Genomic DNA, 141,093 nt, shown 5'->3' on the forward strand with positions numbered 1-141,093 from the left:
TCATTTTCCACATCATGTGGTAAATTTTGTTGCTCACACCATGGTGAAAATCCTGTTGTAGGGATAACATGACCATATCTCTCACTTGAGATGTTTCTCATCTTGTAGGTTTAAGTTATTTAAGAACTAGTATTTCGCACCAATTTTACAGTATTCACAAAAGTGAAAAATTTAAATGAAGACAAAACAGTTTGAGGTTCAATTTTCTTAGCTATTCTATGCTAATTTGCTCTAGAACAAGTTTCAACTGATTAGTTTGACCTGAAAGCAACCAGTTTTCCAAATTTTTTCTAAATTGATTTACCAAAGGCATTATAATTTGCCAAACCGTCTGTCTTGTTTAATGCTACAATCACAAAGTTTTTATTGCACATCATTAATTGTTTGCAAAAACACCTGTCTAATCCATTGAAGGAAAATGCAATTAGCATAACTAACATGCTATAAAATGCATAACTTGCACCATCTTGGTTTCCCATGAACTTATTTGGCACTGAAAAATGGAAGGGTGAGACACATTTTTTGATTATAAGCATTATAATGCTGAAATATGGATATGGCAAGAAACTCTAGATTGTTAGATGCTACATTATGACATATGTAGAAAATTTCTTCTCAATCCAAATTTTGTCTAACTTTTAAATTTTCAATAGAACTGTATGTACCTATACCCACAAACATACCTACATGCCTCAGTACATAAAAATATACACATAAACTTTTCTTTTACCTTCTGTATTTCTGTAAAGAATGTTCGGCAACTCTTGGTTTGGAGAGTCCACGCATTAAAGATGCTCAAATCACTGCATCTTCACAATGGGATAGAAATCATGCAGCAATCCAGGGAAGATTGAACTTCAAGGCTGGTGGAGGTAAACAAGGAGGATGGTCAGCTCAATGGAATATTGGAAATCAATGGATACAGGTGGCTCTTGGCAGTTACACCAAATTAACAAGTATAGTAACACAGGGAAGGAATGCTCACAGCTAGTGGGTAACAGCATACAAGCTGCAGTACAATGAAGATGGAGTGAACTTCTACTACTACAAAGTACTGGGACAGAGTTCACCTAAAAGGTAAATGTAGAAGCATTTACTTGGTTTAAAACTGTTAAAAACATATCCTTATGTCTGCACAGTATAGAGGTAACAGTTATAATATGTTGCAAGTAGTCATTAATTAACTCATCTGCAAATACCAAGTGGCTAAGCCCTTGATCATGCATTCTACTATGGAAAAAGTTAATCATGCTACATATCTAGTCTGGCATTCAAAATTGGAGTTTTTTTACTTTCTCTTGCATATTTACAACAAGTGCAATCAACATGATACAATAATTTTAAATGTAATTTGAAACTAACTTTTAAAAAAGCATGACTGTGGTAACTGGTTATTAATTTTACTTGCATGTATTTGTAGGTATTCAAAGGAAATAAAGACAGGGACAGCATTGTTTATCACCAGTTAAACCCACTCATCAAAGCTCGCTACATCAAACTTCAACCAACAGCATGGTATGGTCATATATCACTAAGAATGGAGCTGTATGGTTGCTCAGCAGGTATGATTGTTGTCTTACATGAACTTATTTGACACTGAAAAATGCAGGGGTGAAACACATGTTTTGATTATAAGCAGTATAATTCTGAAATATGGATATGGCAAGAAACTCTAGATTGTTAGATGCTACATTATGACATACATGGAGAATTTCTTCTTCAACCAAATTTTGTCTAATTCATAAATTTTCAATAGAACTGTATGTACCTACCCACAAACATACCTACATAAACACATACACATAAACTGTTCTTTAAGGACGCTCAAGTCACTGCATCTTCACAATGGGATAGAAATCATGCAGCAATCCAGGGAAGATTGAACTTTAAGGTTGGTGGAGGTAAACAGGGAGGATGGTTTAAGCTCGGTGGGATAATGGAAATCAGTGGATACAGGTGGCTCTTGGCAGTTACACCAAATTAACAAGTATAGCAACACAGGGAAGGAATGTTCACAGCCAGTGGGTAACAGCGTACAAGCTGCAGTACAGTGAAGATGGAGTGAACTTCTACTACTACAAAGTTCTGGGACAGAGTTCACCTAAGGTAAATGTAGAAGCAGTTACTTGGTTTAAAACTGTTAAAAACATATCCTTATGTCTGCACAGTATAGAGGTAACAGTTATAATATGTTGCAAGTAGTCATTAATTAACTCATCTGCAAATACCAAGAGGCTAAACCCCTGATCATACTTTCTAGTGTGGAAAAAGTTAATTATACTACATATCTGGGCTGGCATTCAAAATTGGAGTTGTTTTTTACTTTCTCTTGCAAATTTACAGCAATTGCAATCAACACGTTATAATTTTAAATGTAAGTTGAAACTAACTTTTAAAATAGCATAACTGTGGTAACTGGTTATTAATTTTACATGCATGTATTTGTAGGTATTCAAAGAAAATAAAAACAGCAACAGCATTGTGACACTAGTTAAACCCACCCATCAAAGCTCGCTACATCAAACTTCAACCAACAGCATGGCACGGTCATATATCACTAAGGATGGAGCTGTATGGTTGCTCAGCAGGTATGATTGTTGTCTTGCATGAACTTATTTGGCACTGAAAATTGGAAGGGTGAAACTTACATGTTTATACTACCAGTGTAATGTTGAAATATGGATTCTGGAGGAAACGGTAAATTATAAAATGTTATAACTTTTTTTCGGTTATTTAATGTTGCTGTTTAGCTTTAGTGGAGATTCCAGAATGTCTTCCTTTTTTGGCGTGTCAGTTAGTCTTGAGCTGGCTGAGCAGCATGTTGCAGGAAATTTATTACGGGATGAGAAAAGCCTTTAGTCTTCTCACCCGCTGGTTCTTTTCCCTCAAATTCAAGGACTTTAATGTTATCAAAAAGTTTGGCCAGGAGGTAGAGGTTTGAGGCAGGCATTACTATGGCATATACCTTGTGGAGAATTTGGTCAGCAAGAATGCCCTTGCAAACACGCCCACTGTGTCGGTCAAAGAAAAGCTGGCTTTGCCCCCAAAGGGGGAGGATCTCAATAAAGGCATTGATCTGTCTTACAGCAAAGTACCGGGCTCAGATGGCATTCCTGTGGAGGTTTTGCCGTATGCGAAATCAGCACTCTCTTGCCACCCGCTCTTACGCCGGTGCTGGGAGTGGGTATGGGATGGGATGGGATGGGATGGGCTGGGCTGGGCTGGGCTGGGCTGGGTTGCTTAACCTTGCACGCACAAGAACCAAAAACAAAGTGTAGTGAGTCGTGGGCCGGGTTGTTCAAAGCTGGGTTAAGATAACCCAGGGTTAGTTTGAAATCTGATTTGAAATCTGAAAGCTTTAAAAGAAAATTCATTATAATGTTATTTTTGTACAATTTTAAGATAGGATGCTCTAAAAAGAACAGAGAAAATTATCCAAAAGGGCATTTGAACAAAGTAATAAAGATACTTAGATTAAAATTGAGCCTTGGCTGGGTTCGTGCTAATCGGCCTTGGAACAGCTGGGCTCTAATCTATGAGATTCTATTGTCTGGTGGTGCCGCTCTGACGTCCCACATTTAGGTGGGCCTTTAGTTTCCATCATTTCCATTACTCCTGCGTTTTGACTTTTTCTACTAATAAAATTTGCCTTTAGCTACCTTGAGCTTAACCCAGTCGCTTGTTAATTCCTTTTAAAACAACCTGCATTTTATTACTTATTTTTCACACACAGGGCAAAGTCTAGATGGGCAACAACTAATCAAGGAGCCCTCTTTGAAATATTATCGTTTTCTCTTGTTCAGTGTATCTTCACTTATTCGAGATCGCAATATATCTTTGGTTTTGGTCTATTAGAGGTACAACAGAGTTTCAATTTGCTTTTCGTTGTAAAATTACGCGGAATTTTTTTTTAGGCAACTTATTATAGACGAATAATTTTGATTTTCTCTATGTTCGAGGGACGGCGGTAAGCGTTTCTTTTGCAACCGTTATTTGGTCTCGTCACGCAACGCACTCTCTCTCCAACGGAAAATGGAGGGCGTTGGCTGACGAGACTAAACAACAGCGGCGAAGTAGACAACAGTAAGCGTGGCACCGATTTCATTTTTACTTAGAAATATTTAGGTAATAGACCACAAAATATCTGTGCGAGTTCAGATAAATTAGGTTTTTTCTGTCTTTCTCTTAAGGTGAAGTGATGCGATATTTTCGTTCTTTTGAAAGTTATGCTCTTTTCAGTTACAAAACTGAAAACATTAAGTATACAAACTGTCGCCTCTCAACCCACACAGCAAAAAAAATTTACTTTTGCATGCTACGCATGCCCATGTTCTAATTTGTGTCAACTTACTTGTTTCGAATCAGTTATTAATTTTTTTTTTTTTGGTTTATACATATTTCCAATCGAGATTGTATGTACCATCCGATTCTAAAATTTTGTATGTTTATACTACTATACTTGTATATTTTCACTAAAAGCTCCTGAAGTAAATGTCCTCTGCGGTGATAAAACCATGACCATTGTCATCCCAAAGACCCTCCTCTGTGGTCTTGATTTAAAGAATATTCGACTCCTGGACACCAAATGTAAAGGCAAAGAAGGACGGACCCACCTTAGCGTTACAACATCATTGACGGGCTGTAAAACTGCCAGGAGGTATACACCTACAGCTATCATCTACTCCAACATACTGAAAATACCCGTGGCCGCTAAAAGTGCCGTAACACGCGTACGTGACATAAAAGTGCAGTTCAGCTGCTATTACTCAGCGCATGGTATAGTTTCATCGCTTGGTTGGACGCCAATTAAAACAACACTTGAGCTCCGAGAAAAGGCCAAAGGGAACTTGACACTGTCGTTGAGAATGTTTCACAACAAGGCATTTGTGAATCCTTACACAAAAGTTGATTTCCCTGTTGCTGTGGAGCTGCACAGACGATTGTACTTTGAGGTATCCGTGGCAACAGATGACAAAAAGCTGTCAGTCAGGGCTGATCGATGTTATGCCACGCCCACCCGGGATCAAAAGAATTCTCTGAAATATGAGTTTATAAAGAAAGGGTATGTTTAGTGATAAATGTTTTGGACACTTAATTTCTACTCCTTTTGAAAAATTACTCTTGGTTTATTTTGCGGTTACTTGAGACGTTTTCCTAAGCAACTAATAGTTAGTTACAAGTAAGTAAAATTGGAAACACTTCGTAATCTTGAATTCCATGATGATCAACATAAGTTAAAAAAAAAAAACTTTTGTTAAGGATATTCTTAGGCATAATTTCACCTTGATCAAGGAAATTTGCTTTACTTTAGCTGCCCAAGTGACGCAACAGTAAAATATCATTCATCGCCTTCTTCTCGTGCTCAGCGGTTCAGCGTGGAAGCCTTTAAGTTCATTGCTGCTCATCCCTTTGTTTTCGTCCACTGCCAAGTGACTGTATGCAATGCAACCAACCCAGGCTCCAAATGCTCGATGAAATGTCCTTCAAGTGGCCGAGGGAAACGTGAGCTGAGTGATAACGTGACTTACGACGTGTACTCTTTAGTCCAGGGACCCCTGCACCTGACGCACGAGAAAAGAAAGGAGAACCGCGGGAGAATACTGGGTGAGACTGGTACGTAGATGAGCTGTTTCTGGGGACACACATTAGGGATGCATCCTGAGGATAAATTCTACCCCCGGCCCCCAGTACCCCATGGACCCCTCTCTGATGACTTTCCCCATTCCCAAAATGATTCACCCTTCTTTGTTTGTATATTTTTTTCCCGACCTAATTACAAACTTATTGTTACGACATCTTAAACCAGCATGGTACAGTATGACGCTTCGCAAGTGAGGATTTTCAACTTTGCAGTGAAATTTCTTTTGAATTAAGTCTAAATTCCCCCTTTTCTGTGACATCCCTAGGTTCCAGTCCTCACATTCCGGAGGCTCTGTCCGCTGACAATCATCACAAGTAGCTTCAAACTCATTTACACTTGGACTTAACCTGGACTTGAACCACTGAAGGATGTTTGAGCTGGATATTCGTGTAAAGGGTGTTTAACAAGTTCGTGCTCATTTTTCTAAAAGGCTATATCTTACTTATTTTCGCATTCTGGAAGCCGTATCTTTAAAACAATTACCTGAATTTACTTACTTTTACAGAAATAATTTCTGTGGTGGCGAACCGACCATTAAAAAGCACTCGCTTTTCACGTAATTGTTTTTTTTCTTTTTTGTAATTTTTATATTATTACTTCAAGGTAACTGAAGAAACGTATTTGTGCTAAATCCTGTTATCCTTCTACTTCTCTAGCTCAAGCATACCTCTTATTTTAAGACGCTGAATAATCTCAAAAACTGACGAAAAAAATATGCGGAACAACATCAACAGCAAACAAATGTAACTTACAAACAGTTTTGATATTTAAGTTCGGTTTTTGAGATTACTCACTGATCTAACTCAAACAGGACTGTCGAAAAGATTTGATTTATGTAAGGGTGCCTGCGCCTATATTTTTCAGTTCTCCTTTTGTAGTACGGGATGACAGAACTGGCTCTTCAATCAGCTGTTAGTCGAAAAGGGATTGTGACTGAAAGGATTTTTAAACCCGTCTTTAGAGGAGCTAAGATGGTTTAAATACTTTTCTCTTTCAACGTTAAAAGGCGCGTTACAAGAGACGATAACCACTGAATGCTAGTTTGCCGAGTTATAGAAAAACTCAGCAGCACTTTTCTAGGAAATGAAGATGGTTTAGGATTGGCCATCCTTAGAAGCATTGCAGGTGATCAAGTTAAGAATTAATAGTATGACATCTTACTAATGAGCCAGCAGCTTTAAACGTTAATGATGCCGCATATAGTACTGTGATGGGACGGCAAGCAGAAGGTTACTGGACACGAAGAATTAGAACTTTCCTATTAAGGCGCTAGCACAAGACAATAATCCAAGATTGATTGAAGCTTCTGTTTTTGCCAGTCTTTGAAAATTGAAAAATAACTGCATTAAGCTTTTGAGGTACGGGATATTGAATCGAGGTTTTAAGTTTTACGGTAATGATGAAGAGTTAATAAGGAACATCAGCTGGTTGACAGAGCCTTTTTCTCAAGTTTAATATTTTATTTTAAAGAAATGGTGAAGGGAAATGATGTGGGTATTAACTTACACATAAAAACAGACATAGTGCTCTTACATACACGAGTGATTGGATGTTACGAGAGCATAAGGTTGACCATAATGGATAAGATGTTTTCATCCCGGAAACTCTCTGCTCAAGATATTTTTGATGCGGTGTTCAGTTAATACTTAGGTATCCTGCTGGGGAGCTGTTGCTTGAAAGTAAAATAAATTGAAGAAACAGAATTTTGCCCTCATTTGTTAGATCACATTCAAGACGTAAAATGACTCGTTGAGCCGTTGGAAAAAAAAAAAGCGGGAAAGGTTGAATCATTACCTTCGTCATTGTCGTTATCATTTGTAAATCATTTGAGCTTTTCTCGTAATTGGAATATATTTCTTAACATACAATAGAGATGTTATCTCGCCAGCTTTAGGTTCAGCAATCATCAGCCTCATTTCCTTGTTTACCTACCCACTTAGTTTTCCACTTAGTTAAGGAGTCTCCAACGTTGCCCAAATCAGAGTGGCAGTCAAGTATTTGCACAACGTATTCGTAATGTTATAAGTGATCCTTGGGAGAGATTTGTCATCTACTTTTTCCCTTCCTTGTGGACTTTTAAAGTCATCGAAATCGTTCACTAGGCTTTGTATCGCGATAGCACGGTGCCGTTCATAGCTGAAAGATGTTTTGTGACGTGTCTTTAAATTTTGAGCTGTTCAAAAACTGCAAATTATGGAAAGATTGTCAGAACGGACTTACAGTTAAAACCTACTATTTTAGCGTATGTCTCTTAAATTGTTGATAAGTCAGGTAACTTTCGAAACACTGCGAATTGCAGAACGTGATCAAACTGTAGTTTTGAGTACTCCATTTCAGTCTAATTTTCTTTCACCCAAGATCCTGTGAGCCATTTGTGGGAAATAACGCCGGGGGGTTGGTGCACGCCTTCGCTTCGCTCACTGCTCACGCTTTAAATGGGAAATGAACGTTAGCTCCTTATCAATTGTTCCCGAAATGCATCATCAAAAGTGTTTTCATTTAATCGTTTATCCGTTACGTAATTATTTGGTTTACTGACAATCCCATTCCTTGCAATTGAAAACTTTATTCTACAGCCCCCCTTATAGGCATTTACGCTAAACGGAACTTTGTTTACATTTCCATTTGTAACCTACATTTTATTCACTTGTGCCATAAGATTCTTGCTCTTCCTATCATCTTTACCTCTTTCCCTTTATCAAAGGTGGTACTTGCTACCCACAATAGATTGCCGATATCTGATGAAAAGTCAGACCAACGGGATTCGAAGCCGTTTATCCTAACAAATTCTTGTTCCTCCGCATTTTTTGAGAAAACTCGGCGGCGTTCTCTGAAATCGTTCTCTGCAATCAGAACGACCTCGCACACGCGTTAGAAGAATAAAAATCTTTTGTCTACTTATAATGATCTCGTAGCCATATCGCTTGTCATGCATACATTCCTAAAATAGTACAAAGATTTTAATGTGAGTTTGTTGACCGCCCCTACACGATTAAGAGCTTCTTCTAAAGGAAATTCTGTCTTATCCGAAGGAAACACGGATCGTTGATTAAGTGATGGAGAAACTTAGCAGAAAAGGAGTTATAGGGAAATCTCAAAAATGTCCATGAGAATTCATCCCCACGATTTTTCTTCGCAAAAGGAGGACAGGAGGATATGGAGTTAACCTCCATTTTGAAGAACCTAAGTTAATTTATTAGTAACCATCATTTCAAAAATAGAACAGAAGAATATAGCGTCATCCATAATTGGAAGAACTTGAATCCATGTATCAGTAAACAATCATTTCAAATTAGAAAGCTTGACTTCAGCGGTCTGTCTTATGACACGTGGGTGTTACACGACATCTGAAGATTTACGAGATTCCTCTTACTCTGTCCCAGTTGACAAGAACTGCGGAAAATATTTAAAGTTCTCTTGGAAGGGGGATTGTTTTAGTTTACCTGTCTTCCCAACGGTCTGGAATCTGCTCTACGACTTTTTCGCCAAACTGCTTAACCTTTCACATTAGTATGAAAATTCTCCTCACTGTTCTTTATATATTTCCCAATGTGCTGACAAGGAGAATTTGTTTGCTAATCAAAAGATTCCTTCCCTGGAGACCATTTCCTTTATTCTCAAGACCTTAATGTTTGATTCAGGGCTGATACTGTAAAGAGAAATTAGATGCTAGTCACTCTAAGGGTTTAAAGGTTTAAACCTGTTTATTCTATAAAACTGGGGAGGGAAAGAAATTTGTACCAAGGGGGTGGTCGACGGTCAAAAATAAGAAGAGGGTGGGGGTGGAGGAGTGAAGATTTCCCCGCCCCCCTCCCTGCATCAAACAAAACATGGCCGGTTGAATAAACGATCGCGAGCTAGTTAACGTTAACTCGCCCTCATAAGACGCCTGCAGTAAAGGCTACACATATTCTGCTTTAGTTATAGCACTGTTGAGATCAACTGTGGGGGTTCATCTTCCTTTGATTTCTCACTTAAAGCCTTATTGCAAAAACAGTGGTCTTCGTCTCAGTCTTTCATTTATATTATGTCCACGTGAGTGCAAAGTTCCTTCAAACGAATGATCTCGTCATAAATGTGACCCTCTACGGGAAAACAGAGAATAAGGTGAACGCAAGGCAGCGATTGCTAGGCTGGTCGCTCTAGTCAGGAAGGATCAAGAGACAACAAGTCCTTTTCCAGTCTTCTTGGTTCTCTTCAAATAAAATCATTAAAGCTTTGTTTTGCTCATTCTGCTTTTTCCAAAAAAGAAATATCGGTAAGCGCCCTGTCCTTGATAAGCGCCCTGTCCCTAATTACCGCCTTCCCTCGAATGAGCGCCCTCCTTTGAGGTACCAAAAGTAAATAAGCGCCCCGAGCGCTAAATCGAATCATTACGGTGAATGCCACGGCTGAAATTATACAGGGTCTATGAACACGCTTATTAAAATATCAAATCATACACATATACCCAAAGAAAACTGTCTATCAGCCCTTTCACTAACAGAAGGGAATCACATTCAGCTCCTCCTTACAATAACCTCACGTCATCCGACAAAAATGTGTAATGAGAATAGACAAATATATCCGCTACATGCTAGTTTTATCTCGGTATAAAAAAATGATTGGAAGCTACAATCGTGAATTAATAATCACATCTTGGAAAAAAATATACTTAAAATCATGAGGTTGAGGGTCAGTGATGATTAGCCTAGAACCATGAATGAGATTGTTACAAAAGAAAAAAATTCCTAAATTGATATGATTTGTTCACCAAGAAAAACCGAAACTACATTACATTCGTTTGAGTATGTTTCAGGGTCTTAAAAGACATAAAGTGAAAAACTCGACTAAGTGGCATAAAAACGTCGCCAACAAGGTATATGATTCTGTGTCTTACCTAAAACGTATTATGTGTTAAACTGTTTTATAAGTAATTTCTTAAGGAAAAAAAGAAAACCCACATAGCAAACAATCCAGAAAAAGACGAAATCAGATTATACACTTTGCAGTAGACCTCTCTTGAAAGTAGGATTGTTCAAAACTTTACGCCCAAACCAAGAGAAAGTAAGGAGGTTATTTTCTCAGGCCTGAGTTGATTCCGCAAAATGAACGTGGAAACAAGTCAAGAACATTTGCATCTGTTTTATAGAACAATCAATCGATATCCTATTTTATAATCCATGACGCCGGACTCTAGCTTGACGTATGTAGGTCCTAGAGCTGCAATGCGTCCTTCAGTGCTCACTGCAATCTTATACAGGAAATAGCCACTTTTGTAGATAAAAACGCTTCGTACAAACTCACCATCTTTGGTGTATATTCCAATACATAGGAGCTCTTTTTCATCGTCAGTACTAGCCAAGACGACTTGTTGACTTTCCCTGTGAAATGCAATGTTTGGAAAGTGAACAAACCCTTTGAGATCAAACTTACTTAGATGATCACCGAGTTCGCTAAATATGTGTACACAATGGGAAGGCGTTTGGTCCACCACCATAACTCTGCCATCACTTACAGTGCTGATGTCTCGCGGGCTCTTCAAATTTTGTTCTCCAAAACTGCAAACAAACTGGCCATCAGTCTCGTATAGATCCACAAAATGATAGTCCTTTGTATAATTGCCTTTCAATACCATCACTTTGCCACTATCACTAACTGACAGTTTACACAGATTGCACTCGAGGTCCATTGTCCTCTCGCGAAACTTGTGATACTGGTCAGCGGATTTATCGAACTTAAAAATCCAACGCTGATGATTCTTTTCTTCAACCAGCACATAAATGTTGTCGTTTATGTCTGTCGCCAGTTTAACCTTCCAGTTTTCCGTAGATAGCTCTTTACCATTGTCATCAATAAAAGGAGGAAGTCTGAAACACTTCACAAATTTGCCACTATTGTCAAACACCTTGATTGTCAAGTCATAGTCGGCTACAATATATTGCCCGCTTGAGTTAGTAGCGATATCTAGTGGATTTTTTATCCTGTGCTCCTTTTCACCATCCTGACCAATTGTCCATGATAGATCACACTGCTCCATACCTTGTTCACGTAGTAATAGAGCCAGTCTCCTGTCATGCAGTAAGTCAACTTTCTCCTCTCCTGTATCGACATTGGGCCACTCCAGGAGTAGAAGCCCTCTGCTGCATATCGCTTGTGTGACATCGAAGGCGACACGATTGACGCGACAGACACCGGAAATGATTTTTACTCGTTCTTCTTGGTAAAACAAACCCATCACCGCACTGATTCCTGTCTTGAGCTGTACTTTAAAGCTTTGCTGAACCGTTGGAAGACCGTTTAGCTCTTTAATACATACTTTACACGGTGCTATAGCATCGGACGGATTCTCTATTGCCTCTAATACTGTTGCCATCACTCGGTACTGCATTGCTAAAATGCGGTCAGTTGTTGATAGTGCTTCATTTGAAAATGCTATTGTTGCCCATTCACGAGCTTGTTCGAATCTCTTCTTCGCACGAGAAAGCTTTCTTGTGGCAGATTCGGTAAGCTCTAAATTTCGCATTCTTTCAGTGAGCGACACAACTTCCGCACAAGTCGCTTGTGCTGTATCCGCGCCAAACTCACTCCTTGACCTTATCTCGTCAAATCCTTCATACAACAACTCGATTCCTTCTCTAAAGAAGCTGATACTTGCTCGCAAATCTTTTTTCGATAATCCATCCAACTTGGAGCTCTTGTCGTCGATTTCACTCATGATGATGTTACGAAATTGTTTATGTGTTACATCGCTTAGCTTTTCGACTGCTTTATCTCTGCCTTTATGCACAAGCCATCTAAAAGTCGCTTGAAAAACTGCAATGGGGACCACGGCCATGATAGCAATTAAGGAAAATCAGAGGAAAAATACGTTTTTAACGGGACTCGATAGAAGTTCCTTGACTACAATAAGTGAGTGTCATTATTAGGATTATCGAATTCCTCAGCCGTCAGCAACACTATTGTTAGTTGTGTCAATCAGCAGCGCAGCCGGTTGTGTCACTCGAAACCAAGGTCAACACTGCGGTTTAATTAGTTAATACACCGGTGCGATAGAGGTTACGGTTGTGATCGCGGATTGAAGAGTTTGGAGTGGGACATAAGAGGTAGAAAATGAAATAAAATTTAAAAAGAAAGAAACCTATAAACAAAAAAGACAAAAAAAAGCCAAAGGAAGGCCACGATGTTAAAAATGAAAAGGCAAGTCTAGGCAGTTTCAAGGAAAAAAAAAAAAAAAGGAGCCTCTCCATGTACTTTTCTCGGCAAATTATTTCCCCCACAATGTTTTTTCGTTCTACAGATTAGACTTAATTCGTGGATTCATTCCATGTTTCAAACAAGGTTATAAACCGAAATGGTCTTAGAAACTGATCCTCGGGCACGTTAGGGCATGGCTCAGGATGATAAAATCCCCCCCGCGAAGTCAATCGCGCGTTGAGAAAAACATTTCAAAATGGCGGCAAAGATGGCGGACATTGTGGCACATCGAAGTTTCGGAAACTCTGTCGCTCTCTTATATTCTGAGGCTTGTTTGTGTTAGAGGTCTGGAATCACTTGGGAAGAATATGTAGGTAAGAAATTTTTTATCACTGCTTCCTTTTTAACGTTGTCTAAAGGTGTTGCTTGTTGCGCGTCCTTCGATTGAATTCAGTGTGAGTTCGATCAGACTAGATCATTCTAGGCTTTATGCGTTTGTTGACCGACAGGAAAGCTACGTATTACTTTCATCGCCGAGCAGGTGTTAATTTAGTTCCACGCTTTTTTAATTCAATATGTTTCGGACGAAGCGTGAGAAATTGAAATTGTTTTGTGTTGTTAGAGAATCTTTCTTTTGATCAGCGTATCCTGTGTTAAGGTCCAACTTACAAACGTGGAGAGAGAGGGACATTTGTAAGAAGAAAAGCATTTTGTTAGCTTAAGTTAAAATCATGTTTCGTAAAGGAATTTATGATTTAGTTCTGAAAAAAGATTTCTGGTGAACCATTGCCCTTTTATCAAAAGTCCTAATATGAAAGTTAACCATGAGAACTAACAATACAGACATTAGTTTCAAAATCACTTGAGTAGATTTAATTTGCTCGACATTATTCATCATGCTCTTGGCAAATGTTACATTTTGAGCTCATTTTGTTCAATGAATCCTTTAGAAGCTTAAATAAATTGATGACTTAAAAATTGCTGTACAAAATTAAACATTGCAACATGATTAATCATGTTGTTGCTGTTCTTTTTTAGATTTCTACCACGCTACATTGCCTTCAGTTATGTTCCAGATCTACATACATGTAGGATACTCATATTTATCAGTTGGATTGTTATACTAAAGTTCCTCAAAATGGTATGTATTAAATAGTTTTTTTGGTGCTTTTTCATGCTTACAGTACATGTGGAACCCACTGAAGAAAGCTTTTCTTTGGACTTAATGTTGAGGACTGTAAATATTAATTATTTTCAGGGCTTGGAAAAATATTATGCAAATCACCAAATATCAGCACGTATTATACGTTAAAACATTGAATAATTTGAAGTGTTTATTTAGGAAGGTGAATGGTGATCTTCCATATTTTCAGTAGCTCAGTGGCAACTTAATTTTTCCTCCATGTTTTTGCTATAACTGGATCTTTTTTCATGTGGTTTTCTGTGGGATTTTTTTTTAAGACTTTCTTGAAGTTGGCTGACCACTCAGTAATTGCTTCATTTATGTCCTTGTATTTCTTTAGAACTTGTACTTGAATGTGTGCCAGGTGATTTAAGAAGTGTTCTTTGTGGTATCTTGAGCTTGAATTTTTTGTTGCATTTTTTTTAAGTTTTTCATATAACATAACATCTTTGGTTGTGCCAAGAATCTCTGAAAGAGCTTTTGCTGTTTTGCTGGATGGTAAAAAATCTTCAGATAATTTTGGTTTCTTAGCTAGTGGTTCACCTGTCTCATTTTGCACTGTTTCACTCAGCTGCTGTGGTTCCGGAATCTGATTATTTTCTAGGTTTTCAGTACTCTCTTCTTCATCAATTAATAGAGTTGTATCTTCAGCTTCTTCTTCACATTCACCATCACTCTCAAATGACTGATCTTGAACTGGCAGATTCTGTTGCATGCATTCTTCTCCATTATGGTTTTCTTCATTGGGAATTCTGGTAGCTGGGATTTTGATTCCGCTTTGAATGCATTCTTCCTAGCAGTGTTGAAGGAAAATTTTCTCCATTCTGATATTGGAGGAGTGAAAGTGGTGAAGGGAAGGTCCTTGCTCCCTGAATTCAATTTCCTCAGGACCATCAAAGAACTCAATACAGTCTTCATCCTCAATTTCTCTCCACCAAACTCCTTCTCCCGGTACGAGGAAGTCAGCAATAGACTGAAGGTGAGCCTCCCAGTGCCTAGCATGTGTGTTGATGACATCTTTGGGTAAAACTGTGTTTCCCAGCTTTGGTAGGGCTTTGCTGATGTTGCTGATTTCCTTTCCTAGCCTGATGATGCAGGTCACAGCTGTGTTTCCTCCTGAAGTCTTCTCTGCTTGCATATGCAGAACTGCATTGCTCACTAAGCTTTCAACTCGGTTGTTCCAGGTCTTCCTGGTGATGTCGGTCAGCTCCTCAAACAACCTCTCAAACATTTCTGCATTAGTTGAATGGTGTGAAGCAAGACGAAGAAGAAAGGCGGAATGAGATACACATGCATGGAAGTATATGCCAAAGAGCTTTCTGCTTGTTAAGGCTCTAGTTGGGGTCATCACTTTTCAGCACAAAATTGCATGCCTCCAACACAGGTTATGCAACCTTAATATCAACTTTGGTGACCTCTTTCTGTCCTGGGCATAAAAAATTTCCACCATTTCGCACAGGGTGGCCAGCAAAGCTCTCACATCATGGGTTGTTGTCTGGTAAAGGGCTATAGTTAAGTAGATTAGTGTCTTGCGATAATCTACTCCTCGTTTTTTCTCTTTGTTAAGTTGGACAGCCAGTATTTCTTTAAGTTTTATCAGTGTATCGATGTCAGAAATGTGATGTGGGATTTCTTCCAGAATGTTTTTAATGTGATTCATGGAGCAGTGAAGAGCTTCAAAACACAGTACCTCATAGGACTGGAGGTTGAGACTTTCCACAGAAACACTCTCATCCCCAAACAACAGTGCTGGAATTCTTGTTGCCCCTCCAAGTTCTTCATTTAAAATTTTTGCAAGTTCTGGTTTGGTTTTGTCTGAATCTCCAAGTCCTCTTGCTTCAATTTCAACTCGTAGCTCGTTGACCTTGAGATCTTTAAATGGGTTCAGGAGTTGTTTTGCCTCTTTTCCTTTCCTTCCTGCTAACACCAGCTGTTGCCGTTCGGTCAATGTTCTGTACTTTCTTTGGGCCATGTAATCTAGATCGTGGCACATGCTTAAATGCCCATCACAACCTGGGCAACCATAATGCCCTCTATGCTGATTTCCGCATTCAAAGTTTGCTGCAGGGTTGTCTCCATTCATGAATCTCATCTCATCTTCTACTTCAACATCCTCCTCTGTTTTCACTTTTTGGGTTAAATTTACTAAATCATCATGTCTGGCTGGAACAAATTTTATCTGATCTTCAATACTGGAACTGCTCTGCCCCAGCATACACAGATAGGGCCTCTCCACTGTTGCCTGGACATCCACATCTTTTCCATATTGAACTCTAGCTTCTGCATCAGAGAAATGAATTGCTGGGTCATACATCTCTCTCACACAAAAGAGCATGTGACCATAATTTGAAAGGGTTGAATGGTCATGCCAAATCAGCCAATGCCTCTTCCACTGAAAGCTTTTCAGCCTTTGTTTGATTTCATCATGTGTTCCCCTTATATCCTCACTGATCTTTTCTAGCTCTGCACGAATCTCACTTTCACTGAGCTCTTCATAAAATGCATCATTTTTTATTCAAAGGAGGTCTTTGTTTTTAATCAATGCTTCTTTTCTAATGTCTTGGAAGGGAATTTTCCTTGCTTGCAAGTGGCATTTCTTCTGCTCTATCTCTCCCTGTGCATTTATAGCCAATTTGGTAATCTCTCTTTCTATCACTGGCTCTCCTATGTTAAATTTGCCACTCTCTATTCCCTCATGGATGCTTTGCTTGAGTTGTTTATTTGATTGCATCACAGGCACAGAAATTTCTCCCCCCTTTTGCTTCCTCATAGCTCTGCGTACCCTGAATCCTGGAAAATTAATCAAACCTTTTCTTACATGAGGCTAGAGAAATGAAAAAAACCCATGAAAGTATTATAGGGTCACATATTCATCATTAACTTGACTTAGACTGTTGTATGCATTCTTATTACTTTAGGCCTTCTTGTTCTACTTCTAAATTCTAAATTTTAACTCTTAAATCTCACTGTTCTTTAATTAATAAATCAAATTTTGTTCAATCCTATTACACAATTTCTTTCACTTATAAATGATATTGCAGAGATGTAACTCTCCACTGTCGGCTTAGTTACAAATTTACCACTTTTTTTACCTGTAAGGCCATCCTCTGAATTGAGATGCACTTCTGATGGGGGCTTAAATTGGGTAATGTCTACTTTTTTTGACTTTAAAAAGGCTTTGACTAATTGCCCTCCATTGCCAGGTGTCGAATCACTTCCCTTGGTTTTGATGTTGTACATTCTGGCTTTTTCTGACCAGTTTGGAGGACCATCAGGCCATGATTCTACGTCTGCAAGTAGCTGGTCCAACTTTCCTTCTATGTTAGCAGGTGAAGCTGTGTGGGATCATTCCCTGACCTTTGGTGGGGTCGTTTTTGCTCTCTCCTCGGCCTCTTCAAAGGTTTCAAAGGACAGGGCCATTCTTTGGATTTGTCTTGAACTGTAAGACTGACGAAGGCTAAGGTGAACTGCACTGTCATTTTGTGACATTTTGGTCTCTAGTTCTTTTTTTGTTTGCCTTCGCTCATTTCTCTTCATTTTTTTCTTTTCAGCAGGTGAAGGCTTCTTTTGAAGACCCGCTTCAGGGACAAGCACTAGAATGTCACTTAGTGATTTTTGAAAGTTTTCCTGGCATTTTTCATTGTAAGTGGCATATATTTCTTCCCCAATGCTTTTTAATTTCCTTTTTGTGACCTTAGGTTCTCTCTGACATTGTCTCTTGACATTTGTGTTAAGTTCAGTCAGAGGTCCTTTCCTAGCCCCTCTGCAAAACTTACTTATAGGGAAGGTAGATTGTAATTGAGAGTTGAATAAAAAGGCAGGCCTGGCAGCTGGTCAATGAGTGATCTTTTTACCCTTCTTTACTAATTACTTTGCCCTCATTCCAGTTCATTGAGGAAAATGCAGTTAGGTATGCTTCTTTTTCGGTTTTACTTCTCCAGTTGTAAAATTTTTCATCAATGGTTCTGTAATGCCGCATGAAGTCTTCCCGTTTTATGTGTAGCCCAGGTTATTCTTGAAAATGTTCATTGAAGATTCTAAATCTATCCTGCAGCAATCTAGCAGCAAACTTTGTATTTCCTTCACCGGGAATCCTTTCAGTTTTGCTTAAACTTTTAGTTTCTCTAAGAAACACTCTTGCCCAAGCACAGTCAATTTTTAAAGACATCTTTGTTGCCTTGGCAGAGGATATGGGATTTGATATTGTGTTCTAATTAAACACAAGTTGGAACTCTCCACGCTGCTACTTGAACTAGCTAACTGCTCGAAATTTAAGACAAATTGCGCGCCAAAAACTAAGGAGCTCATGTAACATGTAATACGAGCCGCGTTTGCGGACCACTTTATCCATTCATGAACTAATATAAAGTCTACGAAGGTTTGAATGGACCATTGTCATTCTTCATCGATTTTTTTATTAAAGAATTACGGAAATATTAAGAAAACACTACCTTGAAATGTATTTTGTAGCCTAGAAGAACAATGTAAATGGCTGTTAGGCACCCTAAAGTTAAAAACGACCCGATTTAATCTTAATTCGAGAGCTCGAAGAATCCTCTCATTCGACCGCCATCTTGAAGTCTGCTTTTTAGTCCATAGTTCATTTCACCATATCCCCAGAAAAAGGGCATAAATACAATTAAATTCTTCCCCAGGGGAGAGGGATTCGAAGTTTCTGTTTCAGTCTCCCAACGGCCGTGAAACAAAATGGCGTCCGAATCGGAACATTGTCGAGTGACGACCTATTTTGCGCCATGGGGGAAAGAAAATCGATTCAAGTGTGAAAAATTTTAACATACGTTAGTTCTGCTGAACTTCTTCTTCTTGTTTTAGCCTTGCAATGTTGATCCCAAAGCTCGTAACCATTAGGAATTTAACGTAAAGACCCTCCAAACTGCTGCCGTGACGATTTCCTGACTTTTACCTATTCATCCACGGACATATGGCTGATGCCGACGCCTTTGCAGGGCTAACTCTTATGAATTAACTATTCCTAAATACGGTTTGGGCGAACTTGATTCAAGTCTTGAAGATTTGGTTTGCCCCATTTCAATTCAAAGTAAGGTAATTAATTTGGGCGTCGTCAAGGGTGACTATAATTTAATTATGATTGCTATGGCAATGATATTGCATGGAATGATACATAATTTACATAGTAATAACCTCGCCGAATTTTGTTAAATTTGATCTTCTACAACGGCCTGGAATGAAAAAATAATTTGTTTGCCTCGTTTTCACGTTGTAACCATGCCTTAACGTGCCTGAGGATCCGATAAAGAAGCACTAGTGAGGGTTTATCATACTTTCATCAATTTTGTTACTGTTTCTGTTCCTTTGGTTAGGTTCATGTTCTGTTTTCTTGAGATAAGCTTTCATTTTTTCATTATTTATCCAATTATTGATTTGTTTCTTATGTCAATTCGAAACTGTTCCATCAAGAGATCATAAGCAGTTTATATTCTCTTGGTTCCATACGATAAGTTATTTCAAAAGCTCTTAAATTCCTATAAAATTCGTTTTTGATCTCTATGAGTCCAATTTAACTTGAAGATAAAATTATCCTGTGCCCAACACTTAAAAAAATAGTCATCTTTCAAAATGAGTTCTTCGAGGCATATGTTCTTAAGTGCATCTAATCATGTTTTAGTCTCTCATTTGGTTATGAACGCTATTCTTTCTTGCAGGAAGGAGGAAGGAGCACCATAACGTGACTCAAATGTTTCATAGTCTATAAATGTCTAAATGCTTCAATATATATTTCCAATTTTAACGTACTTTATCAATCCGCAATTCACTGTCGTCGACCAATTTTTCTCGATCTGCAGTTCCGCCCCACGTGATGTTCTACTTTTGACCTCAAAACCGAAATAATGGTCGTTTTATTTTAAAGTTGGAAAGTTACATTGCATGATCCCTTCCGTTTGCAGCTTAGGCAGCTGTTTCAGATTCGGAAGCAATTAACAGAAACCTCAACAAGGAAAAAGCGAAGATACAAACATTGGCAGGGATCGAAGAACGTTACCGACAACGAAGGAAGTAATCAGAATAATTATGTTAGGTTAAAAATGTTTTAAAAGTATTTTTCACCTCGGGGATTGGATAACGATTAAGAGGTCAACTGCTTTAGGTGACATGTTTTGTCTCTGCTTTATATGATGAATTACGTTGCGACTGAAACTGGCCCCCGACAGAAGTGGATCTCCATTGTATAAAGCCCAAGTCATAATCACCTCTCGCCTCTTACCTCTACTAAGTCTCTGTAGATTCGAGGAATAAATTTACTGAGTTACTCTTTCAACTTATCACCAATCTTCACACCACTCTTACATTTGCTATACGTGTTGGTATTTCAGAAATTGACGGAATGACTGGTGGCTTTGTTTGAGTTAGGTAAACTTGACAAAACTGCCGGGGAGAACTTATTGTTGTGTCCATTGTGCAGCTCTTGACTTTGTTAAGAGGTGTACTGAAGCACCATAGATCTAAAAGTTTAATTCATTTTCATATTCACTCAAGTCTCCTCTTTCTACTTGGCCTAAAGAATGGGCCGTGTGACCCTTGAGGTCAAAGAAGTTGTCTTTGAATACTACTCGAACATTATCAGCTGCAAGGAGAACGAACCAACGAATTAAAAAATTTCTCAGGAAGCAAAATGAATGGAGCGAAACAGTCAAAGAGGCAGGTCAAAATCAGTACCAGCTTTTAAGCATGTCCAAGAATGATAACAGTCCATCAGTAGCTAGAAATAGTCACAAAAGAAACAAACAGCTTTAAACCTGATCATTGATTGGAAACTCAATACATGTGAATACTCACATGATGACAATGAATAAATGTGCTGTGACTCACAAGATGAACTCAAACTGATAAACAACACAAAAAAATCACAAGGACCATTCAATAATAATTCATTCTTGTCTTTTGTGGCGTTTATCAACTCAGAATTGTTTTAAACGGATAACGAAAGATTTGTCTTTATTATAAATTAGAGATGACAAGAAATGGTGAGGGGGTAACTCATAATTAAGTTCCTGCATGTATTTCTCGTTAGACTAAGTCTCCACCAAAGATGTCAACGCGGAGGAATGAGGAAATTGCGGTTTTTGTCATAAACTCTTAGATAACTTGCTACATTATTCAGTCTTCATTCAGTTCACTAATTTTCAATCGCCAAGGTTTAATTTCTGTGTCTTTAGTATGACGCATTAATCTGTCAAAAAATAAATAATCTTGAGGTGATTTCCTTTCGAGCCTGTCTGGGTCACGAAGTGATAATCCTTTAAAATGACCGACATTTTTAAGACTAACGTCAACGCTAACGTTCAACTTACAGTTTTGATAACAAGAAAATGAAAAGGTTCATTAAACCAAAGGGTTACCTTTAATTTCATAGCCTTTTCCAAGTTCAATTTAATTTAATTATATCCCGTCTCTCGCAATGTGTGAGGGCTTCAAGAAAGTACCAGGAGTGGATATATTTAGAAAACAACTGGGACGATCAAATGAACAAAACAATGAGGTCACGTAATCACGAGATTGATCTACTGCGTGACGAAAGACTCTTGCAAGGTATAGATAGGCCAAGTTATTTCCACTCTCTTCTCGTTTATCTTTCCGGCGCAATGAATTTAAAACATTGCCTTTCCTTGAGCTTTATTGCAATCTTTTCTACAAAAAACCCTAGAGTATCAGCAATGTTTTCCAATACAAAAGGGAACATGATCCAATCAAAATATGATAGCAAGATGAACATTCCTGTAGATTTGTAAATCAGATTATTACTTAAGTAATTTTAATTACATACTCATTATTTTCTTCATTTTTCTAAAAAGCTTATTGCATGCAGCAGTTGCTATATATGATACATAGCATTAATTTAATTGGAAATAAACTTAGCATTTTTCTATTTTGATTACTTAATTTGTCACAATGTCACACAGATACATCGGAAATTTTTTATACATGTTATAAAATTGTCGATTGGGAAATATGAACTAACTGAAACATTCAATGTAATCAGTTTATAAATGAAAGCCTAAAAAAAATTAAAGAAATAAAAAAGCCAGGATGCTGAACCACTTGAGAAAAAAATCGAGACTAGAGTAAATCTAATAGATACTGTATGCACACTAATGTCTTCGCTGTAAATGTCTGTGAATTATATCTAAGAGACAGATTAAGGTCAATGCTCAAATCATGGAAGGTGCAGGAAATCCCTGATTCAATTATTAAATTTCAAATATATCCATAAAGTAAATTTCCCTTTCATATTCTTGAACCCTTTCACTCGCAGAAAAGAATCACATTCAACTTTTCCCTACAGTATCCATACATTATCCAGTAAACAGGTCATTATAATAAGTAAATATTTTAGCTTTTTGATGGTGTAATCTTGGATATAGCAAGTATGTTTCCTCGTATTACAAGGAAATGTTTCACGGTTGTAATGGAGAATAAACTATCACATGTAAATAGATGAAGGATTAAGAACCACAAGGCTGGTTTTCAAATATGCATCATATCATCAGCCGACCTACAGCCATTAATTAGCTTCCTACATAATCAATAACAAAACATTTGTCTACGAAGGAAAATAAATATCATCTGTTCAATGGCTTTCCATTGTATTACAAAGTAAAGACTGAGGCTAAAAACGCCTACATTTTGCGAGTGAAACTTGAGCATAAGATTGCTTCACACCTTGTGGAAAAATAAGGGATGGTATCAATTGTGTTTTTTAATTTTCTGATTAGAGAAGCAAAGCACCAATTTATCCTGGATAATTAACAATCCTGAAAAACTCAGAAGTCAGCTAATTCACTTGCTTGTACATTCCTCATGAAAGAAGAGTTTTTAAAAGCCCTATGAGCATATGTAGCTGAACCGAGTCTGTAAAATGAACTTGACAGAGAGGCAGACAAATAAGTGCTTCTTTTAAATAATGATTACTTTGCCTGTGTTATCTTTAAACTTAGCTACTGCCGCAATACGTCCCTCAGTGGTCACTGCAATCCCATGCAGCCCGAAGATCTCTTTGTGGATAAGAGTGCTCCGTAAAAACTTACCATCCTTGGTGTAAATTCCTACGTGCAGGAGGTTTTCCGTAGAATAAGTACTGGCCATGATGACTTGTTGACTTTCCTTGTGAAAGGCAATATTTGGATGGTGTAAAGAATCTTGGAGATCAAACTTGCCCAGATGGTCACCGTTTTCGCTGAATATGTGAACACAGCGGGAAGGAAATAGCTCCACCACCATAACTCTGCCATCACTTGCAGTAACAGTGATGTCCCTCGGGCTCCTCAAGATTTGTTCTCCAAAACTGCAAACGAAGCGACCATCGGTCTCATAAACATCCACAATGTAATATTCCTTTCTCCAGTCACCCTTCAGTACCAGCACTTTACCACTATCACTGACTGACAGTTTACACAGATAGAAGTCGAAGCCCATTTCCCTGACACGAAACCTTAGATGCTTCTCAACGGTTTTGTTAAACTTAAAAATCCAGTGTGAGTCTTTACGATTCTTTTCTTTAACCAGGGCATAAATGTCGTCGTTCATGTCTGTGGCCAGATGAACCGGCCAGCTATCAATCGATAGTTCTGTACCATTGTCATCGATAAGAGGAGGAAGTCTAAAAGATTTCACAAACTTGCCATTGTTGTCAAACACCTTTATTATCAAGTCACTGTCTGCTACAATATATTGCCCACTTGAGTCGGCAGCGATATTGCATGGATCATTTATACTGTCCACCTTTACACCATCCTGACCAAGTATCCATGATACACTACAGTGCTCCATGCCCTGTTTACATAGTGCTCTTGTAACTCTTTCGTCTCGCAGCAAATCAACTTTCTCCTGTCCTGTATCAACCATAGGCCACTGCGGCAATGGTTCTTTAACGGATATTGTTCGTGTGACATCGTAGGCCACACGATTTACAAGACAAACACCGGAAATTAGTTTCTGTCGTTCTTTTTGGCTAAACCAGCCCTTTACATTACTGATTCCTGTCTTGAGTTGTACTTTAAGACTTTGCTGAACCACTGGCAGACCATTTAGCTCGTCAATACAGCGTTTACATGATGTTAGAGCATCCGCGGGGTGGTCTACTGTCTCTAATACCGTTGCTATCACTCGGTACTGCATTGCTAAGATGCGGTCGAACGTTGATAGCGCTTCATTTGAAAAGGCATCTGTTGCTTTTTCACGAGCAATTTTGAATCTATCCTTTGCATTGGCAAGCTTTCTTGTGGTAGATTCAGTAAGCTCCAAGTTTCGCATTCCTTCAGTGAGCGACACAGCTTCCGCACAAGCCGCTTGTGCTGCATCAGCGCCAGTATCCCTTCTTGGCCTGATTTCTTTAAGTACTTCATACAACAACTCGATTCCTTCTTCAAAGTGGCTGATACTTGCTGACAAATCTTTCTTTGATTCCCCGTCTAGCTTGAGCTTCATTTCGTAGATTTCACTCATAATGATGCGACGAAATTCTTCATCTGCAACATCGCCATCTTGAAGCTTTTCGGCAGCTTTATCTCTGCCTGCATTCACAAGCCATCCAACGGTTTCACCAAAAACTGCTGTTGCGATCACGGGATTAAAAGTCGCTTTACAAACTGCTGTTATGATCCCCGACATGACTAAGAAAAAATTAGAGGAGAAATACGTTTTGAACAAGATTCGATTGAAGTTCCTTCACTAAGGCAAGTGAGTGTAACTTGAGAATGATCGAATTCCTCAGCCGTCAGCAAAACAGTTGGCAGTTGTGATAATCTGCGGTGCAGCCAGTACGTCATGTCACTCGAAACTTTGCTCAACACCGCAGTTTAGTTAATACTATATGCCGGTATTGCAGATCTGTTGCAAAAGAGGCTACGTTTGTGATTGTAGAGTGAGGAGTTGGGAGTGGGGATTAAAGAGTTATAAAATGATATGGAACTTAAAGAGAAAGAAGCGAACAAACAAACAATGGGAAAAGAAGTCCATGATGTTGAATAAGAAAAGGCAAGGTTGCAGAAAAAAAGAGAAAAGATACTTTCCATGTCCCATTTTTATGGGAGATTTTTTCCGCCAAAATTAGACAAATATGCTTTAACCTGGCTTGATGTTTGAAATTGCCATAACTCTTACGTTCTACTGATTGGACAAAGTATCGTGGATTTATTCCTTATTTAACTAAGTTATAAACCGAAATGTTCTAAAAAACTGATCCGATGAAGAAGCATTGGTGAGGGTTTATCGGAATTTCATCATTTCTGTTTCGGTTTCTGTTCGTTCGTTGTGCATGGTTCATGTTTTGTTATCTTGGCTGTTTACTTGCTTCTATCCAGCTATTATATTTATTATCCTTGACTCAATGAGCCTGTAGTTTTTGGTTGGAAGTCATTTATTTATTTATTTATTTATTTATTTATTTATATTTTGTTATTTCTTGTGTCTACTCGAAACAGTTCCATACGATGAGTTATTCGAAGAGCACTTAGGCTCCTTCGAAATTGATTCTCAACTGCATGAATCCTACTTGTCCTCAAGATAAAAAAAAAAACTGAAAATAATCATCTGAAAAAGGCATATTCAACTTTCGCAAAGAGATATTCGAACAATACAGTCGTTGCATTGAATTGTTTTCCAGGTACCTCATTTGGTAATGAACATTTTCCTTTCTTACAAGGGAGAGGGGAGGCAGGTACTTTAACACGTTTACTGTGTTTCATAAATGAAATATTTTGTCAGTTAATATATTTCCAATTCTATCGCACTCCTTTGTTCCGCAATCCATAGTCCTCGACCAATTTTCTTAGATCTGAAATCACACCTTGCGTGACGCTGCAGTCTTGAGCAGAGCTGAAAAAAATAGTCCTTTGATTTTGAAGTCAGCAAGTTACAATGCAGCAGCCAATCATTTTCAGTTCAGCCTATGTGGCTTTTTTGTGTCGAAATAAATCCAGAGAAACAGCAACACGCATAGTGAAGATATTTTAAACAGGTGGGGATTCGAAAACATTACTGACAAAAATATCTTTTCGACTGATTACTTTATTTGTAATGTATCTAAGGTCTTTTTTTTCGCCACAGGGATAGATTTAAGATTAAGAGGTCAACTGCTTTGGTTAATGTCTTGTTTCTATGCCATATCATGAATGGCGTTGGACTGAAGCGGTTTAATTTTGTATTGCAATAATAAACCCTAAGCAATGAAAAAACGATTTTACCCATTTCTAGTCGCCTTAGACTCAAAGTAATAATTTATTGAGCTACCAATCAAAACACCTTTCATGTTTGTTTTTGGCGCTGGTATTTCAGAAATTAACGGAATGATTCGTGGCTTTTGTCGAGTTGTGTAAAATTGGATTAAACCGTAAGGGAAATTAGTAATCAAATTTCTCATCACTGTACCATAGACGCACAACTGTAATTTACTCTCATATTTGCTCTAATCTCCTCTTTTAACGTGGCTCAAAAACTGTGCCGTGTGACCCTTGCGATCAAGGAAGATGTCTCTGGAAACAAAACCAAATCCTAACCCTAAGCAAAAGAAATATTACCAACGAATATTAAACTTCACGAGAGGTAAAACAGTCAAAAAGCAAGGCATAATCAGTAAGATCTTTTGAGCGTGTGCAAGAATGATGAAAGTCCATCAGAAGCTATAAATAGTCACAGGGAAAATAAACAGCTTTAAACCTCATTCATCATGCAGAAACTCAATATATAGCGGCTAAAAGAAATTGAATTATCTAACTCTCCAGTCCAGCTAAATAGGCGGTGGGAGGTAGTGATCGAGCGGTTCAATTCTTTACAATATCGAGCAATTTGAATGACTCAAAATTGTAACGGGTAGAGCTTTGGAAGGCAGATAATAACGATACATCTTTTTGAAATGCCACCCAATTGACATTTTCACCAAATCGGATAGCTGGAATGTTTTTGCTGGCCTGGTTTTTGAAATTCGATTTCATTTATTCATACATTTATTCATTTCTATAAGTATCAATTTATTCTCTTATATATGTTATGCGAGGTCAATTGGATCGCAATGCAGCAAATAAATCAGGGCTTCTTTCCGTCCAGCGGCACCTAGGAAAGATTTGTCTCCTTCCATAACAAATCTTTGTGTCGATGGAGGCCATAATGTCGAAACCAGTATTGATCCTTCTGAACATGCTTGGCTCTCAACTATTCTGTAACTTATCCTCTACTAAGTTAAGTATGAGATTGAATGACAAATATGAGTTATAAAAATAGAAACAAGCGGGAAACTCATGTACACTGCTTGGGTTTATCCTTCAGACGTTCTAATCCACAAAAAAAAACTTAAGACTTGGACGTGTAAACGAGAATTGTAAAGAAACGTTTAGCTTCTTATTGCATGTCAAAGCTCTGTGAGTTCTTATAAACATGAAACATTAAAAAAAAATTTTAAAAAAAAGCATAAAAAGTTAAACTTTGTACCATATTTTTTTCGGGTCAGACAAAGCAAAATTGGAGTGTTGACATTTCCCATTGGAAGGAAACGAGCTAAAAGAACCACGATGAGATTTAGCGAAAGTTGATCGGTTTCCTCGTAGGGACAGAGATATGCTAACAGGCAGTCAAGATCTCACTGATACTCGGCGCTAGATTTCCCTGTTTTTTCTCATTTTTCAGAGAATCCTCGATTCTGGAAGTAAAGATCATTGGCAGATCAGTTACAATCAGCAGCTGAGCTGACCCCTCATGAAAAGCAAAAGTGCATTTCAAGATGTTGCTTTAGCAACAGCAAAATATAATTTTATCAGATTTGGACCAGTTTTCCGTATGATACTTTTTAGGCAGTTGGGAATCAAAAAAAAAAAAACAAAACACAGGAACTTGGGTTGGGACGTTAACAACGAATAGGTTAGGAAGCAGGATTTAAACATAGGAATGGGATGGAATAAATAAATCAAATAATTAATCAGAAACATTCGCAGCAAAAGCAAAAAGTCAATTTTAAATCCAAATCAGGGACGTTAAGATAACATCCAGCAAGTGCAAACAGCGAGGTGAGTGTCACACAGAAAAGGAGTCAGTAAATCCGCCAAGTTTCTTTTGGCCACAGTCTTGTTTTAATGAACTTTTTTGTCTTAAACGACGATTGGGAAAAGAAAATCACTGCGAGAGATCAAAGAAAATTGCGATGATCACGAAGGACTCAAGAGAACTTCAAACAACTCTGCAAAACTTGCTTCCTGAGCATGACAACTGGCAACCCCGCTGTTAAAATAATTGCAATAAAAAGTTAAGACTTCTTTTGATCTTCTAATATTTCATTCATTGTAAACATCCCAGGTATTTTTGATACGAAGTTCATTATCACGATTTCAAGTTCCTTTCAACATAGGCGGTGGCCTTTGGTAGAATAAAGTGATACCAACCGAAGCTAAAAGAATCACTTCAAAGCAAGCAAGAGCGGTAGAGTATTCCACCAGGAAATATCAGGAAAGCTGAGCTTACAACATGGCAGTTCAAATGGTATTGTAACTTTTTCACTTTGCTTTGTAGAGAACACCAGTTGCTAACTCATTTTCCCAAAGTGATATATTTTCTCACCTACTTTAGGCTCATTCGTCCAAGCTAGTGAGTATGCTGCTTCTGTTATTCCTTGCTACGCCTGTGTGCTCGTCCTCATCTTGTAAGTGATATCGTTGATTTCTTTAGATTCGTTGCAAAAGGTCTATTATCCTAGCTTCATCAAATCAACAACTTGTGAAATCCAAACGTTTTCGAAGCAGTGTGGCATGGAGACCAATTTCAGTCGAAAGACTTATATATCTTCTGGCAAAGATACGAGGGAATAGACAGGCTTTTTCTAATTTTCCGAGAGGGATGGTTTTACAACAAGACAAAATTAGAAAGCAAAATTAGAAAGCTATAACTCTTTAGAGAGGGTAATGATATTCTCTGCTGCCTTGCAGTTTATGATTTTATTGAAAGAGTTTCCAGTAGTCGTGTCCTTGTGTTTACGAAAAGATTTCTGAGATCGCCACGGGGCAAACATTTCAACTCGCTAGAGAGAAATATATGGCGAAAAGTTGGTTCGACGTCCAAAAAAATGATTTTGGAGAGAAATCAACGCTTTTTCGCCGCAGTTTTATCACAAGTGGATTAAGATAATGTTGATATGGAGGAGGTGCAAGTTTTTGTTGACATTACCACGAAATATGTTTTAAAATATACCGATTAAGTTCTCTCCTCGCGAGATCGTCATCGCGTATTGGTCTCGACATAATTATTACAAAATTAGACATGAATCGCAGGGAAATAACTCAATTAAGTCTTCTCAGTTATATTTTTGTGCGTAAAGCCTGTTTTCATACTTTTTAATGTATTAAATAAACAAACTACGATGCCTGAAATATACTTCCTAAAGGAGAGAAGTCGTCGTCGGCGGAGATGGAAATTGTACTATCCAAGCTGTTGTTCTTTGGATGGATGAAATAAGCAATAAAAACAATAGGAGATCCTTAAGTCAAGTGATAATTTGTCGAGATAAATCTAAAGGTTTTTGAGCTGCCACTTTTCTCCTCGAAGTCCTTGTCCTTAGAGGATCTTGTTTGGCAGAAAATGTGGACGTATATTCAGTTGTACATCGCTCTTTAAGCGACCCATTTGTACCTATTGATCGTCGCATAGGTAAGGTTTAGTTTTGAGCCGACTATTAACGCTGGTTCGCTCTCATTGATTACAAAAAAGAGACCATGTAGGTCTTACATCACTAAATGTATAACGATAATATTTATTAATGCTTAAAGACACCATTACAATCTCCTGTTACCTCGAGGTAGTTGTTGCAGCGTTTTGTTTTGTTTTGTTTTGTTTTTTTGTTGGTTTTTTTTGCCAAGCCAAGAAAAAGGCAAGAAGTAGACTTAACACACGTAAATGAAAGTGAAAAAGCTTTATTGATTTTTTCTTAGCAATTTATTACCAATATTTCAACAGTCCGAGATCATCACGCGATGTGAATTCCACTATACCGCTTGCGCATGGAGTAAAGTTAATCGTTAGACTTTACTACATATTTCACGACTGTTTGAACAAAACCCTGCGCTATTCTTGTATCAATATTACCCACACCCAATTCTGATAAAACAACGACAAAAAAGCGATGATCTGTCATAGAAACTGTTTTTTGGACGTCGAAATAACCTTTCGCCATGCATTTTTCTCTAGCGAGTTGAAATGTTTGCCTAATGGCAATCCCAGAAATCTTTGCGCAAACACAAGGATCCGATTACTGGCAACTCAATAATTGACACTTATTTAAACCTACGAAGCTGAAACTGATAAGACTCAGTCATTGCTAAGCCTGGATCATCGCATCAAATATCAAACAACTTCAGTGCGTCTAATCTGATTCCTTCAAATCAATACCTTCAACTATTCTTTAACAATTCATGTTGTTTAACATACAGCGAAGGTCATGCGTTATTTACCCCCTTGTTTTGACATGCTTAAAGTTTTAGACACCTCTCTGTTTTTAAAACGACAAATCATTCCATAACGTCATGTTAATTGCTCGATTTTATTGCAAGGTTAAATATATTATAGTACACTGTTAAAAACGAAGTGTAAACATGCCGACGTAGTTTAATCATTCTAGCCATATTTTCCAGCTCATTACTATGTCTGCGTTCTTTTTCTTTTTTTCATCTTTTTCATCATTATATTTTTGTGCCTTTGATCTCTTTCAACGTCCGTAAACAAATCTCGTGTTTTCGATTAGTGTACGTTATTTACATTATCCTAGTTCAAATGAGGACTGCCAACTCACTCGCAACTGATAACAATAAGGCTACATTGACTTTATGCAGGCAGTTCATGGAGAGCTACACTGGTTTTACGATAGCTGCATGGTTACCGAAGGTCACTTTAAATTTATGATGGCAGTTTACTGAGAGATGTACTTGTTTTAAAGAGGCCAGATAAATTACAGTTTATCTAAGTTACCGCGATCTGTATTGATTTTTTACTGAAGGGCAGTTTTTGAGATATGTTTTTGAAATATGTTTTTGACACTTTTAATCATGTTGGTCATTTTATCTTGTCCAATCAGTATTTCTCTTTTTCTTGTGTAAAGCGTGTTCAGCACCAATGGGTATGGAGAACAGACAGATAAGAGACGCTCAGATCACTGCTTCTTCAGAATATAATGAGAATCTTGCCGCAGTTCAGGGAAGGTTGAACTTCAAGGCCTTGGGAGTCAAAGCAGGGGCATGGTCAGCATGGACAAATAATATATATCAATGGCTTCAGGTGGATCTTGGTAAATACCGTGTTGTGACAGGGATAGCCACACAAGGACGAAATATAGGTTACCAGTGGGTAACCTCATATGACCTTGAGTACAGCGAGGATGGAGTTACCTTTGTTTATTATAAGGAAGAAGGACAGAGTTCACCGAAGGTAAGCAATGCTTAAAACCGACGTAGTCGTAGTTATTGTTAATTTACTTTCGAGTGCTATCTTAATTTGAGTCAAGACCTACTTTCAAAAACGTCCATTATTTGCAAATAGCGTTTGCTGGTCCTTGCAGGTGAAAGAAACTAGATTGGTATAAAAATATGATTGAGAAACTTTTTAATGTTATTTAATTTATTTTAAGGATTATACTTTGACGCAGAGTCAAATTCGTTTTTTAACTATATACTTGAAGGGCGGCCGATGTAATTTCTGAGGCTTGCTTCACAGCGTTGACCGGAGATCGCCATGATGAGCTAGCCGTAATGGAAGTCAGCATGATCACAGTCGCTCTTATACCGTCATAATTAATATTAACAGTTATGCCAGTCTGGCTATACTTATAATAATTCCTGTTTTGCTCTGTTTTTGAACACAAAGCTGTACTATGAACGAGTGTTAGCTGTCCTTGATTTGTATAACAGTGCGTAAGCTTGCAATCTAACTGAGCGTGAAAACCTTCAAAACTCGCACTACATGTCCATTCGTTTTCTCTTCGAGGATTTTCGTCTCAGCTCACGTTCTTTTAACGTAAATTACAGTTCTTGGCATGTTTACGAACCTTTGTTTGGTTCTTGTGTTGCTACTTGCCTGCTTAGTCATTCCGAAATTTCACTGCTATCAATTAACGAAAAAAGCTTAGAGAGAAGTCTGGGAAATGGTCGGACATAGTACAATCTGGCAGATGTCGTGACAGCTTTAGCTCAGCTCTATGTTTTGTACTCTGATAGAGCACGCTCTTTCAACCCATGACAGCGCGTGTTATATCCGAACTTAAATATGATTATGAATGGCCTTGTTTACTACGCCAAACAGAGCAGACTATTAGCGTACATAGACGAAACAGCGATATTTTATGCCAACGGCATGCCAGAAAAAATTGAATACGTTATAAATGCAGATCTTGCCAATGTCGATAAATGGTACGGGGCAAATGGCATGAGGAGAAACACTCAAAATACAAACTGAGACGAACTTACATTTAAGCTACCAAAGACCAACACTTCGTCTTGCGGCATAAGTCGTGAAGGAACATTGCACCGAAATTATGAAACTCAATACCGGACAAAATTAGTTCAGCGCTATCTTTGAAGGCTTTTGAAAATAACATAAGAAAATTAGAACTTCTAGGTCTCTTATTTCCATCTTGTTTTAAATTCTTTAATCAACGGTGACATTAAGATTACTATTTGTCTTTCTTAACATTTATTCTACCAAATTTTTAAACTGAGTACAGAAACTTTTATCACTCCACAAAAACAATTGTTATTCACTTAAGGAGGCTCCATAGGGTTTTTGCTCGACGTTGGCGCAAGCGCCAGCGTATTGTTTTTCTAAAAAATTTTCATCTTTTCGCTTTTCTACGTCACTAAAAGCCATCAAAAGGGCGATGAGCAAGGTTAGGACTATCGTTTGCTGTATTAGATATTATCAAAATGATTTTCGTTATTAAGCTAAGGTTCCACAAAGGGAGGCGCTCACCAGCGATAATTTGGCTTTGCCTTTGATTTTCTTCAATTTTCTTCCGTGAAATCTCTCAAAATTTTCACAATTTGCGAAATTTGTCCTGCCAATCATTTAAAAGCCGAAAAAATTAGGGGTTATAAAGGAAGTTTCCTCGCTATTTGCAATTTTGGGGATTTTTTTCCTCTATCTCAAATTTGGTAATATGAATTTCTTTTTCCAACAGGCACTAAGAAGGGCACAAGTATGTTTAACGGTACAGCAAATCTAAAGAAATTCCACCAAAGGAAACGCGATAAATCTTACTCGAAAGATCCTTATTGCCTTTGTCGCAAAACATTACGCCAAGATCGGTATCTGAGCATGCGTAGACTTTCGAATCGCCCGGCTTTTTGCAATCTTTCCCTCTGTGTTTTCTTTTCGGTTGACCTCTTTTTCGGGCGTAGAAGGCCTATGAATATTACGAATGCAGTAGCTGGAAACCCTAGATTCCACCACATAGAAACTTTTTTGTGTTAAACTGTTTCTAACTCATCATTTCAGATAACAATCGTGCGATCGTATCGAGCCGTTTGTTTTGCACGTTGACACTTTAAAAGCTCGCGCTATTTTCGAACCTCGATCTCGCGCGGTCAAAAAGCCTGCGTAACAACTGGACACTAGCTTGTAAGTGTTTCTCGATTTACACAATAAACCGATATTTATGTAACCAGTTTGTGGCTTTCTAAACATTTTTTTATGTATATTTAGCGATTCAGTGGAAATACAGACTCCGAGAGCATTGTTTATCACAAGTTACACCCACCGATTCAAGCTCGTTTCATCAGGCTCAGACCTGCAACCTATTATGGTCACATCTCACTCAGGATGGAGCTGTATGGCTGTTTAGGTATCAATTTCACCTTATGTATGTAAAGAAATACTTTGTTAAATGTCTTTCAGTCTTTAAGAGACTGGCTGAGCGACTTACTGTCTTCCAGACTAGACTAGCCGATCATGACCGAATGACGAATAGACGAACAAACGAATTGTTAAAATGAAGAATGAACCGAATGCTGGAAGAATAAAAGATTGAGCGACTATTTGACTGACTGACTGACTGACTTGCATTCCATTCTGACGTCTTAGTTGAGGATGCAATCTTTGAATAACTACTTAAAAACACCCTCAGGTCCTTCTCTCTTGATTTATAGGGTGTTTGACACCTCTGGGTATGGAGAAAGGAGGGATAAAAGATGCTCAAATCACCGCCTCTTCAGAGTTTAGCGTTCAGCATGCTGCAAAGTTTGGAAGGTTGAACTTTAGGGCAAGTGCAAAAGAGCAGGGAGGATGGTCAGCAGGCTATACCGCTGCCAATCAGTGGATTCAAGTGGATCTTAGAAAGTACACTGTAGTGAAAGGAATAGCGACACAAGGGCGAAATGGTTACGGCCAGTGGGTGACTAAATATAAGCTGCAGTACAGCGACGATGGAGTGAACTTTCACTATTACGGACAATCCGATCAGAGTCCGCCAAAGGTGAGGCTGTCTTTAAATATCTCTTTATTCTGTTGGGAACAAAAGACGGCCCTGAAGTGGTAAGGTTTTTTCCGGCTCATCTTCAGATTGGTATAAGTATTGGCCTCGAATTAAGTTTAACTTTGAGGAGAAAGAGTTTTAGTAAAAAGAGACGAAAAAGGAATAAAACCAGGCGTGAAGGTATTTTTCTATCACGCATGGTAGGGAAACCTTGATCAGCGGATGATTATACACAAAGACTCTAGGCTCTGACTTGATTTGGAGACAAATGCCGTTTCAAATTTTTCTCCTGATCTTTCGTAACGACCCAAATACATTTATTATTACGACAGAGGATAGTGCACTATTTAATTTTGAGTAGACAGGGTTCTGATGAAAGGTAGGGGAAGCACAAAGAATGAGGCACAAAATCTGAAACTTTTCAAAGGCGGGAAATGCACGGGCCTCTCTTACTGAGTCTAACAATGCCAAGTGGCCTCCTATTTTAATTTAAAACATTATATCGACCCTTAGTCGTAGTCATGGCCAGTTTCGCTCTGAACCCAATAAAAGATGTCAAACATCTTCGTTGTTGTGTAAAGAGAAATATGCCTCTTCCTTGCATTATTTTCTGGTTTTATCGTTCAATTATTTATTTTCATCGTTAGGTCTTTGAAGGAAATAAAGACTCAGACAGTATTGTGTACCACCATTTGTACCCTCCGATCAAAGCACGTTTTATTAGATTAAGACCGACAGAGTGGTCTGTCCAAATCTCGCTTCGAATGGAGCTCTTCGGTTGCTTAGGTATGACTTCCACATGATGTGTGTGATGAGTTACTGACTGACCAACCGAGCCACCGAATGAAGACGGACGGAAAGAACGACCAAATGAACGATCGAAATACTGACTGACTAATTGATCTATTTAGCGACCAAAGTATCTAATTTTAATCAGGTTTGCTTTATTTTTGCGCCAAATTTAACATCTTGGGTATTAAGAGCGAAATAATACATATTCACGGCACGGTGAATACATCGGTTCTCGGCATACTCATCACAAAGTCGTATTCGTCGACCAACACTAACATTGACTTTGTAACTGGAATATAGATCCGTCAGCGAAGCTACAATGCAACCGCAACAACATGACAATACACATTCCTAAGACCCTCCTTCCTGGTATTAACCGTGAGCATCTCCGGCTCCTGGACACGAAATGCAAAGCTGAAGAAGACAACACTTATTACAGTCTAACGGCACCGCTGATCGGGTGTAAAACTACACGCAGACACACGGCTACGGCTGTCGTTTACTCCAACGTGGTCTTGAAAGTCCCCACAGCTTCCAAAAATGCCAAGATACGTGAGCTGAAAATACAGTTCAGCTGTTTTTTTTCCAGTCATGGTGTGGTGTCATCGGTCGGTTGGAGAGCAGTCCACAAAAAAGTAATAATTAGTGAAGAGGGGGAAGGGAACTTTACTCTTTTTTTGAATATGTTCCCTGACAAGAAATTTGAGATTCCTTACAAGGAAGAGGATTTTCCTCTCTTTGTGACGAAGAAACGTCTTTTCTTGGAGGTATCAGTGATAACTGATGAGCGGCTGTCAATTATAGCTGATCGATGTTATACCACGCCCACACATGATAGAGAAAATGCACAGAAGTATGAATTTATTTCAAAAGGGTGAGCCAAGTATTTGATTATTTCTTTTTGTGTCGGTTAAACTTTATTTTAGAGCCAGAGCTCGCTCTCCTTAATAATGGTAATTGAACTTAGAGAAGTGAAAAGAAGAATTGAACTTAGAGAAGTGTAATTTGGTCTGAAATCATAAGCGTGATTTCAAAATCGAACGAGCGCGCAGCACGAGCTTGATTTGATATCACAAGTATTTATCCACAGTGAAATACATTCATCGTGAACTCACAAAATTCAATCGCTCAAACACAATAATTTTTCAGTCTGTTCAAATATTCTATTGATTCAGCACTGATCGAGTTTTTTTATTTTAATGAATTTGATTGGTTACTTTGGACAAGCCTTGAAATTTGACTGGTTGTGGTGATTTAGTAAAGCTTTTTCATTGATTGGGAAAAGGTGCAATTAAGAGCGAAAAATGGTGCGATTTGTGAATAAATCTAACCAATGAGGGCCATTCAGAGTGCAAGGATCACCGGTGATTTAAAAATGGATGTAATAGGTATGTGAATTGTCAAGGTAATCAAAATCTTTAAACTTGATAAAGCTCCTTGATAAATTTACAATGATTCTAGCATCTACTTATTAAATTTATTATTCATGTCTCCCATTTGGTTTTTGTTCTGCTTTGGTAAGTGGTATGTATCTGTTTTTCAGGGAAATGTATTTCAAAGACAGGTCACCAAATTTGCGCTATAGAAAATGACCCGCACTTATAGCTCTCGCAAAATCTGGCCCTGTACAAAAACAGCTATCTTTTAATGCCTGCCACGTTGCATGCGAAAATTTCGCGAAAATCATGCGCATTACGGAAACGCAATATTATGCGAAACAAATCAATAAGTTGAACAACACGGCGTAGGTCCTCTTCTGACAACATCTCGTTCTTTGGTCCAAATGGATCAAGGTGTAATCGACTTAGAGGTAGAAGAAAGGTAGCAGTGATTTCTATTTGTTTGACTGAATTCCCTAAACAGCAATATAAACTGGGTTGTAACTTGGGATTTTTCTTTTTAGATGTCCAAACTATCCCTCTGTGATCTACCATCCTGCTCCCTCGATCAACTTTCAGCGGTTTAGCCTTGACACCGCTAAATTCATCGGTACTGATTCGTTTGTCTTTGTTCACTGCCACGTGATCGTATGCAACGCAACCGACCCAGATTCCCAGTGTGCGAAGAAGTGTCCTGCAGGTAACCGAGGGAAACGTCAAGTTAGCGATCACAAGATGGATGCGGCGTATTCCTTGGCCCAGGGTCCACTCCTTCTTGTTAGCAAGAAGAAAGAAGAGAAGAAAAGCAATGATGGAGCCAGTGACGAGATGAATGGTGAGTGCGCAAACTTTAAAATAAAACGTTCCCGAAGAAATATGCTATACTGTACAAGGAATTAAGTCACGCCTATAACTCAAAATGTGATTTTGTTCTCCGAAATCATGATTAGAAGCCGGAGGTTGCCTTTGTCGGCGTGAATTACTGGTGTGACTACAGTAGCCGCGCGGCGCTCGAAGAACCTAAAAAAGAAGACCATTTTCCTGCAACCTTCAACGCTGATGGCTGTCATGTTTGTTTGTTTTGTTTTTTTTGTTTTGTTTTTGTCTTTGCTTTCTTCTCCTTTTTTTCTTTTTGTTTTTGTTTTTTTTTCTTTTTGGGTGGGTCTTAGGTTTCCAGCTCCTCTCATTATCAGGCCCTTGAAAAGATGACCATCATCAATCTTGATAGATCACTTAAAACCTCAAAGGTAGCATCACTGCCTTTATCGTGCATAGGTAAAGAATCTCTGATTTGTTCATCAAAAGGTTCCTTGAGACTTTGCGTCTGCTTTTAGTTTGTGATGGTCTGCAGAAATGTTGGAGCTGGAGGAATAGCACGGTGATCTTGCCAACATATCAAAATTATTGCATTTTCGGTTGAGTACCACAACGGAAAAGGGAAAGACCTCTAACACGGGCCTTAAAATGAGTATAGCCTTCCAACATCAACATTTCCCTCCAGCCCTAAGACCAGCATCGTGTAAATAACACAATAAACAAACAGTCAAGCAATCCTTGGACTTCAAAAAGATAAACCCAGAGTTGCTCAAGATGGTCAGATGTAGCGATGATTTAACTACCCATACAAAAAAATGTCTGTATGATATCTTGATACCTGTCTGCTGTACTTAACTTATCTATTACCTTCTTACCTCTCTAGCTTCTGATACTACCTTCGTAGTAGGTTTGGTAATGATATGCGTTGCTTGCTTGGTGGCCGTGGGAACTGGACTGGTAATTTTTAAGAAGTTACGAGACAGGCGGTCTGCTGCAGAGGTTTTCAGTGGTCATGAGAAGCAAGAGCCTGAACATTGATAATACAGACTGGACTGGACTGAACCGGCCTCAAAGGACACTTGAGTTTGAGAAATACATACGCTTAGATGCACAGTCACCTCGCTTTAAATTCTCTATAGGGATTCAGTGTTTCACAAGTAGACCAGCTTCCAAAAAACTTGTGTTAATTACCTCGATCTTTCTGTCTTCTCGGTGTCACCAATCATTAGACTTCATAATTACAATTTCTTAGTGTAGGAATTACAGCGCTTTTCGATTGAACTTCAGTGTTGTTGTAACCCCTTCCCACCTCCCTCCCCCTTCCCCCCCCCCCCCCCCGACACAACAATAAGGAAAAATCATAACAGCTAATCAGAAACAGGAGCGTGGATTAGAACTCAACATTGATAAGTATAGACTCCTTCTGGCGCGGAAAAACGCGATCGATCGGGGGCAAAATTGATTCCAGTTTCGTATCTGATTGGCTTGCAGGATGGCGTGAATTCTCAAGATCAAGCTGCGTGAAATCGCAAAGTGCTGAATGAGTAGTTGTTTAGGAAACAGATCAATTGAGAAAATTTTCAATCAACGATGAATATTATAACACTGATGAGATCAAAGCGTACTGTCATAGTATTCCTGGATCTAGATTGTTCAAATCTAAGATTAAGAGAATCATCCATAAGTTGTTTTTGTGGGCTTAATTTGTCTGTTTCTGGAGCTTTGAAGACAAAGAAAAATTAGGACATTTTTTATCATTCAAGTTTTCCTATTCCTAACAATCTCTTCTGGTATGCTTTGATTTCTTGATGTTTAGACCTGAAATACAAATGTCTGTTCAAAGTCTGAGTAGAAGTGTGTCATTATCTGACATATTGAAAGATATTATGTAGTGTTTTAATGCTTAAGAATCGTATTTCTCAAGTTCAAGCTCACTTTCATCCCTAAAATTTTGAGTAGTCTTAAAACTTAACCTCTGCCATCACAAGAAACACTTTTGCTTGTCAAGGTATAGTCGGTCAACAGAGTTCAGTTTGCAAGGCTGCACAAAATTTGATTACTGTTCCATGATACCAAAAACATGTGATCTAAACAAATTAATGATGCAAAGCTTTTAGTATTATTTTTAAACGAGTAATAAGTAGAAAGCATAATAGCTTAAGGTTCTTTTTACTTTTGATATATTTTTTCTTTTTGAGCGCGGTAGAATTATTTTCTTAAAATAACAAACTGATTTATCAGTCTAAAAACACTCCACTTGGTCATAAATGTAGCAATGCTGTCAATTTTGTCTTGAGGTACAATACTGGTAGCTTGCTGCTGTTAAAATAAAACAAGTATAAAATCTATTTTATGGGTTTTACTCGCCATGAAAAATTATCGAAACTCTGATAGAGTTTCTCTCATGCACATTTACGGTTTTCATTTTACTCCAAATCGAAACTATATCCAGTTACCATGAACGAGTGATTTTTCCAGGTTTTGTACTTGATCTATGGCCTGTTTACATGGAGGTGGGGGACCCCAGGTAGGTGAGGTAACCCGGCTAGCCGTGGTCGAAAAATAAAACGCGTTTACATACAATCTTGCAACCCCGGGGTGCTGGGGTGAGGTTTCTCGAGGTTGTTGTTGCGCTTGCAATTAAGGAGTTTGAGCAGAGGCATCCCAAGCTCACATCTCGAGAAAGGCGAAAGATAAATTAATTCTCGGACACATGTGTATTTATTCATGAAAGCGTTACGCGTTGTGTTACGCGGTGTTAGGTTACGCGAGGAACCGTTGACTTAATACGTTATACGGAATAGTTTGGGAAACCAAATATGGTCGATTTACAACGCTAAATATTCTGAAATGTAAACATTTTACACTCCTTGTGTGTCTGTTGCGGTTTCTGGTGATTTCTGCGATGAGACGGCTAGGAAATGTACAAAGTTTTAAAACATGCATGTTTCACTTTTAAGCTTTTTGCCATGAACGGGACCCCGGCTAGGCGGGTTACCTCACCTTGACACGTTTACATGGCAAATTGTCACCCCGGCTGACAGGGTTACCCTATCTGGCATTCATATTAGTTTCAGTTCTGGAAACCCATCGGTAACCAACCTATATTGATTAATGAAGAAATCTTTCAATTACCATCATTACAAATTCACCTTAACCCATCAAACTGAGGAAGGATGAGTCTGCTAGACTAAACGTTGAGTTCCCAGACTAAGCCAGCGTTTTGTTTGAATGCAAGCGCTCGAAACGTCAGCTTTGAAATCCTTCATTGTGGCCAATTTACATCATCAACTCAGTTGATAAAACCAAATCATCTTGTCAAATCAGCGTAATAATCTTGGTCTATCTGTTCGTTCTTCTATGTAACTACGCGACATTCCTCGGAGAATCTTCCATCGTTAATGCCAATTAAAAATGCGTTCAAAAGAAGATGATTGTTGACCTACTGCCGTACCTCCGATTAACCAACACTCAGTCAAACTAAGGATACGAGAATTGCGCTTGCGAGCTTCGCTATCGTAAACGGTTTCTTACCACCGTTTCCTACTAGATAAAACCATGTTGAAATTTCGCAGGAACACGGGACTTAAAATGATAGGATTTCCCTGTCAATCACTGATTCGATTCAAAGGGTTAAGTATTTCATGTCGTAGCCGATCTCGCGTTTGGGTTACCTTCAGTCCCTTACTTGGCCAGCATCAAATTTTCGTTCTTAGGTACGTTGTGTTACTGTGAAGCGTTAACGGAGATTCAAGAAGAGAGAAAGTTATCGGCGAGACATTGGCTGAGTTCTTTTTAGTTTTACGTTTTCATGGACCGAAACGAAGTCGAGGTTTAATTTTTGAGTCAGTGCGTGTTTAAATGCATGAATTAATATGTCGAACAGATAGACTTAAACTTTCAGAGCCACTGAGTGTCACTTTATGAAAAAAACCTGAGCTCCTGGTTCAGCGAAACTGGCATTCCTGTGGTAATCAGGCCAGAAAATTTTTCATAGGAGCATTTCATTTTCTCTTTATATATCTATTATCTAAATCTATATCTATCTATCTATATATATACATACATAAATGAATGTGGGGGGAGAGTCTACCTTAGCATATAGTGCTCAATGCTGTGGTAGCAGAGCTAAGTATACTGACGTCTAACGGGTCAAGTCGAGTATACTGACGTCTGTCTGACGAGCGCTTAGGCGCGAAACTCAGAGTAACAGAGAATCGATGCGTCCTCTTTGATTCTTTCACTTATATATACTCAGCTCTGCTACCACAGCATGGAGTACTTTATGCCAAGGTAGTCTCTACCCACACATTTATATATATATATATATATATATATATATATATATATATATATATATATATATATATATATATATATAGGAAGTCTGCAAGTCGATTTTCGCGTGGAACAGTGCTCAATACAATATATTAAAGTTCACACGGCAACCAGGTGGACAATCAGACATAGTTTGAAGCTACACTGGTTTGCAGATTTAATGAATGTAACCGAAGAAGTTACAATTCATAGACCCAACGTTTCGACACTCCTGTCTAGTGCCTTCATCAGGGGTGATCTAAACGCTGCAACAAGAGGTCCTTTTATATGATCGCTAATTAGCGGCCTTTTTTCTGACGAGGTGTAAATAGGCGTCAGGAAGCAGACCGCCATCGTCACGATTTAAAGGAGCGTGGGCGGAGTGCTCAATACGTTGAAGCAGAGCAGAATAAATATTATGAGAGGAAAAAAGGACGTAACTACATTTCCCGACAAGCCTGTTTCGTGAATCGCTTCACTCTTCAGGGGTTTAATGAAAGAATATTCATGTGACCATCGTTTATATACTAGGAAAATTTGCATAATACGCGGTAAACTTAAAAACTTTAAAGTTCAGCTGTTGCGTAGCAACGCTTTGTTTCTGTGTCGGCATGAAGATACGAGTTCGTTACGCTTATTTAGTGATGAGAGGTCGGGTCGGTAAATTATAAGGAATTTTTCTTTTAGGCAGAGGTTGCATCTTTTACTGGAGCTGTTGTAGGGAGAGTTAGATGATAAGACGCGCCATGAGATCTATCTCATGGCGCGTCTTATCATCTAACTCTCCCTACAACAGCTCCAGTAAAAGATGCAACCTCTGCCTAAAAGAAAAATTCCTTATAATTTACCGACCCGACCTCTCATCACTAAATAAGCGTAACGAACTCGTATCTTCGTGCCGACACAGAAACAAAGCGTTGCTACGCAACAGCTGAACTTTAAAGTTTTTAAGTTTACCGCGTATTATGCAAATTTTCCTAGTATATAAACGATAGTCACATGAATATTCTTTCATTAAACCCCTGAAGAGTGAAGCGATTCACGAAACAGGCTTGTCGGGAAATGTAGTTACGTCCTTTTTTCCTCTCATAATATTTATATATATATATATATAGATATATATATATATATCTATATATATATTTATATTTATATATATATATATATATTACTATACTTTCTGCTTTCTTCAAATGATTTAGTGATAAATACTACAATTTTTTGCCTTTGATCCCTTTACATCCTCTTTATTGTCAGAAAGATAAATTATTTATTATTGTCGTTAGGATCATTATTGTTTACATATCTTTTACTGTCTTTGTTGAGTCTAGTGATTTGGTAGGTTTTTGGAGGGTTGTTACCAACTTCACTAGCACTACCCCTAGATATAAAGGAGGGGGGAATTCTTGAAGAGGGAAAAATAAGAAATATCCGAGCATATATCTGTATTTGTGACAAATGAATCATAGAGGCTACTGCTTGTGTGGCTGATGTTCACCAAAAGTTTGTCGATTTGATTGAAAATAAATTGTAACACATTGTAGACCTAATGGCTGAAAAATCATCAATTCCTTCGTTAATATTGTCTCAGAAATTCTACACAGCATCTGTAAACATGATCGAACATGACTTCAAAATCTGAAATGTCTCCATAGTAAGGATCGTGAATTATCAACTCTCCTTTGGGATCATATGTTCCAAACAGTTTTACCTCCGCTCGCGCAGTTCCATCGGTTGGCTTAAAAGTTTCATTCAGATCACGTACATTGCTGTCATCAAAGGCCAGTATTACATCGAAACGACGAAAATCATCTTCGTGAACTTGCCTTGCTCGGTGATTATTCACGATTCCATGTTTCTTCAATACTTGCAACCCTCGCTTGTCTGAGCGAAGTCCTTCGTGGAGATCAAGAATTCCAGCGCTGTCGATCTCCCATTGATTTCTATCGTCGCGTTCCTGTACAAGGTGTCTAAAGATTGCTTCAGCGGATGGAGAACGACAAATATTCCCGAGACAAACGAACAGGATTTTGCGATTTTTGTTAGAATCCGCCATCTTAGATTGGAAGCCTCCTTTATCATATATGCGTCTTCGAGTGTAACTTCGTATGTAAGCCACTGACCAAGAACAATACTGGCTAATCCAAGATGGCGGCCCAGGCCGCCTCGAGTATGAGTGAAATATCTTCATCTGCAAACGGTTCTGATGCAACCAAGCGGCCTGGAACACCGCAGATAACACCATCAGAGCTCAGCCGTCCAGCTAATTTACAAAGAATTGCCCAGAGGAAAGCGCAAATAAAGACTTATCCGATCAGAAAAAAGCTAGAGAAACTGGGTGTATATTCCTCATGTAAAGTAAGTATGTCGCAAAGGAAAAAATCAAATTAGTTTTTTGTACCAGTAATTGTTTAATATTTTTTGTGAAAGGGTTTTCATAATTATTTTCCGTACTGGATCCTCGAATTTTTAAGAAATCGCTGTCCAAATACGGCCTCATTGTTGGTCGATCGCAGTGTTGTTATTGTTACTTGAAAGATGCACTGTGATTGGTCCAAAACGTCGTGTACTTTGTAAGATATTCTTAAGTTCTTCTCGTGACCAATCTGCCAAAAGTTCTAAATGAAGAAGTGCTCAAAACATATTTCACCATGATCTTGGTGTTCTATGGGTGAGGAATAAGTGATTAAGGTTCTTTTTCTTTGTAATTTACCATTTATATCTTAACCCAGAAGTGATTGACATGAAACTTCAGCCTTTGAAATTCATACATTGTCCAGCAAACGGGTAACAAGAAAACTCAAATTTATCAGCTAGAAGTTATTATCTTGATCTAATATCAACTTCTTGTGACTAATTTACAAGGAAATGTGCAACAGCCAGAAAGGAGAATTAACAATCAGATCTTGGGAGTTCAAGGGTTGAAATATTTTATATCCAACCCAAGAGGTGTTTCAAGCATCATGTCATTGAAGAATTTTAAGTTCTAAATGCTACTGAACATCTGAAGACCCTTCAACCTTTAAAATGTCATTTGTCAACATTTTGTTGTAACTTAGCATAGAGAATTTAGTGGTTATCAAGATTTTATCAATTTATTTACATAATTACTGGATGTTCTATTATTTGACTGGGAAGACATTTCTTGTTAATTGTCTTGGAAAGGTAGAGAGTGAATCAAATGTGAAATTAGCAGTTAGCCTTATTTACTTTCTGACATTATTTTCAGGCTGAAGATTCTTGTAAATGTAATGGATGGAAGAATCCTAACCCACCACCAACACCTACCAGAGTGGATCTTTCTCAACCTCTCGCAAACCAAACAGACCCATGTCGTAGCTGTGGCCACACCTTAGGAGCACACATCTCTCATTTACATGACATTCCAGAAGATGAGCTTAACCGACTTCTCTGCATGGTCATTGATGTTGAGAACTTATTTATGTGCGTACATAAGGAGGAAGATGCTGATACCAAACAAGTTTACTTTTACCTATTTAAAATTCTGAGGAAGGGAATTCTGCAGATGTCGAATGTAACAGTGGAAGGCCCTCTTGGTACACCTCCATTTGAGAAGCCAAGCATTGGCAAGGTACTTCTTTTTTATTAGGGAGTTTAACCCTTTAACTCCCGTCAGTGACCAAGACAGAATTTCTCCTTACTATATCTATACAATATCATGCAGACAAGTGATTAGAATGAAGAAAAATATCAATTATGGGATGCTTATTGATCCAATACCAAATTCTCCAAACTAACATAATGAGAATCATTTGGCAGACAGTAAGGAGAATTACTTCTGAGATCTTGGGAATTAAAGGGTTAAGAAAACCATGACGGTAATAAGAATGTCACTAGACAAAAGGTTAAATGTGCAGAACAATGGCTATGCATGTGTGTTTACTTACAAATTTTTGTAAATTTCTTGGCATCCTCTGCAAAACAACAGCGTGAAATGACCCAATTTTGTGTTCCCAGGAGAATGTGAATGATGCAGTCAATATTTTAAATTTCTATTTTTAATTTAACACTGAGTTCCATATTCAGTTTTGAAATAGTTTTGACAGTGAAAAACAAACTAATAAAATGACTTTAGAGTATTGCAAGATTCATAGGTAAAATATAAGTTCATTTTTTAACAGACATTGTCCATGGCATTGCCACTGTCATTTCTTAAACTCCCTGTTTGCTCTCTTAAAGTCATGATATTATGAAGAAAAAGGAAGTTTTGTTCCTATGTCTATCTCTTTGTCCTCACATTGCTAAAACTGGCTAGTGTCTGTTCAGTTGTAGCTCACAAAAGGTATTGAAATAAAGAAAAACTATGAAAAAACATGTCCTGCACCTCGTCAGTAATGTAAAAATGAACAGTTAAGAGTTTTTCCCTTTTTATTGCATCATTGTCATAACCTGAGACAGAAGAAGACAATAGATAGCAAACTGGTTTGAAGAATTTGTGTGTTTGATGTTCATTTAAATCTACAGGCTGTCCTTAACTTTGTGCTATACAAGTTTGGTCACCTTCCACAAAGGGAGTGGCAGATAATGCATGATCTAGCTAAGATGTTTTTACATTGCTTAAATCACTGGAAGCTTGAGACACCAACTGTAAAGAAACAGCACTCCCAGGGTGAAGAACTTGCAGCATATAAAGCCAATTACACAAGGTGGGTACACAGGAAACTCAATAATTGCTATCTCATAACTGTTTTGCTGTAAATATTTAACCACTTGGAACAAGACACACAGTACATTATTTCAATGGGTCACTATTTAGACTTAAACGTAACAACATAACAAGAAATTTATATCTCCAAGAAGATAAAAATACCATAAATTTGCTAGTTCCTAAAATTTCAAAGCGAGAATGCATCACATTGTGGCATACAAAGGTGCACTGGTTGCATGATTTTTCATTGCTTTAAGGGGTATTTAAACTTTTCGATTTTTCAGAGAGAGCAAAGGGTGATATAATTTTATGTTATAATTTTTAATGATGGTTCATCAAAAGTCTGCTTTAGGAAGAAAAATAATTCTAAAAGTATAAAATTTTACAACTGTAGGCTGATTCTCCAGTTATGTTTATGGTCAGTGGGTCTTAAGTAACCACGAAATAAAGCATGAATAAGATTGTAAGAAGATGATGAGTGTTAAAGAAATGAATGGTTTAGTGATGGATGATTGTTTGAGTGGGTAAATGTGTGTCGCTTTTACTAACAGTCTCTAGCAGTTTTTCTACTTCTGATTGAATTGAAAGGAATTATACATGCCATGCTCCAAGATTAAAAGTGAACAATTTGATATAAAAAGCTCAAGAAATCTGTATATTTAACTTATATCCCACAGATGGCTATGCTACTGCCAAGTTCCTGTGTTCTGTGACAGTTTAAAGAAATATGATCCCACTGCTGTGTTTGGAAGGACACTATTAAGATCAGTGTTCTCAGTCATGAGAAGACAGCTCTTGGAGAAATTCAGAGCAGAAAAAGAGAAAATGCCGCCTGATAAGAGAACTATTGTCTTGACTCACTTCCCAAGGTATTAGACATTTAATGATGAAAGTTGTAGACACTAAGTGTGGATTATCTTTAACTTAAGCTGTTGACCCTTGAACACTAAAAATCTGGCTTTAAGTATGAAGTTCTCCCTTCCGGTTAAAATACAATTTCCTGTTAGTTATAACCCTTTAACTCCTAAAAGTTACAAAAATCTGATTTCTCCATGCATTGTCCAACTGAATCAAACTTTTAGGTCATGAGGGTGAAAGAAATTATTGGCAGCTAAAGAAGCTCTTGATTTTGAAGTGAATTCTCCATGTTTTTTACAATAGGATTTGTTCACAGAACAATCTGGAGAATATGTACACTAATGCTAGGGCTTCAGTGGTTAATTAGATTATTTTGTTTCACATCAAAATGTTACTTTCCTGCTAATACATTTTTTTGTTTTCATAACCTTTTTGCAGGATAGTCTTTTGATATTATAGGATAAATTTACATATAAATCACTTTTTAGAGCTAATGGTTAAGGAATACTAAATAACTGAAGGTCAAGGCTGGCCTTAGTTATGTTGAAGCCTTGAGCTGTAACTTGACCTCTGACTTCAGTGCACAATTGTTCACTCTTTCACTCTCTTGAGTGACCAAGACAGAATTTCTCCTTACAATATCAATACAGTTCCAAGCAGGCAAGTGATGAGAATAAAGAAAGATAATTATCAATTGGGGGATTATTAGTTGATCCAATACCAAATTGTCAGAACTTGCATCATGAAAATTTTATGGCTGACAGTAAAGGAAAACTACAAATGAGGTCTTGAAAGTGAAAGAATTTAATTGATTTTACCCATTATTTTCATCTTTGCAAATGTCTTATCCTCCAGATTTCTGTCAATGTTAGAAGAAGAAGTGTATGGTGAGAACTCTCCTGTATGGGATGATGACTTCACTGTTCCCCAGTCGCTGTCTTTAGGTCCATCAAGACTTGTTTCTCCTTTGACTCCACTAACAGATAAAGGGGATTCCTTGGTAGCTACAGCTAGGTATGTTAAATTGCTCTATCAAAATGATTGCTCCTTAATCGACTTTAAGCAATGAGTGCTGACAGAAGATTAAACGTGGGTTTCTGTAACATTATCTTGAGGGCTAATCCCAGAACTCAAGTCCTTGCATTGTGTTAAATCAGCACTTACTGAGTACTGTTCCCCTTTCTAAATGAGACCATGAAGGCTCATGTTCCTATTCTGTTGGCATTTAATTCCCTAGATTAAAGGACAAACACCCTAACAAAATCCTGTGCTGTGCAAAATGATGACTTTGCTGGCCTCTCATCAGTATACCCTGTACTGCCCCTTGTATGAAGTGCCCCAGTGTACAAACCATGAGGCCCTGTATCTTCCAGCATTGTCAATGTAACTTCAAAGCTGTCAAATTTGTGTTATTACAGAATATAGTAATGTTATGTTAATTAAGAAGATGACTGACAATTATTATATTTTTTGTATCTTTTCTTCTTGTAGCGCTGCAGTTGGCTCAAGTTTATCTTCAATGTCATCCATGCTTCAACTGTCCAGTTCTACCTCACCAACAGAAGGTACAGTTATGTATACAGATGATTATTGGTGACAATAATCCTTGCCTGAGCCAATCTATAGCACTATAGATGTTTCATTGTATTCATGGACCCACCAGAACAGAAATCACTTCTTTAGCCACCTGGCCCTGGTTGTTTGAGGGTCAGATAATGCTATCCATTGGATAAATCTCTATACATTGGATATCTCAGTACGTTCTGTTACCTCTTATCTGCTGGAAGCAATTTATCCTTTGTATAGCATTATCCACCCTTTAAACATCTGGGCCCTATCTTTTAGGTAATTTGATGCAGAGGAAATCACTTAAAGCTACAGTCATAAATCTAACCTTACTTATTAAAAGAAAATGTTCCCACCTCGTGGGAAGAGGTGGTGACTAATGGTTAGACTACTGGACTATGGTTTGAGATGTTGGGATTGGAGACCTGGCCAGGTCAATGTGTTTTGTTCTTGGGTTAAAACATTTTTCTTTCACAGCACCTCTCTCCATCCAAGAGTAGAAATGGTTACTAGTGAATAATCAGGGAAGCCTGATAAAATGCTGGGGGGGGGGGGTAACCTTGTGATAGACTGGTATCCTGTCAAGGGGAGGGGTAAGTAATAATCTTAGTCACTTTATACTAGGGAAACCAGGACAAGTTCTGACTGGGTGAGCCACCTGGGTGGAGTACAGACTTACCCTTTTTCTTCTCTTCCCATCTTCTACATGTACCATTTGCAGCATATGCAGATTGTTAAGTGTGCTGATAACCTAAGGAAACTTTGTTTCTCCACGGCAGACTTGACTGGGGAGAAGAGGAGCTCGGAAGACGATGGTACTGCTGATAATAGTGTCAAGAGACAAAAGTTGGCAGGTAGTCAAAATAATTACAAGAGGGTTAACCAATTGTCTGCCCATAGCCCACAGCCCCAAGCTCAGTTTGGTAACGTTGAATCTTACAATGGTCGCTAAGGACACACACACGCCCTGTTTAATATTCCGTGATACCCGCAAGGTGACCCCTTGAATTCAAAACAAACAGCAGTTTAGAAAGGCATTTTGTTGTTCCAACTTATCTCTGGCTTTAACTTCAAATTCTGTTCTACTGTTTCCTTTGATGCCTTGTGAACATGTTTTATTTCACCATTTACAATATTTTAGTCAACCTGTTCTTGAAGACGGAGCGTAAGATTAGCTTAGTAAATTTCATGTGCTACGCACACTTACTTGCTTTACCACAATGTCATGCATTGTATTTACCTTTAATTATCCTTAATTATCCTTAATTATCCTTTAATTATCCTTAGGGGATGTGCCTGTTGAAGTTTTAACTCAGATTGTTGCGACAATATCAGATCCTTCTGCCATGCTAGGCCCTGAGGTAAATAAAACATACAGTGAAACATCGCATTTTATTGTTTGTGTGTTAAGATATAGAATACGAAAAGGGATACAGCTCAACCATATCTTTGTTTATGAATTTCAATGTTTTTGTTGAATTTAAGTGCGTTATATTTACCACGTAATAATAAAGTTACAATGAGCAACAAATTTAGTGGATGAGCGGGCAAACAAAGAACCAAAATAAAACAAAGAAAGAATTAAAGACATAGATGTAATTAATTACTCTAATTGATAATGACAGTAGGACTGAATGGAGTCCAATTCAGTCTGTAATTATACGAGTGATGGGTCCGATTTGTTCGACATACCGAATTAGACGACCGAAGTCTTGTTACTAATTAATCAAACTATGATAAAATTCGAGAAAGAAACTAGACAGAAATTTTACGTTTTCATAAAAAAACAACAGTTAACTCGGTGAAATGTTCGACAACAGTGCGTGCATGTGACGCGTTCTGTCTACTAACACAGGCATGGCGTGTCAACTGTCCTGTGACGCTGTTCAATCACAAGCATGACGCCTACACCGTCCTATTAGTGCTCGCATCAGGCCGGTGATAACCAATCACGTTCTAGAATTTTGTTATTGTTTTGATTAATTTTGTAGTCGCACCAGGCAAATATAAGTATTTATGAAGATATACAAGTGGTATTCTAATTTTCAAGTTTAAGACACGGGAATAATCTATCTGCAGTTTTTGATTAAGGAAAACCGATAATCAAATCACGATAAAGAATAAATGAATTATGAAAATAAGTAAATGATAAAACTGCATTGTCTTGGTCAGCTTAACTCCCTCCTCCCCTCCCCTCCCCCCTCCTCCCCTCCCCTCCCCCCTCCTCCCCTCCTTCCTTCCCCCTTCCCCTCCCCCCTTCTTTTTTCCTCAATAAAGTTCAATAATTGTAACCCTTCTACTCCCAGAAGTGATAAACATGTAACTTCTCCTTATAATATCCAGCAAACTGGTAATCAGGTAGAAGGTGTTATCTTGATCTAAGACCAAATTCTCGTAACTAAAATATAAGGAAATGTGCAGCAGCTAGAGGGGAGAATTAACAATCATATCCTTGGAGTTAAAGGGTTTAAATAACTGTTTTGTTTTGTTCAGGGAGGCCTTTATCCTGGTACCCATAGCGCACGAGATGAGGCGGCGCGCTGCGAGGAGAGAAGAGGTGTCATCGAATTTCACGTCGTCGGAAACTCATTCACGAGACAGCCCTCAAGGCAGACACTACTTTGGCTGGTTGGATTACAAAACGTGTTCTCTTATCAGTTGCCAAGGATGCCCAAAGAATACATCTCTAGACTTGTGTTTGACCCGTGAGTGTAAATTAGACTTGAAATTATAATGATAACTGTCTCCAACTGAAAATCAGGGACAAAACTGCTGTGGTAAACGAGCTTGAGTTGCTCTTTTCAACCACTTGTCGTTTTTTTTTTATTTTTCCTCGGAGAACATATCTTGGTTCTTTAGTTGAAAAAAGTTGAAGCAATACTGACAAGGGAGGGGAAAGAAAGGTGCTTTTTTTCATGCCAGGTTGTATTTTGAGAGGTGGAGTTATCATTTGCATGTGAACAAATTTTCTTTACGTGGTGTTTTACATGATCGAAGATTTTTTTCTCTTTATGTCTTACGAGCCAAAAGGCCAATAGACCTCTTAAGCTTTTATGTTTTGTTCACCCATATCTATTCCTTTCAAATTTTCTCTTATTCACGTGCACATGTACATAAAAATTAATAAAAGATAAAGCTGGGAATCCCTTGCCACCGGCGACAGCTATAGCATCCAGGTTTTCAGGGCAGGAAGTGACTTTGAGTTTTGCTTTTCTACCTTATTACCAGAATGTTAGTCCATCCCAATTTACCCCCCCCCCCCTTTTTTTTATTTTTCTCCCTTCCTCCAACTGACTCCTTCCCCCTACCTGGCTTGGGGTTAATTTTTTAAACTTACAATACTTACTTACTTACTTTACAATACCCCAAAATTGTTCCACTCAGATTCAGTAATTTTCCTCTCTATTTCATGCTTTATCACGTTAAGTTAAAAAGGCACTCACGGTCATTTCACTGTTTTTTTTAGGAAACACAAGACTTTAGCTCTGGTAAAGGACAACAAACCCATCGGTGGAATTTGCTTTCGTATGTTCCCCACTCAGAATTTCACAGAAATCGTGTTCTGTGCCGTCACTTCGAATGAGCAAGTCAAGGTATTCGAATTTTTTTTTGCAGCTGGTAATGTAATGCCATTTTCTTCTTTTGTTAATTAAAGAATAAGAATTAGTGAATAGTATAAATTATATGCGATATTATTTTTTATGTGAAGAAAGAACAATTGTTGTTAAATGTGTACCAAAACAGCGTCAAATAGATGAACAGAGATGATGGGTCCAGTTGTTCCATGCGAACGATTTCACACTGATATTGTTGGAGTAGTTTTTGATCTGATGTGGAAACTAAACCAGGAGTGGGTAATTTAGTTTATCAACTGAGTTGATAACGTAAATTGGCCACCGTAAAGATTTTAAAAGCTGACGTTTCGAGCTTCAGCACTTCATCAGAGCGAATACAGTTGATCGACATGACGAGTCACTAAGCTACTGCATTCGCTATGACGAAGGGCTATAGCTCGAAACGTCAGCTTTTAAACTCTCTACGGTGGCCAATTTACTTTATCAACTCAATTGATAATCCTAAATTACCCTGTTACACTCTCCCATCGACGCAGCACCACAGTTTCTCTAGAAACTTACCCACTTTATTCATTTATCCAGGATTACTTTGGTTCTACTTTACCCTGTAGTTTTTCTCAAAAAATGGCACCACCTGGTTAGCTAATAAGGTGCATTATTAACCTCAGGTCTCGACTTGGTCGCTAGCGCATTTTCGCGCTTCAGATAGCTTTCCATTTAAACTTTGATTTCATATTGGCTCCTGGAGACAATGTTTTCTTATCTGATTGGTCGCCAGGATTGCTTTGGTTTTGTTTTTTGCATCGCGTAATCGAAATGTGCCCCAGCGGCGTTATCCTAACGATGTGTTTATCTTAAGCCAACAGCAGAAGAACTATTGTTCTGTCGACTTAGGAAAGACTTCTCTGATTATTTTTTAGGGCTATGGAACGCATCTAATGAACCACCTCAAGGACTATCACGTCAAACATTCTGTTCTGAATTTTCTCACTTACGCCGACGAGTACGCGATAGGTTACTTCAAAAAACAGGTAACTCGTGAGGACTGCGTATTGCAGATTTTGCGTAAAGGGATCAGGTGTACTGTCAATTTTAATGGATCCTCTGGGTAAAGTGAAGGTGAAATCTTCGTCAGAAAATTTCATTCTTGAGGTTGAAAACGTTCCGTGCTCTAAAACAAACGGCACGCTCTAAGCGTCAGGTATTTGCAGTGGGTCTGTGCGACAAATGGCCACCTTTTTATAAAAGGTAGAGTCATTACTTGAGTCAAGTGCCCACATATTTGAAGCTTGCCCAAGTTTCCTTTGTGTGAAGCGACTAGGTGTATATATCTTTCCCCCAGAGTGGTATTCACGGCCAATGCTGAATACCTCCTGCAGTATTTCTTCAGGCTTCCCCGACAATCCACCATCACCCATTCATACTGATAGTTGGAGAGGTCACTGTGAGACTTTGGTATCTACCCAAGCACTATATTAAGTGATCCATCCAGTTCTCGAACGCGAATGGAATCACACGTCTTGGAGTCCGACGCACTAACTGCTAGGCCAGTGTATGTCCCTCAGGAGCCAAGAAGTCTGTGTGACCAACCGCCATTAATGCACTGCTTCCGAAACAAGTTTAAATAATTCATTTTTCCCCCTCCTCCTGTTAATGTGGGAGTATAATAAAGTGTCATTCAAAAGCGGATTGTCGCTCGCTCACTGTGTGTCAGTCTCTGGTCAGGTGCAAATCAGTTTTTCTCTTCTATTTCTTTTACTACATGTCTTAAAAATGTTGAATATATTCCTCAGTTTCCCACCCTCTCCTCCTGCGGAGTATCACGCGCGTGGTTGAGGTTTTCCTTCACTTTTAAACTGCTTTTCACTTTTTTTTTCTTCCAGGGGTTCAGTAAGGATATTAGAATGCAGAAGTCATCCTACATTGGTTATATTAAAGACTACGAAGGTGCCACGTTAATGCATGTGAGTGCATCTGTACGAAATCACTTTAATTATTGATTTTTTAATCTTTTTTAATTTTTAATGTTTTGTTTATTCAATTTTTCCTATCAAGTTCACTTTCATGGACCGATCCTCATTTATCGCTGGGGGGGGGGGGGTTAAAAGAGAGGGATTGGAGGATTTTGGAGAAATTTACCTGATCCTCCCATAAGGCTCTGTGGTATTCTTCTTGTACCCCCCTCCCCCCCTTATGCTGATCCCCCCTCCGTTTCCCCGGAAAACCTTGTGATCTCCCCCAAATCCTCCGTTTCCCCCCGCCCCCGGCGATAAATAACTGACTGGTCCTTATATATTCCAGCTTCTTACAGCTGTGTTGTTGAGGATCTTGCAGATCTTCACACAACGGCCCGTTTGAATCACTGTGACTGTTGTGTTGATATTTTCTTTGACAGTGCGCTATAAATTCGCGAATCCAGTACACTGAATTCTCCACGATCATCAGAAAACAAAAAGAGGTGAGTACTTTTCATCTGATGTTGAACATTTGTACAATCGCCGGTGATCCTTCGTTAACACTTTAATTCCCAAGATCTGATTGTTGATTCTCCCCTCTAGCTAAAAAAAATTCACTTGTAAGTTTGGTTACCTTAGAATTTGGTGTTAGATCAAGAGAAAAACTTCTACCTGATAAGTTTGAGTATTATCATTACCTGTTTGGTGGGTAATGTATGGATATTGTAGGGAGAAGTTACATGTGAATCACTTACGGGACTTAAAGGGTTAATAGACTAAGCATGCAGGCATGCCTTCAATATTAGCGCGTTTCCTCGCCCGCTGGGAGCTTTGAGACGAGTCGGGAAGAAGTTTGTTTGGAGTCTGGCACTAATGATGAAATCACATTGTGGTGGTATGAGGCTCTTCAGAAATGTTATCAAAACATCGTTCGTTACTCGACGGCCATGGTCTCACAGGACCTTTTCAAAGGTGTTGATCATAGCAATATGCATGACACTTCGACTGTAACTGATTATGTCGAGCCTGAGAGTAAATTTCTTGCATCTGACCGCAAAAATCGGGACGTTTAAAGATCGAATTTTTGAACTCGAAAACTCTTTTTTGTAATAAATAAATGTTACGTCGTTACAGATCGTGAAACAACTGATGGAGAAGAAACAAACTGAAATCCGTAAAGTGTACCCGGGGCTCAAATGTTTTCAAGAAGGAGTAAGACAAATCCCCGTAGAGAGTATACCAGGAATCCGTAAGTAAACTTTAATCATTCTTAAGAAACAGTTAGTTATCGTCAGGGGAAGGGGGGATAGAGCGGGGTCAGTCGTGGCCAACAGAGTTAAAGGGGGCCTATATTTGATCGTGACACAACTAAAATCCTTCAAAGCCCCTCCCCCCCCTCCCTGCGGCGATAATTCATTATTGGTCCCTTGGGTTGATAAATGTACTAAAACCAACTTAGAAAGCAGCAGGTTTTCAGCGTCGGAGGAGGTAATTTGCTTTGTTATATTTACCAATCTCACACCTACAGCCTTCAGCAACGGTTAGGGAGAAACTTAGGAACCTGGGAAGTTCTAATTTCTTGCATTTGAAAACAAAAATATCTACCAGTACTTCTTTTTGAATTTGAAGCTTGACTCGTGTTTTAACGAACGGTCCTTCATTTGTTCTCGATGCGCGCTGAAAAGACCGGTACACATTTTTACAGCGACGGTGTCTAGCACTGACATTGGTTAAAAGTGGGTATGTAGACGGTTGAAGACAGCGCTTAAGCGTAGGGCATGCGCAGAAATTGAAATGCTGATAGAAGGAAACAGAGGTTGGGAAAAGAAAACTTAAGACTTTTCTAACGGTTATTTTTATTTACCATTTTGTTTTGAGCGTGATCGAAAAAGTATTACGCTTTTGAAACTGACTTGTGTGATTTTTTAATTTGGTCCAGATGGTCTGAAATCATTATAAAGGGCCGCTGTAAAGCTGTTACTTGCGCAAGTATCTGACTGATCTGTTAGACATTCATGCGTTGACGAGAACGAAAAAGTGACAATACTTAATAGCCAGTGATCGTTAACCCATAACTCTCTTACATTACTTCTGCACTAACCTACACAGGTGAAACGGGATGGAAGCCATCCTTAACGAAGAGGTAGGTTTATTACCTTGTAAAGGCCTTTCCACTAAAATTTTGCTCTGGGAAATCGTCCATATATGCATGCTTTTAGCGATCGTCTGGCTGGCTTTGGTGTTAAACGACTACTTTCATGCCTGTAAGCCTATTAAAACCAATTTCTTTCTGTTGATGTTAGAGCGTTTTTGGATTGAGTGTCATACAGCTAACCCTTTAACTCCCAAGATCTTATTAATAATTCTCCTTACTGCCTGCCAAATTATTCTCATTATGTTAGTTTGAAGAATTTTGTATCGCATCAATTAGTAATCCCATAATTGATATTTTTTTCTAATTCTCGTCACTTGTCTGGTTGATATTGTATTGATATTGTAAGGAGAAATTCTCTCTTGGTCACTCATGGGAGTTAAAGGGCTAAAAGCAAAGTAAATCACAACGGCCAATTAGAGGAAAGAAAATATCTTTAAGAGCAACTGAGAATTCAAAGTAAAATCAAGCAAACTGCCTAAAGCGCGAGAGAACGCGTGAGAGAACGCGCGTGACCAAGTCGTGATTGCTTGTAGTTTTGCGTATTATTTGTTGCGAGAGTGGTGCAAGTCTTCTGGACCAATCACAGAGCGATGTAAAGCAAAAATAACGACAGTTGAAGTTGCTTTATATTCGCTTCTAAGTTTTGGTATTTTTTAGTGTAGTTTTGCGTGGGGTATGGTGGTGAAGTGCTTCCCCTTACTTGCTTATTTGCTTTCCCCCTCCCCCCCAGCGAGCATCTTTGAAAACTGTTTTAGAAGCCCTTTGTATATAATTTTGATCAATTAAGTTCCGTTTCGTTGCTTTTCGCTCTGACACTCTATATAAAAAAACATGTTAAAAATGTTTTTACTTTGCCATTTATTCACATCCCAGCGAAAGGTTTTTCACGATAATTGTCAATAATGTCAATTTGTTGGAGAGGTTCCGAATCAGTTAATGGCTATTACTTAGACTGGATGCAAATTGAGCAGGTGGTTATTACCGCAAAATGTTGTCTTGAAGTTGAGTTTTCTTGTGCTATTTATAACTTCAAACATTGTTTTACGCCAAATCAAGCAAGTATTTGTCTGAAAGAGAAAACGTCCGTAGTAAAAGTGCGGTACGGTGCATTTATTTTTGACTAGCCGATCAATGTGTGGACCTAATTGAAACCAAACTGCCTTCAAATAATAATTCTGGCAAAATGTTCTTTAATAAAAGAGAGATGATTTTTGCGTTTAGTTAGAAATTTCTAGGAAAACCTTTCTTATTGTTTATGAAAGCTGTCGATCAAAACCGTGACGCTATATTTAACCCTTTGACGGGTTTCTAATTTCTTCTTACAGTATCATCCTTAAATCAAATGTAAAGGTCTTGAGAATAAAGTAAATGATCATCAATTTAAGAAGCTCCTGATTTTCAAACAATCTCCCTATCATAACCTTAGGAAACATGAAGAGAAAAGTGTGGACAAAATGCATTCCATATTAGGGTACGATTTGAACTGCAGTATTCTTCCCCGTGGACATAGAGAAAGTATCTGGTTGAAAAAAAAAGGAATACGAAAACATGAAATGATTGAATAAAAAGATAATTGGAGGAAGAAATTGCCTGAAATGTGTCTGTGGATTTTTCAGTGAGGATGACACAGCTGATGCTGACCACCTACAGACTCAACTAAAAAACATCCTGACACAAGTCAAGGTTTGTGAAGTCCGTTCGCTTTCTTTTGTTTTGTTTTTTATTTGTTTTTTTCACGGCGTTTTGATTTGTTTGATTTTCTTTCGAAATATGTCGATCGTTCTGAATTGATCTGTGATAAGCTTACAATCTAGCTCCTGTAGTTACTTGATTGTTTAAAGCCTTTGTTAAACTTTTTTCCATGGGAGTTAATATAAGGAAACAAAGTTCGCTTTTCATATTTAACAAGCTTTAAACATATTTTGTTCACAGAATCATGCCAGCTCGTGGCCTTTCCAAAGACCCGTGGAAATCTCTGAAGCACCCGATTATTATGATCACATCAAATACCCAATGGGTAAGTACTAAGATAATCTAACTACGATTTACTTTTCTGTTCATTTTAAAAGAAGAAAAAATTTACTTCCACACAATTGTTTTAATCATGTTTGGCCGTTCACACGAGTACTCCTAATGCTCCTAATGAATGAAACAGTGGTTGAAAACGTCCGCACCGAAACGGTAAAGCATAAAAAAACTAACAAAAAAAAACAAGCAATTAAAAAGTATTTTTCTTAATGATGTCTCTCATAGATAACTGGGAATAGCTAACGAAACGTGTGTGAAGATTCTGTGAGTGTATATGTGGCACGATTCTTAAACACTCATTTAGAGGTGTTCACATGCGTCTAATGGAACTCTTCTCCTCCTTCGATACAGTTATAACGTCATTCTGAGTTTGGCTTGTTTTTTTCTGCTTTACAGATCTTCGCACGATGACCGATAGGTTAAAAAGTGGTTATTTCAGCTCGAAGAAGCTGTTTATCGCCGACATGATGAGAATTTTCACAAACTGCCGAACCTATAATGCTCCGGAGACTGAGTACTACAAGTGCGCAAATACTGTGGAGAGATTTTTCCTCAGTAAAGTTAAAGAACTCAGAAAGACGAACTGAGCTCCAATGTCACATCATCTTTCAACCCCAGAGTTGATTTTCAAGAAGTGAAACTTTTCCTTTGCTATCAAAACAATATCCAGCAAGCAACCACGCCGAAAGAATGGTTTTGTATTAATTCTCTGTACTAATTTAAATCAACGCTTACCAACCGCAAGAAGGGAGCATTGCCAAATAGATCGTAGAAGTTGTAGATTTTTTTCGGAAACACGCTGTCTCTGAAAGAGCAGTACCTCGTTCCCAGGATCTCTCTCCTTCTTGCTTCAGAGTACGTGAAATGATATGAAAGGAGAAGGTCGACGAGGTTAAACTTGGACACGAAAAAAATGGATGAACGAATGGAACTTAAAATGAACAGAAAAAAGAAGAAACCTAGAGTTTAACTTCAAATTTTATTCACTGTTTTAAAAATTAACTACATCGATTAATACAGCCGAATGTACATTTTCTCAGTATAAATAATATCAATTATAATAAATGTGCTTGGAGTGTTTCCGTTTAACCCTTTACACCCTAAAATCAGTATGCATATTCTCCACACTGTTCTCTAAACATTTCTTAAGATGCGGACATGGAGAATTTGTCTAACAATCAAGAGCTTCTTTAGTAGGTGATCAGCTCCTTTATTCTCCTGACCTTTATTTTGGATTCAGGGGTGACATGGTTAGGAGAAATTAGATGCCAGTCACTCTCGAGGGTTAAAGGTCGCTATTCCAACAAATGTCACAATGACATATTCGATTAGTCTGGCATCCAGACCTTCCACGGTCAAACAGTTGTTCTGACTCTACATTTCAGTTAAACGGTAGGATCTGGGTACGAGATTAATGTTCGATATCTAGCTAACCACAGGGAACCCACGACGCTTTTCAACGTAACATTTCCAGACATTTTCCCTAATTGACAAATGGATTGTATGTTGCCGCGTTTCTGTTCAGAAACAGATCACAAATGGCGTCATAATGTGGTAAGGGCAGCTACAGACGTGCTAAACCGGCGTACGGTAGTATGGAATTTGTTTTGACTGATAATCAAGCAAAATGTTGTTGATGGCGACTTGGTGTTCCAGTGTATGTGTTTCAAAGTAAGAAGCAATGAAAATGCTTCTATCAGTATTTTTGGAACTACCGTGGTTATTTTCGCGGTAATATCTATTTCAGATCTTTTATTTTCGATCTTTTAATCACGTGAACGTTGTGGTGAAAGTAAATCCCGCTATAATATCATGAGGCTGCGGTAACGTGATGTCACATCACACCACTGTTGGGCACGCGACTTTGGGATAAAGCTGTACTTTGAGCCCTGGGCCTCCGAGCACCTCAAGATGTTTAGACTGTTAGTTTAAAAAAAATGTTGTTTGCTATCTGTGGGAATTTTCTTCATCCTTAGCAGCCGTTTTCGATGCTTTTGGTTTGCTTATCCAATTTTGTGTTACCAGTGTCAAAGGTAATTATGCGATGTTGTCGCAAAACACGACTAAACAAGTTGGACTTAGCTCCTTTAGCTGCTTTCTAACCCTTAAGAATCAATTCTGATTTTTTTAGCCCTTAAAAGATTCGCCGTCATGTTCCGTGATTAGTTAAATAGCTGGCGGCAATCGCGAAAGTTGAAGTTATGAAAGTTCATCAAGGGCAGTCACGTACGTGGCACCTGCAAACTAAGGTTTATTTGAAAACAAAATATAATTAAAAACTGAAAAGTGACTGTTTCTTAAAACGAAAATTTATCGTTTTTACTCTGTGTAGTGAGGTGTGTGAAAGCGAAATACCGCAAAGACTAACGCACTTCCAGCAAACGTGCCAGAAACTGTATTGGCCCCCTGTAGTTACAAAGAAAAAACCAATAACAAAATTAATTTGCTAAAAGATGAAAGTTGAATAACATTAAATGACGATATACACAACGACGACTATTTATTTTACTTCAAGACAACATGAACTGCCCATGGTCCTTCGTTAACTGATATTTTTTGTTTCCAATTTAACTTTTGGGATTGTCTTATCTGCTTCCGGTTTATCACCGGAAGTGGGAAATCATTACCCACAAATCTCGACGCGAAGCATCTGGCTCGTGAAAAACAAAAAAACACAAGAGTTCAAGCAGCAGCTCTGCGGAGGCTGTGTCGTTGAACCTCGAGAATATAAGCAAAATTAATGTGCTCTAACCACACCAACCATACAGCTTATAACCATACACACGCCAGGGTTAACTCTAGAAGCAGGTTTGAGGTAAGATTGTGAGAATTTTCATCAAATCCATGAGATTGTTCGGCGATGTACCCAAACAATAGTCATTTAGTTTCCGTTTCTCGGTGCCACAAAAATTTATTTCTGATATTTGCATCTAGCTGAAGTCAGCTTCAGTCGCTAAGTTTAAATAGCCTTTATCCTTCAATTTCGATTTGGTTGTCAGAAGCTAGCTACATCTAGAATGTGCTACCTCTCATGCATTTCCTTTGCAATCGATAGCTCGTCCTCTATTTAGCCATTTAAATGTTTTGTTTTGCCTTGTTTTGTTTCGTGGACAAGTCCGTCGCTTCGGATGCAGTGGATGGAGTAAAAATATTTATCGAAACATCCTTTCTCGGTGGTAAATACGCTTTGTGTGCTGTAGAGAAGAGGAGCAAGCGCCTTGACTGTCACCCGTAAATTCTTGCAAGAAGATTTCGTGGTTGCAGTTCGCATTTCCCTAGCGTTCCTTCCAATAAATTATCTTTATTGACCCAGAAAAAACGTGCGGCTTTGAACCCCAGAATAAACGTATTTCTTGCATAACATTTTCATCCCAGGACGAAACTATATCTCTAAATAATAAATTGATCAATTGTGATCGCTAGGAACGTAACACTTGGTATGTTATACCAATCTGACTGAAAGGTTTTGGTAGAATTTCACACGTCCGCGATCGAATGCGACATTTATACTGCCATTGTGTTCAGCGTGTATAAAATTGTTATTTCATTTTACTTTCTTAAAAAAACTGTGCTTTTGGAGGTTTAAGTTGGAAACAAGACATTTTTTTGGACATATGATAAAAAAGAAGCGTTATCGTCTGTTTCAAGGTTAAATGAAATTCCCTCTACCATGTAAATAAATTCATCGCTCTCCACTACCATGCTAAAACCTTGCACACAGCTTATAAATATTTTCAATGCTAGATAGACACGAACGAATTTCCTGTTGAAACCTAGCTTGATCGAGAAAGAATTTTTCAACATAAACTGCTAAAAGTTAATGGTTCTCCCACGCCAACACGTTGTGTTTTAGAGGAACCATATGGATATTGCCTCGAACGAAATTATAGCTTGCAGTCGTCGTCCCTATTACATTCAGAGCTGTCATTTTAATTCTGTAATGGCGGCGTGTTTTGACAGCTCACAGGCAAATAACCTATTAATATTTCAAATCTCATTCAAATTTCAGCTTTACAATTTTAACACAAATGAAGATCAAGCCTTGATAAACAAGAAACTACCCAAGGAACTTATTTTAAGGTAAATTTGAGAAGTGATTTTAGTGCACTGATGATGTGAAGTATGTTCTCTTTGAAGGTCTTAAGGTACTTAGATAAATGGGTCATTATGCATGCAGAAAATTTTTACCTTGCCTAAGTGAGAAAATTTTGATATTGATAGGTCTTAAAGAAAGATAAGGTTTGTTTTAATGCTCATCAAAATAGTGCTCTTCACAATTTGCATGCTAATGTACTTTAAGGGAAATCAAATACAATATTATGTAGTTTAATTTAGAGGGAAAGTAGACATTGTTTTAAAAGACAACAGCCACTCTGATAAGCCCAGCAAATACTTACTGTAGTAGTATTTATAATACTTGCCCAATGATCCTAAGTGACACCTTTATCATAAAGGTGCAAGCTTTTTGTCATTACTTAGATGCATCTGGAAAGAAAAATGTTGCAGCTGTATAAATTTATTTTTAGATTTGCATTGTATCAACAAATGAACTAACATATTGATAAATGATTGTTTAATAATCAAAGTACAAACTGATAAATTCCTGTGTTTGCCTTACCAATACACTTAAAAGCCACAAAAAAGATTTTTAAGGATTTTGAATTGTTCATTTTTACTATTTTTTTATTATTTTATAGTTACTCATTTAATGAATCTTTTTATGTATATTTATTTTCAGTTATGAAAAGGAACGATAAGTTTGAACATACTTTAGTTTCATGTGATGGTTAAAGGGAAAGATGCACTTTTTTCTTAACCCTTTAACTCCCATGAGTGATCAAGACAGAATTTCTCCTTACAAAATCAATACAATATCAACCAGACAAGTGATGAGAAAAAAGAAAAATATCAGTTTGGGGATAATTAATTGATGCCATACTAAATTCTCTGAACTAACATTATGAAAATTGTATGGTTGACAGTAGGGAGAATTACAAATTTGATCTGGGAGTTAAAGGGTTAATGGTTATTAAATAATGGATTGAAATGATATGATCTTGATGGGTTTTTTTTTCACTCACTTTTTTTTATCAACCCTTTCACTCTCAAGATCTTTTAGTAATTCTCCTTATTATCAATCTATAATTCTTCCTATGTTACCTCAGAGAATTTGGTATTGGATCAACTGATAACCCCCCAAGGGATATTTTTCTTTATTCTCATCACTAATCACTTTGCTTGATGTTATATTGATATTGTGAGGCAAAATAATTATTATTTTGTCTTAGTCACTTTTGAAATTAGAGGGTCAAGATTTGAACATGAGTGATGTAGTCTGTGAATTCTTACATGTTCCAGCTCATATTGCTGCTCAAAAAGTTGAAATCTAATCCAGTAAATGAGTTTTAGTTGATATGTTAGATAATTATTTAATTAATTTATCTTTTTTTAATTAACCCTTTAACTCCCAGAAGTGATTAACATAAAACTTCTCCCTAAAATATCCATACATAATCAGCAAATAGGTAATGAGAATATTCAAACTTATGGGATAGAAGTTGTTATCTTGATCTAGCACCAAGTTCTCATAACTAATTTACAAGGAAATGTGTAGCAGCTAGAGGAGAGAATTTAATAAATTATTTATCTTTTCCTATTTGGCTAGTATATGGTTTTAGGGTAGGAACACGGAAATGCGCAGGTGTTGAAAAGAATCTCTTAATCCTTAGCGCTTTGACCATAACGTATGCGTCAGTTTTTCTCAATATCTTTATTTACTTCTTTTCCCAAAGGATTTTTTCATTTCTGGATGTAGTTTCCCTGTGTCGCTGTGCGCAGGTGTCAAAGGTGAGGAAGCCAAGGCTGCATGAGTACTACAGTTTACTAACTAGACATTGAAGACCAAATGGAGGTTACTACTGAAACAACCCATCCTAAATTGTCAAATGCAGTAAATAAGGAACCTATGTGTGGCACAAAGACAAATTTCAAATTGTTAGTATTTTGGTACTTTCACATACTTTTCAGTTTTATGAGTATGAACAGGAAAAATTGTGTCCTAAATTTGGTTACACTGGTTCCAAATTTGAAATAAGCTGTTTATGAGAGTTACACTCTGTGGTGCAGGGTTTGAAATGGTGCATCTTAAAAATTAAAAAAAATTATAGATGCTCAGATAACCTTTCTAGATTGTTGCATGCCCTTTTGTCCTTTTTTTCTGACAACCTTTCTTGAAATAGCTGTATACAAAAAATTTATACTAACAACAAGTTAAATGTTTGTAGCTTTGGAATGTGTTGGCTTTGGACGGAAGCAACTGGCAACGGGTGAATTTGTTTGACTTTCAAACAGACATAGAGGTACAAATCAACATTATCTAACCATACATGCACCATTCATGAAGAAATAGTTTTTTCCGGCCTAGTTTTTTTGGTTTGCTTACCCACCATGATTTATTAGTTGTGATTTGGAAACAGGAAGATAATTTTTAATGTTCATTGGCACAAGAATTCAAATGAATTTTTCCTGCCATGAAAATTCAGTGATAATGATAATCTGCTGGTTTTCAAAATTGGTATATTTTGAGGTTATTCCTTTGTTATAATGAGGTTATGGTTGAAACAGTCTATAGTACTCAGAAAGACCACGGAGGTGTTGATATTGTGGTGTTTACTTAATTGGCAATGTTACATTCAAGTGGTTCAAGTGGTTCAAATTTCTTAACCCATCACACACGCTTTCTCCACAAATTAGATGCTAGTCTCTCGTAGAGATTAAAGGGTTAGGTCATTATGGTGTTGAAAACTTCCTGTACTATTTATAATAACTGAAGAATTAATGAAAATCTCAGTAAGTATGTATGAGATGGAAATGCTTAGCTATTCAGTGAGCTTGTTTTTAATGAGATGCTTAGTGAAGGGATTGAGTGTCTGATCGGTATTTCTTGTGAATGTTGTAAGAAAGCTTTATGAGGTGTGATATTGTTTAATAATTTATGGTCCTCCTGAAGTTTTCATAATTAATAGCACCGATAAATGATTACACACTTTCAGGAGACAGTAGTGCTGAACTTGTCAAGAAGATGTGTAGGCTTTCTAAGAAGCTTGAGTTTGAGGGGATGTAAGAGTGTTGGAGATGGGGCATTAAGGTATGTGTGTTGTGTTCAATGTTCAATGCTTTATGAGGATACGCTAAAGATATTAGCAAGGTTTAGGGAAGTCACATTTGTTGACTCAAAAAGTTGAGTTGCTAAGGTCATTTTGTGAAGCACTTTCATCTGGAATTTTTTGCAGAAACTTATTTAAAATAGATTGTCTTTATATTATCTAGAGAATGGCTCCCAAGCTTTTTAAGTTGCAACTTAAGTCCTAGAAAACTGACACGTCATACCTATAATAACATTTTCTACTTATCACTGAGAGTAAAATAATACATTATTTTGCATTTAGCTGCCCACAGTTTCCAGACTTATAAAAATTATTAGCTTTTATCGCTTAATAAATGATATCTTGCTGTAATTAAAGTGAAGTGTTTTTTTTTTTTTACTTTCATGTGTGTTTACTTGTATGCTTTTACTGACTTGTATTGTAAACCTGGCTGTCTGCACCTGTTCGATGACTCCTCTTGCCTCCCTTCTCTCCATGCCTGTTTTATACTTTCATTGATAGATGTTTCATGATTCTGTGGTGTGGAACCAAAGGATAAATGCTGACCTCTATAATCTGGTTTTCATTTTCAGAATCTTTGCTCAACAGTGCAAGAATATTGAGGAATTAGTCTTAGATGGATGTAGAAGAATTTCTGATAGGTACAGATCCCCCTTCTTGTTTAAAAATTATTTAGCATAGTGGTATTGCAGACCTAGGAATATTTACAAGTGTATTATAGTGTATTTCTAAGTATTGCTAATCTTGATGTGGAATAATTTAAAACCTCTGTTGGGCCTGACTGGAGAAAAAAGACTAAAAGTTCTCTCTCTGCAGATCATGTTGATAATTTTAACCCTTTAGCTCCCACATCAAATTTTTCATTCTCCTTACTGTCAACCATGCAATTCATATAATGTTAGTTCAGAGAATTTAGTATTGAATCAAGTAATTATCCCCAAACTGATATTTTTCTTCATTCTCATCACTTATCTGGTTGATATTGTATTGGAAAAATTCTGTCTTGGTCACTCATGGGAGTTAAAGGGTTAAAACTTGATTTGACTTCTCTGCCTTTCTTGGTTCCCTGCATCAACCTCAAAAGAAAATGACTACATATAAAAAGTGAATGAAAGTCATTGAGAATTCATGAATGATAATTTTAGAGAATACCTTAAATAAAACTCTTAAATTGAATGAATTTGTACAACTACAGTGTATATGACTTGTACATTTTTCAGTTATACAGAAAGATAAATGGTTTTCTGTTTTCACTTTTTTTTTCCCCACTGGTTTCAGCAATTAATTGTATTCTCCTTGTTCCACAGCACTGCCATAAGTTTAAGTAACTACAGTGGACGACTCAAGCATTTAGATATATCATCCTGTCATCAAATCACAGATAACTCTCTTAGTGCACTAAGGTTAGTTGCCACACTCATATTGTTTACGCAGGGTACATGTAACTCTATGGTAAAGGAAAGATCCATGTGCTGTTTTGTAACACAGTGATGATGATGATGATGATGATGATGATGATGATGATGATGATGATGATGATGATGATGATGATGATGATGATGATGATGATGATGATGATGATGATGATGATGATGATGGCAGCTTTACAAGTAATAATATGGTTTCCATTTGCTATAATTGATATATAGATTACTTTTATTGTATCTAAGTGAATTCATATCAAATTTAATCATGTAAATAGTTTGTTTGTAAATAGGTATATGTACACTTAATAAGGTTTATCTATGCTTAGCCAATGCAGCTTGCATCACAAAGGGATCAACCTGCAGTGTCTTCAGCGTAAACACTGTTTTGTTGTTTGTCTTACAGTAAAGGCTGCACCAAGCTGCAGTACATTAATGTATCATGGTGTAATCAAGTCTCATCTCATGGTCTTAAGTTACTAGCACAAGGCTGTCATGACTTACTAGTACTTATAGCAAAAGGATGTTCATTGGTGAGTCAAGAACTGGCACTTATTATAAATATTTTTTTTCCTTTATTTGCTGTCTCATGTGAATGGCAAAGTTATCTTTTAGTTTTTACATGGAGTCTAGCTTTTCTTCACTGTGCCTTGCAGCTGACCACAGAAACTTGGTTCCCTCTATATATATATATCAAAATTTTGTTACCTGAACCACCTTTGGTTTATCTCCTTATCCCACACCCCACGCCCCATGGACCCCCCTCCCTCCCCCCCCCCTTGCCCCAACCCTACCAAGGAAACAAACAAACAAAAACAAGTTACTTCAAAATAATTAATGAACAAAACTTTGTTGCCTTTGCACTTTGCAGGTAACAGATGAAGGGATATATCATCTTACTAAACATTGTGCCCAACTTCACACTATCAACTTACACAGCTGTGAGGTACAATAGTTGTTTCTGAGATTTGAATGGCATATTTGCAAAATTGGTACTTTTTGAAAGTTGAATTACTTTTAGTTTAGTTTTATTAATACTTAACTTTTGACATAGCAATATTATTTGCCAGATAAATTGTGGTCAGAAGATTTTTCCCTATAGTCCCATTTTGTCTTGTACTAATGACTATTATCTGTCACTGCGATAGAAGACTTGCTCCAAATATGTCACTCTCAACAGTTATTTGTTTCTAAATCATTCTCTTAACTTCTCTCCCTTTCAGAATATAAAAGATAATGCTGTAAAGGCAGTCAGTGAACATTGTCGGGAGATCTCATTTCTGTGTGTATCTGGCTGTATACAGCTGACAGATGTGGCACTTCAACATCTGGGAAGTAACAGCCATGGGCTTAGGTAAGAGCTCACAGCTATATATGTATTTTTTAAATATGTTGAACTATACCATCAATTTGTATTACATTCAATAAATGTAGATGTACATTCAAATACATACTATGATATGGATTTTCAGATCATGAACAGCAAGTTGAGTCCAATGTTTAGAAACCAGTTTGCAATTTGTTTACTTTAAAGCACATTAAATTCTAGAATTGCAACTTCATTGTCAAATGATGTGAACGCCAAGAAAGACTTAGTGTATTGAGGCTAATAGTTGATCAGTAATACAATGTACCCTCATCTCTACTCAGTTTCAACAAACTAGTCAGACATCTATCATTACTTGTCTATTTCTTCTTTTTCTTTGGCATGTATATTTTGACTATTTCAATCTCCACCTCTCAATAAAAGTTTTCCTTACTTTGTACCATGCGTTTTTCATGAATGGATACACCTCTTTTAGTGTTGCGGTCAGTTGTGATTCTTGCATTTTGAGGAAATGCTGCCTCAGCAGGCGGCTTTCATACAGCTCTCCTGTTGTTGTTTTTTTGTTGTCATTGTTGTTGTCATTGTTGTTGTCGTTGTTGTTGTTATATTTAATGTTGTCACCCGTGCTTTTGGAATTATTTTATGTTTCACTGTCTTTGTTCTTGTTGTCAAGGTTCAGTCTTATGTGGATGGCTTTTAATAAAAACACTTTATTTTTGGTTGCCTTGCAGAACTTTAGAAGCTGCACAGTGTTCACAGTTTACAGATGCGGGGTTCCAAGCACTTTGTAGGGTAAGTGCTTTCAATTGCTATTAAAAGCTTGCTTACAATTAAACATGGCACTCTGTGTTCCTCTTTTTCAGTTTATACGCAGTATTTCATGGACACATGAGAAAAATAATAAAAGTTTTCACATAATGCTCCAAAAAGAGCTTTGATGTGCAGTTTTCTACCAAGATTGGTTGTAGAGCACTTGAAATTTTTAATGACAGTGACTAGACTTTGTGAAAGAAGTTACTGACGTTATAAAGCTACATAGTAGCATCTCAGTTTTTTTTTCCAGAATATTCTTAGCCAATGAGATTAATTATTGTTCATGGAATTGATTTCTAGGTTAAGACATAATTATGAGCATTTTAAAGCACATTTGTCAGTAATCAGAAGAATTAAATTATTTCAATTCTGTTTTAGGGTTGTAATAATCTCCAACGCATGGATTTAGAAGAGTGTGTTTTGGTGAGCACATTTTATTATTTTACTTTAAAAAAATGCCCATTATGTTGCTTCATGCATGAGTTGGTTTCAGAAGGCATATTTCTCCCAAAATAGTAACCTCTTTTCTTTCTCTAAGTAAGAAGTAGCAAAAGAACCGCGGTCGTTCGTTTGCCTTCGAATGCTCAACCGCTAATTTACAGCAATTTTCACGGATATCAGGAGAACATGAGAATCATTTTCTTCCGGAGTATGAAGAGTTAAGGACTCGAGTCGAAAACTTCCCGAAAGCCCCCGATAATTTCTCGAACGGCTTCGGACGCCCCGGAACTCGGCTCGAACCTCGAGCTTGGACGTTTCCGCAAATCGAGAATCGAATATTTTGGTTTTGAAGGACTGTCAACTTGCGTTTGGCCTTCAGATAAGAAGTACATCATGCATTAACATGCTCTATTTCTCGTTTAGATCACAGACACTACTTTGAATCACTTATCACTCTGGTGTTCTGGCTTAGAGAAACTAGTGAGTTTGTTGTTTACTTTGGATCAATGTCAGTATCTGAGCAACTACGCACTTACCCCTCCCCTAAAAGGTAGGGGTTAATGTTGGGTTAGGGGAGGGGTAAGTACGTAGTTGCTGACACTGACAATGATCCTTTACTTTTGTGTAAGTCTGCAAAGGGCAAACTAATTTTGTAAATTCCCAACCAACTAATCCAAATATATTCAAGTAAAATCATACGCGCGTCATTTTGAAGTTCCTGTTTCAAAATAGTTAGGAAACAGTTTTTCAGCTGGATGTGTTTCCTCGGCAAATGGACGCCTCTCCCCCCAATATCAATATGCATATTCTCCATTCTATTCTCTATACAATTCCTGACGTGCTGAAAGGAGAAATTGTTTAACAATCAAGAGCTTCTTTAGTTGGAGATTCTCGATGACCTTTGTGATTCAGAGGTGATATTGTGAGGATAAATTAGATGCCAGTCACTCTAACGAGCAAATGGGGAGTTTGGTGGCATCCGAAGGCCCGACGAAATGGGCTGAGTAGTGAACTTCGTGTCACTGTATTACTCTCTACAGAGTCTTTCCCATTGCGAGCTTATAACAGACGAAGGCATTAGACAATTAGGTGGCAGTCCCTGTGCTGTGGATCATATTGAGGTCCTGGAATTGGATAACTGCCCTCTTATCACAGACAACGCCCTGGAACATTTAATGTGAGTAAACATTGATCAGTTCTCGTTCCAAATATAGTTTTATCGATCGAAATACTGGCAAGTTTTGGGTTTTGCTCGTCTTTTTGCGTCGAATTGATTTATGTCAATGGAAACTCACATTGTTTTGGAGGAGCTTTGAGAGAGGTTCAAACTGAACTACACCTGACATTCTTGTAGCTTTTGTCGTAAAGACTAAAAGAATTGAATAAATGAAAACACTACGGCAAGCGCATCGTGATACGTCATTCATCGGCTGGGAAGAAAATGAGTAATGGAGGAGAAAAACGGATAAACAATTAATTTAGTGGTGTGGATTCGTAATTGAAAAGGTTTTCTTTGGCCTTGTTAACTTAAATACAGAAACTGCCGAGAACTCAAGAGAATAGAACTTTACGATTGCCAGTTGATCACAAGAGCGGGAATTAGAAGACTTAAGGTTAGTTTGTTTGTATCAAGCAAGATTACCTATTTTATTTTTGTTGATGATATTAAAAACGGGAAAAAAAAAACCAAACAGTTACATTGCGAAGTGACTACTTACATGGGTGGATTTGTGTAAGGAAATAAGCCATAGCAGCCTACTCGTTGTCACGAGTGGTAAGCTCCCTCAGTTCAGCTACACAAGTGTCGTTTGACGCTGTTTTTTTGGTTCCTCTTCAGGCGCAACTACCGGACTTAAAAGTTCACGCATACTTCGCCCCTGTCACCCCTCCCCCGAGTGTCGGTGGCGGACGACAGAGAATGTGTCGATGCTGTGTGGTGTTATAGTATCGTAACATATAATTCCATAACGTCCTGTAGCACCCAGTCGCCACATGCTGTATCAATCATGTCCTTGTTCTTGCCCTTATTTGCCTTCTTAACCCTTTAACTCCTAGAAGTGATCAACATGTAACTTCTCCCTATAATATCTTTTCATCATTCAGCAAACAGGTAATGAGAATGTTCAAACTTATCATGTAGAAGTTGTTATCTTGATCTACCATCAAGTTCTCATAATTAATATACAAGGAAATGAGTAGCAGGTAGAGGGGAGAATTAACAATCAGATCTTGGGAGTTAAAGGGTTTAAGTTGTTTCGGTTTGAGTGTCTTTAAGTAGGGTCCTCGGTTCGTGGGTGTTCTTCTCCTGCTTTGTTCAGTCTTAACCGCTCCTTTTGTCCCCTCCTCCTTCCTCCCTCTTTGTATCCCTTCCCTACCTTATTTCTCACCTGTTTTCTACCCTGTACATTCTTCTTTCCTTCTCTCTCCTTCCTCCTGGCTTTTGCCTTCCTATCTTCCTGCATATCTTCCGCCTCCTACCTGGCTTCTCTTTTCTTCTGCCTCAAACCCATCTCCCCTCTCTTCACCTCGAAGACTCCCCCTTGTTTTCCACTTTCCTCCTTTTCCTAAACTTATGTTCTTATTTGAGTGTTGTAAGTCGATATTCTTGCATTACTGAAAAAACAAAAAAACAAAAAAAAAACATAACAGAAATGATTTAGGTACATCCATTAGCCAGAGGCACGAAGCCTAAATTCAATAACGGGTTAGGGTTAACGTGCGTAGAGATTGTATTTGCTAGAAGTATTTTAAAGCCAGCGAAAGGAAAATTTCCACAAACAGAATGTTTAATGCAGTGAACCATTTCATTTTTCAAGCCATTTTAATGTTGCCAAAGTAAATGTAAATATAACGGTTCTCATAGGTGCTTTAAATAATTGCTGAATGAATCAATGGTAGGAATCGATTTTTCTTCGATATGGTGATGATTTTAAGGCAATTTTGTTTATAGTGTTAATATAAAGGGCCATTTTAATAATTTCTGTATATAAAGCCAAACGGTCTCCGTAATGATCTAATTTATTTAATTCTGAACTTGCTACACTCGCCCCGGGCAAATGTGCCCTGTGTTGGGTCACTGTGATGTTAATAGTCTTTTCCTCTGTTCTTTTTGTTGTTCTTGTTATAAAGGTGGCTCTTCCTGTTTTGTTTCATGACGAAAACATTTTTGCAAACGTTAAAGAAAATGGTTTATTTTGTTAGAAGCGAGACTTTAGCTCTCCCACCGCTTTTCCTTCTCGTCAGCATTTTCTTTTATCCCTGCGTCGGCAAACTCAAACTCCTCGTGTGCTCGAGCTTTTTTCCGCTAGGCTGCCTTCACGTTAACATTGTGTGATGTAACGTAACGTAACGATCGCAGCGCATCAGTGATTCCTATAGGACTATGAGTGGGGATCGTTGTGTAACCGCCCAGTTAGTCAAAAACAGACTGACAAGTTTACTGGCTTTTTATTGCTCTGTTATGAAGGGTTACGCTTTATTGCTTTACAAAGTTGTATCTGATTTTGGCAACGAAAAGCTGTTTGGAAATCACGCATCACTCAAGCTTTCTTGGATTTCAACTTTACGCGGATGATGGTCTGTGACCCTCATCAGCCCCAATCCCCTGCCGGTCAGGAAGGGTCTTGTGTTCCTATAGCTTAGATAGTTATGTTCAGAGCATTTGAAGCCAGTACAGCGAGTGTTAAACATACTTATTCACATAATTGTATGGCGTAACCCCTCTAGTCTCTGGAAAGACTCGTGCGCAACTTCTCCTGATCATATCATCACATTCTGAAGTAGACAGGTTAAGAGTGAAGAGACTCAGCTCTTGCAGATGTGGCGTGAAATTCTATTAGGCAACTCTCTGATCTTGGGGTTGGAAGGGTTAATTACTTCTACCATTTGCTTTGGTAGTTGTGACTTTTTAAACAGTGTTCCAATTTGATGTTAGTGCAGAGTTTGTTTTACGGCACGCCGTGAAGTTGTTGCTTTTAATCATGATTGGAAATAGGGGAATGAACTGATTAAAATAAAAATAAGGTAAAAACTACAAGAACTTGAGATGATGTCTGTTATGGTGTGTTACCTGTCGCGAAACATGAACGCAGTGGCCGAAGGGCTAGTACGCAGGACTCCGAGCTGACAGGCCCGGGGAGGGTTCGGGTTAATGTGTTCCTCTCTCCACCTACGAGTGTAAATGGATACTGGCGAACTGTGAGGAAAGCCTGATTAAATGCTGGGGGGTGACCTTGCAATGGACTAATATCCCATCCAGGGGGGAGTAGGGATACTCTCGGTCGATTCATGCCATGTAACCTGGAATAAGTTTGGAATGGGTGGGAGACTTGGCTCGAGTAACAGCCTTTCGTGAAAACGGTTGTTATAGGAAAGCGTACATTACGAGTGTCAGATGCGCCTCAGACTCAGACCGGCTTCTAGTTTTACCGGACTCATAAGACTTATAAAATATTATGTTACCGAGATGTTGCATGTCGCACTAAATTATGGAAATTGGTGTTTGTGGGGAGTGCAATGCGCAGATCAAAATCGTTTCATTTTATTAGCCCCTACGAGAATACCGCGCGCCTTGAAATCTATCCCGCTTGAGGGACGAAAAACAAGAATTCTTGTGCACTACAGGAATTCTTGTGCGCACTCCAGTTGCCAATGGCTTGAATAACCAACTCACCAGCAGTAAATTTCTACTAATCTTCTACTTACACGTTACTGATAGTGGTTTTTAACTTAACGTGTTACAAGCATAACACATCAAAAATGTAACAACTAATTACAAGATTGGAAACAAGATTGGAAACAACATAGGAATGACATAGAAAACACGAATTACATAGGAAATACAATACACTCGATGAAAGATCCATTTTCCTGACGATTTGGGAATACGGCTGGCATAATAACGCACTCGCGACACTTTTTCATTTGCATGATCCGCGTGAAGGTCAAAGTTTATGGACAGCCACGCGGACTGGGGCTAGGCGGAAGATTGGTTTCTACAGCTTGGTTTTCTGGGCCTAAATTGCGTGACCTGTACATGAATAGGTCTCATGCATATGCGTTGATGGTCTGTGACGCGATGATTGAGCCAAAGACTTGTAATTTAAGGTTAAAGGGAGTTAATACCGCCCTCATTTGGCGAAGCCTAAAGTTGCTCCTGATTTGCCGAAACAACGCGCATCGGTTAAAACTCCATGAGTTTCTGCTGTGTTTTTTGTTTCCACAAGATATTGATTGCGTTGTACAATAGACTGAAGCTAAAATCTTTTTCTAATATTTTATTGATGACGAAACTACAGGTAGCATACAAATATTCAAGCGGAAAACCTTAGCTTTGTCTTCTGGCGAAAAACCACAATCCCCAGTAACAGAATTATACAAAGCCTCCAATTTTAATTTTTCGAAACTACTTTATTTGAGAAAGGTATACAATTTCCCGATACAACATGGACCGATTTTACAGATAATTGCGTATCTTGCATTGGTGCCATATAAAAATGACATGAAGAAGCCTGTAACTCGTATGAGCATCTTGGTTTCTCTGAGGGTTTCCCTAGCCACATGTCAAATTTCCAGTTATGTTTATGTAGATGTTATTCCTCTTATTTCCACAGATGTATTATAATTATAAAATGGCATAATAAACAAATTAAAAACAAAGAAATAAACGATATAAGCCCCTTAATTTTTTCTAATGCTTAAGACTTTCGTTCATTTCGTTCAAAACGCTGTAACAGCTTTAAAAAAACAATCTAGAGAAATTAATTCCGTCATGTGAGTGCTCTTCTCTACTGGGTGAAAAAATGAACAAAATAATTCTCTACAAGAAAAATCAGAGGCAGAAAATTCATAAAAATGTGTTTAAACAACCACTTTTTAGTAGTTTAGGCGTGGTTTTTTGCATATATATGTTTAATTGATTTTAGAAATTCATGACGCAAATCAACATATTTCATAGACAGTTTACAATAATATTACATAATTATTAGTTCATTTACTCAGTTATTTATTTATTTCTTTATTAATTATTCTTGTTTTTGAGAAATATACCGTCGATAGGGCGTACATTTTCTTAGTCTGTTTTACAAGATTTTAATTTTGCAGTCGAAAATGGTCCTGGATTGCATAGGTTTTTCTTTGTTTCCCTGACGATTGGCTTAGAAATCTCTTCAGTGCCATGGTTCAACACGGGCAGCTTGCCCCAACACGGTTCTTCACCCAAACTTGACGGCTTTTTTGAACCATTTTTGATATCCATTTTGTTCTGGCAAATAAAAGCAATGACAATAAACTTAACAATGATTAATAATATTTCAACAGCACTATCAATATGGCATTTACCCAACGAAAAGTTAATGCCGCGGGTAATTCGTACGATTGTAAGGATAGTTTTTCTGACTGATACTGGCATGGTAACAATGCTCTATTTATTTCCTTGAGAAGTTTTTCGGTGTGATGGGCGTTTACTTCCATTCCTATCACTAGCTCCCAAAGAAGAGCCAGTACACTTGTATGACGTCTTTTTCCATAGAAGGTGATCTCTACAAAAGTGGGCAGATAGACCTGTTCCGATTGTGCTCGTAAAATGCTGGAAAGTTGCTCACTGGAATGCTAAAAAGTAGCTAACAAAATTGCCGAAAATCCAAAAAGCTGCTTCCTAAATTTCTTGATATTTTTGTGTAAATATTAATTGAAAGCTTTGTTTCTCGCTCTTTACAACAATTGCCAACATCGGTCAAAAGAAATAGTTTGAAACTAAGCTTCAAAGAGTTACTCGCAAACATGGGCGAAATTTCAGAATACTTTTGAGTCTAACGGAATAAAACACCTAGTTCATTTGTGTTCGAAACGTTGGTAACCATTCAAGAAATTCGTATAAATTGAATTTTTTTTATGAAATCGTTTATTTTTTCGTGCTTGATATCAGCACTTAACCTCTACTTTGCTCAAAAATTGCGCAAAAAAGGTCAAAATTGCTCGAGGTTGCAAGAACCGCAAAAAGTTGCTCCAAACGCCAAAAGTTGTGCAAAAGTTGTCGAGCACAATCAAGACAGGCTTAGGGGCAGAGGGGTTTTATTCAACAACATGAGTGGCTGCTTGGAAATTGTAAATGGTTAAGTACCTTAAAAGGTATCTGTATTTAGCCACCTACGGCCAGATATAGTTTAAAAGTACCCATCTTAAGCTGTTCTTTATAAAGTGACACTGTCCCCACCCTCTCCCTTATTTCGAGCGCTAGCTTTGAACTCGTACTGAAAGTATCTGTGTTCTAATGATACAGTGTGCTGTGCTTAGACGAGAAAGGGTGCTTAATTCATCCTTTAAAACAAACCAAGGTTCGATCAGCAATAAAAATAAAGTGGGTTTGCCTACCTGTATTTTCGGCACCTTAGAATAAGCCAGCAACCGTTGGTATAATAGTCTCTATAGGAGGTGTAGCTCTTTGTGTAATAGTACTGGGTGTCGAGGCGACAGTCAGCTATTGGAAGAAAATTGATAAACATACAGTTTTTTTAGTAACAGTAGTGACAGCTGAAAGACATAAGCAACTTGTTTTAATTAACGTATCACTTGTGATACCAATTCAGTGCTCCACTCAGTAAGCAACTTATCACTGGTTGTATGGAAGGCTAAAATGCAGAAATCTTTAATGTAATATACTACTTACGATTACAGCTGCGTCCAGACATGTAGTAACAGCGGTTACAGCGACAATAGTAGGAGCCAATGGTATTCACACAATAGGCGTTGCCGTAGGAGGAACACGAATGGCTTCCTGTTGTACATTCGTTGATATCTTGACAACGTGATCTCGAGTAGGGTTGAGTGAAACCAGATTTGCAACGGCAAAGGTAGGAGCCTATTGTGTTGGAACATCTTGAGTTTGATGGACAGCTGTGTGATCCAACAGAACACTCGTCAATATCAACACAAGTGCTGGGTCCTTGGTTTCTCCAACCTGCCAAACAGATGCAGCGGTAGGAACCTGGAGTATTAGAACACCGTGAATTTGATGGACAACTGTGAGATCCCACCAAGCACTCGTCAACATCGATGCAGGTGTGTGCACCTCGATCTCTCCAATCAGACCGACAATTACAGCGGTATGAACCAATAGAATTGACACATGATGGCTGAGCTGGGCAAGTATTAGCTTTCTCTGTACATTCATTCGTATCTGCGGGCAAAGATGCATGGATGTTTAGAAAGAAAATGCACAAAACAGCTACAATATCATTTTCAAGTACGCGTACTAGACAGTTCTATTTCTACTACATGGACAAATGTTGTTACCGCCTTAAAGAGCACTTGAGTCTATGTGCAATGCTCATTGATCTCTCCTGACCTACTGAAACTGACCTACCAAATGGTGATGGAAGATGGCAAAAATCAAAGATGCAAGCAACTGCAATACAGTTAAGCATAGGGTCTCCCCGACCGTGACAAATTGTTTGTTTTGTGTTCCCACGATGTGACTAGAGGAAATTTTGGTGGATTTGGTTCGCCACGATTGTAATCTTACTGAATATTATTTACGTTTAGATCCAAAAGTCCTGCAAAAGTCCCCGTTTTGAAGAGACATTGTGGGTTTAGGACCATTTTATAATTTTAACGCCTAGTACGTGAATTTACCTTTTCCACAATAGTTTCCAGTCCATCCAATTTTGCACCAGCACGTGTAGTTCACATGCTGATTTACACAGCTCGTATTTTTGAAACACAGATGCTTGATACAGTAGTCAGCAACTATGCAACGGTGAAATTATGGGTCATCGTTTTATCTTTCTTTATATTGTAAAAACTACAGTAACTAAAATAGGAAAAGTATAGGGTTGGCACGCCCCGAAGGAAAAAAACGCGGGAACCTTCTCACTTTTCATACAGTTCTTTTCGACAATAGGCTTCCCCTTGAAATACCTCTTATGTCAAAATATATTCTATCTACCCGCGTCTCTGATCGTAAAATAAAGAATGATGTTATCCATTTGGCATGATCGTGGGATCGAGGACTCCAGCTGGAAGGATTCAAACCTTAAACCTTTTTTCGCGGTCCGATGCTCTACCACCATGCTACACAGAACTCGCTGGAGAGTTGGGCTACACACAAGGATTATGCGTGACAAACGTCCTGCATACTGCTGGGGCCTGATAGGAACTAGCTAGGACACAAAAAACTAACTTTTCTACACATTTCCCTCAGCTGGTACAATTTTTTCTTCGGCTCCTTTTGTCGTAATCCTCTTGGTAAAGAGGCGACCCCCCCCCCCTCCCCCACCACTTCACACCCTGTATAACTCACTATATTTCACGACCATTGGACCATGCAAAAACTATGCTTACCCTCTGTTTTCACGTCACAGCGAGCAAGAATTGAATTCCCAGTTCTGGTTGCGTCCAACCAATAAATACCACTAACCGCTTGTCCTCCTTCGCTCGCCTTGATCTCTGCGCACGAATCAGCGGGCAACTCGGGAATAGAGCCGAGGGAAACTGAAAAGGGGAAATGTAAATTTGTGTGATCAGGAACAATTTTTCAAACTGGTTTCACAATATAACCAGAGAAATAATATTAATGACTTACGAATGACCATGTTTGGTTCCTATTGTCGAATGTAGGTCAATATGGTTCACAAAATAAGAATCTTGGCCGTTGAGACAAAGTTAATAAGCACTTTGATCGGCCTCACGAGAGACAGTCAGTTTTATTTCCCTTCGTCTTCGCCTTGAGGAACATTGAGGGTCTCGGAGAGACAAAACTCACTATATCTAGAGTGCCAGCTTGACATTCAGTGTTATGTTATACCTCCCACTCAAAATTCGTTTCATAATTTAGCTGCGGTTTTTAAGGTACACGACATGATCACGTGAGAGTCGAAAGTCCAAGTTGTTGTTTCCCCTTTGGGAGTTGGTGAGTTTTGTTCACCCTAGGAGTCGATGAGTTTTGACTTCACGAGAAAATAATGCGGAAGGAAAACAATTGACTTTTAAACCGCAAATTTCAATTTTTTTATTGTTCACTCACCTCTTATGATATAAAATTGTTCTTTTAATCGTTTGGGTTCGATTCATTACTGTCGAACTCTTTAAGCGCAGGGATATCTTGCGCATAGTTATGTCAGATAACCTCTCAAACAATGAACGCACTTAGTACTTCAACGGTGGCCACTGGTAAGCGGTGACTGTGCAGTATAAAATTTGGCTTAAGCCGGTTTCAATGCTTGTGAGTTGCATTCCCTTTTACGTACCATGTTGTTCACTCTTTTGAGTTTATTTTACCTCTCGAAACTACTATTTGGTGGACTTTGCACCGTACGGCTAGCTCATATATAATAATGCTGAGTGTGTGCATTTCACAAGATTATTTCCTCACCTCTGGATATCCTCTCCATGTAATATCTTTCAACATCTATTACAAAGTCGTTCGGTCTTGCCTGCTTGGTTCTGTTGTTGAGCTCACATGTGTCTCTCAGGAAGACGAAATTATAGCTCTGGCATCTAACGTCAGATGAGCATGCGTCTCTACAATCGAATGACCTGGTCCACGTTTTGAATGTCTTATAGGTGTGACCCTTCAACATCTTCTGGTAGATAGAATAAGAGTCACTTTTGATTCCACATTGTTGGGCTAATGTTATATTGCCGCAAATCGACGAAACCACAAACACGACCAAAACCATTCGTAATCCCTTATGGCCCTCGCTTTGCAATTTTTGGGGTGTGAAGACTTCCTTTAAAGTGACCATTAATAGAAGCAGGGGCATTAGAACATCTACGATGAGATGTTATAAGAAAAGATTAGTGACTTGTTTAAGACAATTACAGTGATAAATGAATGTCTACACTGATTTGTATTTCTCACAATTTAGCTAAGATCTCGACGTTTCCATTGTTATACTTCCAATCTTCGTCAGGAAATGAGATCGAGTTGTTGTGTCCACGGTAATTGTAAGTATCACGTTTCTATTCTGTCACTGTGCCTCATGATGCACAATCAAGGGTGTATATTTACAACGAGATATAGCTCCCTTATTGGTCTGTTATGGAAACGCACGTAATAGCACAGGTACCGTTAAACCTACACGCTCGTTTGTTTAGAAACTTGTCAAAAAGAAAGCTGACGGTCTAATGGAAATGAATAATTGAACAGAAAATTATACATCCTGCAATTCCGTTGTTTGCTCATAGAAGTTGCTGGTACGGTAAGATCGATCGTGTTTCAGTGGATTTGATCGTCAATCTCAGCTTGCTTAATATTGCTACGTTAAGTTTCTAATAAGCTGAGATTTTTTTCAGAGACTTGACTCTTCGAAAACAAAAGATTTTTGGAACAAAAATTTTCAAGGGATAAGTTTTTAGTCCATGTCATAATGTTTCCGGTTTCATTAATTGCTATATTAAGGCGATAAGAAAATTACCGTCGTGAAATAATTACTTTAATTACTATAAAACGCATGAAAATGTTGCGGTTTTTAATGTAAAAATCCGCAGAGGAAACGCTCCAGAATATAGAGCTCCATTAAAATCTGCCACCTTCTGTATTATTTTAAAAAAAAAATGGAAAAATGCTTTAGGAAATAGGTAAGCTGAGGTCGTAGGGTTAGTCCTTTGTGTTATCTTACGGCGTTCAAAAAATATTGATTGAGATGTCTCTAAAAAGTAGATGGAGAGTGCTGTAGCATGACAAACAGAAAAAGTTAAAAGTTAAAGTCGCAAAAATTAGTTTCCAGCTTTACTGTATGCCTTCTTGAACTAGAAAAACTTTTGCACGTTTTTGTAAAATGTATGAGATTGAACTTGACGCAGTAACTATCATTTGCTGTATCTCTAATCAACTGTTTCACAAAAAAATTGTTAGCCGATAAGAGAAAGTCGTGAAGAAACCTGATATGAGGGTACCAACGGGGATACCCGTTAGCCGTAAAAAAGTAAAAAAAATTTAGCCGTTTCAAGTAAAAATTGCCAAATTTCGTAATTTTTTTTCTTTGAAATGCGACGAAAAGAAATTAACCTTAAACCGTAAAATGGTCACAATTTATCCGTTAGCCGTAAAAGCCCTCACCCTTACCTTCTGACATGAATATCTCAAAGGATCATATCTCTTTCGCATAAAAAGCCATACAATCAAGCTGGAAATATTTATCTTCAGCCAATCGAGAGAAATGTGAATCAGCGCCAAGTGCGAGCGCCACACTTGGCTACTTTCCTTCATATGTCCTCGTGTGTCTTCTACCTAAGTCACGATCGCCTCGTCGCCAAATAGATTTTCTACGAGCAGGCCCTCATAAATAGCGCTAGCGTTACAGGACGAGTATTTCTCAGCCCAAAGGAAGATTTGAGACGAGTCGGGGAGAGGCCTACTGGGGGTCTGGCACTAAAAATTATCATTAGTGCCCTGGCAGACCCTTAGCAGACCTCTCGCTGGCTCACTTTTACCGCACAGTCAGCAGCTTTCTCTCGGGCAAAGAAACGATCGTGTCGCAGTGGTGATAATGAGAGTCCACTCACATGCAGGTTATTTAAATAACCAGGTTTCCATTTAAAAATGGAAACCTGAAAGATGCAGGCTAAATTTAGTCTCACTTCAGTAACTGAGGTAAATCAGAATCTCAGGTAATGAGCTCCTGGGTAAGACTAACGGATTCATTCTCTGAGTGACTGTTTTAGCCGGGTTAGCCTCCACCATATTGATGATGAGCAATGTTGTGATCCATCAAATATTTTTGCTCGCACGCGATTGGTTTATTAAACGCATTACGTGGTCGAATATACCCTCCCTAACGATACTCCCCGCTTTCACACCTCAAGCCTACTACAATAAAAGCGCTCGTTTCTTTAAAGAAAGAATGATTGCGACATTAAACTGTTATAGCAATTTATATTCTCTTGGTTATAGTTTCTATTTTTAATCCTCGTCGGACGCGAAAAAGAAGAGGAAATGATTCATAGATGTTTTTCCATAACCGAAACATTATTTTAGACGATGTTTAAAATTACTTAGCAAGTCTATGGGGATAGATTAATTCGGAATGGTCTCACGTCTTTGGATCTATATCATTTTCGGGTATTATGAAAAATTTGCGGCAGGCTGAGAGTTTATTTAAATAAGTGGAGATAATTTACGTTTTGTAGGAACAAATGTCTCTCCTATTCCAGATGCCTGAAATTTCTGTAGGGAACTGGCATATTCTTGCGTTATTCTGTTCAAGCAAAGAACATAAACTTCAGGGGAAAATTTTCAATATATTTATTTTCAATTCTGTAACTTCTCTACGGTTATAACGAGGGCAGAGGCTAGAGGTAAGCAGCAGATGTACAAGTCGTGGGTGGATGTTTTGAATAAGTCCATATGAAAAACTTGGGCATTAATTTTATATATAATTTGCTTGTTGAGTTTGTGTTTGGCTGAAGCTAGAAAAATTCCACGAAATTTTATTTCACTCGGTTCTTCCTTTTTTGCGAAACGAAGACTATCTGTAAAAATCCCAAAAATGACAAATTCACAAATTTCCATGCTACCCCACAAGGCTTCACGCGCTCTTTTTAAGTTCAATGTGTCAAAATGGCTGTTTGGACGAAAGAGTTTAACTTGCTGTTGATGTTTTTGATCTCACTTTAAATCTTGGACAGAATAAAAAACTTGCACGAACCACAATCTCTCCTCCATCAGAAACAAACAACCTAAATTTTTTGGCTTTTTTTACACCCATTGGGACCCTCCTATATAATAAAAAATTATGCCGGCATAATGACTAAACTATACAAAATTCTTGATGTAACAGTTCAAACAAGGGATATATAACCTGTCCAATGTCAACAATGAGCCAGCTTTTCTTTTCTGCACTTGAGGAATTTGATCCAGTAAAATTTTGTGCTCTGAACTTCGGTAACTTTTTATCCTTACGAAGTTTTACCTTTTGATGGTAGGGATGGAAAAGGGGAGGAGGGAGGGGGGGAGGGGAGAGGTTTGGGGGCTCTTAAAAGCTTTTACTTTGAATTATCAAGTTGAACATGATGGAAAATTTTGCGCAGAATTTTCGGCTTGATGTTATGTTTTCAGAGGTGACGCTTAAAACCATAATACTCAAATTTTCGAGCATAAAAACTTCTTGAACGGAGAGCGCACGAACCCTTCGCTCCCCTCCCAGCCGCGCTATAAAGTCACGCTATCGGCCACGTAAACAATTATACAAGGAAATTCGCGATCACTTCCCGAATTAGCCCCAATTTATCTTCTTACTGCCTGTATAGAAGTAAAGCTATATGCTTGATCTTTTTAATTGACATCCTTATTGCCAACAGGAAGCTTAGTTTTCGTGACTTTGCGATGTCCTATTTTAACATGGAGCTTGAACCACTACTGCGATTTCCGTTTCTTGAATTCACCAGCTCATTACAGCAGACCTTGTGGCTTTATCTCTGGCAAACATCACAAATGAGCACATCAACTTCAAAATTAATCCTTCTTCAACGAGCTACAGAGCACGTATTCATTTCCACTCTGTTATAGCTTTCAAGTATTTTGGCGAGATAAATATTTGATATTTGATCTGACGCAAAGAAACCGAAACTAAACGCGTTGAAGTGCTCTGCTCTGTATCGTAATGTTGACAGCAACTCACCTTTCAGGTGAGCATATTCTGAGGGAACTTATTGGGTGAATGAGTATGTTTTAAGGACTTCCTTCCACAGGAACTTTGAAGAGCCTGCATACGCAAGTACACGAACGGAAATAAAGACGAGATTGTTTTCTAATCTTCAAAAATCAACAATCTCTAATCTTGAGAGTGTTTGGGTTTGATTCTCTAGGATTGCATTAGAATTCTCTGTGCGCTATTACATCGTCCATTCGTCAATTCTACAGCTGAGATGTTCCAACACCTGCTGGTACAAATTTCAGATCATCCTATTTTAATCTTGAACGAGGGGTGAAGAGCATCTTCGAGCAATCTTCATCAAAAATTCTTTCCCAGCAGTGGTCGAACGAAAATACTTTTAAAACATAAAATTCCTCTCCTTCCGAGCGTAAACGAAATGTCCATTCCTTTTCGCATAGGTGTTTACAGTAATAAACATCTTGTTGATTTCTTTATCATCGGCAAACTCGAGAGCGTAATTGTCTCTGATCAAACGTTTGACCGACATCTATCCTGAACCTAAGGGTTTCGCATTGCGGAAATCCGCCGATATGATTGGTTTAAATCTTTTTGAATGGCCTTTGTATTAGTTAAACCAATAAAGTTATGCGGTAACCTGTCAGAGCTTTCGCAATCTTGAAGAAAACCCGATTTCCTTTGACGGTGATGACCCACGCTCTCCTGCGGTTGAGAAAACTGATACTCGTGTTTCTAAATCATAAGGAATGCATTCGCAGAATCTTTATTGTCTTGTGAATTTTCGTGACAGTGAGAAAATTGCCGCGCGTCCTAAGAGTGGCTCTTTCGGACGTCTTTCCCCTCGCCCAATTGATTTTACGCGGTTAGCAAGAGCACATTCGTCCGACAATATTCTAATTTGGGACAGTTTGATTGATTTGTCCGCCAAGTATTCTTAGAAACTGTCTGCGTTTTTCCAGGTGAGCACTGCCATTGTTTCCTTGCTTGATCACTGTGAGTATGTTTCTATTGTAGCTGTAGTTGTATCATTCCCACTCTTGCTAAATATGTAAGTAAATTTTCCTGTACAGTTTCTTTGTGTATTTTTTTCAGGCTGCTTTAACTGTTCTGGCGTCAACAGTTACCATGACGTGAGGGCAGTGGATTCGTAAGGCTAAAAAGAGCAGAGGTTTTATCGCGAAAGAGACGGCACTCATTTACATGCGGAATATCAAGGAATCGTGGAAAGCATGAACTTTACGCGTGCGATGCGCTAACTCGTTTTGGGCTTCGCGCCGCATCCCACTTTGCGAGTTATTCGAGAACGAGACATTTCGTCCGAGACCCACGCAACGCCTGTCGCGTCCTTAACAGATACTGAACTTGAATTGATTTCTTTCCGAAAAGAAAGCTTTTGTTTGAAAAATTTATGCCATTTTTGAAGGATTGTTTTGGCTTCATTTGAAAAAGCATGGATGAGTCCAAACCGGAGATAGATTCCGTTCATCGGGCTCATGATCAGGAAACCCAAACAACGTTTGATGTGAACCACAGGGAACCAACTAATAATAGGACTACCTCTATTGAGAGCAGAAGACCGCATGGCTATCCACCATACAACCACAGGCACACACAGTCATGGAGTGCAGGCCACCCTTATCATGCAGCACCATATCCTGAGTACTACCCATATGACATGCACTATCCACCCCCTCATCATCCACCTCCCTCTATGCCAGCTCCACCTCATGCAAACCACTACTACCCAGGACGAACACCTCACTGGCATAGCCATCCTCCAAGCCCTGTGTTACCATCACATCTATCTCCCATTCCCCATCCCCATTCACCTTACCGCCCTTATCATTACCATCACCCAGATGCATTTTATCCAAATCCTCCTTCCATGCATGGAGTTGCACCTCCACTAAGCAGTTCCCGTGAGAGAAGACACACTGACTCTGATATTGCCCGCCCCAAAGCAGAATGGCCCCCTGGTTATCAGCCTTTTGTTAAACCTGTGATACCATCGGACTATCTGGCAAATCTGCACAGAAATCCAGCATCTGAGTATGGAGGGCCACCATCCACTGCGACATCTCTACGGTCTACAGTTATTGACCTGCCACATTCCAGCTTTCCAAGCCCAAGGCTGTCAGCAAAACTTAGTCGGAAACGGGCACATTCCAACACCCCATCATCTGTTGAATCTATTGACTTGAACGCATTAATTCGAGGCTCACCAGATTCCTTATCAGGGTATCTTGGTCCAGCAAGGGTGTCTTCAGCAGGTTCCTTTGGTCACTTGAGTCCCATTGGTTTTTGCACCTCTCCTGGATCTCACCAAGCTAGTTGTTATCCTGTTGCAAGAACTGTGTTCATCACACCCCCACCTATTGCCACTCCTCGAATACCAACACCATCTTCAACAAGTCGAGATGCACTGCCCAGCTCAACAACTGGAGCTGAAGGAACCAAGGAAGAAATGTCTGAAAGCATGAGTTGTGCTGAGTCATCACAGGTGTCTAGGGCTAAAGAACCACAGGGCACCTCCTGCAAGGAGGAAAGTATGGATGTTTGTCCTCTTGACTCTACAACATCACCTGGTGCTTCAGAAGTGAAGGTAGGGTATAGTTTGGTATTAATGTTAATAATAATCTCTTTTTACACCACAGCTGGACAATGTAACCTCCTCCCTGGTAGTCCTCTCTCCTAAGTCAGAAAGTTTTGTTTTCATGTTTCATTAAAGCCACCACTTTTCTCCTTTATTTACTGATTCTTTCATACATGTATCCATTTATTCATTTTTTTTCTCTTATAAATGTAACCTGTCAATGTGTACTTGCATGTTAGTTACAAGCATGGCAATTATTTGCATTAACTAGGAAATATCTTTTTGCAGTGTTCACTTCTTAATAGCTTTAGGTGAATGACAAGCTTTTTTTGATAGAAGAAGAATCTTAACCTAGGACAGCAGATTTATTTCATAAATAAGTTACAGCTGTGGCTCTTAATTTGTGAGATGTATTTCATATGGACTCCGATTTTCACAAACCAACTATGACTTATCAATTATGGGATGAATCAGTCAAACAAGGCAATACAGAATTAATCCAACCATATTCTCATCTTTCTGTATCTAAGATGAGGCTACATTTGGAAAAAAAAATTTTCTTCTTGGTTATAATTACCATCTTATTATATGTTTTGAATACATTCTACATGTAGAATTCCCTTGCCACCACAATAACATATGTTGTTGGGTGGTTTTTAAAGAGTAAACAGTGAATTGTGTCAAATATTGTCCTGTTTGCTAATTTTTAAAGCAGCAGAACAGTAACAGTCTAGAAGATATCATGAATATTTACAAGGCCAAACCAACAGGGAATATAAATCACTTGAACAGAAACAAAGTTATGTTCAAATTCTAAACATTTCTCTCAAAGGGTGTGAATTTTTGGTTGAGAGACTGTTGTTTTTGCCAACTTCAATTGCAAATTGCATTTGGCTGTAAATGAACCGTGATATATAGTTTTTTAAACTTTCAGATTAAGAATTTTTTATTTTGTATGATCATAGGCTGAAAAATACTTTGCCTCGATGCTAGTGCTCAAAGATCACAAATTTACAATAAGATAATCAGGACATAGTTAAGATGTTTGTGGTTGAAATAATTGAGTTTATCCCTTCTGCTTTAACCTTTAGCTTTGTCATCCAACTGTGCTACCCACAGACTTTGAATCACATGTGAACACATGCAGTAGCAAATTGTTTTTCCTTCTCTTCCTGTCTGCGTGAATCAGTGTAGTGTATCAGTAGTGATAACCAAAATAAGTACAGTTTATTTATTCAAATGAATAAGCTTATCGTGACAGTTTTTCAAATTTCCAATTTTTGATTGACATACCGGATAACAACAAGTTTTCTTTTTCTGTTATGTTAAACAATGTATTTCATGGATGGTATCATGTCTTTCTTTTAGTTTATACGGCAGGTAAATTTGCAGACATGTGATGATGCAAATCTTAATATTTGGGCAGACTGTGATTTCAATAAGGATTACTTAGTCTGCAGATAATCATCAAAATAAAGTCAATGTACATGTTGCTTTTAGGCCAATAGTTCTTTTTATTGGTCACAACCACAGGCGGCAAGAACAATTCTTATCTATGACATGGTTTGACAGGTCATCAAACCCTACTTATCAGGGGGCATTAATAATTGCTTCTCAATATGTGCCTTCCAGATGAATTTTCAATTTTCCTTTAGTGGGAAGGATGGTAAGGATCTTGTAAAAGAAATGAAATCTTATGTCTGTGTTAGCTGTAGGATGGACTGTCATCTCTGTGATCCTCCCTGCAGATTTTGTGGCAAAAACTGCGCTGATAACCTTTGCCAAAGCCAATTAAAAAACCTAAGCCCTTTTGTTGTATTTGCTGTTATGGAGAAACCACTAGCAGACAACTAAAAAGATTAAGAGAACTGTGGGAACAAGACATGTTCGTCTTGTGGTTTTAAAAGATAATAAGGCATCATTGTATTATGCATTGGCTAGCCGTCAAGAATGCTCTTCAGTGTTGATCCACAGGAAAACAAAAGCAAAACCTACCAAAGATACATAACTGAACAAAAAATTCCTGATACAATTAAACAAAAAAGAAGAGCTGTAAAGTTAAAAATGCAACCTGCTCATGTAATCCAACTGATTTTCTGACCTGTTTGACTGTTCAATTTAATCCTGTTGTGACAATTTCTATTTCGAACTATGTCAATATTTTGATTTTTTAGATTTTGACAATTGGACCATCCTCCCACATTGTTTTGTTTAAAGACTGATTCAGTGTGATTTGTCTCAGACTACTTTTTTTTTTGTTGTGCTCAAATTGAAGAACATAATTTCTGAAAAAATATGGCTTCATTAAATCTGTAGCTGTATCTTGCGCATGAGATAGTTAATGTGGAACCCAAGGTCTTGAAAGCATAAATCTTGTATTATTTCCATTCCATATATCTTTGTGTGGCTCTAATTCCATCATTTATTGTCTTATTTTCAAATAGGCTGATTGTTTTATCCATGAGGAGTTTTTGTCACCAAGAATATTCAACTTAACAATTGGTTCATATGTCAGCATGCGTTCATAGAGATATGAAGCACGTAGGAAGTTTGGAGAGCATGAAAGATGTGTAAGAGTTGCTTGAGGCATAGCTGAGAGCAACTCTAGCTTCTTGAGTGCCCTCCAAAGTTCCCAAGTGCTTCATATCTCCAGGAAGTTTGGAGAGCATGAAAGATGCGTAAGAGTTGCTCGAGGCGTAGCTGAGAGCAACTCTAGCTTTTTGAGTGCCCTCCAAACTTCCCAAGTGCTTCATATCTTGATGAACACACAGCTGACATATGAACCAATTGTTTTATAACATTTTCAACCTGATTGTTTAAATGTTGTAAAAGGGTTAATATTCCCTCTGCTACGCTTCAGTTTCAGGAAAACATTTCGCTCAAAACTGACAGGTGAATTCATGTTTGTAAATGAACTTTATTTTCTGATTGAATACAAAATTCTTTTATCCAAAGAAAAACAAAGATGCTGTTTCATCGGCTAATTCACAACAGGCCACATCCTAGCTTCGTGTGACAGAAAGTCTGACTTACAAACAAATCTAGGAAGGCATTGCAAGGTTCCTAAAGATTTTCACATTATCGACACAAAAGAATATTTCAAACATACTTTTATGGTATAAATATTCAGAAACATATAAGTCTCAACCAGTTTTTTAATAGAGAAATCCTAAAGTAAAAAAATCACAGAGAGAATTTTTTTCTTGAGGGATTTGTTTGCTGACGTCATGAGTGTGCACAATAGGAATATGAAGCATGCTCATGCAATTGAATTTGATTGGACAAATTTACTAGCTATGTTATAAAATTATTTGCTATAGACAAAGTGAATATTGTTTGATAATCCTCCCAACTACAATGGATAGTATCTAACAGAATTCATTGAGCCTGAGATGATTACTGGTAATTGTTTAGTTATTGTTCTGGTGATTATCAGACTATAAGATTCACTCTAATTAATGTGGTGTATGACGCAAGTCTTCATGCTGTTGCTTGTCAGCCTCATTTTCATGTTTCACAGCTGTCAACATATTGTGTAAAAATAAACCTTTGTTGAGTTTTTCTTTGCGCCTGAAGTCTATTCTGATGCTATACGCCACAGTGGCAACAAGGATGGGATAAATAACCTGGAATGGAGACCAGTTAATCTATCTTAGATTTTGAGAGAAGCGTAGGAGAAGTTAATGGGCGTAGCTTGGTTGCCACTGGTCAGGGAATGATCAGATACTGCAAGGATTAGATGTTGAAAAAAGGGTCCAGGAAGAAAGGAATACAACAGATCATGGTGTAGCAAGGATTACAAGTTCATAAGGTCAAGAGAGCAGACTCATGTCATACACCACAATCAAAAGCTCATAAGCAAGTCTTTCTTAAATTTCATACTGTATTCAATCCCAGCTGTATGCAATTCCAACTCGACTGCTATCTTACAGAAGCATGGGGATTGATAGGTAGATGACACAGTCATTCTATGAACTGCATGTTACAGAAGCAGAAACTGTATAAAAGGAGATAATTTATAATGGTCATGTTAATATAATTTGCATGAAAGAGTTTTAACAGGCTGAAAATGTCCACCAAGAAGGCAAGTTCAATCAATTCACACTGATAAGTTAAATGCCCTTGCTATCATCAGCTGTGAACATTTAAGTGTTCTGCAACAGATTACACTCTCTATTGGTTTACCATCCTAATAACCCACTTAGGTTATTGGAGAACATGAGAAGACGTTGTGAATCACCAGCTTGAAATGAGTGATTTACAAATTTTTAGGGGTTCTGCCAGCATCCCAAGAGGGTTGCTTCAAACCATCAAAACCTTAGAGGGGGCTCTCTGTTGTTTTAATACAATAAACTTAAAAAGGAAAAATTTTCTATAAAGCATAGGTTTTTCAGAATTCAGGGTATTTGTATGTAGTATCTCAGATGTTTTATGTAGCAAGATATGATGCAATCCTAAACCAATCAGAGAGCACACATTTACACATTCAGCTGACCAATTCTACTTTAAGCTTTTGGTAAGATCCCAATGCTTGATCAGTTAGATCAATTCATACTTCCCACATTTTTTGTGAAAGCTAGACAACTGGAATATGTGTATCTTTGGGCTCAGTGATAAGCAGTCTAGGTTAATCATAAATGTACAAATTCAGGCTGTAGTAATTTCTATAACCTTATCCAGTACTCCTTGGCATGCACAGAGTTGCAATATTTGAAATTTGTATCTAATTAAATTGCAATGTGATCCCTCATGTAGTCCTGGGAAAAAACAAAACATATCAAATAAAATTGCTGTAAGAGCAGAGAATGAAAGATGAATCTTTAAAGAGTTATCCAACAGTCAGTTCAATTTTGCAGTTAATGTGGACACAGCTCTTCATGTAATTTTTACCTTTGATAATGTGCATACAACAGGGGTTAATTGAGGGATCCATTGTGGAAATGTAAAGTTGTACAATCAGGGAACAAAGAGTTTGAGACATATCACAATTTTCCTGTAACCAGAATGAAATTCTGTATGCACTGAGGTCCTCCTCTCTTATTCTCAGACTTTGTGTGTGGGCCACTTTAACCCTTTAACTCCCATGAGTGAGGAAGACAGAATTTCTTCTTACAATATCAAGCAGACAAGTGATGAGAATAGAGAAAATATTAATTTGGGGATTCTTAGTTGATCCAATACCAAATTCTCCAAACTAACATCACAAGAACTATATGGCAGACAATAAGAAGGGTTACTAATGAGATCTTGGGAGTTAACCTTGACCACTTTTTACATAACAGCAGGAAGGCTCAGACAATGAAGGAGAAGAGAATCAAGGAGAGCAGGATCAAGAGCGAGATTGACTTGCCATTGGAAGGAATGTCAAAAGCTGTTTGAAACACAGGATGATCTGGTCAAACATGTCAACACTGACCACATCAAGAAAGATCGCAAGGACTTTACTTGCTACTGGGATGGCTGCACCAGAGAGAAGAAACCCTTTAAAGCCCAGTACATGTTGGTGGTACACATGCGACGTCACACAGGGGAGAAGCCACATAAATGCACTGTAAGTCTAAACAGAGATTCTATCCCAAAACTGTTGTCTACACTAAGTGCTGCATGAATTGATATATAACAGTGTGCCACAAGGCCCACTTGCACACCTACATTTCAGCAAATTAGTTTTAACTGGTGCCAATTCGAGTTTATGTGGAAAATTTCATCTTAATTGACCACCGTTTGTCTGTAGGGTAAGGTCAGACAACATTTACCCTATTTTCCACCAATTCCCCTTGATTCCACGTCTGTGAAATTCTTCTTATTCTGTCTTACTTCTGATGATGATGATTATTCTTATTCTGTCTTACTGCATTTAATTACACTGTTTAATGATCTTGTAGGCTTTATACAGTCTACAATTAAACCAGAATGGCACAGTGTTCAAGCAGTAAGAGGAACAACTTCTCATGCACACACCCTCCTAATCACTAATAGTTTTCTCACCCAAAACCAGACTGGACATTTGGTCAACAGTCCACTTTGCTATCAACTGTAAGTTGTACGAAGTGGCTGTCCAATGAGGAGATGACTGAAATAACTGTCCACTTCCCTTTCACTTCAAAGATCTTGATATTCCTTCTCTTTCCTGTCAGCCATACATTTCTTAAAATATTAGTTCTAAAAAAACTGCTGTGCAATCATTCAACCTTCCATATAGGAAGTTGATGTTTTTCTCTGTTCTGATCACCTTTCACTCGATTGTGCATTGATATGAAGGAGTAATTACTTTGTGGTCATTCAAAGTACCAAAGGAAAAATTGCTCTATAAAATGTATGTAATGGGCTCACTATTGTTAGAAATATTCTATGTCAAAGTAACAGGTCTTGAAACAATCCTATTCTCTCTTTAGTATGAAGGCTGCAACAAGGCTTACTCCAGACTTGAGAATCTCAAAACTCACCTCCGTTCACATACTGGGGAGAGGCCATATGTTTGTGAAGTGGAAGGGTGCAATAAAGCTTTCTCTAATGCTTCTGACAGAGCCAAGCATCAAAACAGGACACATTCTTCTGTGGTAAGCAGACCCTATACACTTTAAAAATGATTTATAGCACTTTTTTAACCTCAATCATTACTCAGAAATTCACAAATTTATCATGACATGGACTTACTTAGATGAAAAAAATAACATGCATGTACTTGCTATATAGAAACCTTATGTCTGTAAAGTACCAGGCTGCCCAAAGAGGTACACAGATCCCAGCTCACTGAGGAAAATACAAAAACTGTCCATGGAGAACAAGGAATTAAGAGGGTAAATATGAGAAGTCTATTAATTGCAAGTGACAACCTCTTGTGAACTTTCTGAAATCTAAATCAAAGCACTGCAAGAACTCAAGTCAGGTCAAAATTTCCGAAGGGGACCTTTATCTTTTGTGAATTGTATACCTGCTGGTACAATAATTTAGGTCAGGTGCTGGTTAGTATCACTCTTATCTGTTCTAAAAGTCACTATTTTATTATCTGTAAGAAGAATTTCTGATCAACCATATGCTTATTAAATGCAATCTTTGTTGGCAACACCCTCCTTCTTTCAATCTAAACAATAAAAAATGGACTTGGTAAATTTCTGTGCAAAACAGTGTCTCCAGAGCATACCTGGGATTGCATATAGCATGGACTGTAAAAAAAAGGATTAACTGCTGAATCTTAAATGAATGTAACTATAACAGTCTGAGACTTATTTTGAACATCTTGTAACATCAATGTACTTATCATTATGTTTCCTTTCTTTTTGTAACAACAGCTAAAAGCGGAAGGCAGTAGAGAAAAGCCACAACCCAATTCTGACAAAAAAGGGAATTTATCTTCTGACAAAGGCCAAGGCTCCAACACTTCTAGCAGTGGTACACAAGCATCACAGCCAATGAGCAATCATGTCGAAGAACATGTCACCTGGACAAGATGGATCAAGTAGTGCAGGTAGTGTGATTCAAGCTGGAAGCTGCTCCCAAACAATTGTAGGCAGTAGCTTTGATGGGGATGTTGTCTCTTCAAGCTGTGAGAGAACCCCAGGAGGCCTTGACATTCCATCTAGCCGGGAGAGTCCAAGAAACATGGGCAATTCCATGTTGGGGTGTCGCCAAGAAGTCCTCCATTGTAAGCCAACTTCCAGATATCATAGAAGGAGACTGGGAACCTGGAGAGAACGGTGCTGTGACTACTGCACAAGAGGTCAGACCGCCAGCACCGAGTGTCAATCTTCCAAAAATCGATGTTCACAAAAGGGACGTTGCCCAGTGGGTGAGTGATGTTCACCGCAGGATGAGCCAAACATCACGGAGATCAAGTGATGGCAGCCATTTATCTGTGGAGCTTGGTGATGCAAGCAGAAGGTCTAGCCAAGAAAGTGGTTGGTCTTCTTATGGCAGTCATCGATCTAGCCTGGCTAGCCCCTTTCCAACCACAAATATTCAACCTCAAGAGGTTATACCGCACTATCCAAGTGGGTGTCCTCCACCCGTACCTACTGGTATGACTCCTCTTCATTGCAGACCAAATTTACATCCTTTTGATAGTAGTGATGACACTCTTCGTCGAACCAGTGAGACAAGCACTTGCAGCAATCAAAGTGCACCGTACAACAGACTGAGCCGTAACAGTATGTGATTCTGGAAGTCAGTCAAACTGAGCAGTTATTCGTAGTCCCATTGTCCACAAGATCCCACACCCTCTCACTTACTCCCACAAGAAATAACTGCAACAATGCTGCAAAACAGAAGAAAAAAGTGAAAATGTGGATATGCGAGGCAGATAGTTCTGGGGGTTACTTGCCCCAAAATGGCAAAAATAAAGTGAGCTGCGCCGTAGTAGTGAACCAATCAGGCAATCAAGAGCACATAAGAGTAGGCCGGAGCTCTAAAAATGGACACAGTCAAACAGGCAAGTGATGCCAATTGCCAAAGTAAATGAAACAGAGCTTATTTGTGGGGATGTAGATCCACAAGAGTTTGATGCATATCTAAATGGACACGGAAAAGGGCAGTTGGAACCAACGCCTCCCTTGCATCCTCCTCCAATACGTCAAGGTTCTGTCAGTTTCCCAACCTCATCAGACACAACGATTGCGCCAACTAACCATATCCTGAAGAACAAGAGGCAGCTCAGCAACCCCATTAACTCAGTTTACAGACTGTGCATCAGCGACCACAGCCGTGCCTTCAGAGAAATTCCTCCACAAGTGCAGTGGCCACAGGCCAGCTACAGAAGTGAGCACGAATTAGGTTGTACCAGATGTCAGTGGGTGGCTTTTACCCAGCCTCAGATGGAATGCAGCATATAGTACTTAAGGGGAACAGAACCCATGCTCAGAGGACCCAGTGTGACATGGCAAATCATGAAATAGATGCCATGGTGGTCAGGCGATGGGATGCTATCCACTGAAACTGGGGGTGTGTCAGAATTTGCGGGGAAATGGAAACATGGTAGTTAATGACATGAATACTTTATTGAACTATATACGCGAGGAAGAGAGTCAACTGAGAAATGTGTCAGAACTCTTTAGAGGTCAAGCAATGGAGTGCAATGTCCATTTTTAAGTTTAGATGTAGGCAGACTGATCAAAACACGGCGTCTTCTTTCACTAGGGTGGATCAACTTGGAAGAAACAGGGTGTAAAGGGAAAAGCAGATGTCCATATGTAAATTTGTGCGAATGTTTTGTGAATCATATGGAACACAAAGGCACCCCACCCCCCCCCCCCCCCCCCAATTTTAGACATAGTCTGAACAAAAGCCAATTATCTCAGTGCAAGACTGTTCTGTTTCATTATGGAAAATGGCCAGTTGTCAATGGAAAGAGCTGACTGTTTTTGGTCTCCTGTTAACAAATTAAATTATAGAAACCACTAATGGGGGTACGAAATTAGTTCCTTGGGGAAAACCATCACAACTACATGTGCTGCAAACATGTGATAAATGTGTGGTAGGGGGAGGGGAAGGGGGGGGGGGGTGTAGAAAACCTCCTATGAACAACACCACTCTTTGTAAAGATAGTAGGCTGAGTATTGGAAAGTGTTACTTCATGTGTTATAGGCCAATCAGATCTATACCGTGCAAACGCGGTGCTCTGTAGAAATAGATCATTTTACAAAGTATATTTGTGATGCCATAATGACTATTTCAGATATACTGAGTACTTAATCTTTTACTTTCAAGATTTTAATACAAATTCTCTGTGTTGTCTGCCATACATTTCTTCTTCCAAGGTTAGCTCTGAGAATTTGGTCTTGAATCAAGATGTCTAGTGGTTGTTTTTTTTCTTATTGAGATGAATTCCCATTTTATGTCTCCTGTGAATAGGATGGTTGAACTGAAGTTGATTGGCTATAAAACATCCAACACTCGTTAATTAAATGCAGTGGTATCAAACCTGCCATTAACCTTTTATACTTTAACATCGGTACGCATTTTCTCCAAACTGTTCTCACTTCATTTCCTAAGGTGTTGACAAAGAGAATTTTTAGACAATGAAGAGCTTCATAGTTGGTGATCATTTTCTTTACTCACACCATCTTAAGGTGAAATTCAGGGGTGATGTTGTCACTATAGATTAGACACTAGTCACCCTCTGGGGTCAAAGGATTTACTGTACAAGCTTAATTTTCTGGTGATGTATCAAAGATTTCAATCTTGCATTCTTGACATGAGGCAAATTTAATTGCCTTCAAAATTTAATTTGTAGTTACAGTGCCACAGAAATCTACATGTGGGAGTGACAATCAATAGCTTTGACGACAAATATGCATACTTTTGTACCATTACACACAATTGTGAATTAAGCTTTAAGCTGTGAATGGTAAATTCCCTAATGCAGCAAAGACAGTTTTTATGAACTTTAATGTCATAGTTTACACTTCTACTTTTTGTCATAAAGTTGCAAAATTTACCACCTGTTTGTTTTATCAAGTTGTAATTACCTGTATTTTCCTCCCTCTCTTCAGCCTCCACATCTTTGGATATTAACTGTTAGAGTAGTAATACTATTAAAGATTCCTGTTGATTCTTACCCAATGTCTGTTATGAGAATTTCTCTTCATCTTTTTTTTGCAAAAAGGAGATACTATTTACCCAGTTCATAGGACGATTTAAGGTCACCCTTCTTGTTTTGAGAACTTGATAAGTTTAACGTCCCCAGCAAGTTCTGGCCATACAAAAGATCTAAGAGAACAATCAACAACCTTGATGCTCAAATGTTAGCAATACATTTATTTTTTTCCCCACACTTTTTTTACAAAAAAATTACCAAACCATGTGGCATGATACTTATGAAAATTAGTTAAGATGGTGCAGCATGCAGTACAAACATAGGCCATTAACTTCAAAGCAGCATTGATTTTACTGTGTGGCTGCTTCCAGGATCTTTGTGGGCCAGACACTGTACTAATGGTTGTTCAGGAAATATGTTACATGGTTCAATGTTCTTAGTTATTTTAACCCTAAATCATAACAAAATGTTACTATTGTATTTCAGGCTCTGGTAGTCCACTTGACAGGCCTAAGGAGTGAGACCATCACTGTGTAACCAGATTGGAGAGTTGAAAGCCAATTATCCAAACCCAGATTTCCATAACTTTCTTTTCAGACTTGTCTTAACTCTTATTACCTGACAGCCTTCAAGTTTACATGAAGTTTTACTGGATGGTCACTCATGGGAGGGAAGGGGTTGAGATGTTCAAAAGGGTTATGCTGCATAGATCATTGTGAAAGCAGACAAAGTATTTGGCCAAGAAACCATAATATGTTGAAGTTTTACACTGACTGGGACAACCAGGGAATTAATGAGCTCTGTAAAAGTAAACTTGAACTCGGGCAAGTTTCCACTGCACAGAATTCTTTATAGTCACTCCAACACTCCAACATATTTGGCCAGTAACAGATTAAAGAAGTCCATAATTGCCTGATTCCTTGGAGAAACCATCTTGCAAAGTTGAGTTGTGCTGGACATTGCTGCTTTCCAATTGAACAGCTTTGAAATACAAATATCAATAAATATATTACTATGAATAGAAACTCATTCACACATGGGCATCAAATGTATACCAGTTCTATGCCTTGGGTTAGGCACACCAGATATCTTTTTATTCTTGATACTTGGAGATTGCGACAACCTTGTCATGGAACTACTGAGCGGCTATCAATTTTCCCTGTCCAAAACAAAATGACACAAAGCAAAATTTGAAATAGCTTAAATGGACATTTGTAAAGAAAACATAGTATGTTAATGGACTGGATCTCTTCTTCTGAGCAAACTTGTTTGAATAATGTTCTAAAAAGAATTGTTGGTGAAAGAAACTGAGGTAACTTTTGCAACAAGCAGAGAGTACCTCATCATCAAAATCAAAGGCAGCTGCTGTTACACTTTTACTTGACTCTTAAGAGGACTTAAACTCGTTTTTTCAAAATGTCATTCACCAGTACTCTCACCAACAATATTCTTTTCAAGACCCCTCCCTTCCCAATGATTAGATAACAACCAAAGACAACTGTTACCCCTGAGTTCCTAAGATCACAGGTGGCTAAAGCTCCAGCTGTGAACCAATCATCTTTTGCAATAAGCGTCATGGGAAAAATATAAGACTTTGTATGGGAATATTTATGACTGCTCTTTGGAATAAAAAAATACAGTCAAATTCTCAATAAAAATACCTCACCTTACATCCACAGTGCATTGCTTATTATCTGACTATTTACTCTGTTGAAAAGAACCCATTTTAGAGAGTTATCCATTTCTAGGTTTACCACACAAGAGAAGCCCTTTTATGTAGTAAACCTAGAAATGGATAACTTGCTGAAATGGGTTCAATTCTTTTTAACATAGTAAGCAGTCAAATAAGATGCAATGCACTGTGAAAGTAAGGTGAGGTATTTTTATTGAGAATTTGTATTTTTGTATTCCCAAGAGCAGTCATAAATATTCCCCCACAAACTCTTATATTTTCACCATGATGCTTATTGCACAAGACAATCATCTCACAGCTGGAGCTTAGGCCACCTGTGCTAAGACACATCTTTAATGTGTACTTAGAAGTGGACATGAGGAAAGCAGGTTTGACAACAGTTTTAAAACAAAAGCTTCATAACCAGGTGCGAAAAATGCTCAGAGAATATAAGCTGTCACAGCCTCCTTAATTAGTTTTTTTTTTTTTTTTATGACAAGATCATCACCATGTTACAAAAAAATACTCTGACTCTTCATCATTAAAGACCGGTCAAGGGAAAATGAAATTACTCAGGAGCAGGGTGACAAACCATCAATAAGTTTCAAAGGAAAGCAAAAACTAGCATTCTCAAAACAGTGTGTTTGAGCATGTAGAGGAGAAGGATTAATAGAGTAACCGTAACCATTTAACACTAGGAGCATCTAATTTCTCTTTAAAGTAATACTGCAGAAATCATTCATTACAGTCATGAGAATAAAAGAAATGAGTGCCAACCTAAGAGGCTTTGATTGTGAGACAAACTCTCCTTGTGTGAACCAAAGGAAATGTTCATAAAAGTGTATAGAGAATATGGCTGCTAATGTTACAGTGTAAAGGGTTAATGGAGAGTATTAATATGAAAATAATATTTTACCTATGAAAACTGATGGGTGGTTTCGAAGCGAAGGAGTGTTTCTTCGAAATCCAAAACAACCATTGAAACCATTAAGAGGGAGAATATTTTCCATGAACAAACCATGACCTCCCACTTGACTTGTTGAATGACCTTTAGTAGAGGACAAATGAAAATTAATTTTAATTAATTACAAAAATCATTGTATCACTCAATACTGATAACTTTTTCTCAAAAAAGTATAATGTAAACAATAAATATAAAAAGTACAGCTGGGTAAACTGTCTTATCTTTTTTCCCTGGAAATTTCAGTTTTGAAAAGAAGTAATTCACAAAAATCTGACTCCAAGAGAAATCTAAAATTCCAAAAAATTTTGTGGGGCTGCCAAATCCAACAAAATTCCCAAATCTAAGTCTCAAGACCCTTTTAAAGACTGACAAATGAAAGCCTGCAGAGGGTAGCTCTTTGGAAGTGTTATCATGATGCTGACCAGTCAAAGACAATTGAAAATCAAAAGGAAACCAATTTGAAAATCCCTGATTCAAATTACATGACTACCTTCACATACCTTTCCACTAGACATTGAATGTGAATTTCACAACTGACATGTTTTTGTAAGTTATAAAATATAACAGCAAGCAATCCCAAAAATTTCTCAAATGCATACAGTCAAAACCAAGTCTAAAATAGCTATATTTAGGGACAGAGGGAAGAGGCTGCTTAAAAGAGGTAGCCATGAGGGGGTGATGGGAATGTAAGGTGATCCTTTAATTTGGAAGTTTAGATCATTTTCAATTTTGGGAAAAATAAAAATGCTAATGAAAAACAAAGAAGCAGTTGTTATAAGGATGCAGCCATTGTTGTAAGGTGGCTGTAGTGAACTTACCAGCCCCTGCACTGTTGCGGCGTTTGATGTAGTCACCCATCATGCCTTTGTCATAGAATTTGTCCATTTGCTTGCCTGCTATTGAGTCACCAGGACACTCCTAAAACAAAAGGACTGGAAATCAGAGAAGCGGAAGAACACAGAGCACAATTAAGTAACCTAATAAATCATGGGATAATGTGATGAATTTTACGACCAATATTATTTTTGTCCCAGTTTGGTTTAAAGGATGTTGCGAATTTTCTAGATCAACCACAAATCGAAGTAAAGCAAACGAGTGTAATTCCGGATTCCCTCCGACACAATTTAAAATTTATTTACAGCACTGCAAACTCTGTTTACTTATATAAATTTAAAGGAAACCTTACATGAAATAACCTCCAGAAACTTAATCGTTTTCGGATGTAATTGTTGTTAGTATGGTTTAATGGGGCTTTAAGGTCAACCTTGTTTCAACTGGCAGAAAAACGAGAATGATAATAAAGTAAACTATGCGAAAGAAAAAATATCAGCATCTCAAAATTGAATTTTCCTGCACGCAGTTGAAAAAGTTTTAGGGCTCATCGAAGCTCTCCGTTTTGTAGACTGAAACCAATATTGACTGCTGTAGTTAAAGAGGCATTAGTGGAAAGTTTTACTGATTTGTTCTATGATAATTAGCGAAGTCTTCTTGGGTTGCTGCGAGGCGTGCGAACTGTACTGTTCACTAAGGCCTAGTTCAAACGTCGATCTTTACATGTACCGAACCTAACGTTTCTATTAAGTACATGTAAAGATCGACGTTTGAATCAATTAGGATCGGCAGATTTGTATAGACGTTTAAATCAACTGCCGCTCTTAATTATTCGAGTCGACCCAAATTGCAATTAGGTTCGGTACATGTAAAGATCGACGTTTGAACTGGGCCTAAGTCTTAATTAGCTATTCACAGAGTGCATTTGTTTACAAACAGTCTAAAAGTTTATCTACCTCATAACCACTTCTGATACGTCAAAATGAAATCATAGTATAAAACGAGGCTCATTCTTACCTGGTCTGTCTTTTTCAAAAGCTTTCTGACGACAGGTTTTTCGAAATATCCTTTAGAATGCCTGTCCTTTTGAGCATTGTACGGTGGAATAGCGGTCGCCATTTTCGGATTAGCTCGGCCGGAGTCGTCTGATAGAGTGCTAACCGCTACAGCATCGAGAACAAACCCTTTCTCCTTCTTCAGTTTTTGCTCTTGGGTCAGGGGCGGTGGACCGTACTTTGCAAATCGAGCAAGTTTGTACTGAGGCTGAGCCATCTTGAAGTTTACCGCCAACGTGATTCGTCTCTTCCTGAAAGGTAACCAAGGAGGCTAGTGGTTGTCAGGTGAAATCACGTGACTCGATCCGAAAAATGAAAATAAAATGAAATATCAAGAACCGGAATGGGCGAAAAAGGATCATGTTTCAAAAACAAGAATAATGAATGAAAAGCTTATCAATTTGCGGCAAGAATACAGAAAATTTTTTTCATGATTAAACCATCATAGTCCCTCGTAATAGTTTCGTTGGTGTTAATTTTTCTGGACTACTCTGCAATTCGCCTATTGTTTACAATTAATTTTCATTCTTGAAAGGATCTTACTCTGTTTCAACCGCTTCACCGTCGTTTCCGGTAACATCATCATTTTTAGAATTGTTCCCCACATCAGGATCGACATGACCGTCCGTTGCAGGTTCACTGCCTTCGTTTTGCATTTTGTTAAAAATCGATCGTGAATACCGATTGAAAAGAAAATGTTTTGATTTGACTGGATTCCGGCTAAAAGTGATAATTATGATTTTAGAAATGCAATTAGCTTCGTGACATCACTGCGTAATAGACAATAATTAACCGTTATTAAAACAAAATTCTTAATTATCATTCTCGTCCCTTCTTGCGTGTCGTCATGCAGTGCATACTTTTTATCTTTTTTACAAAACCTCGCCTATGATCATTGTCCTTTGCCGATGAAGGCAAAAAAACGCAAGTTGCGAGGTCCTAGAATTCGCAGAGTACTTGATGCAAAAAATTCAAACTCTCCTTGATCATAAAAATAGAGGGTTAAATAATACACGATAACAATAATTATTTTAATTACAAGTTTGTTTGTTCGTCTTGTCTCGTCACGCGCGGTCAAGAGGACTGAAACTGACTGCCTGGCTACTGAGTCAGGTCGAATCCACCATATTTTCACAAGAAACTCAGAATGTATTCGATACCAAGAGGAATTTTGAACAGTTTTCGACAACATGGTGTGGCTTACACCCTGATGGCGGTTCGAAATTACAAAGTACGTACTGCCCTAAAGCTTATGTGTTCTGGATGCAGGTTTGTCAAGAGGAAAGGAGTTCTAAGAGTCATCTGTAAAGTGAACAAAACTCACAAGCAGAAACAAGGTTGAGGAACAGTATTTATTTTCAAGTGGAACAATACCTGGAACTTTTATCTTAATACTTTCATATTTGCTTCTACAATGAATCTGGACATTTTCAGAGATGTACTATCTATGATCGACCTGCTCTGGATGCAATTAGTGGTGAATTTAGAGAGGGATACGTGATGACATCGAAGACCCGATCACTTCATTTGCAGACTACAATCTTCATCTGATCATCAAGACAACCAGTTGACGTTTGTTATCATTATTGGTGAACGATCAGTAACTTCGAGAGCTTGAGGTCACGATTTTTGTCTCACTTATCCTTACAATTACAGTAAAAACACTGCCAACTCCAAATAAGACTGTGCTGTGCTCGTGTATCCAGGGTACATTTCGGCCAGGTATAATCAAGTCTCTACCGTAGATCATCTCTAGTTTCATGAGTAAAATTTCCGCACAGCCCCATACTACATTATGCCTTCAGTTCTTGGATAGAGAAAACAATGACAAAAATATACATTTCCACTGGGAAAACAGATTTGTTTTACAGTAGTATGGAGCTGTGCGAAAATTTTACCGTTTCATGAAGAATCTATGTGCGTGTTTGACCAATACACTTTTTAGTAATTGGCGATACGGAGGCACAGAGAGTGTTGTAAATATTTTTTTATGATTTCTGCAAAACAGATTTTTTGTTGTAGTGATCATCCTTCTGATCCTACCAAAAAAAAAGGTTATCTGATCCTACCAAAAAAAAAAGGTTATCTGATCCTACCAAAAAAAAAGGTTATACCAAGAGTCAGACTATAACAACTCCAAACTCTGTGAGAATTATATGTTGAGGAGTTGGGATAGGAAAGACCTTAAGTAATAATATCAGACACATCTGAACATATCTTTCATTGGAAATAAAGAATTTGTAAGTGGATACTTTTTCAATTTGAGAATGCATTGTTTCTTAATGAACAGCAAAGAAATTGCTCTTAGGGTAATTCATGACTTTAGTGGGTAAGTGGATATTCTATATTAGAACTTTGCTACCTCTAACCTGATTAACTCAAACCCCCTGTTAACTTAAACAAGATCTGATTTCCCTTGGATTTGACCCACTTTCGCAGTCATTTACTAACCCTTGTTACCTGGAACCTTGGTTTTTCCCTTGGGAGTTTGAGTGAGTGGGGTTCTACGGTATCATCATTGGATAAATGTTAAAAACTGATTTTAGTTTAACTGTTCAGGTGATTATATAGGTTCCTGCACTTTGATTGATCAAGGATTGGCATATTTTGCCATAATCACCTTGTTGAACTCCCTAGGAGAAAATTGAATTCCAAAGAGCACAAAAGAAGTGACTAAGTTTAGTGTGACACTTTCCTCAAATAAGATATGAAGCTTTTGATGATTAAAGTAAATAAATCTGCTAAATTTTAGTGGAAACAAGTTTCTCATCTTGATACTCAGTTGATGAAATAATTATATCAAAGTAAAAGCAAAGCTTCCTTCATAGCAGAATGATTTCAACAACAAAGCACCAGAGTAATCATCCTAAAACATTTATTTACCTCAGGCTCAGTGAGCATTGCTTAGTAATCCCCTCAACTTTGTCTCAACAGTTATTCAATGATACTCACTTTGGCTTTGGTGAATAATTGTTACATATAAAATTTACAAAGTGGGATAAACGATGGAATATAAGATCTTATTTGGTTTGTTTTTGGATCACATGGGTCCTTATATTAAACCTTATTTACAAAATTGCAATTACAGAAATTGCTACTAAAGATAATGGTGAGCTATATTATAAAACAGGTTGTGGTTTGTAACTGCAGGGTGATAGAGGACATTCAAATAAGACTTCACCCAAGCAACATCAACAGGGACAGTGAAATTGAAATCCCAGAAGCCTGGATGCCAACTTCGCCTTTATAAAACGTTTATGTTACCCCATTTTCACTACTGTTCAATGATATGGCACTTTTGTAATTCAGAGGACTCTGTTAAACTGGACACCTTAAATAGAGGTATTTTAAGATTTGTTTTAAAGGACTGGGACTCGAACTATGATGATCTTTTAGACAAGACAGGTGTGTGTGGTTTAGCCAACAGGAGGATACAAAATATGATGATTTGTATATTCAACTGTCTCCATCTTGGTAAATATCCGTGCTATTTGAAATGACTGATCAAGCTAAGATCTGCTGCTTACTCCCCAAGGGGCACCAATATTTTATCACTTCCTAAGCCATTTACAACCACATATGGTCTAAATTCTTTTAGCTATTCATCTGTTAAGTACTGGAACTCCCTCCCTGACCACTTTAGAAAGACTGTAGATTATAGTGAATTTAAGCGCAAACTGTTAGTGCATGGTTTCAGTTAATATTACAATAATATTACATTATATTGTTATATTAATGATTATTATATTATTATATTATTATATTACGAATTATTTTTTTCTCTTTTTAGCCTTGTTCTTGCTGTAACTTTTAAAATTAGTAATTAGGATCAGAGATACTAGCTTGTAAGCTACACTGAAATCCAAGGATAAATAAAGCTTATGTATGTATGTATGTATCAAAAGACAACAGCAGGAGGGCCATGACAGTAGACCACAGAGGGAACCTGATCCAAAAAATACATCAATTATAAAACTTCCTAGGGGACCCCAGCCCCCCCTTGGAAGAGGAGGCCCTTAACACTTTTGAAAATACCTGCCTACTATTCTAGACTATCATCTGCAACATGTTTCATTGAGACTGCAGTATCAAGTGCTAGAAAGGTGCACTTTCGGGTTCTTACACCCTGTTTAACCCTTTACTTCTCCCTTCTAGTTGCTACAAATGTCCTTGCACAATAGTTATGGGAATTTGGTGTAAGATCAAGAAAACAACCTCTTCCTATCAAGTTTGAGTATTCTCATTAGCTGAATATTACATAAATTTCTGGATAACGTATTGATGTGATAGGGAGAAGCAACATGCTAATTATCTCTTGGAGGTAAAGGGTAAACAGGCCTGTAGATGGATCTCTGCAAGACCCTTTAGTGGAAGACATTCTACAGCACATGGCTTTTACTAAGAATCTAGCATTAGAGGCAGACTAAGTTAACTTTGTGCCATTGAGAGTCAAAATGTTCAGCTTCATAGAATGTGCTATTGTAGTTAACCCTTTAACTCCCAGGATCTGATTGTTAACTCTCCCATCTGGCTGCTACATATTACCTTACAAATTAGTTGCAAGAATTTGGTGTTAGATCAAGATAACAACTTCTACCTGATACATTTGAGTGCTCTCATTACCTGTTTGCTGGATAGTGGGTGGATATTGTAGGGAGAAGTTACCTGTGAATCACTTCTGGGAGTGAAAGGGTTAACACATATGTACCTTCAGCAACTAGTAGACTATTTGACCGAGTGTTTTACTTGCATCTCTTTTCAATCAACAGAAAGGTATTTTTCAAAACTGATCACTAGGTCGAGATAAATTTCCTAATGATGAATTCCCAACTCACAGTCCTCAACCTATATGATTAATGTAAATTCACAAAGTAAGGAACAGTCTCATTTTAGTTTGTTTTCAACTTCAGTGCTGGAACAGTTATCTTTTCCTTTGCAGTGATTGTCATTGCTATGTTGTTTGGGAAATATGCAGCCTCGTTTATAAAAACTGGCCACACCACATCATCTCCAGTGAAAGGGATGGTCTCACCAGAAAATGACAGGAAGAGTGGGTCACCAGGATTCAGTGGTTTCCAATCACTTCTTTCCACATTCGCTGATACCATGGCTGAAAGTTCACCTTCTGCATCAGTAGGAAAATGGATGTTGCCTAGTGATCTGAACACTTCAATTTCCTTTTCCTCAAATTCAAGGCCATTATTAAACTTCTCAACACGGTCAAGCACACCCGTAACTATTTTCTTTGCCAAATTGTAAATGGCGATGTTCAAAGTACCATGTGCTAGTGGGCCCATTTCTAAAGTTATGCCCTCCACACCTAACCCATGTACACCTTGTGTGGGAAATTTAGAGGCATCTAGGAGGCCCTCTTTGCTGTTTTCATGCTGATCCCCTTCAAAATGCTGCCCTTCAAAATTTCCCTCCTTGAGAAGCATAATGCGTAGCTCAGGGAACTCTTTCTGCATTTGTGCTGCGAGGTGTAACAGAAATGGACCAGCAGATCCGCTCATTATAAAAAAGGGCCCAGTATTTGCAGTTGTGTTATGAAGATCGATCCAGAAATCTATCGCCTTTCTTCCGGCCTCGTTTTGAAATCGTGAATACAGTTCGCAGGCTCTCTGTATTTCATAGGGACAATTTTCCTCCTCTTTCTCCACAGACGACAACAGATTTTCTGATTTCATCTGTCTGTTGAGATCTACATCAATGAAACGCACACATCGCTTGGTTGCCCTTGGATTCGCAAGTACAACATGAGTTTGAAAAGAATTCCTTTGAATTTCGATAGAACCATTTCTGAGCCAGTTTTTAACCAGGTAAACGCCACTGAGTTCATTTCCATGCGTCCCACCGCTAATACAAAGGGACCTTACTTGATCGTGGATAGCAATTTCGTGAGTCGCCATCTTATATTATGCAATCTGACCCGAAGTCAGAGATCAGACTAGAGTAAGATAGCGTGACTCTGTCACGCGACCACATGAGGACTTATGCGTAAGGAGAAGGAGTGACCGCTTTACTAAGAATCTGCTGTTAATAGCAGTTTACACGTATGTGCCTTATGGCGTCATGGTGATCTCTCACAATCCAAAACAATAGCGTCATCAAAACTGAGACCCCTCCACTTGACTCAGACTAACAAACCACTCAATGTGCCATTTCTACAAGTAGAAATTATGTCGTTCACCGGCACTTTGCTTCGACCTCTGACCGTTCTAATGCAAGATGATGGCGTTGCTAGCTCCAAATTTGAAAGTGAACCAGAGAACTACATTGTTGATCAATTAAAGCGGTGACTGAAGTGTACAGTGTTTAAACGTGATGAACTTGTCAAACGCGTTCCCGAATGTATAACGGCTGGAAATCATCACACTCTCGATCCAAGCATCGATGAAGGAAAACGGTTTGCTGCGAAAGGGGAAACATCGTCAAGTAGACTATGATTTCAGGCCAACGAAATGTTTCATAAGGGTTGAATCTATCAGAATATTTTCGTAAGACACACTACTTACAATTTTGAGGGGGGGGGGGGGGGGCATTGGGGTCCATTAGAAACTGCAAAACCGTAGAAAAAATCATCCAAAACCGAAAAACCGAAAAAAAAAAATTCGATCAAAACCGGAAACCGCATGTAAAACTGTCTAAACAGATACATTTTCACATCCCATTCATTAAATCCCGATCGATCCGAAACAGTGGTGACAAGTGGAGCATACAGAGTAAACTACACTAATTTCATGACAGGATTTATGAATACCATGGACCTGGCATTCGTATCTTCTAGTATCTGCTTAAATTAACAGCTGCTCTCTCAAGGAACTCGAGCGTGGTCTCTGCGGACTCAGCATCTGATAATGGAGCCTAGTTAAATTAAGGAAATTCGCACAAAAGTCCTCGACAGGATTGCAATTTTGCAGTCGCAAAAAGCTATAGCTCTGGAAAGTTTCATCGAAAATCCCTAATGTAACATTTCCATTTGCGAACTGAGACCTGAAAGTTTGGAGATTCTACTGGAATGTTGAGTCAATCAGTCACGTATAGCCTGTAACTTGGTCACCAACTTCGAGGTGGCGTTGATAAAGAAACTCTGGCAACGTTCCATGCTTAGCCGTGCCCGACGTGTAGCCGTACCCTCCCCTCTCCCCCTCCCCCCACCTTAGGGAAGGGGGAGGGTAAGGCTACACGTAGGCTACCTAGCGATCCCCGCGATATTTCAATTGGTTTGTCACGCATTCCTCTCGATAACATTTGCGTTTAGCGGCTATTCGAGATTGGTGGAGGCGCGTAATTGCCGCTCAGATCGAAGAGAAACCGGAACTCAAATAGGTCAAATAGGGAAAAACCGAAAATCGCATCGGATATCAAATCCGAAAACCCGTTAGTATTTTTCGCGAAAACCGAAAACCAAAAGCTAAAACGGAAAATGCGCAAACCGCAATGAACACCAAAACCGAAAAACCGATCTAAAAAATAGCCAAAACCGCAAAACCGAAAATCCCAAGGCCTCCCTCAATCTTGGGAGCCTGAGGTTTCAAGAGGGCAACTTCGTTCATCAATATCATAGTATCCACCTTAGAAGAAAGAGTGTACTCGCAATTGCAAACCTTGATCCACAACCAAATTTCCTTTTATATAGGGTTCTTATTTACATGAGGGACATCACGACTATCGTTTCTTTCAATACTTGTACTATCAGTTGAATATTCTTCTAACTCGCCAATCGCCATACAATCGTTTAATTCTTCTCCACAGTTTTCCTCAACTGGCTACGCTTTCTTAGTAAAGGTTCTGATCTTGATTTCAGTGCCTTTCTCTTTAAGGACGTGCGTGACAGAGTTGTGCGGGCGTAAGATTTGCCTTGAGGGGCTCGGAATTTTCGGAAGTGGGGCCTTTTTCACCGGGCCAGCGAACAGCACAAATGTAAGTATTCCTCGTGACATTCTTTTCGGTGAAGCGAGTAAGCCCCTATCCATCTCTTGCAATGTTCATTGTCTTGCGACGGTTTGTGGAATGGAGTGAAGACTTTCTTCCCCGATTCCTGCAGCTCTAAGAGCGATTTTGGCCAATTGTGAGAATACCTCGGGTCAGTTTTGCACTCACCCCAATAGCAATGCTTAGTTATAACCATTCTTTGCCTTTTGGGAAAGCATATACTCCGATTTACCCGACTTTTTACATTATTTCTTCACATGTTGACGCTCTATGGCATACATTCGGTTACGGCGGACTGCGATGTTTGTCTGAGTCACGTGGGGGAGGGGAGGGGAGAGGGTCTCATGAGACAAAATTTGTGCGCAACGCTATCCAGTATAGCGAGCCTCTATGAATCAATCCAACCCTAAAAGATCTCATCAAACGACGTCAAATGGCCCTTGCCCAAAGAAACCTCTCCGGTGTTTATTTTCTTGAGGAATCGCGTTCATCGTGAGTGTTAGATCTGCATAGAGAGCGCAGTATTACGAGTTCAAAGTCACTGACTTAAAAGGCTGTAAACAGTCTTTGTGGTGGAGCGAAGCCGTGTCTTCTGCTTCGAGAGACAAATGGGACCTTGTAAAATCTGGCCGAGACGTCCAACGGATAGGACTTGGCCAATATTATATAAGGCCTTTATGTCAATGAGTACTTTCAGATCCCTACTTACCAACCTCAAACCTCAACAATAGGACCGCTCTCTAACCGTCCTACTGTTTAAGTTCCCCACTCATATAGTCTACTTAAAGCTTTCGTCGCTTAACCCCAGGAAAGCCTCTGGCCTGGACTGTAATCTCAGTGTGGTTATTGAAAGATAACAGCGACCTTTTGGTGGGTCGCTGACATTCTAACTTGCTCATAGAAAGACAGACAGACAGACAGACAGACATCCTAACTTGCCCATAGACGTCCCTCCTCAAAGGGAGGGACGGCGATGTAGTGCCCATCCCTATAAACCAAAGCCGGAGAAGAACGTCAACAAAGGCTAACGCCCCATATCATTACCACCTGTTCCACCATAGAGCACGTGCAACCAGGTATGTTGAAGAAGACTGGTGATAACCAATTTTGGTCCATCCCCAAGTTCTCTACCGCGCATGCTTTACTAAGCAAGGTCAGGAGCCCATTGGCTCCCGGCTAGGTTCATTTTTGGACCAAGCACACGGACGGAACTGGCACTACCATCAGGGTTGAAAAGGTAATCGCCCTGGATTTCCCATATGGTATTTTATACTGGATCATCTATTTCTTAAATATCGCAAACAAAGAGTCAAACAAGACGGCAAGTGGGAATGGGTAGAAGTGTACTGTGACAATTATCTTCCTGCTTGTCTATCGAGAGGCATCAGGGCTCAAGCAACTGAAGGGTGCAAACGTTGCTACTGACTAAGGAACTGATTAAAGAACTCATAACCTCTTAAACAACATGCATCTCTGTGAATAGAGTGCGCTTCTCCGGTTTTTCACAATTCACACCCAATTGAAAGCTACCTGTAAGACGAACTGGAAGGCATGCAGAAGCGCGCTGTGAGAATCATCGTCCTGCATGTCACCTATTGAGAGGCTAGATAATTTAGAGACACCTTTTAAACACAGACAGACTCAAATGGTCAAAATGTTTCAGGACATAAGTAACAATCTCGACCACGGACTAAACTGATTTTTTTCAAGAACCAAATAAAGATAGTTTTAATCTGAGAAATAGTCGTAGATATCACATCCCTATTTACAAAACGAACAGACTCAAGAAAAGACTCAGTTGCTATTTCCAGAGTGGAAAAAAACTCGTACCATCTGCCTAAGAAGTTAAAAGTAAACATACAAATTTGAAGATCACGGCTATTAATCTTTTTGTTACCAGCTGTGAAAAGCAAATTATCGTATTCTGCTCAGTTTCTTTTCAAAGGTAACATCTTTCATAGTCATTCCTTTGGCTTTTCATACCTTACTTGACCGATAAATATCTTTCTCGTCGGAAAAAAGGTAAGCTTTTAAGCGGCTTTTTTCTCATGTATTGTATATTAAACAGATGATCAAAACATTGTATTCAAATATGATCACACTTTTTTAGCTTTGAATTTCTTGGACAAGAGTCTTGTATTCATGTACCAACTTCCTCTTGTGTCTTATGAGGAGCGCTGCACCCAGCGCGCTCAGTGCTAATAATACATTCGCAGTGGCAATAACGAGTGCAGATGGACCTGAGAAAAACGATAACGAAAAGATTCAGTCATGTAAATATTTTTCTTCAAAGCTTTATACCTGCTTCTTTGTTTGTTTGTTTGTTTTTTTTGTTTATCTGATTTCTCCCCAAAGAATTTATTCCTTTAACCCATTATAAAGCTCAGTATTTTTGTTTTGTTTCTGATGACGCAAACGAATACAATAGAATTTAGGTGCAATACAAACAAAGCTATTACTGAGATCATTTTTAAATATCTCACCATTTCTAATGGTGTTAGTCGCCATTTCATCTTTGAGTTCTTCCTTTCTTAACGTGATAGGGCCCTGGGCAAGAGGATAAACGTCATCGACGCTCTCCGGCACAACATTGACGTCACGTTTCCTTCGATCTTCACAGATGCGTACGCACTTGGATTCTGGATCTGAATGGTTACAAACCCTTATATGGCAATGCACAAAGACGAATGGATGCTCTCCGATGAATTTGAAACTTTCCAAACTAAAGCGCTCAGATCTCTCATTGGCCGGGTGATATTCGAGTGTCTCATCCACTTTACAGCTGTTATGAGTGAAAAAAAGAAAAGGCGTGAGACGGTAATTATTATCATAAAAGTGAATAAAAGATGAAATCAAATTGGAGACGAAACAAAATAAGAAAAAGAACTGAACCCAATTTGACTGAAAATTCTCCTTAGTCATGTAGGTTTATTGAAAATTTAGTTTGTTTGGTCTAGTAAGAAGCGAAGCAATATTTAGTATGCATTGTTATGATATATATAGGTTAGACACAGAACAAATAAGTATTTGAAGGATTCAAGTGTGTTCATTTCCTACGCCCCCTTCTAATCTTTTCATAACGACATAAACCACCTTGAAACTTATATCCATGTGTTATATTATTTTTGCAAGGAGAATTATGTAAAAATTATTTTATAAGCTGGACGCTTTCAAGTTACCCATTCTTGATGATCCAATATTTGGGTGAGCTGTTAATGCCGGGACTGGGCGTTGCAAAACATTCCCTGGCGAGGATGGTCAGCCTGTGGTCAATGGTGTCAACAGATGCCTCAAAGAATATTTTTTGGCGCAGTCTTAATGAAATGGGGTAGTCGTCTTGAGTATATGGGCCAACAAACCTGAAATGATATTGAAAAGCTAAATCAGCATAATTTCAAATGCTAAGTGTAGTGTAACTGAGTGTAACTGGTCTGAAATAGGTTGGTATTTGCTTACTTACTGGCTAGAAGATGGCATGAGTATATTAAATGACGATAAATTAAGGTTTACTACAATGCATTATATAACTTATCGGCTAGAAAATAATGAGATGGAGGTAAGCAATCTCCTGAACGACGCTATTGTTCAGATTTAATTCTCAGTCTTCTTTCGGTGCTTAGCTTAAACTAACACAGTATTAGTTTACAGCCGACTTTATGTTAGAGGTGAAATCAAACCTATGAATTCTGAGACAAGTTCGAGTTGCACAAAGAAAGTGACCTCAAAATGCTTCCTTTCGCTCGTTTGTTAGCCAGGCGATATATGACAAAGATTCTATCTACAGCTAGGATCAGTGGCAATATCGAAAGTATCGTGTTTTATTACATTTTTTCCATTTAAACTGCCGAAATATTTTCTAGGGAAACTCAGTAGGAGAGGCCTTTTGCGAATAAAAAAACTGAGAAATTTTGTTTGAAATGAATTAAGTAATTTTCCCAAATCAATATTCCGAAGAATGAGAGCGCCTGGTTTATTTTTCCTAATGAAGCCGGCTTAACCACACAAACCATTTTGCTTTGGAATACTGTAACCTGGGAGTGCACTCCCTGAGATCGTGTGGTGTCTGTATTATCTCATTCAAACCTGAGGTCTGGGAAGAGTTCTAGCCTCATGGTGAATTTGCCGAAGCCTTTTTCGGAGAAAATAACTTTCTCGCTTCGTGGCATGAGTCCAACTCCTGACACCAGTCCCTCATTGTCGTAATAACAATGAAACGGAATCTGGAAATCGGGCACGTGAGAGACAATGTCCTCTGCTACAGGCGGGACAGGCAGAGCTTCGTTGCTGTAGATAACTGACGAGTTTGTGTGCCTGCTCTTTGTTCCGCAACCGGTCAGCGGAACGTCAAGGATAAAGTGAGTTAAATTGTCGGTTGCCCCGCAATTCACGTCCAGGGCTCTGATATGCTCACGGTCTGTGCCACGGAGCACGGACTTGGGAATAGCAATGAGCATGTCATTCTGTAAGCACTCAACAGAGACTTCATCATCTGAAAAGGAAGTGTCATAACACTATTCAGAAGTTTTGCCAAGCAATCTTTCTGCACAAGGAATAATACCATATTTCGAAGAAGTTCCCTCGGAAAAAATGATTCAGATGTGCTTCCTTTTCTCTTGATAACTCATTAGTCACATAACGGTTAAAAATGAACCAAAAAGTCAGTCATTTGCAAAAGAATCCCAGCCTTATTGCAGAGAACTAACCTTTATTATCATCTGAGTAATGGAGCGAAGAATCAGCTTCTGTTGAAGTTAAAATAAAGCTAGTAAAGCTGAGCATTTGTACTGATCCATCCATTTAAGGATCCATGATGGAGGATTCATTAGTGAACTAGAAATTTTCCCAATATATACTATTAATATTACTAAATGACTCTTTCAGGTAAATTGCAATTGAAGTAAATGCAGATAACAAGAATGAAAAAAATCAAGTTACCACAAGGTTTGAAGGTCCTCTAAGTCTGAATTTTCATTCCTCTTTTTCGGCATTTTCTCAGACAATTTCAGTTCACTTGAGGATCATTTCGTTATTTTTTATCACCCACCGGTCAAAATATGAATTATTTAATATACGTGCGATGAACTCCTGTTTGAATATGACATACAGATGAGTGATAATTCAGAGACACAGTGAATCTAGTAGAGTTTTCGGACAACATTGACAGCAGCACAACAGATGGATAGAACAGGGTTAATGTGATGCGACGAAAACATAATAACATGATGTTTGAATATCAGGAGCAAGGATTGCTTTTCCGGCTCGTTAAGTGAAAAAACTTGATCATTGATAATCACAGTGGCTGTTGAGTTAAGCTTCATTGGGCAGTTGCCATTGCAACTGATTAAAAAGTGAGAAATGAATAAAGTTTCTCGCCTTATGAGTGCTGATTAAAACTATTTACCAACTCTTTAAATTACGTTTAGAATTAAGCTCTCCTCCACACCAGCCACACTCACTCTCAGTAAAATTGAGTGTCACAAGTTTATCAAGAATCATAAATGTTTGTCCAAGTTATGGCCAGAAGCACAGGAGAAAGAGCATTGATATTCCACCTAGTTATATACCAACTCGTCTATCAAGGAAAGAGTGAAAAAATTATAGTATCTAATTTTCGAAACTGCCTTCAGCCAACGGAGCCCGTTTGTACCTGTCATAAGGGAGTCTCGTGAAGTTTCTTCACTTATTTCATTCCCCGTCTTTCCCCCGCGCATGGCTTGTTGTGGTTTGTCATAAGAAGAGATTCCTTGGCGACATCTTACTGGCGCGAAGCAAACTTGTAATAGCACTAGTATGACTAATTTGTCGTACATTTTCAGGACCAAAAGTCAAACTGACCTCATCTCTTTGCTGGGAATGTATTTTTTTGGCGACGAGATTAGATTTTCCGCTTTGAAGTTAAATTATTCTAATTGTGGACAAATGGAAACTTTGTTTATTGATTTCTTTTATTATCATGGAGTTATTTACATAATGTGAACGCGGAAAATGTTAGTCTTCGGACCATGACATTACGTGGATGAAGTGTAATGTGTTCGATTCAAAGATACTTCAACCTTTTGATCATAAAGAGTGACTAGAACCTAATTTCTCCTTACAATGCAACCCCTGCATCACACATTAAGGTCTCGAGAATAAAGGAAATGAACACCAAATGAAGGAGTTCTCGACAGATAGGAAATGCTTAGAGAACAGTGTGGAAAATATGCTTACCGATGTTTAGGGGTAACGATCAACTCACTCGGCGTTTCTCAGCACAACAAATAAACGACAATGACACAGAAACAAACTCTGGCTATTGACACGTTCCACTTAGAAACCATCGCGTTGTTCGTAGACTGATTATCTTCAATGCCTATTGCTTAATTATTTTTTCACCTAAGTATATTACGATGTTCATGCACTTATTTCATAGATTGCATCAGGACATCGAATTGTAAGGGACGATCATGTGCGGGCTTTTCTTCATTGTTGTCGCGTCTGTGTCCTCTGTTATTGACGTTGTTATTCATGGCTTTAGTCTTGTTTCAATGGTCCTGTCAGTAGATTCAACAGGACACGATTGAAAACGACGATACAAAAGAAACCTGGGGAAAAAAAAGAAAGAATAAGAGAATTAAGAGTCAGAAATTGTAGTGATGTCTCTTTATGAGTCGACGACATCAATACGGGGTGAAGGCAATAATTTTATGATGGTCATTTTTTTTCATTCATCATCAGGTTTAATATACCACGGATTAAATTTTCAAAGGAATGTTGCAAAGAAATCAGAATCTTCAGCAATAACTACAAAATTGAAGCAAAATCTTATCTTGTTTTGAAGAAACAATTGAAAAAGATCTCCCCTCCACCAAAATGATAAAGAAAGTTGTTTGCAGTGCAAAGGAGCTGTCGAAAGAAATTTTTATGTGAAAGACAGAGAAGCAAACATAAAAAATATACACTATCCAATTCCCCTTTCCTCCTATGACCCCTAAGATTGACCAGCATCTAATTTCTCCTTACAATATCACCCCTGAATCACACATTAAGGCTATGAGAGTAAAGGAAATGATCACCCATTATAAAAACTCTTGATTGTTAAACAAACTCTCAGTTCTTTTCAGCACCTTTGGAAATGTATAAAGAACAGCCTGAGTAGGGAGAATTTGGATATTGATGTTAGGGTGCAAAGGGTTAAGAAGCAGAGGGGTGCCTAAATTTGGTGGGACGTCAAGATTTGAAACCCAGCGCAGCTAACCACTTGGAGCCAAGGTCGAACATAGACTGCTTTTACTGCCCAATATTACCTGTTTTTCCAACAACGAACATCTTCAGGTTCAAAATTGTCTTCTGTGTCCTTACCACGGATTGCACCAGTTGACACTAAGCCGTGTCTAGAATAATTGCAGCTGAAAGAAATCTGAATTTCTGGAGCCCGTGTTATGATCACTGTCTCAGAGTAAACTTGTCGAACCTTATTGCTGTATATTACACTGCTGTCAGTGTGTCTATTAAATGTGCCGCATCCAATCAGAGATGTCGTAAGAACAAAGTGTGTGGCATTTTCTGTTGCTGTGCAGTTAGAGTCCAGCAGGCGGAGGTCCTCTCGGGCAACTCTGGCAAGAAAGGCCTTGGGAAGAGATATCGACATTTCCTTTGGACGACATACGACAACAGCTCCACAGGCTGAAAAAATATGTAAATTAGGAATCATAGGATACTATTCCTAAAATTTAATTGCAAGGGGATTGCAATGTCAATAGTAAAGGGGCTGAAAGGCTGTTACAGACAGCAGTAACTCATAATAGCTAACCTACTGTTGTAATATTTTTTCAATTTACGCGAACATCAGTACTTGGGAAAAAATAATTCTGAGTGTCCCAACAGATGTCAAATCGACGAAATTCCGCTCAGAGTCGGCTTACTGCTTCGGATGTTCTTTTCCACTGATTTATGTGAGTCTCTTGGTTAATGCAGCTATGTCATTACATCAGGTTTTATTTACCGGAAAACATTCTCTAGACTCATAAGCAAATTGCATGTCCATGTGAAGCTGTTGAACATCCTTGATATATGGATGTTCGGTTTAAAATTCAAGTGACTTAATTAAAAGGTGAAATGTTTGCAGCGGAAGATGATCTAAAGTGCAAATAGAATCCTTTGTTGATGTAGCATCGGTAAAGGGAATTCTGTATTCTGATCGAGTTTGGGTTACTTTTGTATCAGTAACCATGATACAGATATTATGTTTAACTACTATGCAGTAATTCCTGTCGATCGGATATATCACAAGCAATTTGTTAACGAGGTGGCATACCTTTCGAGTTAAACTTCTTGTGATCAATATCCACTCTCGTATGGTAATCATCAGTTGAATGTATCGTGCATTTGTCTTCGAGATACTCAGGGTTACTGTAAACCTTTTGAAAAGAGTTATCGATGCCAACAACAACGATGGAGAATAAGGCGAGAACCAGCCGCATTTTAACGACTGAAAGGTTTGATACACTCAGCAATCACTATGATTGCCGAAAGTTTCATTTTAATATAATTCTGGTGCTCATAATGTATGCATGGTATATGAATGAAACGCCTCAGCGCTTTTCTAGTTGTCGCCAGAGTTACGCATAATTAATTACCCTCTGTTTTGAGGGAAGATTAAGTTGACAATGTTAAAAAATACTCAAGAAAGAAAAAAATGACGAACTGAAGGCGTAGCCTTTCTTTTGAACTGTCGAGAAGGGAACGACTGATTAAAAGTTAGTTCGTGTGACACTCTTGAGATTATTTTCAAATCTTTGCTTCTTCGGCACGGATTGTTGCCACGCAACACTCCACATACGATGACACAACCAAAAATATATCACAGCGTTGGTCGTGAAGACATGTCACAACGGGTTTTCACCGAGAATGTTCCGACCGGTTCTGTCGCTCATTAAAACACTCCCAGGGCGCCCTCAAAGTTTAATTTTTAAACAAAGTGCTGAAGTGATTCTTCGCGCGAGCTGATTCAATCTTCGAGAAAAACGTAGCTGATGAGAACGTAAAAAGATTAATAAGACGTTCAAAAGTGACAGACTGAAAATATATCTTATTTATGTCGTTTTATCCTCTAAAAAATGAGAAGGCATGCAAATCAGAGTTTCCTGCCAGCTGTTTTTAACGTTCATCTCCTGAAATAGTATCTGAAGTTTGAATATTGTTTTCAAATGTGTAAAAGCGAGTAAGACTTTGTCTGCTCAGGGTTTGTGTATGAAATGTCGGAAATCTAGATTAATTCCCTTTTTTTTATCTATAACCATCATCATTTATTTGCATTATTAGCATTACATACAAAAATTTTTACAGCAATAAAAATTAAAGTCGTCTGACTCACAAAAGGTATTAAAAAACAAATAAGTCTTGCAGAAATGTGCGGCTTGGCCAATTCAGTGATTATTTTAGTAAAAGTTCCTGTATTTTCGTCCTAAAGCTAAGACGATTTAACGAACAAGTGACTGAAACAGGAAGAGACTTCAAAAATTTTGGTAGAGAATTCTAAATTGCTTGTGTACGACACAAATGCGTTCAATAATTAATGTTCTTTCTGGAACCATAGCAGTGAATTTGGCTATTTGTTACAAAAAGATTGAGATTGCATTGGCGATTTTTCATATTTTTTCGTGTATCGTTGTAATATATCCAGGTTAAGGCCTGTAGATATGGCCACACGCTTGTGCAGTTTTAAAAGAGACTTGAATTTAAGACTATTGTTTCTCCTTTAAGTGTTTCCACATGGTGATCAATTCGTCGACGACTTCAACAGACAGCCAACTGTCATCTTCTTCAAAGAAGTGTTCTTCGATCATCTTTTGGACGGAGAGCCTAAGAGCTTCCTCTGTCAGCTTTGCCACGGGATGAGCGCGCTTATTTCGGACTCTTTTAAGTGACCTCACGGCATCTAAGTGGCAGTACTTCCAATTCAGCTCCCTTTGTAGTGTGGCCCACTCACGGTTTTCTCTGTCTCCCGATTTTTTTAACATATCTTCGATGTCTTTCACCTTTCGTTGTACGTTCGGGTTAAATCTTTGAGGGAATATTCTTTTGAACATCATATTTTGTATCTCATCACACATTGTTGCCACGAGCAGAGAGACTTGCACTTCTTCTAGAGTGTTAACTCTTTTCTTGACCAAATCCAACTCACGGCTCTGGATATTCAACTGCTCTTTCAGTATTTGTATTTCTGTTTCCAGTCCTTTAATTTTCCCCTCTAAAACCTTAATTTCAGCATGATTGAGTGCTTTATCTTCTCTTAGCTTCTTTATCTCATCATTCAGCGCCTTTATTTCCTTCTCCCGCCCTTTGATTTCCACGACTCGTGAAAAAGCACTGTCTGCTGATCGATCACTTAGAAAACTGGCCTGACTCGCTCCCCAATGTTGAGGGTTACTTGAAGTGCTTGTCCACATTCTACTTATCCCGTGAAATGAACTGAAAATGCGAAATAATTTTTCTAAAATCTTTATCCTCATCAATTATGAATAAATATACTGCAGATATTGACTCATCTGCATAATTAGCCCCTTTCAGTTTCAATTCTCGGAAAACGTTCGTGTCCGCGTTTTTTCAAAAATGTAATTGCGTGAACCAATATTTCCGCACTAATATCGTCGATAAATAATTTATTTTTTTAGTTACCAATCGCCTTACCAAGGTCGTCGTAAATGTAGCTGGAGGTTTCTTTCCACCTAGTAATCTCTCACAAGTTTACCAGATCAAACTGCAAGGTCAGCATGAACACACTAACGAATCATGTTCACCCTAAACTTACGTAAGGGTTATTTTAACTCAACAAACAATGGAGTAGAGTCAAAGGGTATCTGAGGAGTTTTTTTAAAATAATTTAATATTTGTTTTTGTATTTCCAGTCTTCTAATTTTCCCCTCTAACGCCTTAATTTTTAGTATATATGCTATGGATTGCATTGCAGACAAGCCTTTCGGCTGCAAAAGCAAAACTTATTGTGTTGCTACCTACTTGAAGTGTCAAAGTTTGTGCCAAATTTCAGTATCTAGGGGAGATTGATGAACAGTGCAGAAGCATATGTGTACAGAAACCTGGAACTGCTGGCTTTTATGTCTTACATATAACAAGGAATAGTACCAAGTCTTCCCTTGAAGATTTCAGTTGGAGCAGCTTTACAAAGGAAAGATAGGTTGAACTCCTGACTTGCTTGATTTCATGGCCACTAAGAGTCTACTGTTGTACAAGAGGATGGAAGTCAAGTGCTCCCCGTGTGTGTGTGATATATGGTTATTTGATGACTGTCATCCTCGGTATTGAACACTCTAATCATAAGGTGGCTATCATTGAAGTAACTACAAGCAATATTTAAAAAATAAGACTTCACCTAAAATATCATTTTTAATTTTTCTTTCTTTTTAGTGAAGTAACGATATTAATTTTAACGCTGACACATAACAACAGCAAAATGATATGCATCAAATTTACAAAATTGCAAAATGTGAACCTTTTATATTTGTTTTTTTTTCTCTTCATAAAAAACAACCAATCCTTAGCTTGATTTAGCAAACTGAATCATGTAAAACAAAGAAGCTAGAGCAAACTCAAAGTTTTCAGTGAACTCAGTTTCAAGTAATAGTCTCAAAATGTCGCAAAATTTAACACAACAAGTGACAATTTTTTATTTTTGGTTGCTAAGATTATTTTGGAACAAGTAAATAGTAGAATAGTTGTGAATGAAAGTGATCCTCGCAGTAATGTGCACTACTTAGGCAGTAGTGAAAATAAGGCCTGAAAAAAATTCAGACCTGCACGGGATTTGAACCCATGACCTCTGCGATACCGGTGCAAAATAGTTGTTAAATAATTTTATTCTCACTTGAAATAATAACAAAGCACATCTCAAAGGGTCAAATGATGATTTATTAAACAGAAAAATACCAAAGCAGTATCAAAAGAAACTTGTTTGGCATTTTTTCATTGTTAAGTAGATCAAGGAAAGGTTAGGAAAGTTGTGTACGTATGTCAAGGGCGACGAAATAGGTGTTTTTATAAGCGTTTCAAAACACTGCTGTTTTTCTCTGTTTCATAGTCATCCCGGCTCAAGTGCAGTCACCTGTACAATCAGCAGCTTTTGAATCAGGAATAGAAGCAGGAGGACTTCTCTCAGATCTAAACCAATCGCTTCCAGAGTTTGCCTTTGTTCTTTTTTCATTTCCTCTCAGCCCGATTCTCTTAAAGAAGATGAAACTGCTCGCTCAAAGTCTATCTTTACTAACTTACTAGCTTGGAATCGATTTACCCGGCACGGGAACTGAAAACAGCGTAAAAGCTGCGTAAAAGGTCATCACTTATCCCTTTTTCTTTCACTTCCAAACTTCCATAAGCACCGGAGGCCATCTGGAAAAAGTCTCGGTATTTTCTTCTGGTTTATAAATTACACTTTCGGTTAGTTACGTACACAAAAGTAAGTTAAGTTCTTCTCTTCTTCTGGTGACGTAGCGGACCGTGCGCTCTTATTTGAGTACGCGCAGAAGTCAACCGGAAGCAATAACTAAAAAAATTTTGACATGCGCAGTTTAAACCGGAATCCCGCAATTTTTGGGATAAAAATTCGATTCTCTCAGAGGTCATTGTTTGGCGACAATACCGCAGATAAGTAGCCAAAATAACCCTGGGCTTGAGATTGATCATTCTGCGTTCAGTGTGTGATTTTTAGCGAATTTTTGAAAATATCGTTTAGCTTTTTAACTTGGCTTCTAGAAGATTTGATGTTCCTTGGCGTTCTTCGGATGAAGAAGAAGACATCTTTCCCGGCTTTTCTCTAGAAGAAGTGGCTGAAATTCGGCGACGGGAGCGACAGAGAAGGCTGCGAGATGTTGAAATTCTCGTCAGCGAAGAAGAGGAAGAAAATGAAGAAGAATCATCACACATTAAAGCGAAAACCAAAAAGTCGTTTAATGACAAAAAATTCGCAAAAATCTGACTAGACGGCCCCCTTACGGCCATGAGAGTAAAGGAAATGATCACCCACTATAAAAACTCCTGATTGTTAAACAAATTCTCAATTCTTCTCAGCACCTTTGGAAATGTATAAAGAAAAGCCTGAGTAAGGAGAATTTGGATATTGATGTTAGGGTGTAAAGGGTTAAGAAGCAGAGAGGACAATTTGGTGGGACGTCAATATTTGAAACCCAGCGCAGCTAACTACTTGGAGCCAAGGTCGAAAAAGGCTGCTTTTATTGCCCAGTGTTAACTGTTTTTCCAACAATGATCATCTTCAGGTTCAAAATTGTCTTCTGTGTCCTTACCACGGATTGCACCAGTTGACACTAAGCCGTGTCTAGAATAATGGCAGCTGAAAGAAATCTGAATTTCTGGAGCCCGTGTTATGATCACTGTCTCAAAATAAACTTGTCGAACCTTATTGCTGTATATTACACTGCTGTCAGTGTGTCTATTAAATGTGCCGCATCCAATCAGAGATGTCGTAAGAACAAAGTGTGTGGCATTTTCTGTTGCTGTGCAGTTAGAGTCCAGCAGGCGGAGGTCCTCTCGGGCAACTGTGGCAAGCAAGGCCTTGGGAAGAGATATCGACATTTCCTTTGGACGACATATTACAACAGCTCCACAGGCTGAGAAAAAATGTAAGTTAGGAATTATAGGATACTGCTCCTGAAATTTAATTGCAAGGGGTTGTAATGTCAATAGTAAAGGGACTGAAAGGCTATTACAGACAACAGTAACTCATAATAGCTAACCTACTGTTGTAATATTTTTCAATTCACGCAAACATCAGTAAAAAAAAAAATTCTGAAAAAAAAAAACAATTCTGAGTGTCCCAACAGATGTCAAATCGACAAAATTCCGCTCAGAGTCGGCTCACTGCTTCGGATGTTCTTTTCCAATGATCTATCTGAGGCTCTTGGTTAATGCAGCTAAGTCATAAAACCAGGTTTATCAGCCGGGAAACATTCTCTAGACTCATAAGCAAAGTGCATGTCCATGTGAAGCTGTTGAACATCCTTGATATGTGGATAGCAGGTTTAAAATTCAAGTGACTTAATTCAAAGGTGAAATGTTTACAGCGGAAGATGATCTAAAGTGCAAATAATATCCCTTGTTGATGTAACATCGGTAAAGGGAATTCTGCATTCTGATCGAATTTGGGTTACTTTTATATCAGTAACCATGATACAGAACTTATGTTTAAGTAATATGCATTAATTCCTGTAGATCGGATATATCACATGCAATTTGTTGGTATACCTTTCGAGTTAAACTTCTTGTGATCAATATCCACCCTCGTATGGTAATCATCAGTTTCGCCCCATGTAAGGTAATCCGGATTCCGGAATCCAGGAAATTTTTGCTTGTGGAATCCGGAATACTGGGCTCTGGAATCCAGAATCCAGCTTTTGGAATCCAGGATCCCGCTAAAAAGGGAATCCAGAATCCACTTGCTGAAAATCCATTTCAAATCGTATTGGCGGCTTTCACCCGCATCCATGCAACCACTGTAGAGTGCAGTTCACTCACGTGATCAATCGGTGCTCAAAGTGAGCTTTCAAATCCCACAGGATTTGCTTGGAACATCAGTATGGCCGCTATTTGATTGTTTTGGAACACCTCTAAATAATGACATGGCCGCTAGGACGTCCTGTGAGATTAACTTACCTTGTAAAAGATACGCTTTAGTTTTGCTTTTAATCGAGGAATTTGTAAATTTCTGTGAAAATAATCTAACTTTTGACAACTTGGATGCTTTGCTTTTACCCGCTTTCTCCGCCGGTTTTTTAAGCAAATTGGGCGCACGGCAAGCTTTGGCACCGGAAACTGCACTACTTTTATCTGGCACCTAGGGTCGAGGTATCGACCTCAATACTTAATACTTTTTTCCTTTTCGACTCTTTCAAACTTTCTGGCACTTCTGACTCGCGACTGACCAAAATCAAAATAAATATTCATGTTCCATAAATCATGATGAGAGCATCAAAAAGTTATATTCTCCTGATGGCCGTGGAGGCATAGTTGTAATTAGAAGCCAGACGAAAGCCAGGAACTGTCAAATCTGCACCAGTCAATCAGAGCACGTGGAGGGACACAAGCCGCAGTATTACAGAAAATTTGCAGTGTCATTTTCAATATTGATGTATCATTTGTTTATTCGATTTGCTCTTTCTCTAAATCTCGATACTTCAATCATAATCTATGGGGAAGCACAAGAAAAAGCAAAAGGCGGGAAAGGTAAGTGTAACATTGTAATGATTCAATTGATTTTCTGTTCCATTTTAAACTAACTTAACCTCCAGCGAAACTTATAAAAAATTACTGAAAATGCATCTTCAGGAACTCAAGAAACCGAAGAAAGAAAGACAAAAAAGAAAAATACACGAGTTCAAGATCATCGAGGTTTGTGGATTTTTGTGTATTATGAAACACTTTTGAATTTTTTTTTCGGGGTTGCAACGAACAAACAGGAACGACGGAGGTTTTAATCACAAACTATGGTCAGTAATAATTTTTTTCTAGATTAGAGCGTAAATCGTCAATGTAGTAAAATTCGGAAGTTTAAAAGAAGTTGAAAGACTCGAAAAAACGCTTTGCTAAACTTGAGAATACCCAGCCAATTGTTTGCATCTCATGGAACAACAATGTGTTGTGCCTCGTTAAATGATGAAACGCAACAAACGCACAGCATGACGCACTTGTTAGTGGTGCTTTAGGCCTTTTGTCGTTTTGAGATCAGTTACGCTAGAGGCTTGAATAAACTCTGCTTGTTAAATATTTTATTATGCTACGTGGCACTGGTCATGAAAATCGCTTACTTTGCGCAAAATTTCACCCGAATCGTGATTCACACTTAAACACACACTTTTTCAACTTGAGAATACCTGGCCAATTGTTTGCATCTCATTGAACAACAGTGTATTATGCCTCGTTAAATGCTGGAGCGTAGCGAATGCACAGCATGACTCGCTCGTTAACAGTGATTTAGGCCTTTTGTCGTTTTGAGATTGGTTACACTATAGGTTTGAATAAACTCTGCTCGTTAAATATTTTATTATGCTACCTGGCACTGGTCATGGAAATCACTTATTTTGCGCGAAACAGCCTGCCAAATAGAAGATACTAATGTCATACTGGAGGATGGAACTGTGCGGGTGCAAACTGTTTACCACAATAAGGATGTCGTTGCTGTGAGATTTCGCCATTCTGGCTGGCTACTCTCTTTCAAGACGTTCAATTAGAAGTAGCTGGAGGCAATTTATTACGAAAGAAAGTGCAATTTCATTGGCTGAACGGCGATGTCTGTGATCGGAACTCACCCAACTGCATTCTAACCCGAGTTTTGGGATTCACTGTCGAGGGTTAAAGCATCCCTCTAACGTTTGAGGGGAACAATAGGTTCTGCAGGCTTGCTAATGGTGACCTCGATGACGAAGATGTTGGAGATGATGAGGATCAAACTCCAGAGGATGAGAGAGCCGCTTTCTTTGATATTTGGCATTTAGAATAACAAATTTAAGATTTCATAAGGCATTATATCTCGGTGCGACTAAGATAAGATATTACCCGATTTTAAGGTCTAGAAAAGAAAATAGCGGCGGGCCATCTGAAACTTTATAGAATCATTGCTCTGAAGGATTCATAGCCGACGTAATGCGATATGACTTGGCTAACCTTCCAAAGAAAAAAGGAAGTATAGAAAATAGAATCTGTTATTCTTCAAAGACTACCGTGTAAATGAAGACCTTTCGCGATTTTTCAAAGGTGTAAGCATAGTTGAATTGGTTTAACACCGTTTAATGCGCAATCTCGTCGAACATCATCGCCAATTACATCTAGGAAAACAAGCTTTTCTGTCCGCGATTTACTCGGGGTGTTATTAAAATTTTATTCCAGTTTAAATTTTTGCCTCAATACCATGGTTTTTGTTTAAAAGGAAAGTTTAAAAAGTAATTTGAGATGATAGGGAAATATTTTCGAGCTGTTTTCTTGGCAGTTCTAAGTCAATTTTATATTTAAAAAAATTGGCCATCTTTTCCAAGTCGGAACACTGTTATGCTGTACTAGAAAAACTTTTTAGTCCAACAGTTATTTACAAATTAAAAATGATAAGCAATGATTTGAACTATTAGTTCTTTGTTACTGTTAAATCACTTGAAGAACCTCGAGGAACCTGTATGAAAGAAATGCGGCCTGGCCTCTTCAGAGTTGCTAAAAGATGTGGAATGAATGGACATTGGACTTAAGAGACGGACAGTCTCAACAGGCATTCCTACAACAAAAATTTATCCCTTAATTTGCTGTAATACATTTCAAATGTCATAATTTCAAGTTTCATAATTATCAAATGTTGTTATGGAAATATGAATAGACAAACATGCATTCACAAACATGTCCTTCGATAGCGAAATCCGTCATTGAAGTCATTCCTAGAAAACGAAATGTGAAAATTAGGGGCAAACCAGAAACTAAAATCTGGAATCTTTTGTGTTTTGGAATCCGGAATCTGCAGCGGTAGAATCCGGAATCCAGCACCTGGAATCCGGAATCCACAACGTGGAATCCAGAATCTAGTACTGTCCTGGATTACCTTACATGGGGCGAATCAGTTGAATGTATCGTGCATTTGTCTTCGAGATACTCAGCGTCACTGTAAACCTTTTGAAAAGAGTTATCGATGCCAACAACAGCGACGGAGAATAAGGCGAGAACCAGCTGCATTTTAACGACTGAAAGGTTTGATACGCTCAGCAATCGCTATGATTGTCGAGAGGTTCATTTAAATGTAATTCTGGTGCTCATAATGTATATATCGTAATATAATGAAACGCTTCAATGCTCTTCTAGTTGTCGCCAGAGTTATGCACAATTACCTTCTGTTTTGTGGAAAGAGTAAAGTTGACAATATTAAATTGTCATTGGATTGTTGTCACGCAACATTCCACATACAAGGACACAGGCAAAAATATATCACAGGGTTGGTCGTGAAGACATGTCACAAGAGTTTTTCACCGAGAATGTTCCAACCGGTTCTGTCGCTCATTAAGACACTCCCAGGGCGCCCTCAAAGTTTAATTTTTAATCAAAGTGCTGGAGTGATTCTTCGCGCAAGCTGATTCAATCTCCAAGAAAAACGAAGGTGATGAGAACACAAAAAGATTAAGAAGACGTTCAAAAGTGACAGACTGAAAATACATCCTATTTATGTTGTTTTATTCTTTAAAAAATGAGAGGGCATGCAAATCAAAATTTTGCGCCAGCTGCTTTTAACGTTCATCTCCTGAAATATTATCTGAAGTTTGAATATGTCATTGTTTCAGGGTGGTCTATATATTTTAATCAACAAATATCAATATCTGCTTTTACTTTATGCACGGGACTCAGTATGTCTCGTCTGACATGAAATGCGATACCTCGTCTTGTTTAGGCAGATTTCACTTTCGCGCCGCATGAATTTATTGGGGATTTAAAACATTTGTCTAACAGTAATTCTATAATTTTAATTCTCCGAAAAATCTTCGGGTAATTCTAGCACAGAATTCACTAGCTCGATCGCGAAATCCACTAGCCCCGGGCTATCGGACACGACTTTCTTTGCACACTGTTGTTTTCAAATGTGTAAAAGCGAGTAAGACTTTTGTCTATCAACAATACAAATAAAAACTTTTTACAGCAATAAAATTTATTGAAGGCGAGACCCAGGAAGCCACCGAGCTTATGGGAGAGGCCACCTGACTTACAAAATGTATTTGAATTCGAATAAGTACTGCGAACGTGCGGCTTGGCCAGTTCAATGATTATTTAAGTAAAAGCGCTCATATTTTCTTCTCAAAGCTAAGAATATTTGACGAAAGAGGGACTGAAACAACAAGGGACTTCAAAAATTTTGATAAAGAATTCCAAATTGCTTCAGACTTGTACGACACAAATGCGTTCGATAATTACTGTCCGTTCTGGTACTATAGCAGTGAATTTGGCTATTTGTTACAAAAAGATTGAGATTACATTGGCGATGTTTCATATTTTTTCATTTATAGTTGTTATATATGTCTAGGTTATAGCCTGTAGATATGGCCACATCACACGCTTGTGCAGTTTTAAGACAGAGTCTTACAAAATTGAAGACTAGTGTTTCTCCCTTAACTGTTTCCACATGGTGATCAGTTCGTTGATGACTTCAACAGACAGCCAACTGTTATCTTCTTCAAAGAAGTCTTCTTCTGTCATTTTTTGGACGGAAACCCTAAGAGCTTCCTCTGTAAGCTTTTCCACGGGATGAGCGCGTTTATTTCTGACTCTTTTTAGTGACTTCACAGCGTCTAAGTGGCAGTACTTCCAATTCAGCTCAGCTTGTAGCGAGGCCCACAGACGTTTTTCTCTGTTTCCTGATGTTCTTAACATGTCTTCGATGTCTTTTACCTTTCGTTGTACTTTTGGGTTAAATCTTTGAGGGAATATTCTTTTGAACATCATGTTTTGTATCTCATCACACATTGTTGCCAGGAGCAGAGAGACTTGCACTTCCTCTAAAGCGTCAACTCTTTTCCTGACCATATCCAACTGTTCTTCCAATATTCGTTTTTGTGTTTCCAGTTCTTCAATTTTCCTCTCTAAAGCCTTAATTTTAGCATGATTTCGTTCTTCATTTTCTCTTAGCTTCTCAATTTCATCCTTCAGTGCCTTAATTTCCCTCTCCCGGCTTTGAAGTCGCCCTGAAGAGGCACTGTCTCTTGCTGATCGATCACGTGGAAACCTGGCCTGATCGGCTCTAAAATATTGAGGGTTACTTGAAGAAGTGTTTGTCGACATTTTACTTATCCCGAGAAATGGAAAGCTAAAGAGGTGAAGTAGTTTTTTAAAAAAGTTTTCATCTCATTAATTATGAATATGATGCAGATAATTGACTCATCTACATCAGAAAAGAAACAAGGTGCACCAAGTGAATGAAGATTTTAGATATATGAAAATTCTCATATTTGCACTGCGGTGGAAAGATGAAATTAGAAGATCCTCGGTGCACCAGTCTTGGTATCTATGAAAATAAGTTATTTATCGACGATATTAGTGTGGAGATATTCGTTCACGCAATAACATTTATTAGAAAACGCGGGACACCAACGTTTCCGAGAACTGGAACTATGTATTCATTATTAATGAGATGAAACCTGAATCAGTTCACATCTTTACCTTTCCATTCCTCGGAATTAGACCGGAAATACAAAAACAAATATTATTATTTAAAAGTCCCCAGGTACCCTTTAACTCTACTCTATTGTTTGTTGAGTTAAATTAACCCTCCTAGTATTCGAAGAGAGTGACAAAACTTATAAGTTTGTAAAACATGTTTCGACAGAAACTTTTGTCATCTTCAGTTAACTTATTAATAATCATAGCATTGAAAGTTGAATTTATAATAAGTAGAAAAATGCTAATTATGCTAAGTGGTGACAACAAGAAAGAGGCAAGCGTGAAAGTGTGAGAACTAAAAGTATGGTTTAAGATTTACATGGTGTAATTGTTGATTCAAAGAGGGTTGTTCTCTTTGAATATGAATTGCCTCTTTTATCTTACGTTGAAAACCGGTGGAGGCGTGATCCAAAACATGGAAGCTATCTGCTGAACACAAAGTGCGACAGTCTTCAGAATTTTGCAGATGTTTGGAAATGTGAGAGGCCCTGTCACTGGCTAAGTGCTCTCTAACAAGCGTGGGGAGATGCCGGCACGTCTCGCCCACGTAACAAGCATTACAGCAAGCACATACAAACTTATAAACCACACGTGAACAGAGCCCGTCAGGGACAGGGTCTTTCACACCAAACAAGCTGCCAATCTTAAAAGAAGAGAAAACTAGCTTGATATCCAAGTCATTGCAATAGCGCTTAATAAAATGGCGAATCTTTTTTTAAGTGATAGCAGAAAAATGGCCTATGTAGGGTAGCTACGGTAAACGTAGGTGAAGTCAGTGGTGGAAAGGGAATCCCAGGTATGATGATTACTTTGGGTCCCAGTAATGTAACGGTTTATAACCTTTTCGATTACTGAAATGGGCAAGGAAAAGATTCTTTTTTTAGAATATCCATAAGCTTAGTAATGTCCTCTTGAAACCCTAACCAGGTGTTATTAATCTTATAGGCTCTAGCTATCATCGTGAGTATTGAGACCCACTATGTAAGTGTGCGAGGTGAAGCTGAAATAATTAGTTAATAACCCTGTGAAAGTTTTCCAAGTTGCGGTAAACACTGGTTAGAGAAGAATTGGGGTCGTTGTTATCAATCAAGACCTCTAAAAAGGGTAATTTGTGATTAACCTGCTTCTCCATAGTAAACCCGATGTTGGGGTGCCTAGAGCGGTTGATGTAGTCGAAAAATATTGTGGCATCGTGCTCTGAGTGAAATAAACAAAAAGTATCATTATCATCATACCCTTTGAGTATTAGGTCTGTCAGGGGCGAGCATGATTCGTTATTGAGGGGCCACTTATGTAGATGAGTCAATGATCAGCGTATTCATAATAAATGAGATGAAAACTTTTTATAAAAACTACTTCACATCTTCAGCTTTTCATTTCTCGGGATAAGTAAAATGTCGACAAACACTTCTTCAAGTAACCCTCAATATTTTAGAGCCGCTCAGGCCAGTTCTCCACGTGATCGGTCAGCATGCGCAGGAGACAGTGTTTTTTTAGTGAGACCACAAAGCTGGGAGAGGGAAATTAAGGCACTGAAGGATGAAATTGAGAAGCTAAGAGAAAATGAAGAACGCAGTCATGCTAAAATTAAGGCTTTAGAGAGGAAAATTGAAGAACTGGAAACACAAAAACGAATATTGGAAGAACAGTTGGATCTCCAAAACCGTGAGTTGGATATGGTCAAGAAAAGAGTTGACGCTTTAGAGGAAGTACAAGTCTCTCTGCTCCTGGCAACAATGTGTGATGAGATACAAAACATGATGTTCAAAAGAATATTCCCTCAAAGATTTAACCCAAAAGTACAACAAAAGGTAAAAGACATCGAAGACATGTTAAGAACATCAGGAGACAGAGAAAAACGTCTGTGGGCCTCGCTACAAGCTGAGCTGAATTGGAAGTACTGCCACATAGATGCTGTGAAGTCACTAAAAAGAGTTAGAAAAAAGCGTGCTCACCCCGAGGAAAAGCTTACAGAGGAAGCACTTAGGGTGTCTGTCCAAAAGATGACAGAACACTTCTTTGAAGAAGGTGACGGTCGGCTTTCTGTTAGAGTTGTCAATGAACTAATTAGCATGTGGAAACAACTAAAGGAGAAACACTAGTCTTCAATTTTGTAAGGGTCTCTCCTAAAAGTGCATAAAAATGTGGCTATATCACAGGCTTTTACCTAGATATATGAAAACAATACCGGACAACATATGAATCATCGCTGATTGAAACCGTTTAAATCAGTACTTGACTTTTAAGTTAATTTATATTTCTGACGTTTCATGCAAACATTGAGCATAGTCATTACTCTACCTCGCTTTTAAACATTTAACAAAATGGCATATTTAAACTTCAGATACTATTTAAGGAAACGAACGTTTTTTTTTCGCACAGTGGTTCACTAGGTCGAGGCTTTTTTTCCACGTACAGAAAAAAAGTGTACTTTCGTTCCACTGTTAGCTCAGTAGTACATCTCAAAGCCGTCAGGGACAGGGTCTTAATCTCTGGTAATCATCAGTTGAATGTACCGTGCATTTGTCTTCGAAATATTCAGCGTCACTGCAAACCTTTTGAAAAGTTATCTATGCCAACAACAATGATGGAGAATAAGGCGAGAACCAGCCGCATTTTAACGGCTGAAAGGTTTGATACACTCAGCAATGGCTAAGATTGTCGAAAGGTTCATTTTAATGCAATTATGGCGTTCATAATGTATGCATCGTAATATAATGAAACACTTCAATGCTTTTCTAGTTTTTGCTGATTTAATTTTCGAGAAAAACGAAGGTGATGAGAACACAAATAGATTAAGAAGACGTTCAAAAGTGACAGACTGAAAATACATCCTATTTATGTTGTTTTATTCTCTAAAACATGAGAGGGCATGCAAATCAAAATTTTGCGCCAGCTGCTTTTAACGTTCATCTCCTGAAATAGTATCTGAAGTTTGAGTATGTCATTGTTTCAGGGTGCAAAGAAAGTCAGTTTAACAGCTTGCCCTTCGGGCAAGCTGTAATTAACATGTGCCAGCCCAAAGTCATTTTTACTAGCCCGAAAAAATTTTTCGCAAGCAGAAATAAAAGCGCATTTTTGTTCTTGGCGCTTCCACACTGTACAATTTTTTCAAAGTGAAGAAAATACGACGTGGTCTATATATTTTAATTAACAAACGCCTACGGTATCGGTGCGTAGAATTTACCATATTGAGACGCAAGTGACCAATATTTGCTAGAACCATAATAAATTTCTCACTGGAGTTCAGGATCAAAACCTTTTGTTTACGTTCCTCACAAATAATTACGAAGCAAAATTTAGACAAATACCTTTCTCTGAATTAGTAAGAATTATTCACGGGTAACAATTGCCTCTAAAGTTTTTTTCAATGTCTGCTTTTACTTTATGCACGGGACTCAATATGTCTCGTCTGACGTGAAATGCGATACGTCTTGTTTATGCCGACTTCACTTCGTCGGAGCGACTTTCGCTCCGCATGAATTTATTAGGAATTTAAAGCATTTGTCTTACAATACTTCTGTAATTTTAATTCTTCGAAAATCTTCACTTGCCCCCCGGGCAAGTCAAGCGTAGAATTCACCAGCCCGATCGCAAAATCCACTTGCTCCGGGCTATCGGACACAACTTCCTTTGCACGCTGTTGTTTTCAAATATGTAAAAGCGAGTAAGACTTTGTCTCCTCAGGGTTTGTGCATGAAATGTCGGAAATCTAGATTAATTCAGTTTCTTATTTATAACCGTTATCATTTCTTTGCTTTATTAACAATACAAATAAAAACTTTCTACAGCAATAAAATTTATCGAAGGCGTGACTCAGGAAGCCACCGAGCTTATGGGAGAGGCCTCCTGACTTACAAAATGTATTTGAATTCGAATTAGTACTTCGGCTTGGCCAGTTCAATGATTATTTAAGTAAAAGCGCTCGTGTTTTCGTCTTAATCCTAAGAATATTTGACGAACGAGGGACTGAAACAGGAAGAGACTTCAAAAATTTTGAATTGCTTCAGACTTGTACGACACAAATGCGTTCGATAGTTAGTGTCCTTTCTGGTACCATAGCAGTGAATTTGGCTATTTGTTACAAAAAGATTGAGATTACATTGGTAATGTTTCATATTTTTTCATATATAGTTGTTCTATATATCTAGGTTATATCCTGTAGATATGGCCACATCACACGCTTGTGCAGTTTGACAGAGTCTGAAGACTAGTGTTTCTCCCTTAACTGATTCCACATGGTGATCAGTTCGTTGACGACTTCAATAGACAGCCAACTGTTACCTTCTTCAAAGAATTGTTCTTCTGTCATTTTTTGGACAGAAACCCTAAGAGCTTCCTCTGTAAGCTTTTCCCCGGGATGAGCGCGCTTATTTCTGACTCTTTTTAGTGACTTCACAGCATCTAAGTGGCAGTACTTCCAATTCAGCTCAGCTTGTAGCGAGGCCCACAGACGTTTTTCTCTGTCTCCTGATGTTCTTAACATGTCTTCGATGTCTTTTACCTTTCGTTGTACTTTTGGGTTAAATCTTTGAGGGAATATTCTTTTGAACATCATGTTTTGTATCTCATCACACATTGTTGCCAGGAGTAGAGAGACTTGCACTTCCTCTAGAGCTTCAACTCTTTTCTTGACCAAATCCAACTCACGGCTTTGGAGATCCACCTGTTCTTTCAATATTCGTTTTTGTGTTTCCAGCGCTTCAATTTTCCTCTCTAAAGCCTTAATTTTAGCATGATTGCGTTCTTCATTTTCACTTAGCTTCTCAATTTCATCCTTCAGTGCCTTAATTTCCCTCTCCCGGCTTTGAAGTCGCCCTGAAGAAGCACTGTCTCTTGCTGATCGATCACGTAGAAAACTGGGCTGATCGGCTCTAAAATATTGAGGGTTACTTGAAGAAGTGTTTGTCGACATCCTACTTATCCCAAGAAATGGAAAGCTAAAGATGAAATAGTGAAATAGTTTTAAAAAGTTTTCATCTCATCAATTATGAATATGATGCAGATAATTGACTCATCTACATAATTCGCTCCTCAACAGCAAGCTGCATCAGTCTTGGTATCAATGAAAATAAATTCTTTATTGACGATATTAGTGCGGAAATATTCGTTCACGCAATTACATTTATAAGAAAACGTGGGACAAGAACGTTTCCGAGAACTGGAACTATATATTCGTAATTAATGAGATGAAAACTTTTTAAAAAATCATTTCACATCTTTCAGTCCCCAGGCACCCTTTAACTCTACTCTATTGTTTATTGAGTTAAATTAACCCTCTGAGTATTTGAAGAGAGTGACAAAACTTTGTTTGTAAAGTTTGTAAAACATGTTTCGACAGAAACTTTTGCCATCTTCAGTTAACTGATTAATAATCATAGCATTGAAAGTTGAATTTATAATAAGTAGTCTGAGTATTCGAAGAGAGTGACAAAACTTATAAGTTTGTAAAACATGTTTCGACAGAAACTTTTGTCATCTTCAGTTAACTGATTAATAATCATAGCATTGGAAGTTGAATTTATAATAAGTAGAAAAATGCTAATTATGCGAAATGGTGACAACAAGAAAGAGGCAAAGCGTGAAAGTGTGAGAATTAAAAGTATGGTTTAAAATTGTAATTGTTGATTCAAAGAGGGTTGTTCTCTTTGAATATGAATAGCCTCTTTTATCTTAAGTCGAAAACCGGTAGAGGCGTGATCCAAAACATGGAAGCTATCTGCAGAACACAAAGTGCGACAGTGTCCAGAATTTTGCAGATGTTTGAAAATGTGAGAGGCCCTATCACTGGCTAAGTGCTCTCTAACAAGCGTGGGGAGATGCCGGCACGTCTCGCCCACGTAACAAGCATTACAGCCGGCACATACAAACTTATAGACCACATGTGAACAGAGCCCGTCAGGGACAGGGTCTTTTACACCAAACAAGCTGCCAAGCTTAAAAGAATAGAAAACTAGCTTGATATCCAAGTCATTACAATAGCGCTCAATAAAATGGCGGATCTTTTTCTAAGTGATAGCAGAAAAATGGCATATGTAGGGTAGCTTAAAGTAAACGTGGGTGAAGTCAGTGGTGGGAAGGGAATCCCAGGGATAATGACTACTTTGGGTCCCAGTGATGTAACGGTTTATAACCTTTTCGATTACTGAAATGGGCAAGGAAAAGATTCTTTTTTTTGAATATCCATAAGCTTAGTAATGTCCTCATTAAGCAGACAGTGTCCTTTCTGTTGGTGCGTGTGTGCGTGTGTGCGTGTGTGTGTTTGTGGGACGGAGGGTGGGCTGGGTGGGCATAATCAGGCATCAAATGTTGCTCTACCAGCAAAATATTTGTAACCTTCATCTTTCACGATCATTTGTACTTTTGTGAAATATTCCATGCCCGTTTCTTAATATCTTTTGTTTTTACAGTCTGATTTTCACATATTAAAATTTGCGGAGTCACCAGACAGATGAAAGATAAAACCAACACAAAAGTAAACAAATGGCCAGTCACGAAAGAAATGCTTCGCTTTTCCCGATAAAAATTCGCCGGTTCCTTATATAAGCCAATAACAATATAAGGCACATATGTGAAAATCAGTGTGTGTACACCCCTGAACGTTGAAAATAGATGAAGTAGAAGGAACAGTTTTGGTCTCAGTCCGCATTTTTGACACCAAAATGAACACATATTGGTTAAAAAGATGAAATGTACGGACCACGTGCAAAGCTGTTAATTGTTTCTCGAAAATTGCGCGTGTTAAATATTTCATAGAGACATCTCATTACATCTAAATCTACTTTTATTAAGTCGGTAAATTCTGTACAAAAATCACACCAACCAACTCATGCGCAAAGTGAGAAGACTATATGAAGGCTTGAAACTTTATTAAGAACGACTGTGATCAAGAAATGGGCAAGGAATATTCCACTATAGTGCAAATAATGGATAAGATGATCGCTGAAAAGCGAATGCGTGACGCTTGGTAAGTTGTAAAATGATCGCGTATCACGTATCACTTATCAGACGAAAAAACAGTACAAATTCTCAGTCTGCATTGTGTACCTAGTCTGTATTTTGTTCCCGGTCTGCAGTCTGTAGTCACCGGATTGGTATTGCTGTTTTTGTTCGAGCGAGCCTCAAGTCCGGACCGAAGGATTGGAACTCGAAAAAAATTTCAGTGAGACTGTCTTGGCCGCTATGATTGATGAGTGGACTGTATGTTAAAGAGCTCCCGAGGAAAAGCACAATGATGGAGCATTGATTACTTTATACCGACTGAAGACGAACGCAAATGCGCGACTTACCAATATAGCTGCCTCTGATGCTCTTCTGCGTGGTCATAGCTTGTGAACACTTCGGTTTCTCGATTCAAGTTGCATTTATAGAAGTTCGGAAATGTGACTTGAGATAATTATTTGTAATAAACCATACAAACATTTTATTTCTTTCCACGTGAGTTTCTGAGCTTCATCGAAATTAATTTTGACTTTCACTAAGTGGGGAGGGGTAGCGTTCAAGACTACTTCCGTTCACGGTCCACAATGCAACTTCCATCTACGGAATATAACTTACGTCCACGGTCGACAGCTTTCGTCAACATCTGCTTCACCACAATACCTCATTCATTGCTTCCAGCATGAATGAGCCATAAACGAATTTGAAAAAATAAAGCCGCAAGTTGGAATTGGTCATGAAAAGAGTTGACTCTCTGGAAGAAGTGCAGGTCTCTCTACTCGTGGCAACTATGTGTGATGAGATACAAAACATGATGTTCAAAATAATATTCAAGCCAAGCGTACAACGAAAAGTGAAAGACATCGAAGGCATACGAAATTGAGCTGTAGTTTATTCATGCTGGTGTCTTATTGAGTTTCTGTTAGAAGAGCTAATATCAGATAACGGTTAGATAGTTTTAAATGTTCATTTTCAAGATTAGGGTTATTAGCCATACTTTGTTATAGAGGTCTAACTTTGACAATAAAAGTTGGACAAGTAAACCGGAGATTTTAGGAACTAATAGATTCAGTCATGATTTTATTTACGTAATGGAAGTGGAATTGAGTTCTAAAGTTTGTAGGTTGATTCAATCTTTTCCAACGCAAGTGATGTGAAATTAACTCTTGGGAAGCATTTCAGATGAATATTTTTGGCATTTTGTGTACCAGTACACGAGGACAAAACTTTGCAGAAGGGCAGGGACATTCGAGAAATTATGTAATCTACACTAGAAGCCATTGGGAGCTTGATTTGGTTTGAATGTATGTCTAATTTTAAACCGCTATACATACATGTAAAGTAAAACAATGCTGAGCGGAGGTTTCTATCGTCCATTAGGGCACAAAGTCCCATTTTCAGTCGGTTGAGGGCGAAACGTTTACTATCATTATTGTATTTGGGTTTTGTGGGACTGTTTTTCAAAAAAGAACGCAGAAAAATTTAGTTGAGATAGGTGGATATGGGGTTGCAAATGGAAGAATCTAGGGAAAAAAGATAGATGCATAGCAAGATCAGAACACAAGCAATGTTTCAATGAATCTTATGTTGAGTAGTACTCTGAAGTAACATTACATTAACGTTGCTAATAATTTTTAACTCAATAAGATTTACAATTTGACCTGGAGGTTTCATTTAACAGAAAGTTCAATGGAGATAGAGTGCCACCATAATAGATTTCAGGAACAGTAATCGGAGACATAACCTAAACACAACAGAGTTCGATGTATAGGCAAGTGCATGATGGTATCATATGATTTAAAGTACCAGAATCTTTCAAGTTTCCTTATAATTGAAATTGTAATATCATGCCAGTGTGTTTACCAATATCAAGCTATGTGGAGACATAAAATGAATACGTGAACTTGACATCATCATGCAAATGGTCAACTTGACATCATCATGAAAAGTGCTAATCTACCGTACAAAAAGGTCCAAAACAAACGTAAGCAACTGAACTTCATGTATCACTTTGTGTTAGAGCACCCAAGAGGACTTGTGAGACCTGCTTCACTCTGATTTGCCAGAAAACCATAGAACTTCTGGTACCAATCAAAATTCAGAATGACTATGACAGTTTGGAACTGATCTGTTAAGACTGTGCTTTTCAGGGGTCTACAGACGTGATTTGAACCCTGGGTCTCAAGGATGCCTGATGGTTATCTAATCCACATCTAACTATAAACTCTAGCTATAACTATTGGCTCTAACTATAAACGTAACAAATGCCAGTTCTACTGAATTGTCTTCATAAAAACTCAACAAAGTCTAAGCTAAATTAATTTAAGTGTACTTTGGTATTCTAAATAAGCACAAGTAAATTTTTCACAAACAACAAATGTTATGAGATCATAGGGTGTGCGCAGTAAGTCATAAAAATGTTAAGGTCTGAATATTTCTGGGCATTACTTGGAAAAAATAATACTAATCACATTTCAGTAGTAACATTAAACAACTAAGCTCCTATTCGTATTTTGATAAAAACGAAACTACTTTGTTACTGAGTTTCAATGTATTACTTCCCCAAAGTTTGCAATCAATCACAATAGCCATTTAACACCTAGGTTTTCATGTTAACGACAAAGCGCAGTTTCAGATTAGGCAAACCAAAGCAATACTTCGTTCCACATTTTGTACTTTCCAACAGCTTGTTTCAATGTTGGTAATTAAAAGACGCTCATGTAAAACATCATTGGCATTACGTTCCAAAAACAATACGCGACAAGGCATCTTTTCTTTTACGGAAATTCTCATGAGAGCCGATTTTTTGATCGGTATTGTTCAACAGAGATTCCCATATCACTTTCTCCTGACGAAATCTTGGGTTAGCAGACTCTTGTCAACTGTGTGTGGATGGTTCGTCCAATTCAATTCAACAGCAACAACAGCAAGGAAAACACAAGCACTTCAGGAGAATCTCTTTTGCTTTCAAGTAATTTCAGAGGCTTTCAAATACTTTCAGACACATTCAGATATTCTCCGATATTCTCAAGCAGGTCTGCTGAGCAGATTCAAGCCTTTGAATATTGGCTTGCGAGAGTCAATAATGACCTCTAAGTTTTGATGAGGCGCAACCTGCACCAGAGGTCCAGACCGTAAAATGTTGGCGACCGTGAAATGTTGGCCTGTGAGAGCACAACTCCTCGCTGTAATCCGCACGTAGAAGACAAGCCGACTGTAGGAAAGCCGGCGTGTGAAATTAGAGTAACAAAGATGAACGAATTAACTAGATAAAAAAAACGACAACGTGTTACACCCATAAATATGAAATGGCCGCTTTCTGAAGCTTTGAAGCTTACGTAAGTTAGCCGAGCGCAGACTGGAATATATCCTCGACGGTAGTAAACCACGTGACAAGCGCTCTGTTCACCGTGACAAATCCAGCTGGAACAAACATCTTGGATCATGACATTGCGTGGTGTATACTTCGTGTAAGCCACACAAAAACTATTTCACATCTTCAGCTTTTCACTCTTCGGGATAAGTAGAATGTCGACAAGCACTTCTTCAAGTAACCCTCAACATAAGAGAGCCGCTCAAGCAAGTTTTCTAAGTGATCGATCAGCAGGAAACAGTGTTTTTTAAGTCAGACTTCAAAGCCGGGAGAGAGAAATCAAGGCGTTGAAGGATGAAATTGACAAGCTAAGAGAAAATGAGGAACGCAATCATGCTGAAATTAATGCTTTAGAAGGGAAAATTGAAGGACTGGAAATACAAAAACGGATATTGAAAGAGAAGGTGGGTGTCTATAGCCGTGAGTTGGATTTGGTCCAGAAAAGAGTTGACTCTCTTAAGGAAGTGCAAGTCTCTCTGCTCATGGCAACAATGTGTGACGAGATACAAAACATGATGTTCAAAAGAACATTTCCACGAAGATTTAACTCATTAGTATAACGAAAGGTGAAAGACATGTCAAAAACATCGGGAAACAGAGAAAAACGTCAGTGGGCCTCGCTACAAGCTGAACTGAATTGGAAGCACTGTCACTTA

The 141,093-nt window shown here is 38.2% G+C and overlaps 14 protein-coding genes, 2 long non-coding RNA genes and 1 pseudogene across 24 annotated transcripts in view; 8 read left to right on the forward strand and 9 right to left on the reverse strand.

Annotated features, from left to right (window-relative positions):
- Positions 1-7,338, forward strand: part of LOC136283840 (ZP domain-containing protein-like) — a 14,535-nt gene extending 7,197 nt beyond the window's left edge. For 3 of the 6 annotated variants that reach the window (XM_066173217.1, XM_066173215.1, XM_066173216.1), the window contains 7 exons: positions 750-1,077; positions 1,421-1,562; positions 1,820-2,106; positions 2,449-2,588; positions 4,480-5,062; positions 5,312-5,613; positions 5,907-7,337. In XM_066173217.1, coding sequence (XP_066029314.1) covers positions 2,564-2,588; positions 4,480-5,062; positions 5,312-5,613; positions 5,907-5,959 — 963 coding nt within the window. In that variant the 5' untranslated portion in view covers positions 750-1,077; positions 1,421-1,562; positions 1,820-2,106; positions 2,449-2,563 and the 3' untranslated portion in view covers positions 5,960-7,337. Of the gene's footprint in view, positions 1-749; positions 1,078-1,420; positions 1,563-1,819; positions 2,107-2,448; positions 2,589-3,733; positions 5,063-5,311; positions 5,614-5,906 lie in introns of all 6 variants that reach the window. The other 3 variants (XM_066173220.1, XM_066173218.1, XM_066173219.1) reach the window with 3 other exon arrangements.
- A 2,131-nt stretch (positions 7,339-9,469) lies between these two features.
- Positions 9,470-12,543, reverse strand: LOC131800070 (RING finger protein nhl-1). The gene has a single exon (XM_059117747.2). The coding sequence runs from the start codon at positions 12,456-12,458 to the stop codon at positions 10,767-10,769; it is 1,692 nt and encodes a 563-aa protein (XP_058973730.2). The 5' UTR covers positions 12,459-12,543; the 3' UTR covers positions 9,470-10,766.
- A 515-nt stretch (positions 12,544-13,058) lies between these two features.
- On the forward strand, positions 13,059-17,829 carry LOC131796870 (uncharacterized). Of its 2 annotated transcripts, none has more exons than XR_010718957.1 (4): positions 13,059-13,191; positions 13,856-13,958; positions 17,204-17,462; positions 17,552-17,829. It is a non-coding gene; the product is annotated as an uncharacterized lncRNA (long non-coding RNA). The 2 variants fall into 2 exon arrangements; XR_010718958.1 differs by having other exon boundaries at positions 17,260-17,462.
- LOC131794234 (uncharacterized) lies at positions 13,746-16,876 on the reverse strand (annotated as a pseudogene).
- Positions 17,830-27,933: 10,104 nt separating the features above from the next.
- Positions 27,934-39,795, forward strand: LOC131800090 (neuropilin-2-like). Of its 3 annotated transcripts, none has more exons than XM_066173760.1 (10): positions 27,934-28,033; positions 28,320-28,502; positions 28,590-28,662; positions 31,108-31,433; positions 33,702-33,840; positions 34,145-34,470; positions 35,118-35,256; positions 35,563-36,136; positions 37,166-37,476; positions 38,341-39,795. In XM_066173760.1, exons 2-10 carry the CDS (start codon positions 28,488-28,490, stop codon positions 38,493-38,495), a joined length of 2,058 nt encoding a protein of 685 aa, XP_066029857.1. In that variant the 5' UTR covers positions 27,934-28,033; positions 28,320-28,487; the 3' UTR covers positions 38,496-39,795. The 3 variants fall into 3 exon arrangements, with proteins under 3 accessions (XP_066029857.1, XP_058973755.2, XP_066029858.1); XM_059117772.2 differs by having other exon boundaries at positions 28,018-28,033; positions 28,372-28,502; XM_066173761.1 differs by lacking the exons at positions 27,934-28,033; positions 28,590-28,662 and having other exon boundaries at positions 28,242-28,502.
- A 3,214-nt stretch (positions 39,796-43,009) lies between these two features.
- On the reverse strand, positions 43,010-43,843 carry LOC131800091 (low molecular weight phosphotyrosine protein phosphatase-like). Its single transcript, XM_059117773.2, has one exon. It carries the CDS (start codon positions 43,828-43,830, stop codon positions 43,351-43,353), a length of 480 nt encoding a protein of 159 aa, XP_058973756.1. The 5' UTR covers positions 43,831-43,843; the 3' UTR covers positions 43,010-43,350.
- A 75-nt stretch (positions 43,844-43,918) lies between these two features.
- Positions 43,919-59,657, forward strand: LOC131800081 (histone acetyltransferase KAT2A). The gene is made up of 18 exons (XM_059117763.2): positions 43,919-44,132; positions 45,004-45,366; positions 46,260-46,441; positions 47,121-47,312; positions 48,157-48,315; positions 48,793-48,866; positions 49,647-49,721; positions 50,155-50,228; positions 51,361-51,572; positions 52,334-52,460; positions 53,363-53,473; positions 54,326-54,406; positions 54,838-54,900; positions 55,532-55,646; positions 56,507-56,540; positions 58,169-58,235; positions 58,485-58,569; positions 58,977-59,657. Exons 1-18 carry the CDS (start codon positions 43,923-43,925, stop codon positions 59,165-59,167), a joined length of 2,415 nt encoding a protein of 804 aa, XP_058973746.2. The 5' UTR covers positions 43,919-43,922; the 3' UTR covers positions 59,168-59,657.
- Positions 59,658-61,226: 1,569 nt separating this feature from the next.
- On the forward strand, positions 61,227-73,795 carry LOC131800080 (F-box/LRR-repeat protein 2-like). The gene is made up of 16 exons (XM_059117762.2): positions 61,227-61,395; positions 62,590-62,660; positions 64,373-64,427; positions 64,865-64,939; positions 65,633-65,727; positions 66,319-66,387; positions 67,054-67,149; positions 67,577-67,703; positions 68,042-68,116; positions 68,394-68,524; positions 69,229-69,289; positions 69,689-69,733; positions 70,175-70,231; positions 70,792-70,928; positions 71,289-71,364; positions 71,589-73,795. Exons 1-16 carry the CDS (start codon positions 61,321-61,323, stop codon positions 71,694-71,696), a joined length of 1,353 nt encoding a protein of 450 aa, XP_058973745.1. The 5' UTR covers positions 61,227-61,320; the 3' UTR covers positions 71,697-73,795.
- Positions 73,796-77,409: 3,614 nt separating this feature from the next.
- On the reverse strand, positions 77,410-80,493 carry LOC131800069 (protein NEL-like). The gene is made up of 4 exons (XM_059117745.2): positions 80,121-80,493; positions 79,091-79,240; positions 78,383-78,496; positions 77,410-77,927 (listed from the first exon to the last, which is right to left on the reverse strand). Exons 1-4 carry the CDS (start codon positions 80,491-80,493, stop codon positions 77,410-77,412), a joined length of 1,155 nt encoding a protein of 384 aa, XP_058973728.2.
- Positions 80,494-85,051: 4,558 nt separating this feature from the next.
- On the forward strand, positions 85,052-94,388 carry LOC131800078 (zinc finger protein GLI1). Its single transcript, XM_059117754.2, is given in 7 exon segments — positions 85,052-85,322; positions 85,456-86,965; positions 92,239-92,286; positions 92,289-92,507; positions 93,352-93,516; positions 93,653-93,756; positions 94,249-94,388. Coding segments are annotated over 6 exon segments (1,692 nt in total). The 5' UTR covers positions 85,052-85,322; positions 85,456-85,813; the 3' UTR covers positions 94,253-94,388.
- A 90-nt stretch (positions 94,389-94,478) lies between these two features.
- Positions 94,479-95,199, forward strand: LOC136283931 (uncharacterized). The gene is given in 2 exon segments (XM_066173504.1): positions 94,479-95,114; positions 95,116-95,199. Coding segments are annotated over 2 exon segments (720 nt in total).
- Positions 95,200-97,365: 2,166 nt separating this feature from the next.
- LOC131800076 (sperm microtubule associated protein 1) lies at positions 97,366-102,273 on the reverse strand. Its single transcript, XM_059117753.2, has 4 exons — positions 101,972-102,273; positions 100,942-101,041; positions 100,076-100,207; positions 97,366-98,646 (listed from the first exon to the last, which is right to left on the reverse strand). Exons 1-4 carry the CDS (start codon positions 102,224-102,226, stop codon positions 98,615-98,617), a joined length of 519 nt encoding a protein of 172 aa, XP_058973736.1. The 5' UTR covers positions 102,227-102,273; the 3' UTR covers positions 97,366-98,614.
- Positions 102,274-103,118: 845 nt separating this feature from the next.
- Positions 103,119-104,269, forward strand: LOC136283888 (uncharacterized). Its single transcript, XR_010718986.1, has 2 exons — positions 103,119-104,063; positions 104,117-104,269. It is a non-coding gene; the product is annotated as an uncharacterized lncRNA (long non-coding RNA).
- A 596-nt stretch (positions 104,270-104,865) lies between these two features.
- LOC131800089 (N-acyl-aromatic-L-amino acid amidohydrolase (carboxylate-forming)) lies at positions 104,866-107,927 on the reverse strand. Its single transcript, XM_059117771.2, has one exon. It carries the CDS (start codon positions 107,916-107,918, stop codon positions 106,899-106,901), a length of 1,020 nt encoding a protein of 339 aa, XP_058973754.2. The 5' UTR covers positions 107,919-107,927; the 3' UTR covers positions 104,866-106,898.
- A 3,747-nt stretch (positions 107,928-111,674) lies between these two features.
- On the reverse strand, positions 111,675-115,838 carry LOC131800087 (ZP domain-containing protein). The gene is made up of 6 exons (XM_059117769.2): positions 115,592-115,838; positions 114,648-114,686; positions 114,028-114,433; positions 113,124-113,303; positions 112,428-112,726; positions 111,675-112,184 (listed from the first exon to the last, which is right to left on the reverse strand). Exons 1-6 carry the CDS (start codon positions 115,752-115,754, stop codon positions 112,051-112,053), a joined length of 1,221 nt encoding a protein of 406 aa, XP_058973752.2. The 5' UTR covers positions 115,755-115,838; the 3' UTR covers positions 111,675-112,050.
- A 35-nt stretch (positions 115,839-115,873) lies between these two features.
- On the reverse strand, positions 115,874-118,474 carry LOC131800068 (uncharacterized). The gene is made up of 3 exons (XM_066173413.1): positions 118,241-118,474; positions 117,231-117,609; positions 115,874-116,528 (listed from the first exon to the last, which is right to left on the reverse strand). The coding sequence occupies exons 1-3, from the start codon at positions 118,404-118,406 to the stop codon at positions 116,450-116,452; spliced, it is 624 nt and encodes a 207-aa protein (XP_066029510.1). The 5' UTR covers positions 118,407-118,474; the 3' UTR covers positions 115,874-116,449.
- A 10,589-nt stretch (positions 118,475-129,063) lies between these two features.
- On the reverse strand, positions 129,064-129,747 carry LOC136283932 (tropomyosin-like). The gene has a single exon (XM_066173505.1). It carries the CDS (start codon positions 129,745-129,747, stop codon positions 129,064-129,066), a length of 684 nt encoding a protein of 227 aa, XP_066029602.1.
- Between the last annotated feature and the right edge of the window lie 11,346 nt (positions 129,748-141,093).

Source organism: Pocillopora verrucosa, chromosome 10 (assembly GCF_036669915.1).
Source record: "Pocillopora verrucosa isolate sample1 chromosome 10, ASM3666991v2, whole genome shotgun sequence".
Taxonomy (NCBI): Eukaryota; Metazoa; Cnidaria; class Anthozoa; order Scleractinia; family Pocilloporidae; genus Pocillopora; species Pocillopora verrucosa.

Coding starts and splice junctions, on each gene's coding strand:
- LOC131800068 (XM_066173413.1), bottom strand. CDS start 118,406: ATGCGGCTGGTTCTCGCCTTATTCTCCATCGTTGTTGTTGGCATCGAT. Junction 117,610..118,240: donor CAAGAAGTTTAACTCGAAAG/GTATGCCACCTC, acceptor ATATTTTTTCAG/CCTGTGGAGCTGTTGTCGTA. Junction 116,529..117,230: donor GTTCGTTGTTGGAAAAACAG/GTAATATTGGGC, acceptor TTTTTTCCCCAG/GTTTCTTTTGTATCGTCGTT.
- LOC131800081 (XM_059117763.2), top strand. CDS start 43,923: ATGGCGGCCCAGGCCGCCTCGAGTATGAGTGAAATATCTTCATCTGCA. Junction 46,442..47,120: donor TATAAAGCCAATTACACAAG/GTGGGTACACAG, acceptor TATATCCCACAG/ATGGCTATGCTACTGCCAAG. Junction 58,570..58,976: donor TCACATCAAATACCCAATGG/GTAAGTACTAAG, acceptor TCTGCTTTACAG/ATCTTCGCACGATGACCGAT.
- LOC131800070 (XM_059117747.2), bottom strand. CDS start 12,458: ATGGCCGTGGTCCCCATTGCAGTTTTTCAAGCGACTTTTAGATGGCTT.
- LOC131800069 (XM_059117745.2), bottom strand. CDS start 80,493: ATGGTCACTTTAAAGGAAGTCTTCACACCCCAAAAATTGCAAAGCGAG. Junction 79,241..80,120: donor CATGGAGAGGATATCCAGAG/GTGAGGAAATAA, acceptor TCCCCTTTTCAG/TTTCCCTCGGCTCTATTCCC. Junction 77,928..78,382: donor TGGAAACTATTGTGGAAAAG/GTAAATTCACGT, acceptor CTTTGCCCGCAG/ATACGAATGAATGTACAGAG.
- LOC131800090 (XM_066173760.1), top strand. Junction 36,137..37,165: donor TATGAATTTATTTCAAAAGG/GTGAGCCAAGTA, acceptor TTTTCTTTTTAG/ATGTCCAAACTATCCCTCTG. Junction 37,477..38,340: donor AGCCAGTGACGAGATGAATG/GTGAGTGCGCAA, acceptor TTACCTCTCTAG/CTTCTGATACTACCTTCGTA.
- LOC131800087 (XM_059117769.2), bottom strand. CDS start 115,754: ATGTACGACAAATTAGTCATACTAGTGCTATTACAAGTTTGCTTCGCG. Junction 114,434..114,647: donor TTACTCAGATGATAATAAAG/GTTAGTTCTCTG, acceptor CTTCCTTTTCAG/ATGATGAAGTCTCTGTTGAG. Junction 112,185..112,427: donor GACTAACACCATTAGAAATG/GTGAGATATTTA, acceptor CGTTTTTCTCAG/GTCCATCTGCACTCGTTATT.
- LOC131800076 (XM_059117753.2), bottom strand. CDS start 102,226: ATGGCTCAGCCTCAGTACAAACTTGCTCGATTTGCAAAGTACGGTCCA. Junction 101,042..101,971: donor TTTTGAAAAAGACAGACCAG/GTAAGAATGAGC, acceptor CTTTTGTTTTAG/GAGTGTCCTGGTGACTCAAT. Junction 98,647..100,075: donor CCACCCATCAGTTTTCATAG/GTAAAATATTAT, acceptor TGTTTTGGACAG/GGAAAATTGATAGCCGCTCA.
- LOC131800091 (XM_059117773.2), bottom strand. CDS start 43,830: ATGGCGGATTCTAACAAAAATCGCAAAATCCTGTTCGTTTGTCTCGGG.
- LOC131800080 (XM_059117762.2), top strand. CDS start 61,321: ATGTGCTCTAACCACACCAACCATACAGCTTATAACCATACACACGCC. Junction 64,428..64,864: donor GCTGTGCGCAGGTGTCAAAG/GTGAGGAAGCCA, acceptor AAATGTTTGTAG/CTTTGGAATGTGTTGGCTTT. Junction 70,929..71,288: donor AACGCCCTGGAACATTTAAT/GTGAGTAAACAT, acceptor ACTTAAATACAG/AAACTGCCGAGAACTCAAGA.
- LOC131800089 (XM_059117771.2), bottom strand. CDS start 107,918: ATGGCGACTCACGAAATTGCTATCCACGATCAAGTAAGGTCCCTTTGT.
- LOC136283932 (XM_066173505.1), bottom strand. CDS start 129,747: ATGTCGACAAACACTTCTTCAAGTAACCCTCAATATTTTAGAGCCGAT.